Source organism: Elaeis guineensis, chromosome 3, assembly GCF_000442705.2.
Source record: "Elaeis guineensis isolate ETL-2024a chromosome 3, EG11, whole genome shotgun sequence".
Lineage (NCBI taxonomy): Eukaryota > Viridiplantae > Streptophyta > Magnoliopsida > Arecales > Arecaceae > Elaeis > Elaeis guineensis.
Window position 1 is genome coordinate 121,553,803 of NC_025995.2, and position 139,362 is coordinate 121,693,164.

At 38.5% G+C, this 139,362-nt stretch overlaps 5 protein-coding genes, 1 long non-coding RNA gene and 1 pseudogene across 20 annotated transcripts in view; 5 read left to right on the top strand and 2 right to left on the bottom strand.

The window, feature by feature from the left end:
- Positions 1-1,518: 1,518 nt before the first annotated feature.
- On the bottom strand, positions 1,519-8,610 carry LOC109505603 (uncharacterized; annotated as a pseudogene).
- A 1,007-nt stretch (positions 8,611-9,617) lies between these two features.
- LOC105040451 (glutaredoxin-C7) lies at positions 9,618-10,847 on the top strand. Its single transcript, XM_010916983.4, has 2 exons — positions 9,618-10,182; positions 10,457-10,847. Exon 1 carries the CDS (start codon positions 9,724-9,726, stop codon positions 10,132-10,134), a length of 411 nt encoding a protein of 136 aa, XP_010915285.2. The 5' UTR covers positions 9,618-9,723; the 3' UTR covers positions 10,135-10,182; positions 10,457-10,847.
- A 13,569-nt stretch (positions 10,848-24,416) lies between these two features.
- On the top strand, positions 24,417-32,735 carry LOC105040450 (uncharacterized). Of its 7 annotated transcripts, none has more exons than XR_012140226.1 (6): positions 24,418-24,566; positions 27,080-27,151; positions 28,848-30,434; positions 30,540-30,670; positions 31,768-32,092; positions 32,420-32,735. It is a non-coding gene; the product is annotated as an uncharacterized lncRNA (long non-coding RNA). The 7 variants fall into 7 exon arrangements; XR_012140227.1 differs by having other exon boundaries at positions 24,419-24,566; positions 28,974-30,434; XR_012140222.1 differs by having other exon boundaries at positions 24,417-24,566; positions 27,080-30,434.
- A 9,668-nt stretch (positions 32,736-42,403) lies between these two features.
- Positions 42,404-62,655, top strand: LOC105040449 (WPP domain-interacting tail-anchored protein 1). Of its 2 annotated transcripts, none has more exons than XM_010916980.4 (5): positions 42,404-42,561; positions 43,004-43,514; positions 43,595-44,802; positions 46,416-46,583; positions 62,249-62,655. In XM_010916980.4, the coding sequence occupies exons 2-5, from the start codon at positions 43,040-43,042 to the stop codon at positions 62,462-62,464; spliced, it is 2,067 nt and encodes a 688-aa protein (XP_010915282.2). In that variant the 5' UTR covers positions 42,404-42,561; positions 43,004-43,039; the 3' UTR covers positions 62,465-62,655. The 2 variants fall into 2 exon arrangements, with proteins under 2 accessions (XP_010915282.2, XP_010915281.2); XM_010916979.4 differs by lacking the exon at positions 42,404-42,561 and adding an exon at positions 42,576-42,748.
- An 8,308-nt stretch (positions 62,656-70,963) lies between these two features.
- On the top strand, positions 70,964-85,821 carry LOC105040448 (probable phospholipid-transporting ATPase 4). Its single transcript, XM_019848818.3, is given in 12 exon segments — positions 70,964-71,207; positions 71,771-73,522; positions 73,525-73,759; positions 73,870-73,980; positions 82,861-83,137; positions 83,216-83,304; positions 83,417-83,504; positions 83,604-83,813; positions 83,911-84,036; positions 84,185-84,283; positions 84,400-84,591; positions 84,861-85,821. Coding segments are annotated over 11 exon segments (3,669 nt in total). The 5' UTR covers positions 70,964-71,207; positions 71,771-71,943; the 3' UTR covers positions 85,524-85,821.
- Positions 85,822-104,050: 18,229 nt separating this feature from the next.
- LOC105040447 (zinc finger protein GAI-ASSOCIATED FACTOR 1) lies at positions 104,051-107,220 on the top strand. Its single transcript, XM_010916975.4, has 3 exons — positions 104,051-104,896; positions 105,033-105,429; positions 105,914-107,220. Exons 1-3 carry the CDS (start codon positions 104,731-104,733, stop codon positions 106,887-106,889), a joined length of 1,539 nt encoding a protein of 512 aa, XP_010915277.1. The 5' UTR covers positions 104,051-104,730; the 3' UTR covers positions 106,890-107,220.
- A 13,043-nt stretch (positions 107,221-120,263) lies between these two features.
- Positions 120,264-139,362, bottom strand: part of LOC105040445 (uncharacterized) — a 19,977-nt gene continuing 878 nt past the window's right edge. Inside the window, exons 2-9 of one of the 8 annotated variants that reach the window (XM_029263175.2) lie at positions 137,896-137,998; positions 137,750-137,815; positions 126,707-126,877; positions 126,527-126,623; positions 122,654-122,700; positions 120,732-120,861; positions 120,582-120,643; positions 120,264-120,482 (exon numbers count right to left, since the gene is read on the bottom strand). In XM_029263175.2, the coding sequence (XP_029119008.1) occupies positions 120,834-120,861; positions 122,654-122,700; positions 126,527-126,623; positions 126,707-126,877; positions 137,750-137,815; positions 137,896-137,998 (512 nt within the window). In that variant the 3' untranslated portion in view covers positions 120,264-120,482; positions 120,582-120,643; positions 120,732-120,833. Of the gene's footprint in view, positions 120,486-120,581; positions 120,668-120,731; positions 120,862-122,653; positions 122,701-124,084; positions 124,522-126,526; positions 126,624-126,706; positions 126,878-137,749; positions 137,816-137,895; positions 137,999-139,362 lie in introns of those variants that run through there. The other 7 variants (XM_029263177.2, XM_029263176.2, XM_019849304.3 and 4 more) reach the window with 7 other exon arrangements.

Genomic DNA, 139,362 nt, shown 5'->3' on the forward strand with positions numbered 1-139,362 from the left:
CAAAAGTACACTAGTGAATATGGATTAATTTAACATTATAAAACCACTTTCTCAACACTGGTTACTGCAAATGTACATGGATTTAAGATAGCTGGACTTAAACAAAGCCCTCATAAACTTGGATTCAGTTCCACATAATACATGAACGTACCACCACATATACATTTACATGTCCATATTCAATCTTAGATAAATAATGAAATGAGAGGCATGCTCCATTACATAGATTCAGTTTCATATCTAAACCAAGTTTCTAACATCAACACATCCACCAATACATAAACTTAAGAAAAAAGTAACTGAAACCACGGCTTGTTAATAAACATGGATTCAGTTTCACAAAATAAATACACCTATCATCACACGTACCTGCATGTCAATCTATTCAATCTTATAAAAGGAAACTAGGGCTTGGTCATCAATGGATCTGATTTCACAATATAAAACCATAAATAAGGGCCTGAACATGTGTATTTATATCTAATCCTCCCATGAAATTCTTCAATCCTTAATCAGCATCGCGAAACCACAAAAAAGGTGCATATACATTGATGGATCAAACTATACATGACCTCTGAAGATGCCATTTCTATACAAACTTCTGGATGTGTGAGTAGCAAATGTCAGGGGACCATAGAAGAAGAAGTTGGACCATCTTACAATGATGAAATCGCTCCCCATAAGTCCATTAACCAACCTGCATTACCACAGTACCAGATGGAGAAGGATATCATCAAATTTAATGAAGATATAAAACAAAATTAGGTTGGCAACTTGGAACAGAAACTACAAATGAAAAGTTTGAGGTCTTTTTTTGGGACTAAAGAGGCTCTAACATCTCCTATATGGGTCAAATGCCATTATAATTGACATTTCCATAAGTCTTATACCAAAAGGATGAATTTTATGGTTGAGAAAACCCAGACAATGGAAATCAAAAAGAAAATTCAACAACCAATTGATTTAAAATCTACGTACGATAGTCATCTAAAGTACTTTGAGTTTATTAATCAGTACTAGAGATGGCAATTTTAGCCGACTCATTGGATATCCGAGCCAAAGAGGGTAGATTTTATCTGATCCGATTAAAATCCGAGGTAGATATGAATTCTAGATAAAATTTCTGAAACGGGTTTAGATCAAATATGGGTAATGATATGCCCGCCCTGAACCTAACCTAATACAATCTTAATCTGAATCATCCCTTTTAAAATTATTTTATGATATTTGTATGATGGGTTTCATACCTGACCTGCACCATTATTTGACCCGATCGGATCCAATCCAAGGAGGGCATAGGGCAGGTATGAATATGAAATTTTTAATTGTGTGATTGGTAAGGAGATTGGCCAACCCAATCCATTGCCATCCTTAATCAACGGGGAGCATTTGAATTCCAACAATATATACTAGAAATGGAAACACAAGATTACCTTTTCTTTTTTTGGTCAAACAAGATTGCCTAATTTGCATTTATGATTATTAAATGCCATACAAAAGAATTTGAAACTTACTTAAGTCGGTATTCACCAAATCAAAATGTAGGTCAGTCATTATCGTACCATTCTTCATCACCTTGCTCCTTGTCCTCCTCCACGCAATCTTCTTCCTCTACCTCTTCTTCTTTTTCTTCCTCATAAAACCTTCTAAAGTCTCATCTTCTTGGTTCGCTCCAATAACTTCAACCCACACCTTCTCTTCCTCCGTTTCCCAACTCCATTTCTCGTCGTGGCTGCCGCCACCCCTTTTCTTCTTTCTCCTCATAACCAACCCCTGGATCCTCAAGGAACCGATTCCAATCGTCAATGGGACGAATCTTTTGCTTATCGAATTCATGATCTCTCACCAAGAATCCAAATTCAGCAAAACCAAATCAGGGAATTAAACTGGGCCCATCACAAAAATTCTCCCAGAACTCACAAGGATAGATACCATACCACAAGGGAAGCAGCGGAATAAGATAAACCCATTCGATTATATCAGAGGTAAAAAAAAAAATTGATACCAAGGAAATGAACAACTTTCGAACAAATAACTAAGCAATCTGACCTCTCGATCTGGGAAACATCCAAAGACCTCAGCCCTAATTTCAGTCCTCCTTTCGTGTGTTCTTCATCTCCTTCATCTCCAGGCGCCTCCTTCTCCTTTCTCCTCCTTAGAATTCTCCTCTCCCTCCTCTCCACCGCATCCAAGACCCTTTTCTCCACATCCGCCGCCTTCCCCCCTCCGTCCCTTCTCCCAGCAAGTAAGAAAGAAGGGTTCTTAAGGACAAGGAGATCCAGTCCCCGGCTATGAGCTCGCCATTCCCTGAATTCCGGTAGATCCTTTTGTCACCGCCGCCGCTGCTCAAAACCAAGATGGGATTCTTCCCGATTACTTCGAAGGAGAACCTCGATTCCTCGCCCAGCGGGGCCAAGGAGGCGCAGGGAGAGGTGGTCCGGTCGGCGGCGGCCGGCCCAGACCCTAACCCTAGCCCTTTTCCGACCCCGGTCGTCGAACCCTGCTGGATGGGATTTCTGGAGACGTCCTCGACCTCGAGTTCCACGGCATTCCGCGGAGGTAAAAGAAGTATATTATCATTGTTTTGGGTTGTCGAGCAAAACTTGAGGTGGTATGATCCACAAACTTGGAAAGAAAAACCTGGGGTAGTATTTATAATTTAATTTGTTAGGAGGATCTTTGATTAAGATCCTTTCAACAAGCTTTAAAGAAACTGTTAATGTAGGCGTTAGTAGGGACCTTTGAATTTTATGACCAAAATAATCTTTAAATTCATCATTAGATCCGTAGCCTATTTATTAATTTAAAAAAAAATAAAAAAATTACGATGCATCACGCGCACCATCCATTATATGATAGACGGCAACACGTAGCTACTCGCATGTGCACACAATCGCACGCACCATTCATTGTATCATGGACGGCACGCACAGTTCACCGCACCATGCGGTGTGCTGCAGAAGATCTGCACACTAAAAATATAACCCATCAAGATCCATAAAAACCCTAAGCAACTCGATTTCTAGCCCCATCTACCATCTAATTTCAGGGTTGAGCTACTATTCTCCAAATCCTTCTTATTTTCTCAAATTCAATCATAATTTTTGGATTTTGATCTCCGAGTATTAGAGTTCATTGATCCTATTCTCATCAATTGATTGTCTGATCTAAGGCATTAGGCATTCTCCTCTCTCTCCATCGGATCCATCTCTGACTAAAATTGGACTAGCTCATGGGATTGAAATCAAGGGTCAAATGCTCCATCTAGCTCATGATGATTGGGGACCCTTTTCACTGCTATTATTATTGTGGTGGTGGGTGCTGAAGAAATGGTAGGAGAAGGCCCATAGATTTACATGAGGAGGCTGGTGCAGAGAGAGTCATAGGGACTAGAGCAGACAAGATCAAAACGAGGGGGTTAGTCTGGATAATGAGATGGTAGACCCACAATTCACTGATCACCCCACCATTCTCAAATAAGACAAACAGTGACAATTTTCTCAAAACTCACATATAGTGATGAGATCGGAGACATTCGCTCCATATATTAGGAATACATCAGAGGTTCATGGACAGGAGGAAGTGGGGAGGAAGCTACAGTGAGGGCATGGTAGAGACTAAAAAATATGGCCATAATGGGTTCATCTCATGGTTCTAAGCTAGGTAGCATGTCTAGACTGGTTGAATTTTAGAGATTAAGCTGATTAAAGATGATTTTATATCATTATTATTATTATTGTTGTTGTTGTTTCTGAAGCTGATTAATTGTTTTTGTTACCTCAATCCAATGGCATGGTTAATTGAAGAAGTGACAAACCAACTAAAGGTTTTGTTTGCAAAATAAATAAATATCATTGAGACCAATCCAGCGTCCACAAATGAAGATAAAAGTCAGGGATATCATATCATTTCAACAAAATCTAGGATGAAATGTAAATGCTCTTAATGAAATATCTAATATTTTTTTTTTAGTTATAATGATTTTCAAATAATTTTAAAACCCACGAAGGAAAAGCCGAAGCTATTGCTCGCTCCATTTCTTTTCTTCTTCCCGCTTTTAACAGCCCTTCCGGACTGTTTGTCTACAAAGCCCGATTGTTTGATGAGGAAATGATGATCCCTGGCTTGGAGAGGAGGGAGATTCCTCGTGAAGGTTGACCTGACTCATAAAGATACCATCAACCCGCGCACCTAGCTAGATGCCATACATCGATGCACGATAAAATCTTTGATGGTGGACAAAACAGAGCACTTGCTCCAGCGTCGAGGACAAAATAGATTACCACTATCAGACAGTGCCGTGTCCTAATCAAAGTGCCTGCCAAGATAACATATCGCAATCCAAAATCTCATTTCAAAATATTAATTATAAAAAAATTATTTAGATGTATAAATGATGTAAGATATGTTAAAATTTTTCCATATTGTCATCGAACTAAAATATCCATTCAGATATCATTTAGAATACTTCAGAATTTTATCCAAAAAAAATTAACCAAACAATACTATTTAAATTTATCGATCCTATATAAATATTTAAAATTTATTTAATATATAATTAATATAAAATTAAATATATATTTCTATAGCTTCCAACATGTTTAGATTTTAATACCGGGGTGTCTGACTATATATCTCCAGCTACTTTACGTCCAATTCTCAAGGAGGCATCAATATAAAATTAGTGGCAATGGGACATGGTGTTGTCCATCTATATTTTTCTCCCTTTGTTTTCACTTCAGCATTCGTCAGACGTTTATAAGGACTCAACTGCCGTATGACCAACTGTGATGGAGAGATGATGCTGTGGGAGAAGGCAATTATAGGAAGGAATTTAAGATGATGATGATATCAATGACTTGGATGAAGTCCCCAGCAATCTAGCTAGTAATACCAACAAAATTAATTTGGATGGCTTTTGTAAGAGATGCAAGGACATTGACTGCAGGGATTTCTATTCTTAAAGCAAGAAATAGCTTATTTCTTTGCATAACATTTATACTATTTAATATTTTCCGCAAACCATCTGCTCGTGAGCTTGCGAAACCTCAGGCAAACAACCCCAGACAAACCTCACCGCATGGTTTAGCTAATGAAGTAAGCAGAGAGAAAATCTAGAAGTCTGTGCTTCATTTTATATATATCGCATGTGCCTGGTGCTGGTAAATTTATACAAAAGCATGAGGAGTTAGAAAATTGAGAAGCAGCACGTTTTTGTCATCAATCGAAGAAGGTGAGGTTTCCCAAAGTGAATTTATTTATATTGGTGCATTAGAGAAGACAAGTGAATTAGAGTGCACACATTTAAAAAAAAAACGTTTTAGAGGGCACCGAGTCATTGAGGATACCTCTATAGTACAGTTGTAAGCTGAGATATAAGTGTAGACATTGCTCCATGTCCCTTAGATAATCATCTTTGTAGTAGTACATTTAAAATAGATTTGAAGTGTGCTAATGTACATAAATAAGTCCACCAATTCAAATTTGATAGAACTTGGTATAATATCCATGCATGTTGAGCTCCAAAAAATCTAATTAACAATGTTCAAGTCCGCTTAATAAAGCTAAGACACAAGTTAACTCCACCAGCCAATAACAAGTCAAAAGGTATAACTTGCTTCAAATACTATGGTTCAAGTTCAATATGCAATGAATTATTTTAAGCGTGTTCGAAACAATTGCATTTATTTTGAAATGCATCAGCATGCCACGATCGTAGATCTCTACCAAAAAAAAAAAAAGGAAAGGTGGACCATAAATAACTAAACTTATATTTTAGTGTGTGTGTGTGTGTGTGTAACATCTTCCTATGCTGATCAAATATTTATTATATATTCTCTTGATGTTCTATCCCTGTTCTTTTTATTATTATCTAGATCATTTTAATTCATGTGCTCAGGCTATATGTACTTACTTAAACTAATTATTGTTTATTAATTTGCTTGCCTTACATACAAAAATTCACATTCTGACTTTAGCCCAGCCCAAAACTTGGATCAGAATTGTGAAGCCTAATAGTAGATTAATATTTCTAGATAAATATGTTGTAAGTTATGCAAAGGATGTTAAGGCAACACCTGCAAGTTGCAGGAGAGAAGAGGCACAAAAATTAAGGAGAGAAAGTGGAAGAAAAGCCCCATAAAATTTTATTGATCGGCAAAAACAAGTCCATTGCAAATAAAATCTTAGGCCACCATATATGGATGAGCTATACAAAGGGGGACCAAAAGTAGAAAATCTGGTTAAATGTAAAATGAAATAGATTAAGACTAATAAATTAAACTTTGAAACTTAGGCAAAAAATTAATACGGTCTTTGATGAAAAATCATAGGAAATTTGGAGCCTTCGACAATGGATCCATTAACTCCTATGAAGCTTAATAGGATCTAAGTGGTCATAGTACCCACTAGCTATATCTTGCATCATATTAGAAGGTTATCATTTAAGTTGTCAATACTTGGTAGTAAAGTTTGTTTTACTTCTATATGTATAAATCGCATGTAGCACAAGTTATGTAACATAATGCACCACCAAACTATTCTACAGCGAAAAAAATCTCTTGAGACTGCAAAATGTGCTCTACTAATTGTATCATATACTTTAGGTAGGGATCTCAAAATTTGAATGGACATGTGGTCATTTTGACTTTGTGTGTAGTATAATAGACCGCATGTAATATATTTATTATTTTTTTTTCCTTTTTGTTTGGTACTATGGCATTTGTATTTCGTTTGTCAATCTAACTAGACCAAGACTGCTTTTTGGTAGCAAAATATTCAAATATAATCATACAACCTTCAATTAATTGATACAGTCACAAACCAATCTACAGAGACCTATTACCGGTATTTTAAGTACCTGGAACAAAATATATTTTGCCCTGTAGATTTGTTTGTCATCCGAGAAATAACACCATACGGCATGATTGCAAATGCCCCATTAATATCACAGCCATATATAATTGGAAACAAACAAGGTGACGGACGTGAGCAATTGGGGATTTGGGGTCATTGTAGGGGTTAAACCTGTATTTATACACCAGCGCTCGCCTTAATTGGATTCCCTTCCTTCTCACGGGCTACGGCTCCACCATGGCTCACCCACCGCACATATCGTAAAGCACTCGACCGCCATCATTGATCTGTTGCACAGATATTAAAGCGACTAGTGGACGATCCAACGGTGGGGTAAGTGGGGGAATCCTTCTTTCGCGCGAAAGATGCACCCCGTACCCACCTTAATCAGGATACCAATAAAAGAAGGTTACTGACCTGTGCTGTGACGATGCCAACTCGTGCAACAGTATTAGAGTACGATCTCGGCACGTGTGACCCGGTAACACGGTATGGATGGGAGAAAAAGACTCCGAGCAGTACAAGTTGAGCAATATGTTACAGCAGCAACATTATCACGTAGAATCCACAAAGTTTCCACGTCGACAAAGAGTCATCGCCTGATGGTGGTCCCCAGACCACGAGGGCGAGAAGGGTTGGACGTCTCTCCCGGAAGAGGAAAGGTGTGAAGTTATTTCGTCATGAGGTTCGTCGTCGCCGTTTGTCCGCGAGTTACCTGGGACCCCGACAAAGATCCACAAAGTGGACAAAGCCAGACGTCGCTGACACAACTCTCCCTGCTGGCTGTCGTCACCAGTTGTTGTGTGGTCAACGACGGGTACGGTTCCCTGTCCACGGCCAGCAAAACGTGGATCTTCTGACACGTAGTCCCTCGGGAGGGAGACAGGATCCGCTGTTGCACTTGCCCCGTGGAAACATCTGCTTCCGTCTCTGGTCCTCGCTTACTGCTTACACTAGCACCCTGAATTAGAGGTGGGCCCCATACATCGCATGGAACAACTTGACTCTGGCATATTACTGCATATCTTAATTATAACATACAAATCATATTGCACCATTGTTAAGCAGACAAAGTAATTAGTCAATAGTCCTACAACCACAATGATTACTCCTTCTCAAGCTGCAATGTATGTTATGCATGCGCAACCAACCTCGCATATCGAAACCAACCTACCAATTACCATGCTCGGCACTGTCTTTCCACGAGTGCAAGGCTTGCAGCTGCAATGCTCCTCACACAAGTACAAGTTATCGGAGTATGGCGCACTTGCAATTTATGTTGCAGCTACAAGGGGTGGCTTGATTTTGCATCATGTAGCAAATATTTTTTGTTAAAAAATAGATTGAATGGAAAATATATCACATATACATATATGTGATTCATTTCCACATTGCAAGACTGCTGTCTGAATGATAGAGGTTCTAGCTTTTGATTGCTGCTAAGAGAGAAGATATGACACAAACTATCTTGCTCTTTAGCAATCAATATGGAAATTTGAATAACTTGTTGGACGACAGCAATAAAGATATAAGGGCAAGATTTGTTGAGGCGAATCATAGCATCAAATTAACGTGAGATCCTGCTGATTTGGGTAGGAGTGTATCCCTACAGTTGTCGCTTTTGTTGTCCGGTAGCGATTGCGACCGGCATGTGTCAGTTCCTAACTTTACCTCGCATAAATTGCTTTGCTTCTGGCATTCTACTAGTCTTTTCTTTTCACGCACTGTAGGAGGGAGGAGGGAGGCAGCCTTCATTCGGTATACATGGCAGACAAAACTTTAGCACCATAATCAAACCCACCCCCCCCCCCCCATAATAGAATAACGAAAGAGCTAACGTCACCTGAGCTTCAAAAGAGGCTGAGATGACTCTCTCTTCTATTATTAGATACCCTTTACAAGAAAGGGAGGGAGGAGGTCTCACTCTTTTTTTCTTTCTTTCTTTCTTCTTTTTTTTTTTTCTCTTTTTTTGGGTGCGAGGCACTGCTGCCTACTTGGCAGTTAGGATGCCACGTCAACGCCCTCCCCGTATGTCGGTGTCCCACACGTGGGACCCCCTTATTGGTCCAGCCTTGTTTGCACCGAAAGCATCGGGCACAGCTTATCCTCATCAACGCCCTCCACCCATGCCAGGCATCTCTGCGTCAGCTTGGCGTCGTCCCAAGCTAGCCATTCAAATCATGCCAAAGAGAAAAAAAGAAGAAGAAAAAAAAAAGCTAGCCATTCCAAAAAAGGCCCGTTCCGTGCTCCACCGTAACGCCCTCCTCAATTGCTTTTATCTACAACAATGCCATGGCACTCCTCGCCGTTGATCCGGTGCACAATCAACCAATTATGAGATAGGCCGAGGTGACTTCTTCCGGACCCTAGTTTTAGTTTTTCCCCACGTCATGGCGTGTGGTTGTCAAAATTGGACGGTCCACTAAAGCCCCCGCGTCTGATAGACATTGACGGTCCTGAGACTGCCACGTGTACCACTGGCCGATCTCCCCATCAGCCGTTGGAGTTCGCCGAGCCGATAGAGTTCCTCCACGTGTCCGGCTCATGACGTGACGTCAGACGGAGGGGCACGCCGGAGGGACGGAAAACGGACTGTGGCGCGTGGTGGGAGGTGACGCCAGCCCCGTCCCCCGGGCACGTGACGCAAGCGCAGGCCCACAGTTTCCCGTCACCGTCACGGTGACGTCACCCTCCCCCTCACCCCCATGTGAACACCGTCCTCCTCCCCCTTCAAAAATTTTTATAAATCCCCTCTCGCCCTTTGTTCCTATCGAACTCGTTCTCGCCTCTCGATCGCTCCCCTTCTTCTTTTCTCTCTTATTCTCACGGTTTCAGATCTCGTCGATCTTTCGGGGAAAAACGGCGGTGATGCAGGGCGTGAGGTGCCGGCCACTGGCGGGCGGGGAAGTGGTGGCAGTTGCGGCGGCGGCGGCGGCGGCGGGGAAGAGGAGAGGGGCGGCTCTGTCGATCGACGGAGCGGAGCCACCAGAAAAGTGGATCGAGCGGCTGATAGGGGAGAACCCGGTGGTGATCTTCAGCCGGCGGGGTTGCTGCATGTGCCACGTCATGAAGCGCCTCCTCGCCACGGTGGGGGTCCACCCGACGGTGATCGAATTGGAGGAGGCGGAGGAGACGGCGGCGGCGGCCTCGGCGGCTGTGGGGCTTCCGGCGCTCTTCATCGGCGGCGCTCCGGTGGGGGGACTGGAGGGGCTGATGGGTCTCCACCTCAGCGGCCTCCTCGTCCCCAGGCTCCAAGCGGTTGGAGCCTTCTGCGGGTAGAATTGCTAAATTCCAGCGATCCCCAGAGGGTAAAATCGTAATTTCAAAGTACGTTTATGGTTACTCGTTCCATGGTTTTTATTTTAACCTTTCTTTTTCTTCAACCTACTTATTTCGGGGATTGGAGAGATTTGAGTCCAGAGGCTGCAGAAGCCCCGCATGGCGTTTGTAAATAAGCGATATCATGGAAGGAGGGAAGGGTACAAAGGGAAAGAAAAGTGTTAAAAAAAACGTTTGGCTGCAATTATTACGTTTTTTTTTTTATTTTTTACCGTTCCACTTTTGTTTTTACTGCGATTTACAATGGATTATTTTAAAGCAGATAAGTTATTAAAATGGGATGGATGGATGGATGGACGGATGATGGAAGAAACGTCATGTCATGTCGTTGCGGCTGAGAGAAGAAAGGTGGGAAGGATGAGTTTGGATCGCTCTTTTAAGTTGGCGACACCCCACGTCAGTTTGGATCTTTTATTTTTTAATACTAATTATTAATTATCATTGTGATGGCCTCCTTTCCTTCCCTTATCAAGCTTATTATATTGTTAGTCATGAATCAACAAAGTTGGCCAAACGAATATGCCATATTATTCCTGAAAATTTATTCATTCGTTGTTGACTGGCTTAAATTAGTTCTATAAGTGACTTAATTATAAGAAATCTAACGAATCCACCATTTCGACTAGTAATTAAGTCTTAATATATATTTTTTTATAAAATCTCTCTCTCTTGACTAACCGAAGCCCACTAGTCTAGCTAGGTGTTGTTTTTTTTTTTTTTTTTGGATAACATATGTTGGAGATACAAGCATACAACACTAAAAATTAAAATTATTATACATATCTTCATAAATATTTAGAATTTATTTGAAAATATATACACATTTAATTATATCCAGCTAACTAGATGGATTGCAGTAGCTATCTGAGGTAAGTTAACTAAATTCAGATATTTAGAAAGAAAAAAAATTCAAATACAGTGGTTAAAGGTATATGTTTTTTTCTTGGGATTTTATCGTGCCCATCTCATTAATGGATTCTTTCATTGTGAATGATTGGTGATGGATGAATGGACGGATGGGGGAAGAGAGTAAGACAAACTAGTCTTGACCTTTTTGTTGTCTCCTAAAAGAGGGAGGTTTGATGCCACTGTGGGTGGGGAGAAGACAGAGATGGTCGCCTCTGGTGGAAAGGTGTTTCCTGTGTGGAGGATGAAACATGATTTCCCTCTGCCTCCGACACGGAGATCATGTACCATGGACCATGCTGCCCAAATGTAATGGCCAACTACGGCCCTTGCTTTGTCCCAACATCAGCTGTTTGGTGCCATGGTGTACAAAAATCTGGACATTGGTGACGTCTTGCGAGCTTGTTTTTAAGATCTTTTCTGGTGGAAGCTTGCAACTACACCGGCGATCCTTTTGGTCATGCAAGAGTAGGGTGGAGGAATGCACTTGCATGAAGCAACATCCATTACCCTTAATAGTTATACTCAGGCCATTTCAACAAATTCTTTCATCCGTCGTTGGATATTTTATCTCAATCTACAAGTTTTCAATTATATTTTTTGAATAGTAATTACTTGCATTGCAAATTTGATGCTTGCAATGCAGCAACAAATTTAATTAGTTGTCTTAGAGAAACCTTCTTGTTCATCCAATGTGTGTTTATAAACGACTAATAATAGTGGATTAGTGCTTGCTAGTTGGCTAGATAGTGGTAGCTCCAACAACATGGGCCAATCGAAGGTTATTATATTAGAGAAGGCTAAAAAATAAGAGTTTTGATGGATGCACTATAATACATTCGGAATTGAGGAGAGCGTGCTTGGTGGATAGATAAAATTTAGCAGCCATTACTTGAAAAAGTAGATAAAGATTTCTAGACGATATAGTCTTTGAATATCTTTTCTTCTTAACAAGATAACTCAATGATTCTACCTGATCTTATAACAAACAATAACTCTCTCTCTTTAGGATAACTTTTCCATCAATTCTTCTATAGTTCTTTCTATGATTTGGTCTAGATGTACTAGTTTTATGGTGAAAAGCATATGCTTTGCCTAACATAGAAGTTTTTGCATTATCATTGGAAATTGGTTTCAATTTCCGATGCCTTCTTATTTTCTTTACACTATTCTAAGATGACGAAACTTATAAAACAACTACATTATCCAATAAAAAGTTGATAACTCTTTTATCAGATCTTAAAATTCTTTTTATCATATAATATAAATCCAATAATAAAGCACTTATTGGAATGGATAGAGTCCGTTCTTCCAATAAAATGTGGATGAGACATGTATGACATAATTCTCTAGTTTAAGAGTTGCAGTTAAAATATTGAATTTCAAAGTCGGCATTAAAGGTGCAAATAAATCGAGTTGCTTGCGGGCTACTCGAGTTCAACTCTATTCGATTATTATCGAACTCGAGTTTGAGTCAAGCTTAACTCGATTCAATTCGAATAATTTTTCGAATCAATTTGAGTAACAAGATATTTTGCTCAAAAACTTGCGAACCTATTCGAATTTATATATATTTTTAATAATATTATTTTTATTTAAAAAAATATATTAATATATATAATATTAATATTTTAAAATTTTATTTTGAATACAAACTTTAGTTTGAGTATGATTCGGTTGATATTTAAGTCGATTTGAATCGATCTCGAATCTTATTTATTTTTTATTGAGTCGAGTTCGAACTTGAGATATTAAGACTTGCTTGATGTCCAACCAAATTTTAAATCTAATTATTTTAAATCAAATCAAACTTAAATTTTTAACTATTTGATTTGACTTGTCTCAACTCTGCTCCATCGCATCTATAGATAATTTCCACTGCCTTATTGAGGTCTCACAAATATAAATAATATATAAAAAATGCTTAGATAACTCGAAAAAGACACAAAAAGTCAGTCAACTGGTGTGGTGTGCTGTTATTTCTCTCTTGAATTGGCATCATTAAATGTACCAAGTGATTGGTATAAGCCATCCGAGGGACTTTTTTGAGTGATCCTTCTGAGTTTCCGTAGCATTGTTTATAATACAAAGCGTAATTACGGGAAGGATGACAGAAACCAAGTAATGTATTAAAGCTCATGATTCAAACACCTAATAATTTGCCTTTTGGCGTATATGAATGGGAATCTCGTGATGCTGCTAATTTTGAAGAAATCTAGAAGATGAAAATGCTGCTTCTCTTGTCTAGATATACCATTACAAGTAACCTTGACTAGGATTATAGTGCTAACCTAGCATGGGCCTGGATTCATTTTCAAATATCTATGTAGCTTCTGCATCCGGAAACTCAATGGCTCACATCGTGGCCAACTTATGGGAGGTGTGTGTGTGTGTGTGTGTGTGTGTACATGGATTGAATATCATCGCACTGACTTCCTAGTGCACAAATACAAGCAAGGGAGAAAGATGGATGGCTTTAATCCCAAGATTTTTTTTTTTTCAAGAAAAGTGATGCAAAGATACAAGTGCAGCACACACAGAGAGAGAGAGCTGTGTTATGATGGGTTACAATTAAATAGAAAGGTATATGTGAATGAAAATACCCTTAAAGTGATGGATGTTGAAACATATAATCAAGAGCTTCTTTAGATATTTTTGGACCTTTTAGTCAGGTTGATTGCTCGCTTTCAAGTTGTGTAGCCAAAATTTAGCTTCAATTAGGCCTATGTTGGCAGGACTTGATTCATTATATAGCTTAGTTGACCCATTTGGACGTAACCCAAGTGCTGCCCATGTTGGACAACGCCTCCAAAGACAGCCCACTTGATTTTTTATGACGAAGGCTGGAGGTCAGCTTGGGCCAGCCCAAGAATAGTCGCGATGAGCAGACATAGTGTCAAGCGGGCCGTTGGGCTGAACCGGGCCGGCTTTAGAGTCTGGTTTGAGTAAAACTTGAGAATAGTAGGGCTGGAGCGACATAGTCAGAACTTGGGCCCAGACGAAACAAAAATCCGGTATTTTGGGCCTAAAACCAAGGCCTGATTCAGTTCCAGCGTTCGGGTTACTGGTTGGTCTACTGAACCCAAGCAAATTCTAGGCTCAAGGATGAATCCTAAAGCCTGGCTTGAACTAAGCCTGACTTAGGTATTTTCATAGATATTTTTGCATCATTTGTATGGATTGTTTTAATTGTATGCCATGACATATAGTTGCTCATGCCCATTTGAATTTCAGATCACATCTAACTGTAGTTTGTTTGGTAAATTAATTATTTTTTTTAATATTTATGCATTATTGGATCACGTCAAAAGGTTTTATGTAGCCCAAAATAGAAGTTTCATTTGAGCCGGCTTACTCTAGATCAGGCTTGACTTTGAACTTGGGTGACTTTGAACTCGGTTTACTCTAGATCAAGCTGAAGCCTGAAAAGTTTTGCCAAGCTAGGCCGGGCTAAAGGCCGAAAAATCTTTCCAAGCAAGCTTGGGTTATATGGATTCATCTCAAAAGGAACATAGAGCATGTTTGGTTTGGGAGAGTTGGATTGTGGAATAGAAATGAAAATGAGTAATTTTTATTCCAGTTGTTTTATTGAGCAGTTCCATTTTTATTCCAACTCTAGGAGAAAATGAGAATACCCGATCTTTCAAAATTCAATTCCTAGTATCCTATAATATTCAAATCCCATCTATATCCAATTTCAACAATGAACCAAATATGTTGGGAATATGGACATTCTCATTCTGGTTCCACCTATGAATTAAACACTTCTTAATTATAGTCTAAGCTATGAACTAGTAAAGAATAATTTATGGCAGCAAAAAACATCATTCCTATATAATGGGAAAGCCTATCTCCATCATTTTATTTTTGAGAAGAAAATGACTGTTATTTTAGCATGTAAAGATTATTTAAAATATGTAGGCATGCCCACAAAAAAAAGAAAGAAGGGAAGAACAAGAAATGAAAAGAGGAAATCAAATTGGAAGGAATGCGAGTAGATCGGACCTTTAACATAATATTTTTTTCACCCAAAATTTTTTTTTTTCATCTGTAGATCAAAAAAAAAATTCTCATCATTCTCCACATCAGTAAAGATTTTTTTAAAAAAGGTGTATCATGATAAACTTTCTCTACTTTTAACTGGTTCGCTTCTATTGCTTCAAAAAGAAAGGTTAGGAACCGAGCGAAGAGAGAAGTATTTATTTATTAAAATTTAAAATTAAACTCCAAAGATATTTGGAGATTGGAGGAGGTTGGGGTCCACTGCGGGGCCAAGTAGTATGGTTATAACATGGGAGAAGTGGGTTGTATATATAATAAAAGATTTGTGCACGAGTTATTTGACTTATGGCCTGTTTGGCCAAGTTTTCGGAAAAAAAAAAAATTATTTTAAAAAAATAAAATATTTGATCAAATTTATTTTAAAAAATAATTTATTTTTAAATGATAACAGAAGTAATTTTTCTACCGTGGAAGAAAGTAGAAAATTAAAATTTATTTTGGAACTAGAAGCATAAGTAAAAAATTAATTTTTTTAAGATAAAAATACTCTTACTTAAAATCATTATTTACCATAACTATCCCTATTTATTTTCACATAATCCTTCTATTATTCTATTCAATATGTATTATCTTTGATTTAATTATATTTATATTGATTAAATTTTTTAATATATTTTTTATTATTTTATTTTAATATTTTAATTAAATAAAAAATAAAAACTTAATTAAAATTAACTATAATGAATATTTAAAATTATTTATCTATTTAAATAATATTAATTATAAAGTAAATCTATATATATCTTTTTTCGTAATTTGACAGTCAAAAATATTTTTTTTGAAAGATTTGTCAAATATAAATTACTTCATAAAAATGCTTATCAAATAATTTTGTTTGATACAAACTGTTTCTTTCTTACAGTACTTTTTTTTAAATTTTATTTTAAAAAATTATTTCAAAATAAATTGATTTTCACAGCTTGACCAAACAGACTCTTAGTTTGTCACGTAAATAGCTCACAATGTAGGTATGGATCCATGTACAACACCGAAAAGTATGATTGTCATGCTCCGAACCCAACATCCAGTTTGGATAGGTGATGGCCGCACACTCCTTAGAGCAAGCCCTAAAGAATATGCAAGGCCAAAAGTAATTCATTACAATCTCAACATCCATAATATCTGATTCTAATAATAACTTGTAAAACTTATATAATTATAAATAAAATTTCTTCAATCCTCTGATCAGGTATCATGACACTCTATCTATACATCTGTTCAGTCGCAAATCCATGCCATAGCCAACCATGAATATCCTGTAACTCTGAGAAAAAAAAAATAGAGGGATGTGAGCTTTACAGTCCAGTAAGAATTTTCATATCACACCAATATAATAATATAATCTAAAAATAAGGATAAGCAATAAAACATAAAATCTCATGTTCAATGTCCAGAATACTGCAAACATCTATAAATTATCTGTCTTGTCAAAAAAAATGCATCATCATATGTTAACAGGTTAAATACTTTTATTCAACAATTGTTTCATGTCTTATCTTTCATTTCTCTTTTCATGATCACATGATTTTTAACCTTTTCTTTCTGGCTCTGGACTAACCAAATCTATACCTCAATCATCATCCGAATCAATTTTCACTTAAAAGTCTTTCAAGGCTGTCCCAAGATGAGCTTCTGGCTGGTTATCCCACGTACGAAAGCCCATGAGAGGATGTCTCAGGCATAAGCTCCTGGTGGGCTGTCCCAGGCATGAGCTCCTGACCAGTTGATCCACCTATAAGCCAGTAGGGGCTGTCCTAGACATAAGCTCCTGACGGGCTGTCCCAGGCATAAGTTCCTGGCCGGCTGTCCCAGGCATAAGCTCCTGACGGGCTGTTCCACATGACAAGATTAGTACATACCATATCTCTTTTTTTCATTTATCATTATGTATTGATTTCATCAAATCAATTCTAACTTACATTATGATCAATTTAGATATATCATATCCATATAATTATGCCATCAATCTCTGATACATATATATTGACATAACATACTCATGCTCAAAATCAAATAATAGTATCTCAGATATAATAAATTCATCGATCTCAAATCCGACGATGCAAAATCAATGATGCAAGACCAACAGTAAAATAGCATATATATAATGGTGATCATATACAGAGATTCTTACCTCTATCGATGACTGATCTAAATACAGAAATTGATGAGCTCCTCAATCTATGTATCCGAAATCAAGATATTTTGCTCCATATCTTCTTGTACAACAAATACATCTCTACATAATCAGAGTTAAACATAAAAATCATATATGAAGAAATTACGAATAAATGATCATAATAACATAAATCCAAGACCTCTCTTAGGATTAATCCAGAATTGGGACTTATCTAAATATCTAGACCCTCCATTGGTCCACAAGACTCTTAGAAAGAGAAAATACATGAAGAGAGAGAAAATTTTAGAGAGAGAAAGTAGAGAGAATCTTTGTATCCTTCAGATGAAGAAATCATGATTGAAATTATCAGAGGTTCTATCAGAGCAATTCAATATGGATTAACCATGATCGATATTATAAATTTGAATAAGGACCGGACCGAGATCCAATCTACTGCATGAATTTTGAAACAATCTCAAGTCATCATATTTTTATCTCAAGTTTATCCTAGGATCCGTGATGCAATCAAAGAGAGAAAATGACCCTAAAGAGACAAAATCCATAAAGAGAGAGAGAGAGAAAAGGTCTAGAGAGAGAAAATAGAGAGAGTATCTAGAGAGAGAATCTAGAGAGAGAAGATGGAGAGAGGAGAGACAAAAGAGAGACAAAAGAGAGAGAGAAAATTCTCTCTCTTTCTTTCTATTTTTTTCTATTTTTTTTCTATTTTTATTTTTATTTTTATTTTTCTTTTTCTTTCTTTTCTTTTCTTCTTTCTCTTTTTCTTTTTTTTTCTTTTCTTCCTTCCTTCTTCTTCTTGTTTTCTCATTTTCTTCTTTCTTTCTCTTCCTTGGCCGAACAGGGGAGGACTAGAGGGAGGCTCGATGGCTTGACTCCGATGAGGGGTGGCGGCATCTGGTCGATGACGACAGAGCAAGAAAGACTAGCGGCGAGGTTCGACCGGTGAGAAAGCAAGAAACAATCAGAAAATAAGGTACCATCGCTTTTTCTTTTGTTTTCTGGTCATTGGCCGGTCACCGACGGCGAAGACCTTCAGGAAAGAGGGATAGAGAGATGAAGTCCTATCCTACATGGGAGACACTGCAGACGACGGCGCCGGTGGTCAGAAAAGAGGAGAAAAAGGGTTCAACCAAACAGAGCAAAATAAGGATTCACCTTTTCATAAATTTTTCGATGATCCTGATGGCCGGTGAGGGTGCATCGTGCCATGGAAAGGAGGGGAAGAAAGAGGAGAAAGGAGATAAGGGCTTACCTCCAACTCCGATGAGGTCTCCGACGAGTATTTGAGATGAATACGATGAGGATATCCGCGGCTTCAATGAAAAAATTCAAGAAAAATAAAAGGAGAAATTCGGTGCTCGTCGTGGTTAGCCGTGGAGAAGAGAAGGAGGATTTTATAGACATCTTCCTAGGGTTCCTTGTGGCCCTAGGAGTCCTCCCAGTCGAACGTGGGGAAGAAGAAGAAGACTCCAATGGGAGTCTTCTTCCAAATTTTTTTTTCCCTCGTATGGGCTTGATTCAGGGCCAAATTGGGCTGAACTATTATATTCTCCCCCCTTAAAATAATTTCATCTTTGAAATTAAGTTATGTTGTTTGAGATATGTATATTTTAAATAAATATATATATATACATGCATCATATCATTCTCACACTTTCAATAATGTCTTATATATTATTTATTTCTCATGATCTTGTTATAACAAAAATTATTTGAAATCTCAAACTCATCCCTTCTTATTGATTTCTCAACTTTTTTTTTGAAGAACCGTAATATTTTGGACTTGTATTAATATACCACAGTTATTTGTCCAATACATTCCACTCGAAATTTATAATTATCTCAAACTGCCTATGATAGAAAAATAAATAAAGACTGAACATCGAGCACTCTTCACAATCATCGATTTCTTTCTTCTCTTGATCTTCTAATTAATTTAATAGATAGACTTTCATCTTAAGAAAACTTCAATCTTCTATATCAGTTCGAGTAACAATATTAAATTTTAAAGAAAAAAATATGACATCTGTATCAAGACATTCTAGGTTTGTACTAATAAAAGAATTATCAAGCTGTTAATAATAAACTTGAGATGTCTAGAATTCTTCTTGGTATTATCTGCAATGAAGTAATCTACTGACAAAAATTATCAGACTATGATCAGATTAGATCAAAATCTATAGCATCCTTTCATTATCAATAAAATCCTTTCTTATTTGCAACTAATATATTCCATCATAATATCTTTTGAATCAAATAATTAATATTTTTATTCAATTTAATCCACCACGCTTTTGCTATGCACTCTGATCTTAATTTATCAAATTACATAGATTTATCTAAAGATAAGAATATCTTTATATGTTAGATCAATCAAAGATAGATCTAACTTTCAAATTTCATATAAAACTTAAAGCAAAACTTTAAGTTTCTTTATCTTAACTACCATTTGGGCATAGCACATCAAAATTAAATCTTGATCCACTTTCTATTTTTGAAATCATTGTATAAGCTTCATCACTCTTCAAGAATCTAACATATCTAGAATCAATTGAAGTTAACCTTCGATTTATCTTACAATCATTTAGATAATTTTCAAACTAATATTTCTTTTTAAAAGAATTAATTCCAACTTGACAAGCTAGAAAAACTCAAGCCAACATCCTTGTAAGTAGAATCAACTTGATTATTTCTTATAGAGCTCTCTTCATTACAACCCTTAATATTAATTGATAAATCTATACAAAATCTTATCTCTTATATAAGTCATTCAAAATTTAACACTAGCAAGATATCTTAGTTCAATTCAGAAATCTAAACTTTGATTTGAACAATTAATACACTTCATCATCTTCAACAATCACAAGAAAAATTAAAGAATCTAATTTAAAGATAGTAATATGAATTATTAAAGATTTCATCATAACGTATATATCATACTCTAACAAAACCAATTTTCTTATTCAAATCATCAAAATTCCTTAGATCCACTTAGAAAAGCAAACTTTTGTCTTGAAATTTAATGCAATTTAAAAGATTAAAATAATCACATCCAAATATGTTATTTTGAATAACCAAAGATTTCACCAAGAGGTGTATCTCATATTCTCATAATAAAATTTAAATATATTTTTCATTTAAAATTGAGTTTTATATATAACCTTTTATAGGTTCAATGCTCAAATATATTTCTCTCTCATATGACACAATTCTTTCTTAGACCATACCCTAATTAACTTCTTTTTTAACAAATCCAAAATTTATAATGCTCAGATAATTATCATCGAAATTAGAAAAAGTATCATGATCTTCAATCATATAAGTTTAACATTTCAAAATCATCTAGTATACTTAACATAACTTATCAAAATCTTGTACTTCATTCCAAGATCAACTCTTCTCATACTTAGGTCAACCTTACTAATTGAAATCCAAGATATAACTCGTCAATTTTATTATGGATATCATATATCACTTATGCATAAATTTTATCATAGTATCTATTGATTCGAAATTTAACTATTGAATCTTTTCTTTTATATTTATCATGTTCCTCATGATCATAGCTTCAAGTTCAAATATTACTAAAATCACAATCTCAAATAATTATAATCTTAAGCTTAAATATTACTTAAGTCATATTCTCTAATGATCATAATCTAAACTCTAATATCATTCTATCACATCCTTAATGATCATAACCTTAAACTCTAATATTATCTATCATACTCTATTGATTATAATCCTAAAGTTTTTTATATCACTTATATGACAATCCCTAGTGACCTTAAACTTAGGCTCTAGTACTGTTCTGTCATATCCTAATTACTTATATCATAATCCTCAAATGATCATAACCTGAGCTCAGATATCATGCTGTAATATTCTAATCACTTATATCATAATCCCTAATGATCATAACCTATGTTCTGATATCATTCTGTCACATCCTATTGATCATACATAAAGTTTTGATATCACTTCATAATTCCTAGTGATCTTAAACCTAAGCTCTGATATTATTCTATCACATCTTAATCACTTATATCATAATCTCCAATGATCATAACCTAAGCTCTAATACCATTCTGTTATGCCCCGAACCCAACACCTGGGTCGGATACGTGATGGCCGCACACTCCATAGAGCAAACCCTAAAGAATATGCAAGATCAAAAGTAATTCATTACAATCTCAACATCCATAATATCTGATTCCAATAATAACTTATAAAACTTATATAATTATAAATAAAAATTTTTTAATCCTCTGATCAGGTATCATGACACTCTATCTATACATCTGCTTAATCGCAAATCTATGCCATAGCCAACCATGAATATCCTGTAACTCTGAGAAGAAAAAGAAAAATAGAGGGGTGTGAGCTTTACAGTCCAATAAAAATTTTCATATCACATCAATATAATAATATAATTTAAAAATAAGGATAAGCAATAAAACAAAAAATTTCATGTTCAATATCCAAAATACTGCAAATATCTATAAATTATCTGTCTTGTCAAAAGAAATGTATCATCATATATTAACAGGTAAAATACTTTTATTCAACAATTGTTTCATGTCTTATCTTTCATTTTTTTTTCATAATCACATAATTTTTAACTTTTTCTTTCTGGCTCTGGACTAACCAAGTCTATACCTCAGTCATCATTCAAATCAATTTTCACTTAAAAGCCTTTCAAGACTGTCCTAGGATGAGCTTCGACCGGCTGTCCCACATACAAAAGTCCATGAGAGACTGTCCCAAGTATAAGCTCCTGGCGAACTGTCCCAAGCATGAGCTCCTGGCCAGCTGATCCATCTATAAGTCAATGGGGGCTGTCCCAGACATAAGCTTCTGGCGGACTGTCCCAGGCATAAACTCCTGATGGACTATTCCACATGATAAGGCTAGTCCATACCATATCTCTCTTTTTCATTTAATCATTATGTGTGGATTTCATTAAATCAATTCCGACTTACATTATGATCAATTTAGATATGTCATATCCATATAATCATGCCATCAATCTCTGATACATATGTATTGACATAATATACTCATGCTCAAAATCAAATAACAGTATCTCATATATAATAAATTCATCGATCTCAAATCCGATAATGCAAAATCAATGATGCAAGACCAACAGTAAAATAGCATATATATAATGGTGATCATGTACAGAAATTCTTATCTCTATCGATGACTGATCTAAATACAGAAATTGATGAGCTCCTCAATCTATGTATCCGAAATCAAGATATTTTGCTCCATATCTTCTTATACAACAAATATATCTCTACATAATCAGAATTAAACATAAAAATCATATATGGAGGAATTACGGATAAACGATCGTAATAACATAAATTCAGGACTTCTCCTAGGATTAACCAAGAATTGGGACTTATCTAAATATCTAGACCCTCCATTGGTCCACAAGACTTCTAGAGAGAGAAAATATATGAAGAGAGAGAAAATTTTAGAGAGAGAAATTAGAGAGAATCTTTGTATCCTTCGGATGAAGAAATCATGATCGAAATCATCAGAGGTTCTATCAGAGTGACTCAATATAAATTAACCATGATCGATATTATAAATTTCGAATAAAGATCGAACCGGGATCCAATCTACTGTATGAATTTTGGAGCAATCTCAAGACATCATATTTTTATCTTAAGTTTATCCTAAGGTCCGTGATGCAATCAAAGAGAGAGAATGACCCTAGAGAGACAAAATTTATAAAAAGAGAGAGAAAAGATCTAGAGAGAGAAAATAGAGAGAGAATCTAGAGAGAGAAGATGGAGAAGGTAGAGAGAGGAGAGAGGAAGAGAGAGAAAAGAGAGAGAAAATTCTCTCTCTTTCTTTCTATTTTTTTCTTTCTTTTTCTTTCTTTTTTTTTTCTTTCTTTCTTTTCTTTTCTTCTTTCTTTTTTTCTTTTTCTTTTCTTTTCTTTCTTCCTTCTTCTTCTTTTCCCGTTTCTTCTTTCTTTCTCTTCCTTGGCCGAACAGGGGAGGACCAGAGGGAGACTCGATGGCTTGGCTCTGGTGAGGGACGACGGCATCTGATCGATGATGACAGAGTAAGGAAGGTCGGCGGCGAGGTTCGACCGACGAAAAATCAAGAAACAATCGAAAAATAGGATACCGTCGTTTTTTCTTTTATTTTTTGATCATTGACTGGTCACCGACGGCCAAGACCCTTGGGGAAGAAGGATATAGAGATGAAGTCCTATCCTACGGGTGAGACGTCGCAGACGGCGGTGCCGGTGGTCGGAAAAGAGGAGGAAAAAGGTTCGGCCAAACAGAGAAAAACAGGGGTTCACCTTTTCATTGATTTTTCAACGATCCTGATGGCCAGTGAGGGTGCACTGTGCTGTGGAAAGGAGGGGAAGGAAGAGGAAAAAGGGGAGAAGGACTTACCTCCGACTCCGGTGAGATCTTCGGTGAGTATTTGAGATGAACACGATAAGGACATCCATGGCTTCAACGAAAAAATTCGAGAAAAATAAAAAGAGAAATTCGATGCTCGTCGTGGCTAGCCATGGAGAAGGGAAGGAAGATTTTATAGAGATCTTCCTAGGATTTCTTGTGGTTCTAGGAGTTTTTTTTTCAATCGGATGTAGAAAAGAAGAAGAAGACTCCAACGAGAGTCTTCTTCCAAAATTTTTTTTTTTTTTATATGAACTTGATTCAAGATCCAATTGGGTCGGGTTATTACAACGACAGTGGATGGACTGCATCTACTGCTGCACCACACTTCGTGATGCTCTTTTTTTTTTTTTTTTTTTTTTTTTTTTTTTTTTTTTTTTTTTTTTTTTTTTTTTTTTTTTTTTTTTTTTTTAAGAAAAGCTACTGGATTGATGGGGCGCCTAAAATATTTGAGACCACGCACTTCATAAATCGACTACAGAATCCGGCTCAGTTGCACCGTATTTTCCGCACTGACTCAGCTACACTTTAGTAACGGTTAAAGAATTTCTTTATAGAAAAAGGGAAATGATCAGGAGGCGGGGTAAATTGGCATCCGTCCGATATGTCGGTGACTGACGGCCCGCGGCCGGTTTAGATTAATTAACTACGTCCTCTAGTCTCTATAAATAACCTCCCAAACCCCCACTCCAGGACTTCTGTTATTTCTCCCCTCTCCGTCCCCCATTCGCCTTCGATCCAATCCTCCGTGGGGCAAGCACGAAGCCGAAGCGGCCGAGGTGGAAGATGAAGCCTCCGACGAGGCCGCCCGGCACTCGGGCGGGTCGAAGCCTGTAATTCTTGCGACCAATGCCGATGGGATTGGGTCCCCCGATCTTACGATTATTGTTCATCTTTTGGTCCCAATTCGTGACGGGTTTATCTCTTTGGTGTTTTTATTCCCTTTTTTGTTTCGATCTTGTTTCCTTTCAAGTCTGGATTACTTAAATCTTCTGGTGTTCTTTGGATTTATTTATTTATTTAGTTTTGATCTTTTTCGCTTTTGGTTCGGATTCTTGAAGTGTTCCGATGTTCTTTTGGAGAATCTTGCAAAGTTGACATCAAGACGTGCTCTGTTCTCGTTGTGGATGAGTTCTTTCCTCTTGTCCGTCTGATTAATTTGCTAATCTTTACGGGTCATTTTCTTTGTTGGTCTGTCTTTTTTTGTTTCGATTTCTTTATTATCCCTTTCTAGTTGGATTTTTGAGCTCTTCTGCTGTTCTTTTTGATGAATTTTGCTTCTTGTTTCGCTTCTGGCATCTTGTGTGTTGGACGTTAACATCAGGAATTGCTTGGTATCGTGGATCCTGTTTGGTATCTAATAATTTTTAATTATTTTTTTTTTGTTACCATAATTTTTAATTCTTTGCATGGTTAACAGCTTTTTCTTTTGTTTTCATTTCTTATTTGGTGGGGTGTTTGCGTTGGCTAACTTATATATATATATATATATATATATGTATATGTTTTGACGTTCCCCGCTTTTCATTTATTTTCATCGTCTTTTGTGGGGTTTTGGCTATTTCATATCCCCAAGGTCACAAATTGTGGTTTCTCGATATTTATGTGGTTGTTTCATTGGTTATCCGTTATTTCATCAAATTGGTTTCTGAATGATCCTGGCTTTCTTTTTCAACGGTTTTGTGTTCCTTTTTGTAGCTGGGTTTCTTGTAACTGCTAATTTTGACGTAGTGTTTTTCTGGGTTTCTTGCCTGGTACTTTTTTCTCTTCTTTCTGATAACAATGTTATTCTTTATGCTTATTTTCAGTTTTGCATCTGCCACCAATTTCCATCTATTGCCTTCTGAAACATTTTGTTCTGGGTCAATTCACAGCTTGTGGTTCATTGGTATCAATTTGGACGTTTTGTTTTGTTTTGTTTTTTTTGTTAATGTCTTTTGTGAGAACGTTTTAATGACATTGCAAGGTTCCTGTTGTTTTGCCCTGTCTATTAAGTCACGATTTGGTTTCCCAGTCCCATTTCTTTCAGATATGTACTTACATGAAACTTGTAATACAGGAAATGCTTTAAGCTTTATTTGTGGAGGGCAATCTTTTTGCTTACAATGTTGTTATTGTTCCTACATTTGCTATGGGAAGTCCTGCTGATTGTCTCTTTATCTTTGTCTGGAGCATCGTGACCAGCACTTTGTGCATCTTCAGGAATGCACATAGACTCTAGTCATTTTATTTCTTTTCTACCTTTTTGTATACTCATGACTTCCAAATCTTAGTTCATCTTTTTGGTTGTCAGTGGAACTGAAAGTGGATCAAGTTGTGGTCATGATATTCAAGTATACAGATGTTATCATTTGCTTTCCTGGAGTTTGGCCACCTATCAACACTTCTACCCTGTCTTGGGCTGATAAGATGTTTCCACATGCTCGGTGCTTGTTAATATTGACTTCCTCATTTCCTTTGTCATGTTAAAATTCCATGTTCTGTTTAATCATGTGGTCTCTGAACATCTTTGTCAAGTTATCAAAATTTCTTCTTTGATTCTATTGTGTGCCTCATCTTTTGTACAATTCTGAACCAGTTTGGCCATCAGACCTGCTTCATTCATTATACAGCTGTGAACGAGCTTGGATTTTGGACCTTCTGTATTTCCTTGTTTTAAAATTTTATATAGGCCTCTTCCGTTTGGAATACATACAGAAATCCTCACAACTCCTACTCACATACAGTTCCTGGAGCGAGAGAGGCTTTTAATATGCAGCATAATTTTCCTATCAGTTAGATTTATTGTAAATATTAAACAGTGCCATTTTTATTGTGGGTTTCCCTGTTTAGAGATTCTTATATAACATTATAAAGTTTGCATTACAAATAATGGAGATTTACCCTATCAATTTACATGTGGTTGTATGGATGCTTGCCATCTCTCATGAAAAGCCAGCTTTTCCTTTGCTAGCTTATCCTTTTTCTTTTGATTTCCTCCATTTTCAATTTTTTTTTTTTTTGGTTAGTAACTTGCTAGTTGGAACTTCAGTGTCAGGGGTTGCTTTATTCTCCAGTGAGGTTGTTCCTCTGTTTCTTTCTGATAATTTTGTTGTCTTGCGAGATAACATTTCAATGGTGTTGCAAGACTCTTGTTGCTTTGCCCTTGCTATTAAGTTATGACCTAGTTTCACCAGATTATTTCTAGAGAGACATATTTACATAAAAATTCAATTGATTGTAATATCGAACATGTGAACATGATGAAAAAGTTAAGCTTTATAGATGAAGGGCAATTTCTTTTGCTTATCATGTTGTAATTGCAATTGGAACTCCTGCTGATTGTGCCTGTTTATCTTTGTTGAAGGTGTTGTTTTATTGATTGCGACCAACACCTATATGTATCTTTAAGAATGCTGGAGATTATAGTAGACTTGTGGTAATTTCTTCCTTTCTGGATACTTATTACTCCCAAATTTTGATACATCTTTTAGGTTATCAGTGGAATTAACAGTGGGTCAAGTTGTGGTCATGATATGCAAGTATCCAAGTCTTATCATTTATTTTTTGCTTTACCACAGTTTGATCAGCTGTCAACACCTCTAATTTATGTTGGATTGGTAAAGTTTTTTACATGCTGGGTTCTTTGAAAATAACCCTTGCTTTTTCATGCTTGCTTGTATTTGTTTTCTTTTTTTTTGTTTTAAGCATTTATGTTTTCTGTAGCATCATAACTTAATATTCTACCATTTTTACTTAAAGCTTGGATTTCATCAATCAGCACATCTAAAGAAAGCCTAAAAGAGTAGTGGTTTCAAATTTTACCACTGGTTGAGGTCTATTTCTTCTGGGAAGTTTTTTGCTTTTAATGCACAGTTTTTCCTTTGTGCCGCGTGCATTTGTCTTTAAATTAATGGTGGGCCCATGTGATAATTCAAGCATTTGTTTCCTTGCAGTATCAATGTGCATGGCTAATATGCAACTCATCATACAAGAAAAGCACGTTTTTTATAGTCCAGATTTTATTAAACTAATAAAGTCATGCCTGGAATCATTCTTCCTTGCTCCAAAGTTTTTTAAATTAATATTTGTTTGCTATGAATTTTTCCATATGTTGTTTTGGTAAGAAACTTGCCCAAATGGTTTACCTTATTGAGTACAATGCTCATAATCTTCAAATCCTTGTACATAAATCAAAACGATTTGGTTGGATGCATATATATGTTTTATAAATCTAGAAATTGATTACTACTGTACTTTTGCTCTATGCTCATGGCATTGTCTTGATATTAAAAACTGTATAAAGGAGATCCATTCATTAGCCAAGCTGGCCTAATTTCCTTCCTTATGCATCATGCTTTTATTGCTACTCCTTGTGCTCCCAAAAGTTAAAAGCTGCACTGTTTCTCTCCTTGCATGGTCTCATCTGCAGTGCATTATATTTATGCCTTTCAGTATTGTGCTGATCTCTGTAACTTTATGTTCCATGTGTTTCTTCACTTAAAATCTTTTGAAGATGTATCCCTTCCTTCGAAACATTTCATTCTCCATCAACACTACTTCACCATTCTCATTTGTTATGCATCCAATCTGATCCATATCCATTTTTCTCCGTATTGTTTTTAGGTGTTAAATATCTTTCTCACTCTTTTTGTAGCTTGTTGCTTGCTAATAATAATGAACCTGCTATATGAATTGCCTCTTTCAACTTTTGCTTAATTGCATCACACCACCATGATGTGTACGTTATTATCTGATGCTTGCAGTGTTTTTCTAGCTGTTCTCCTTAATTTCTCACTTGTTGAAACCATACCCAATTACTTTTAAGACTTTCAAATTCACTTCTCTGTTATTGTAATTTGTGTTGAAGTGCAGTAGCTTTTTCTTGTTTCGAACTGAAACACTTTATGCTTGGACTCTTTTTACTTTGCTTGTTATTCTTTCTGCCTGTGCTGTATGTATTGATAGCTACTAGCTTATGTTGAATTTGCAGATTATCTGTATTATGTAGTTAACAACCTTCCAACAAATTATTTTGTGTTGAATTTGTGCCGCTCTTGGAAGTTGCTAGATGTGTAATTTTTTTTTCTTAGAATATGTATTCTGTTCTATGAGTCTTATCTCTACAAATTCAGATACCGCACTGCCATTTTCATGGCGGAGTTTGTTGAATTTTGCTATGGAAAAAGATGAAATTCTAGAAAGTGATATCAAGGATGTGGTTGGTATTCATTTTTACCATTGATGATTCGTGGTTTTAGGGACAATAAGCTCTCCAGCAAAGTAGCCTGCTGAACATTGGAATTCCTACCACCCCTTCTACAAATAAGGTTTGAATTTGTCATGTTCTCATCTGTTGATAGAAGCTTATAAACTATCTTGAGACATTTAGTTTTACGAAACAAATCTTTAAGTTCTTTAGCCTGTATAAATATCATTGCTTTTCTCAAAATGGTCTATTCTAAGTTCCTAACTTTGTTGCTGATGCTTGACACTCTTCAATAGCAACATTTTGATTACAGTACCGCTTATCACTGAATTTAGTTGAGAATTGTTTTCATCCATGTCCAGTAATAAGCTTGCACTCTAGTCTGTTTTTGTTCCTCTCATTTGGAGCTACAGGTGAGACTAAGAGGCAAGTCAACAACACAACATAAATCTTTTTTGTAGAAATGACTGATTGAAAAGCTATAAGAGAAGTGAGAAGGTGGGATTATTACTGATTTTTGGATTGATTGTTAAGTTTTTTTGGGTGTAGAAGTAAATAATGTGTATTGTAGAGTAGAAATATTTAGATATGGATTAGAGGTGCCAAAATACTAGTAGGTTTATGCTTTAGCATGCTGAAGTATCTCCAATTGAACTTGCCCTGACTACTGTATACTACTAGATGTTTCGGGTGTCACATGATACTATCTATATGGCGCTCCTGCTCCTAGATGCACTTATGAACATGGTGTTGATTTTGGTGTAGATAACTAATTTGAATGAGATAATATGAGTTAATGGATATAATTTTTCTTTTTGACTGAAAGATACGATGAACCTGTGATAAAATATATCATGCATATGCTTGTTTAAGAACGATCGAAAAGGATTTGGCGAAAAGAAAGAGAGGAGATATGGTGAGTCAGATCATTTAGATTTTAAATTGGAAGAGCCTGATAGAGGGAGCCACATATACACATATCCCTATCAGGATCAATTGACTATGGCCATACTGAGCTTGAAAGATGTGTGGTTTGATGACATGATGACCCTTAACAGGACATACAAACCTTGTGTGGTCAGTATTCACAGTTTCTACATATCAATTTATAATTTAAACTGCTTTTTTTTTTTTTTTTTGGGAACCAGTCCATTTGAGATGAATCATGAAAATTTGTCATACAATTGTTAACATAAATTACATCATTGAAATGATGAAATTTCTTATAAATATGCAGTAGGAGCCTAACCATGTTATTTTTACTTCACTTTTTTTCTGTTTTAGTTATAAGTCTTGCAGAAGGACACTACTTGTTTAACCTCATGCTACATAAGTTTGGAGTTTGTTCTGGGTGAGCTCTATGCTTGTATGGTGGAACTTTTGGCTTGTGCAGGTCATAATGAGAAGCCCATGAACTCATCAAGTCAGTGGTTATCAAGCCAGGGATTGGGTTCTTCTCTCTGGTTGTAACAATCATAAAAAGTTGAAGCTTCGAGAGCAAATGGTGGAAAAGGTTTGTGATGGACCCTCCTTGTTCTAATCTCATGCTACATAACTTTGGAGTTCGTTCCAGGTGAGAAGCTCTATGCTTGTATGGTGGATCTTTTGGTTTGTGCAGGTCATAATGAAGAAGCCCATGAACTCATCAAGTCAGTGGTTATCAAGCCAAGGATTGTCGCTTGGGTTGTTCTTCTCTCCGGTGGTAACAATCATAAAAAGTTAAAGCTTCATGAGCAAATGGCGTTAAAGGTTTGTGTTAAATTCAGAAGATTTACTGATAAAAAAATAAATTGGTTTGGTGAGATGAGAAAATTGGGTTGCGTTCCAAAGAGTGTTTCATGACCTTAAGGGTCTGTTCTGTTATGGATAAATATCATAAGAAAGTTGGTCAACTTTTTCATTGACCAATTTATCTATGTTCTCACACTTTTCAAAATAAGTACGTTACTTTCTCATGAATAGCATTTATCCATTAAATGAGAAAAAATTTTATCCATCTAAGAGATGGCTAAATCATTTTCTTATCAACTGAAAAAATAACCTTTTTAATTCATTTCTAATATACCCTTAACCTTATAGTAATAATATAATATATTATAATATAGTATATCATAATATAATATAATATATTATTATATATAATAATATTTATATATAGAATATTATATTATAATATTATAATAAATTATTATAATATATTAATATAATATTATATAATATATTATAATATACTATAATATATTATAATAATATATAACAATAAAATAAAATAATATATTAATATATTATAATATAATTATATAATTATATAACAATATAATATATTATATTATTATATACTATATTATTATAATATAATATATCGTATTATAGTATTTTATATAATAATATTTATGTAATACTATAATAATAATATAATATAATATATTATTATACAGTATAATATAATATAATATAATAATGATATTATAACATTATAAGATAATATATCATATTATACTATTATATATAATAATATTTCTACAATAAAGGATATTATGAAAAATATTGATGGATCTTAGCAACTTATCCAGAAAACTAGTAATACAAAAGAATATGGATAAATTATTTTTCTATCTAAATGTTGCCTGTAAAATACTTACCCAGAAAAATATAGATTCTTGGATAAATCTTTTATCCTTAAAAGAACAGGCCCTAAGGAGTAAGTAAAGAGGAGGTTGCTTTGCAACCATTGTGAGAGGCTGGCCATAGCATTTGGATTGTTGAACACTAGCCCGGGAACAAGGATTTTGATGATCAAGAATCTAAGCACCGTGACTGCTCTGGCACAACCATGTCTTAAACAGTCAACTGGGAGGTGGCATCGAGGAATGTGAAAGATTGTGATTGCTATGGCACAACTATGTCTTAAACAGTCAATTGGGAGGTGGCATCGAGGAATGTGAAAGATTGTGACTGCTATGGCACAACTATGTCTTAAAAATAGTGAACCAGAAGGTTGCAGTGAGGAATGTGAAACAAGTCATCATTTTAAAGATGGAATGCTTACTCATGGAGATCGCTTGTAATTTTTGTGCCTTGACGAAGAGCCAAGGAGAACAGATAGCTTCAATCTTGAATTTTGATGAACAGCTGGAAGCAGCTCCAACAGCAACATATGCTGATCTTGAGGTATGCCTATGTTTAGTTGTTATTCTATTTTGAGCGGCCTGATGATCTCAAAGTAATGATAGGTGAATGTGCTAAAATATCATACTGCTTTAATGTCTATATGCCTAATTTATATGAAATAAGAAAATAAATATCAAGAGTTCATTGCCCAGATCTAGTAGTTATATGGAAATGTTTTCTTGATAATTTATTGTTTAAACCAAATTTCTCAAACTCAAGGATTATGGGGTCAAATGAAATCATGTGGTCCTCATAATATATTGGCCATAGGGCAATCATTGTACTGATCAGAGTTAATTAGTTCTATTTGATGGGCTTATGTTGCAGGTAATCAAGTGAAGATCAAGATATACTGTCATCAGGTGTATTTGTAGTGCTGAAGGTTCTCCCTCTAAGAGAGCATATTCTCCTTTTTTTTGAATTTCTTCATTGTCCTCGTTCTATGATTTTAGTTTGAATTTTGTTTTGTCATTCAATTGATTTGAAGACATTGATAGCTTTTCCATATTGGCGTTGTACTATTGGATGCTACGGTGTTTCTACAGTATAAAACCAGCATTAAGAACTATAGCTTCTAGACTCTAGACTGTTTGTAAACATTTTTGGATGAGTAGAATAATGGTCTACTGAAGTTTTTCCTGCATGTTTTCATATTTTTCTTCCTGGGAATTTTATTGGGAACGAATACTACCGCGGTCTCCACTTTTCAAATCTACATAACAGTATTAGCATTTTTATCAATCAAGTTCCCAATTCCCAAGTAGATGACAGGTTATTTCCATTCTGTACTAAACATTCTGAATAAAAACAAATAAGAGTATAAATGGACATTTTCTTGTCTTCACGAATTTTAATAAAAACTAGTAATCAAAATGCAATGAAGTTTGGGTGACAATGGGCTTTGACAATTTTATGCTTGAACCACGCCTGGGGTTTACACTTCGGCCCTGAGCTCGGCGCTGCTTCAACTAGGTATAGAGGACACGCCTAAGCCCAGCTTGACTTGTGATTGAGAAATTCTTTCTGCACCGTGGGTAATGCGGCTCGACGCACACCGCCCACGATTATTGGTCGGCATGCGGGCTCGAGCATCGGCCCTAAGAAATAAAAATTTTTTTTTGGGACCCGTGCGCCGATCAATCACTGCAGATGGTGCGGCTCGACCGCACTATACGCTGACCAATCACCACAGGCGGTGCGGCCCGCATGCCGACCAATCATCGTAGACAGTGTGATCGAGCCACACCGCCCACGATGCAGGGAGAAATTTTTCTTTGCAGCTTCATCATGAGCACTGCCTGCGGTGCAGAAAGAATTTCTCCTTTGCAGCTACACCGTTCACAGTGCAGAAGGAATTTCTCCTCCGCATTTTACCTATTATGGATGTTTACGAGACTGGTTCACTGGTTGTCTAACTATATCTATTCTTACTTTTTAGTCTTTATTATTGATGGGATGTTATCCTTCTTGTTGAGTTTTGTTGCTACTGAAATCGGTTGGAGTCAGAAACGGACATCTGGAAACCTCATGCGTGATGATGCTGGTATTAGAATGACCTACAAAATAAATCTCAAATAAGATGTTATGGCTCCAGCGAGAACCCTCCGACGTTAAAGTCAGAAAAATAGAGAACAAGAGAGCAGTAATGGGTTCTCTGAGAAGGGTTTGATTGGATTTACCTGGATCTTCGGGGCTTTAATTATGTATATAGAAGGATGCCGGACAGTTGGATTGTTAGCTGTAAGATTGCACGATCTCGAGATTGTCGGACCGTTGAAATTGTCATAGCGGACGAGATGATTCAGCCTTCGATCACTCTCGTGAGAAGATTGTTATTGGTAGCATATTGAGTGGGAGATTTGAATGCCCCTTTTGAATAATCTCGAAGATCGTGCCTGTTCTTTTGGTCTTGTTGAATGAGTGGTATCACCTCATGATAGATGAAGGTCCCATCTATTAATTGTATAGATGTCAATCAGGAGAGATTTTAGCTTGCCTTTATGTGCTCTCTACATGGGGATATTTATTGCTTTTGACTTCAGCTTATATTAGCATAGATCCTCGCATCAGCATAGAAGAGCTCATATCAGGGTCAGCTCAGCTCATATCAGGATTAGCTCAGCTCATATGAAGGCAGCTCTTCACAGTATGCATATGGCTCAGCTCTTTACAGCATATATATGGCTCAGCTCTTCACAGCATGCCTCTTTACAGCATAGTCATAGCCCATAGAGCTGTAAATCTGAGGCATCCATGATACCACCATAATATACCTCCCTACTCTTGAGTTTGAGGATCAGACAAAGGAGTACTATTGACATGATGCCTCGGACCTAGGGATGTCCATTCATGTATCCCATTAAGGCTTTAATATGGATGATAGAAGCAGTTTGAGAAAATGATCCTGAATTTTGAGTCGATCATAGGCCATTTGGAGTCAGGGCCAATGAAGAGCCGCTGATAATTGAGTTGAGGGTCTTTTTGGTTAGCCTTTGTTCGTCCAAAGGTTTGGCCCGAATGAAGGTGATGGACTGCTCGAAGGAAGAAGCTCGATGGATTTGGAGGAATATTTGATGGATGGTCCAGAAGAAGAAGCTTGACGGATCCGAATAGAGATTGACGGGCTTCTGGAGGTCCCATGGATTGTCCTCAGAAAGAGATTGATGGGCTTCTAAAGGTCCCATGGATTGTCCTCAGGAAGAGATCGATGGGCTTCTGGAGGTCCTGTGGGTTATCCTCTTCTTCTCATACGACTCAGGCTCTGCAGGGGTCTGGTAAGTTAACCCTGTCTTGGAGTCATCGAGATCTTCTCGAGGGTCTAGTAAGTTAGCCCTCACGAGTGGCGTTGTGTGCCTATGGCAATATTGTGCCTATGGCATCTAGTACTTCTCGTCTTCGTGCGAGAAGCAGTGTGTGTCGGCAGCGAGTTTGTGCCTATGGCATCTTGCGCTTCTTGGTGGCATTCCGAGGGTTTGATTAGTTATCCCTCCGGAGGTTTTCTCAAGAATTTTTCTCCACTTCTCGCGTGACTCAGACCTTACAGGGGTCTGGTAAGTTAGCCCCGCTTTGGAGTCACCGAGATCTTTTCAAGGATTTGATAAGTCATGAGTGGCGTTGTGTGCCTACGGCGATCTTATGGCATCTATCACTTCTCATCTTTGCATGAGAGGCAGTATGTGCCGGCGCGAGCTTGTGCCTATGATATCTTGCGCTTCTCGACAGCATTTCGAGGGTCTGATTAGTTATCCCTCCGAAGGTTTCCTCAAGGGTCTCCTTTCGCTTCTCGCACGACTCAGGCTCTGCAAGGGTCTGGTAAGTTAGCTCCATCTCGAAGTCGTCGAGATCTTTTCGAGGGTTTGATTAGTTATCCCTCTGGAGGTTCTCTCAAGGGTCTTCCTTCGTTTTTCGTGCGACTCGAGCTCTGCTGGGGTCTGATAAGTTAGCCCCACCTTGGAGTCGTCGAGATCTTTTGAGGGTCTGATAAGTTAGCCCTTTGGAGGTTTTTTTTTAGGGTCTCCCTCCGCTTCTCGTATGACTTGGGCTTTGCAGGGGTCTGATAAGTTAGCCCCACCTCGGAGTCATCGAGATTTTCTCAAAGGTCTGGTAAGTTAGCCCTCTAGAGGTTTCTTCAAAGGTCTCTTTCCGCTTCTCACGCAACACGAGCTTTATAGAGGTCTGGTAAGTTAGCCCCGTCTCGAAATCGTCGAGATCTTCTCGAAGGTCTAATTAGTTATCCCTTCGGAGTCGCCGAGGTCTTAAGTTGTGGATCTGCACAAAAGATGAGGAAACTTAGCAAACCAGCTCTAATTGAGCCTTTTGATTTTTTAGTCAGATCATACTTTTGGAGGTAAATAGACTGTTGTTATCCATTTGAGCTAGTTTGCTTCTTCTTGGCTTGCTCAGATTTACCATCTGGTGATGTTGACCCTTTAAGGCTAGTTTTTTTGATGTCATCTAATAGGTCTCACCTCATCTTTATGGCTTTGGTTTGATCTCCACTTTAATTTAAATGCTTGAAGATCTGTTGTTCAAAAAGAACGATACAGAATAATAGATAAGGTTCAAAATTTTTTTATCATGAGAGTTGTGAGCACTGTTTGGGAGTTTTTTGGGTTTTGCTTGACTCCTGTTGTTTGCCTCAATTTGGGCTTATTTTTAGCTTTGAATTAGCTTAATTTTTATCTCAGATCTGTATACTTGGACCTCAAATTTGAAGGATTTATCTTGGATTTGCATGCTTTTACCTCGGATTTAAAGGATTTACCTCGGATTTGCATGCTTTTACCTCGGATTTGTATGCTTTTACTTCGGATTTGACCTTGACGTCATCTTGAATGATGGACTTTTTAGCTCGGGTCAATTGGATCGGTCTTGACCTGAGCATCGAACCTATTTGATACTGATCCGATCTTGGATGGCCATGTTCCACCATATCCATGCATTCCTATGCTTCATTTTTGACTTAGAATGTTGTGGATCCACGGTCGGCATGTGCTCCACTATTTTCTCCTGCAGGTTGTCCACCTAGGCCATAATAAATGAATATAGCATACCTTGAGGCCTCTCATGGGTGGCCACGGCACAGTCGTAGGTCAGACCTCGACTATGGGTGATTTTTATGCCAAGGTATGTGAGCAGAGGGCGTTGCACGCAAGTAACTTTGGATCTGCCACCCCCCAAGCCTCGGATCCGACCAGTTTTACCTCAAAGGAACCCTTTACTGCCTTGAATGTTTAGGACGACAAGACCTTCGGAGCTTGACAGGGCCCACAGGAGCAGTCAAAAAATTCGAACAGAGGTCAGGAGCTCAGACGGGGGGAGTCAGAGCTCGGATAGAGGCTAGGAGCACGGATCCGAGCTTGCAGATGGCCGATGCGAGCCTGGACGGAGGCGTGGGAGCTTGGACTGTGGCCAGGGTGTGCGGATCTGAGCTTGCAGATGTCTGACAAGTATGAGGGGATGAACCTGTAGGAAGAGCAGAACAGAAAAGCTCACCTCGAAATTCGATCAGAGATCGGGAGCTTGGATGCTCGGAGAGAGCTCGGAGCGGTGCGAGCTCAGAGGAAGAAGCTCGGAGTGGTGCGAGCTCGAAGGAAGAGCACTTGCGGTTGGCTCAGTGGGGACCAGGGCGATGTTGAAGAGAGCACCGATGATGAGGTTGCAGACATCGCTGCTGAAGGCGGTGCACAGATAGGCCTTCATCAGATGAGGACGAAATGGAAGAGAAGGAGGTGGAGCTTCACCAAGCGATGGCCCTCGCTGCCACTGATGGTACCGACCGCCCTCAGAAGGTCGAGCTGGTCAACGAGCATCTCCATCTGGGCTCGCTTCTTCGTGCGACAGTCAAAATTTGGCCTAGAACATTAGCATCTCCCCCAATGAGAAAGTTGCCCATGCCGTCGAGCTCGAGGACCTAGGGGGAAAGGGAGGACCTCAAGGTTGCTCGCAGGTGAGTTCCCCGATGCTGTCGAAGGTGAAGCACATGAGTGGGGGAGGCTTCAGAGCCTTCGGGCCCAGCTTCGATGTCGAGAGGAGCTCGTGCGCCGTAGATGCGTGTGTGGAAGGTTCCAGGCCGGGAAGCTTCAATTGTGCCGGACAATGATTTCGTTGGCGCCATGGGTAGCTTCTACCACGTCGATCGTGGGAAGGCTTCAGGCCACTGCGATGGCCGACTCCGGCACCGGCTGAGGCAGGCATACAAGGCTCGAAGTTGCTGGTGTTGGCCTTGGCATCGGCCGAAGGTGCGAGGATGCCACGATGGAGGCCGATCGAATGCGTGATGGGTGCAGGGGAGGCCTGCGGCTACCGCCTTTTTCCCTCTTTCTTCTTTTCCTTCTCGACCTCTCTTCTCTTTCTTCCTTTCTCTTTTTTTTTTTACATCTCGGGGATCTGCTTAAGCCAGATCTGATCGAGGTGCAAGCAAGGGAGACTTCGAAGTCTCTTATGGGGAGAGGACCATGGCCTCGACTTAGCCAAAATCTTGGCTCGATCTCGAAATTCACCTCGGCTCATGTGCTCAAGGATCCGTAGTTCTGCAAAAAGGGGTTAACATGGAATAATAAATGACGGCCTGAGGATTTTTTTACCATAAAGATTTATGAATCTGTCGCGATCTTCCTTATTTGGAACTTCGTTCTTTCTACATGTGGGGATGCCATGATCTCCTTCCTTGTTCCAAAATTCAGAGTTTGAAATGTAAATGAGGAAATAAAAAATAACTCCTTCCTCATTCGGATCACCAGCCCCTCGATTTCGAACCCTACTAGGATTATTTGAAAGGTGCTGATTGATTCGAGGGCTATTAGATCTGATCGACGTTAGATGGATTGTAAATGGTCGAGCCATTTGGTCGATTTGGAGGTGGATGGCTTGAATCTCGCCAGCAGTTGAACTTGATTGTCGCTTGGCTGGCCATCTGTCAGGAAGCGACGGCATTGAAAAGCTGGAAAGATGTCCATCTTTGAGCCATGAATGCGAATGTAAGTCCTTCCTCTATCTGTTGCTGCTAAAATCGATCGGAGTCGGAAGACGAATACCTGAAAACCTCGTGTAACGATGCTGGTGCTGAAGTGGTCTACAAAACAAGTCCCAAATTGGATATTGTGGCTCCGACGAGGACTCTCCGACGTTCAAATCAGAAAAATAGAGAATAAGAGAGCAGCAACGGATTCTCTGAGAGAGATTTTATTGGACTTACTTGGATCCTCGGAGCTCTGGTTGTTTATATAGAAGGATGCCAGACAGCTGAATTATTAGCTGTGAGATTGCACGATCTCGAGATTACTGGACCGTTGAAATTACCATAGCGGGCGAGATGATTCAGCCTTCAATCACTCCTGTGAAGTGAGGAGATCGTTGTTGGTAGCATACTGAGTGGAAGATTTGAATACCCCTTTTGAATAACTTTGAAGGTCGTGCTTGATCTTTTGGCCTTGTTGAATGAGTGGTGTCACCTCATGGTAGATGAGGGTCCCACCTATTAATTGCATAGGTTGTCAATCAAGAGAGATTTTAGCTTGCCTTCATGTGCTCTTCACGTGGAGATATTTATTGCTTTTGGCCTCAACTCATATCAGCATAGATCTTCGTATCAGCATAGAGGAGCTCATATCAGGGTCAGCTCAGCTCATATCAGGATCAACTCAGCTCATATGAAGGTAGCTCTTCATAGCATGCATATGGCTCAGCTCTTCACGACATACATATAGCTCAGCTCTTCACAGCATGCCTCTTTGTATCATAATTATAATCTATAGAGCTGTAAATCTGAGGTATCCATGATACCACCATAACAAGTTTTATTATTTTTTTATTTTTTTGATTTCTTTTGGTAATCTTGTTAACACATTTAATTTTTAAATTTTGCTACGATGCTTCATTATTATATTTTATTATAAAGAGCATTTTAAATATTTGCTTTCTCCTTCCACTCGTCCCACCCCCGTGCTGTGCCCCCCAACCCTCTCCTCGATCGCCAATCTTCCCTCCCCTCACCAATGTTCGTGGCCGCCCCCTACCCCCTCGTGTGCACGTGTTGGCCCTCTTCCCAATGGTCTTCCCTCCTTTCACCGACACTCGTGCCACCACCAAAGTCTCCCTCCTGTGCTCGTGCCGCTCCATCCCCCCCCTCGAGTCTCCTCCATCGTAGCATGCCTCATGCCCCCCCTCCCTGCACCCCGGTGCCATGCTCCCCCCTCAACGTCTTTTCCACCGTAGCGCGCCTCACTCCAACGACCCCATGCACGCCTCGCACCCCCCACCATCGGCCCCTCTCCCCACACCTTGACACTGCGCCCCCCCACCCCGCTGTCTTTTCTGCTGCAACGCATCGCGCGCTCCCTACCCGGTCTTCTCCGTCACAGTGCGCCTCGCGCCCCCCAACTGTCTTCCCTCTCCTCTCTCCCTCATCGACGCTGGTGCCACGACCCACCCCCCCACTCCCATCTTCTCCACCATAGTGCACCCTGCACCCGCCCCCCTCTTGCGGCCCCCAAATCTTTGCTGGTGCTCCCCTCTTCGCACGGCTCACCACCATGCCCCCCTCCCTCGTCCACGATGCCCCCGCCATCCTTGTACTCCCATTCCCCCTTCCTACCCCCACGCCCCCCACCACCAACAAACCCCAACCCACCCCCCAACCCCCCACGGTGGTCTTCCCTCCACTAACCCACCCCCACCCCTCCCTCCTGCAGCTTCTCGTGCCACTACCCTCTCCCACTCCTCTACCTTTGATGTTTCAAATGAGGTATTTTCAGGAGTAAAAAAAAAAAAAAAAAAATTGATCTTTAAAATATTTATCGTATTCGGCATGCACATGGACCTCTTATGTAGTTGAAATCTAAATAGTTCATATTTAATTCAACGATCAAAAATATATAAAACATAAAAAAATTAAAATATTTTTTGGAGCATCGTAGTAAAATCTTTGATTTTTTTACTTGAACAGAAAGTCCTCCTTGTTTTAAGTTCCTCTCTTTTTTTTTTTTATAAAAATATTTTTTGAGTTCTCTTGGCAATCTTGTTGACACATTTAATTTTTCTTTACTTGAACAGGATTTGTTCTATAGGCCCATGCAACCGTATCCTTCATTGCTAAGGAGACGGGCAACGATTTTGTATTGGTTATTGACTTCCTTATTGCCTCTTGAAATATTTTGGTTTGCGATTTTTTAGTTTTAGTTTCCTTATGAGTCGCACCTTGCGTTTCATTTCATTGATTATTTCTGTTCTTATATTTTGTTGTCTGCCTTTGCTGGTGCATCCCTATTTATTTGGATTTTTTGGAATTTTCAGAATTGGTTTGAGGTCTTCTCACAAACCTTGAATATTTTATTTCTGTTTTCCTAGTTGGGTAATTTGCAAGTTGGAATTTTGACATCAGGGCTTGATATACTATCCTCGTGGATGAGTTCTTTCCTGTGTTTCTTTCTGATAATGTTGCTGTTATTTACGCCGGCATTTGCTGCTAGTTCCTTTTGCTATTTAGTTTTCCAAAGGTGGTATTTGTGAAGGTATATGGCTCCCTCATTTATTTCTTCACACGGTCACCTTTTTGCTAAAAAATTGTTCCGGCCGGATTCTGGCTCATTGGCTCAATGAGTGTCAACTCATTGGGGCTGGTTGATATCTATTTGATTTTTTTTTTCTTGATTATTTCGTTTCTTATTCACAAGGCACTGTAATCTCTGCAGACTTAGTGGTGCTACGGCTTTTGGAATTTCTGGCGAGGACATTTCAATAACATTGCAAGATTTACCCGCATCGTTTCTTACAGTGATACAATTACACGATATGGGTAATCTGAATCTGATGAAAAAGTTCAACTCCTGTTCATGGAAAGCAATCATTTTGCTTATTATATTATAATAGTATTGTAGATATATTTTGCAGCGGGAACAACTCCCGACCATGTTTCTTTGTCTTTGTCTGAAGTATTGTTTTCTTGGTGGCGACCAACAATGTTGTGATTCATACAGATTATAGTTAACTTGTTGCATTCCTTTTCCGCCTTTTTGGATACTCATTACTCCCAAACTTCGCTTCATCTTTTAGGTCATCTATGAACTCACTGTAACTTTAGATCTGTACGGTTTGCTTTAACATGTGGCCTCTTAATGTCTTTCTGGGTCCTAAAGTTGGTTCCAAAAAAAAAAAAAAAAGGTTCAGGGCCCACCTGTGAATCGCATGAAGAAGACTTGACCAGTGGGAGGTTTTGTCGTTGATAATGCGGATGAAAAAGCATCGAACAAAGATTGAGAGGACAAGGAAGAAGATAACAAGGAGTACGACGATGACTGACCAGTGCGTGTTCCATCACCAATTTAGAGCTGAAGCACAAGGAATCTTGTGAGTTTTCAACTCCCTTCGCATTGCATACGATGAAAATTTCTTTTCTGTTTAATTCCTAGCATGCATTGCTAGAATTTAAAGTGCTCTACCGCTCTCCACTAATCGGCGAATCAATTCTATTCTCTGCGCGTAAAAATCATCCTTGAGGTCTGCTTTAACCCATCATGACCGCCTGATCATTGGATCTAGACTGCACAAGTGACCGAGTTTTCAATCCCATGATGATTGTACATCAGATCATCAACAATCACCGGATGGCTAATATTTTTTTTATTTTTTTATATAAATAGACGGTCACAATATGAGAGCAACTCAAAAAATTGGATATCAAATATCATGCGGTGTTCGGAGATATTCATCTCTGTGACGTCAGAATCAATTTACAATGTGATCAACGATAGAGGAAGTTAAAAAAGTTGACTTCATGAACTTAAGCAGCAGCACCAGCCGTCTGATATGCCTGCCGGAGCTGCGTGTTTATTTCGTCCTGCGGTAGAAAGTTCTACGGCCCGCGGGAAAGGAAAAACCAGGGGGAAGAGGGGCAGGAGGTCCCACACCGAGTAAGTTGAAGGAGCATCGCTGGGATTCGCTGTCACGGTCCTGATCGGGGACTGTATACGGTAACATACCGTCCGGATCCCTTCATGCGAATCTGCATCTATCTTCTTCTCCAGGGGAAAAGAAATTTGCCAATTAGGTTTTCAGTTAGTTTTTTTTTTTTTTTTTCCTTTTCTCTTGATCCATCTACCGATGGAGGCGGTGTCGTAATTAATCGCGGCGGATGATTCGAGATCCATTTTCTCCAAGGCACGCTTTGGATTAATTTCTGGAACTATTTTCTCGAATTCGTTTGTTTCTTGTTTTCGTGTGATTGATTTGGAAGTCGTTTTATATTCTCGTGTATTTTTATTTTTCTTTTTCCCTGCCAGGATTGTTTTCTGGAACAAAAATTGACTTAGATGATGACAAATTTTTGTTTTCTGTTTACCAGCAAAGTTTCTCTGCATCTTTTATTCACCACCTAACTCACGGATTTCTGCCCTCAATCTTTGCTATGTTCAGGAAAGTAGGATCGTGGCAGGGCTACTAATAATAATCATGATGGCAATTACTGCAAGCGGGGAGAGAGTGAGCAAAGGAACTGCCATGGAGGTTTTAACGAGAGTAGAACTTGACCTAGCGTATTCTTCTGAAAAATTACTGAACTTGGAGATGCTTTTCATGCAAGTGTCGAGCAGAGCGAGTGATATTGAAGCTCTGATCACCGAGTATGTGGAGGACATCTCGAACGAGTCCATCGAGAAGGCCTTTGAATTTGATGCCTTGTCTGGTATTTTGAACACGGAGGTCAAAGAACTCGACAATTTTATGTCTTCGCTCCAGTTGGAAATCGTGGATGCCCACCAGAAGCTTTCTCACAGGGACAACCGCCTTGAAGAACCATCAACAGAAATAGAAGAGAAGTTGCATGATGCTCAAGAGTCCTTGAAGCAGTTTCAAGATCAAATTGCTGATATTAGAATGCAATCTGCAAAGTTCGAAAGGACCTTAGTTTTCGGTCGTTACGAACCTTGTAAGTCAAAATCATTTTCTCTTGCTGATATTTGAATGAAGGTGGATTGACTTTCTAGTGTAATGCTTGCTTTTTGACAGGGACTGGCAAAGATGAGGATGCTGAAAATGACCATCTTTCTTCCATGAATAGCAAGTGGAAACTCCAGACAGTGGATCAGCAAAGACATGTTTTGCAGATGCTGGAGAAATGTTTGGCTAGGGAGCTGGATCTTGAAAAGAAGTTGTCAGACTCAAGATCTGTGGAAGAGGACCTCAAATTGAAACTGCACAATGCAGAATGGGAGTCCTACTTCATGGAAAAATCGATAGAAATGATTTTGGAGAAGCTGTTTGAGGCAGAAAACGCTGCTGAGCTGCTTCTGGGCATCTCAAAGGAATTAATGGGGAAAGTCCAGAGTGTCCAGCTAAACCTAAATGCGTCCTTGAATAGAGAATGCGAAATGAAATCCAAGTTGCAGAAATGTATGATGAAGTTATCTGCTGAAGACAGTGCTTTTGAGAAGCTGAAAACTAGTTGTGCAGAACTCGATAACATCCTTGCGTTGCAAGAGAATGGTCTAAAAACCAGCCTTAAAGAAGCTGATCATAATTGCACGCTTGCTGGTTCTGAGGTCTTGACGTTAAGGGAAAAGGTAAGAGCACTTGAGGAGCAGTTAGGTGAATCTGATATCGAATTGCAGGTGGCAAAGGCCGCTCTTGAAGATAGTCAGGAGCAGCAGAGTTTGTTACGTTCTGAACTCTGCCAGCTAGAGAATGTAATTCAGGGTCTCAAGAAAAATGTTCTGAAAACAGAAGACAGGGCTGAAAGTGCAGAAGCTAGGTGTACAGAATTAACCAAAGCTAACGTGGAACTTAATGAAGAGCTAGTTTTACTTAGAAATAGTGGATCGGAAAAGGCAATCCTTCTAGAGAGACAGCTCAAGGAATCAGATACGCAGTTGGAACATGCAAAAGCATCCGTTGAAGCAATTGAAGAGCAGCAGAATATGTTATATGCTTCCCTTAGAGATATGGAAAATATTATTGAGGATCTTAAGGGAAAGGTTGCAAAAGCCGAGACTAGGGCTGAGAATGCTGAAGCTAAGTGTACTCTCTTAACTGAAACCAATTTGGAACTAAATGAAGAGCTGGGTTTTGTACGAAGCAGATTGGAATGTTTGGAGACATCTTTGCATCAAGCAGATGTTGCAAAAATGACCACTGCCAAAGACATTGGTATCAGGAGTAAAATCATTACCGACCTGGTCATGAAACTAGCCTTGGAAAGAGAGCGCCTTCAATTGCAGGTATGCTCTTGTTATTTCTCTTTTCTTTTGTACATTTCTGTTTATGATTTTCATTAGCTTGTTTTGATTATGTAGATAGTTTTCTTGATTGTGTGCTGTAGCTTCTGTGGAAGAGACATGAATCTCCTTTCTAATCATCAATCTTATACTTAAGCTTGCTTTCGATTTTTTTCTGTATGGGGCATCATTTGAAGGCAATGTTTTGGAAGATTGTAGTCAGCAGATTGGTGGCTGGGGGTCGCACCAAGGTGCTAGGCAGGTGCCCAGAGTGCAAGGTGGCCGAAAAAATGATAGACTAGAAACAAATAATAACTAAAAGGAAAAAAGAAAAGAAAAAACTAAAGGTATTTTTCATAAGATGGTAATGGTAACTGTCAACTAGGCAACATCTAATGCTAATTTATAAATCAATCCCATCCTTGATCCTATGTACTCTAACATAAACTAAAATGCTAAGTCATGTACTGAGGCAGCCCTGCTAGGTGGACTGTCTAGGCAGCCCAGGTGGTCATCTTTAGAAAAATGATAAGAGGAATTGGTGGTCTCCCTTATTCTGTTTGCATGTGCAGCTTTGTGGAAATAATCTAGACATTCCTTTATGTATTGCTCCCAAATCAATAGTCTGATGCATAGGCAAGGAACCTCCATAACATTTATTTTCTTGTTTTTACTATTTTAATGTACATTATGAATTAATGATTTAGGGCCCATCAGCATCGATAGGATAGATGGGACTCTCTCTCTCTCTCTCTCTCTCTCTCTCTCTCTCTGTGGCTCGCTCGTTCACTCTATCAACATGTGTATGTGCTTGCATGCATGTACTTATGTTCATCAATGTTATTGGAAAGGATTTACATATTTTCGGGACATTCATAAGGGAAATCTGTATGCAGGTTGATTCCATATCGCTTTTAGCCAATGGAACTTGCATGCATTTGTCAGTGTACATCAATGTTATGGGAAAGGTTTTACAGGATAAGCCTATATATCATAGAACTTGCAAGCTCTTATAGCAACTTGTTTTGGGCACATTCACTAGTGGGAATTGATATGCAAGTTCATTCCATATTTCTTATGCCAATGAAAACGTTCATCTTCTCTTAGACGTCAGTAAGGAAATGTGCTCTGATTTGTAAAGGATTGGTAACAGAAACATAAGAGCAGAATTTGATCTTAATTCTGTGGAAGCATCTGCAAGGTTTCTTCTGCTGGAAAATTAACCTTTGAAAATAAAAATTCAAATGACAAAACATTCATACAAGTCAACATACAGAGGTGATGGAGTTGTCAGTTATGGTTATTCTGTCTTCAACCCTGAGTGTTGGATGTAACAGATATTCGTTGGTGAACCATAAATGAAGCTGTGCCTATTATTAGATCTATTCAAACTATTCAAAAGTAACGTGCGGAGCTATCTTTATGTTCTTGGACATGATTGAAAAATTTTACTACTAACAACTTTGGTTGTATGTGACTTGCCGAAAGTTTTGATTACAGCAAATATATGCATTTATTGATAGGATTTGATTGTCGGGTCACCCTGTTAAGACTAACACATAATATATGCAAAAAGGCTATGTTCTTTAAAAGATGCATATTCTTTTCATATGCAGATATCTGCATTAAGAAAGAAGAACAAAATCCTGGCAGAGAGATGCAGAACAAAGGATCGTACTCAAATTACTTTGAGTCACAAGGGGAATGATGATGACGATAATGAATTTAGCATCCTCAAACAGTCAGAGGAAGCATTAACAGAATCTTCAACTACAGATTTTCAGGTAGTTGTTCTCTATATGTTTCTTAGATGAAATAAGCTCCAGATATGGAAATCATGAGAAGTTTAAATATTTTTTTATTTGCATTTTATATTATCACTGTCTTTCGAGGAATTTATTTCATGGTTGTCAAGTTGAAAACCATATATATTTTTTTCCTTGACTTATTCTAGGGTCCAACAAGGACGAAGAGACCCACCTTATGTGCATGTTTTCATGCATGAATTTGTTACCGTGGAAGTCAAGTCGAAAGCAATATATATTGTTTTCCTTGACTCATTCCAGGGATCCAACTAGAACCAAAGGAACCTGTGCAGTTCATGCATTAGCGACTCATTACAGGGGTGAGGGTCCGACAAGGACTCAAGAAACCGGTGCAGTTCACGCATTAGTACAACTCATAATAGTTACATGCTACATATTGGTACACAAGTACTGTTTGTATATGCAAAATATTCTGCAACAGAAGAAATATTGGATGAATGAACTTTGGTTCTTTCAGAATATGATAAAGATTCTGCAGAAGAATCTTGAATTTTACTTCTAATAATACTAGAATGAAGTGGAATGCTTTTCTATTTCTTGAATATAATTTTCCACAATGATGTCTCTTACATATGCTGCTAGATCTCAAGTGTTGGATGAAGATATTAGCTGAGGAAAAAATTGCACTGAATTTGCAGTTATCTTTGACTGTTACTCTTGTTAATTGGCTAAAATGAAGAATGGAGTGCCCTCAAATCTTCAGAGATATTAGGTTATGGAGCACTGTCTCCATTTTGAAACACATTCATAATGTGCGCCCAATGTTGCGACCACTTGATCAACCTGTAGTCCATTATATCTTTCCTATAACTTTTGAGCCTTTACCTTCAAATCTTTAAATATTTCAGGCATTTCAATTGGATCTCTGGGTAGGAGTCTCTAAGATATTTCCTTTCTCTTTAGCCCTTTAGACTTATTTATTAGCTGGACATATTTTAACCATTGCTTCGTTCTTGAAAGAAAGTTAACCACATCAATCTCTTTCCGCTCCAATTAGAGTAGAATTATCTCCTATTTTTTAAATGAATATGAGTATCTATTTTGAGATGCGCATCTTCACCAACCACTATTTGGAGCAATATCATGGACCACATCATCAATTTGCAGTATATAACAGGTCAACAGCTGTCAAGAGGTAAAGACAAACCCCAAATGACTCAAGAAAGCTAATAATGATGTATATCACTGTACCTTTTTCTTAGCATGGATGTTCAATGAATTAGTGCCAAATATGTGTCATGGCATCTTGTTCATTGAATAGATAAGATCTTGTGATGACTTGAAAATTGAGATCAAGCTTGATTTGTTTACCACTATATCATGCTCGATTCAAGCTTTAATCAAACCAAGCGAAACATGAGCCTAATTGATGGAATTAATTAAAGCAAGAAATCTATTGAAGCTTGAATTAGAGCTTGATTCAAGCTTGGTTCAAATCTGAATTAACATTTAATGGATTCAAAATTACACAAAAATTCAATCTTGAGACGATCAAAATATTGTGGACTATTTATCTAAGATCCAATGGCCGTTTTCTGAGCTTTCTATATGTGCTTTATGACTGGAGCCTGACCAAGCAGTGTCTATTTTCGGCTTGGGTTGAAATTGATTTCGAGACTAAAGTGCTGCTTCAAGCTCGTTGGGCTCGAGCTTGTGCCAAGCTTGAGAAGTTCAGATTGTTTACACCACTAATTCTAATATGATCTGTTAATAATTCATGAGTGATTTTTCCCCAGATGAACAAGTAAAGAGAAAACCTACATATTCCTTGAGCTGTGTGGAAACGACTCCTGCAAGCATTTGGTCAATGAGGACTTTCAGCTAATTCTCAATATTTTCAGCCAGCAAAACCATCTCTAATTAAAACAGCTGTCAGATCTCTGTTTTCTCTACTTGGTGTTGAATTTTATTATTCATGATGTTTTTGATGTTTTTTATGGACATCAAATTTTAGTATGCTTTAACTGTTCTAATTAGACAATCTGACCATTACTTTTTAGCTTGATACAGTCTCAAAATTGTTATATGCAAGTGCAACTTGCAATATGTCCATATCTTCTGTTGTTTGTCTTGTCAGGAACTTATCTTCAAAACAAATCACTCAGACTGTGGTGAGCAGAATTAAAATGGTTCTTTTTGAGGATCATGTAAGCTGCTGCCTAGAATCTAGGTTAAGACACCTTGTTCAAATTTCTCCAAAAGCAAAGATATAAACTTAGAATCTTTGTTAGAAATAGGGTTGCCAATAGGCTGGGCCAGTCCGAGTGACCTGAAGACCTGACCTTAAAAAGGAATGGACCAACCAATGGTTTCAGGCCCTAAAGCCTTAATAGGCCTAAGTTCTTGGAAACTGAAATTTTGGGCACTCTTAGGTTTTTATTTGGCAAAAATTGAGTGGCATTTAGCCAAAGCAAGGTTCGAGAAACACAGATCCATATAGCTAGGCAAGCTCGGGCCTGGTAAACTCAAGTCATACTAGGCTGTGTGCTTGGGTTTTATCTTTGGACCATGTTGGTGTTAAAGTTTGTTGATGCCGGATTCGTTGGAGTTGCAGGTATGAACAGGGCCTTCGGGTGGTGAACTTGCAAAAAGTCCAAATCGGAAAGTGTTCGGCGGGGACTCTCCAATGCTCAATTCAGCTAGTAGAACCAACAGAGAGGAGCGTGGGGCTTAGAAAGAATTGCGTACCTAGGGTCCCTCTTTTTGATCTCCTTTTGTAAACGGAGGTCGAAGCCATGGTTGGCAGGTGGGCTGGCACAATTATGCGAGACTTGAGGTAGATTTTGTATACTACTCCAATTGTTCGAGAGATTTTTGCATCGCGGAGATCATGGTTGCTTTATCTGCTCCCTGATAGCTGTTATCTAATTGGCGCCAGCTTTTTGAATTTTGATTTGGTCGGTCTAGGTCGATCAGGGCTCGATGTTGGTCGATGATGAGTCAGAACTGTATGTTAGCTGATCAGGAGTCAATACTAAATTATGGACGACCAAAGGCTGGGGGAAAGGAAGCTGTTTGATCAAGAATCGATTCCAGGTGCTGGCCGTGTAGCTGTTGGAACTAAGAGCTAGATGACCAGGGGTCAGACCAAGCGCTGGCCGACCAGAGGTCGGATTAAGCGCTGACTGACCAAGGGTTGGACAGCCTTTGGTTGAAATTATTGAGCTTGGACGAGCGAGATATGGTCGATTACTGGTACGACTGAGATATATTGGCACGGGCTTAATTGGTTGGATATCTTTTAATCTCTTCATATTATCGATCTACTTCAAAATTTTTCCAACACAAACCTCCTACTCCCTAGTTCGAGCTTTGGTCAGGCTATGGGAGTACTTGGCGTTTAAATAGCAGGGGATATGCAAAGATTTTTTAAACAGATGTTTGCGCGCAGTTTTTCAGGCGAAGATGATGATGATATAATTATGAGCTTGTTTTGAAATCTTTGCGGACGCTACCTTCATCTTGCTATGGTGCATTTAATGCTGAAACTGACGGTATGCCCATAACCAATAGGGGGTTGATGTGTAGCATGCATTGGGAATCTGTACCGATTTGAAATCTCCTGAAGGTCGTGCGACCCTCTATTTAAAAAGGGTTCTCCATTTTTGGCACCTTCGCTCTGCTGCTCTCCTGAGAGTTTTCTCTTTTCCGCCATTGCCATCCCTTTACCTCAATCTTTTGCAGTCGGTTTTTTTTCTCATCGTCCTCTCTTCTTCACTGCAAGAGATGCTTCTGGATGCTTTCTCTGAGCCTTTGATCGAAGGTAGGCTTTTCTTGCCTTCTTTCATTTTTCTTTTTTCTTTTTCGTTTTTCCCCCATGGCGGACTCCGAGGGTTCTATGAGTGAGCGTCTTATGTTGGAGAGGGATCCAGCATGAAAGGGAACGAAAGACCCAAAAAATCCCAAATCCAAGACTAATCATTTGGCTGGACTCGACGAGATTCAATCTGTGCTAAACTTGGACAATTTGGCCTTAATCCGAGCTCAGTATTCCATTTCGAAAGAATTCCATCTTGAACTTCTTGGTGCCGACGCTCGTGTTCATAGTCTTCCTCCCTGCCGACTAGCGGTATATGATGAAGCTTTTCGGACGGGTCTTAGATTTTTCATCTCTCCCTTCATTCTTTAACTTTTTAGGTTTTATGGGATCTCCTTTTGCACAGTTTCTCCAAATTTCTTTAGATATATAGTAGGTTTTCTTATCCTCTGTTCTCAGACTGGAGTCTGACCTTCTATCCTCCTTTTTCCAGCTCTTTTCACTCTTAAGAGACATCCATATGCTGACTGGTGGTATGTCTCGTCATAGAGGAGTGTTGCCCTTTTAATTATCAGGGCTCCTTCATCTATTCATGGGTGGAAGAAGCGATTCCTTTTCGTCTCCTGCTCTTCTATAGATGATTGGGGTCTTTCTGAGTGGGGTTGGCTTGAAGTTTCATCTCTGAAGGCCGTAGAGCTGAGTGCCGAGGAGATGAAGGGGCTCAGGGATCTCCAAGAATATAAAGCTCCTCGTCTGGAAGAACTCCTATCCGACGAGTCCCTCTTCTCGGCAGAGCTCTGTCCAAATGAGTACGGGAGTGGGTGGAGTTGTTTATACTTTTTAGCTTTCTTTTCTGCTTGTTTTTTTTAATCCGACGTCTGTTGAATGGTTGTAGATATGGAACCTTCGGCAAAAGATTTTGTTAGCTTGAAGGCCACTCTCCCCCATTGCAGCCGAAAAGAAAAATAAGTCGAAAGCTACTGAGTCCAGCAAACAGTCTATCTCGGCCGACCAAGCTCTCTCTATCGAGATCGGAGTGGTATTGGCAACATCCGCTTCAGCTCCAACTTTGACTGTCGATTCTCGAGAAGGGCATATCGATCAGCTCCAGCCTTTCAAAATCCCAACCCGAGCAAGGCCTTCCAAGGACTTAGCCGAGGAGGAGGTTTCTCTCGATGACATTTCGAAGGGTTTATTTTTTCAAGATTGGAAGGTAGTCCAAGAATCAATTGAAAACTCCGTAATCCCGACGGAATTGGAACAAATCGAGAAGATGAGTGCCTCTAGCCTCAAGAGGCTGTCTCTGACGATTGGACATCAGGTATTACTCTAACTATTTGTTTTTCTTTCTTCGCTTCATTCTCTTTACTTGTTTGGATGCAGCTGCTTCATGTCGTCGTCAACTTAGCGGATCATTCGGCTAGGGAAGCAAGGGCACGGGAGGCCAAAAGGAAGGCACGGGAAACTGAAATAAAGGCTGAAGACGATGCTCTGGCCGCCTAGACGAAGGTGGAAAAACTTGAAACCGACATCAAGCACCTTCAGGAGGCTCTCAAGAAGGTGGAAGCCAATCTCGCTCTTGCGCAGAAGAGGGAGAGAGACTGAAGAGAGGGTTGAAGAGCGTGTTTGGGAGGTCGAGCGCCATGCTGTGGAAGAGTACAAGGCATCATCCATCTTTGTCGAGGTGAAGGCTCAAGCAGTTGGAGCTTTCAAGGCATCGCAAGAGTATCATGATAGCCACGTGGCATTCCGCAGAAAAATTTATCACGGGGCTCACAAGAAGGGGTGGATCAACTGCTGGAAGCTGATCGAGGAAGAGCATGCAGATATAGATCTTGCTTTTTTGGATTATGAGGAAGATGACGAAGAAACTCCGACCCCCGAGGTCTCTGCTCTCGAGAAGGAGAATGTTGTCGAGCCGGTTCTTGCTGTCGCCCCTTCCTCTTCTAGTGCTGAGGTCGGTCCTTCGAGCCTCCCTCGAATATCGTTGATCTCCAAGAGAAGGTCGGGGACTAAACACTTGTATTTTTTTTTCTTTTTTTTTAACCTCTGTAAGAAGTTTTTTTAGTGGAATGAAATCATGAATTTTTTAAACATACCGTTCCTTAATTGTTTGTGTAGTTGGTGGATGATGTCTGTGGCGTCGAATCCGTAGTGGCTGCCCCTTTGCCGGCCAAGCCCCTTTCATCGGCGATGGTAGTGAGGATCGAGGCTCATATTAATAGTTTGGAAGAGGAACTCAAATTCTTCAAGAAAAAAGCTGCTAATCAAGGAAAAAATTACTGAAGGCACAGAAGGATCTTGGGGAGGCTGGAAAGGAGATTGCCATGCTTCAGCGGGAAGTTCGTGAGGGGTTATGGCGCGTAGCATCGAGAAAGTGCAACTGATCCAAGGAGATGAAGAAAATATCCGACTCGACGAGAAAAAAGACGTGGGGTTGGCTGCAAAATTGATTTTATATCACCGTCAGTTTGACTCTGTTCGAAAGAAAATACTTGCTCTAGAATCGCTGATCGCTAGTAGGGAGTTCGGATGGGCGTCGTCTGTGCGCACGTTGCAACTTCAAGGTGAACTGCATAATGCCAAAAAAAAGATTTCCAACCTGCAGCAGGCGTTGAATGATAAAAAGGCAGTCGCTGTTGCCGAGGTCATGCAAGAACGGAATGTCCTAATGGTTGCTCCGACGAGGGAAGAGAGGCCGAGAAACCTGTTGCTTTTGGGTGAAGAGTTCCGATGAGGAGCGGAGAGAGCTTTCTGAGTAAGTGGGCCATCGATGCTTAGTTCACAATCAATGATCCACACCATATTTGTCAGTGGACGTTATACCGGCTATAATTTCTGTCGGAATGCCATTCAGATGCTGTATTCATATCTTGATCTTTTCGATTTGTCTGGTCCAGAAACGAACTTGGATGATGCTTTAACGTAACTAAGTGAGAGGCGAGAAGACAGTTACAGATTTTTTGAGTTCGTAATTCCTTACAAGGTACCTCATGACAAGGATCTTGATGATGCGGGGCCTTCCGATATCGACGAAGTCAAGTCAGCTGAGTATGATCCGACTGAGGTTGCAAAGCTTGATCCGAATAAAAAGGCATCGTATTAAAACTCTGAAAAATTATTTAGGAGGCTTTTCTCTTTTCTTATTTTTTTTGTAAGATCGGCCGCAGAGCTGGTCAGATCCTTGTAAATGTTTTAATGGAATGAAATAATAACTCTTTCATTTACATACTCTACTTCTATATATTATTATTATTATTTTGCTGTAGATGAACGAGTTAAGATCGCATTCCGTGCTTTGCTGATCAAAGGCATTCCATGCACTGCCGATCAAAGGCGTTCCACGCATTGCCGATCAAAGACATTCCACGCATTACCGATCAAAGACGTTCCACGCATTGTCGATCAAAGGACAACAAACAATATATTTTAAAAAAAATTTCATTTATTGAAAAATTACATTATTGGTAGTACACACGGAGGTTCTCCGAATTTCAAGATCGCGGCAACGGAGTTCTGTCGAGTTTTGTCAATCGATAAGTCCTCGATTTAACGATCTCGAGCACTCGGTATGGTCCCTCCTAATTTGGAGATAGTTTATCTCGTTTTTCTGGTTAGGAGACTTCTACTCGGCGTAGGACTAAATCGCTGACTCTGAAAGTTTTGTTTCGAACTCGAGAATTGAAGTAGCGGATCATTTTGTGTTGGGAGGCTATCATTCTGATTTGAGCTATTTCTCGGGCCTCCAGCAAATCTATGTATGCACGCTGCCTTTTCGAGTTGGTCTGTCCATCAAAATTTTCAATCCTTGCTGATGGAACCTCGACCTCCATCGGTATTACTGCTTTAGTGCCAAAGGCGAGACTAAAGGGTGTCTCGCTCGTGGGAGTTCTGGACGTTGTTCGGTATGTCCAAAGCACGTTGTGAAGCTCTTGGGTCTAGTTACCTTTTTATGCCCTATAGGAGAGTTCGATTTGTGGCCTCGACTTCTCCATTTGCTTGTGGATGCGCCCCAGATGTCAGGTGGTGGGAGATTCTATGGTCTTCACAAAATTCTGCAAATTTGGCTCCTGAGAATTGTCGCCTATTATCTATTATCAATACCCGAGGCAAGCCAAATCGGCAAATTATCGACCTCCAGATGAAATTCTTGACTCTCGTTTCTGTGATTTTAATGAGGGCTTCAGCTTCTATCCACTTCGTGAAATAGTCCACAGCAATCAAGAGGAATTTTTGCTACCCAGAAGTTGGAGGAAATAGACCGAGGATATCCACCCCTATTGTACAAAAGGCTAGGGTGCACATATGGGGGTGATCGGCACAGAGGGTAGATGTTGTACGTTAGAGTTTCTTTGGCATTTATCACATCGCTTAATCAGATCCTCATCATCTCTTTGCATTGTCGGCCAATAATAACCTTGTTGAAGAAGTTTATAAGACAAGGCTTTCTTTCCAATGTGGCTTTCGCATTTTCCTTCATAGATCTTCCTCAAGGCGTAGTCCACCTTCGATGATCGCAGGCATTTCAGAAAAGAAAGAAGGATCTCTTATATAACTTTCCTTCATACAGGACATACCGAGATGCTTGATATTTAATCTTGCGTGCCTTCTTTCGATCCATCGGCAGAAATCCATCTATCAAATAGTGGAGAAGAGGATCGATGCATGAGGGTTCATCATCCACCTGCGTCACTTCTATCAAATCCTCTATAACATGTTTCTTCACCATCTCGAAGTAGGTTTTTCTAGGCAGGTCGAAGGTGAGAAAGTGGCCAGCTTAGATAGCAAGTCGGCCTGTGTATTTTCCGCCTTTGGTATCTGCTAAACCCTGAAGTTTCGAAACACCGAGATCACATTTTTCACTTTCTGAAGATATTTTATCATGTTTTCCTCCCGAGCCTCATAGTCGCCTTTGACATACCGACGACCAATTGAAAATCACTATATACTTTCAGATCCTGCACTCCTAACTTCTTAGCGATTTGGAGTCCTGCAGCTAGTGTTTCATATTCTGCTTCATTATTGGATGCGGAAAATTTGAACCATAAGACATACTCTGCTATGATCCCCTCGGGGCTCATAAGAAGAAGCCCTGCTCCCGACTCGGCTTGATTGGATGACCCATCTATATATAGCTTCCACGCATCAACTGGATCTTCTGGAGAATTTGAGGTTTGCTCTGTGAGTGCCTCCCCCTCCTCTCTGATCGGTTCATCTTCTGGAATAATACATTCAGCTAGGAAGTCGGCTAATACTTGAGCCTTAATTGATTGCCGAGATCGAAACTGGATGTCAAATTCGGAGAGCTCAATTGCCTATTTGTCGTTCATCCAGAAGTTTCTGGTCAATGCAAGATGTTCTTCATGGGCTGGTCGGTTAGAAGGGCGACAGTGTGAGCTTGGAAGTAGGATTGGAGCTTCCGAGCGATGATGAGGAGAGCATACGCTAGCTTTTCTAATTTAGTGTACCGAATTTCCGCGCCCCTTAGGATCCGGCTAACATAATAGATGGGCTTTTGAATTCTGTTCTTTTCTTGGATTAACACTGCGCTTATTGCCATTGGAGAAACTGCTAAATACAGGAGCAATTCTTTGCCGAGGTCTGGTCGGGCCAGGAGAGGGGAAGAACTAAGGTAGCCTTTTAGATCATCAAATACTTTCTGGCATTCTTCATTAAAGTGAAAATTTTTATGTTGTTTGAGGGCTTCAAAGAAGGAAGACAGCACTCGGCCGACTTCGATACAAATCGATTGAGGGCTGCAACTCTTCCGGTGAGACGCTGGACATCTTTGATCGTCCTTGGTGGGCTCATCTCCTAGATAGCTTTAATTTTCTCAGGGTTGGCCTCTATCCCCCGACTTGAACCATAAAGCCGAGAAACTTGTCGGAAGTCACTCTGAAGGTGCATTTTGTTGGGTTCAGTTTCATGTTGTACCTTGTAGGGTAGCAAGAACCTCGGCTAAGTCATCGATGTGATTTTTTCTTGATTTGCTCTTGACCAGCATATCGTCTACGTAGACCTCCATATTTCGCCCAATCTATTTTTTTTAAAGACTTTATTTATGAGGTGTTGGTATGTTGCACCAGCATTTTTTAGGCCAAAGGGCATCATCCTGTAACAAAAAAGTTCTTGATTAGTAAAAAAAATAATTTTCTCCTCATCTTCAGGAGCCATCCGAATTTAGTTATAATCGGAGAAAGCGTCCATGAAAGAGAAGAGTTGGTGGCCGGACGTGGCAACCACCATCTAATCAATCCTCGACAGCAGGTAGCTATCCTTCGGCACGTCTTATTCAAATTGGTGAAGTCTATGCAGATCCGTCATTTGCCGCTCGTCTTCTTCATCATGACCACATTGGATATCCAGTTGGGATATTGGACCTCCCGGATAAAGCCAGCATCAAGGAGCTTATTAACTTTCTCGCAATGGTTTTTTGATGCTTTGGTGCAAAGCTCCTCTTCTTTTGCTTGAATGGACGGTACTTCGGATCCATGTTCAAGCTGTGCGCTATCACCGAGGGATCGATCCCCTGCATGTCCGTTGGAGTCCATGTGAAGATGTCCCCAGTCCTCTGTAAAAATAAAGTTAGCTGCTCTTTAGTTATCTAATCCAGATTTGATCCGATCCGGATTGTGTGCTCTTTATTTCCATCCTCCAGGAGAATAGGGATGAGGTCCTCGACTGGTTCACCTCGAGTCTCTGCTAGCTCATCACGGGATCTAGTCCTTCGACAGGGTAGATCTCTGCGGTTTTGGCCATTGCAATGAGATGTGATAACAGTGCCGTGCCAGATTTTAATCTTTGTAGATCTTCCCAATCCGTAGGCAGTAGGAAACTTCACTTTCAGGCAATAGGTTGACACGGCAACGTGGAATGCGTTCAGGCCAGGACGTCCAAGAATTGCATTGTAGGCCGAGGGTCTTCGGATGGCAAGAAAATCAATTTGGGCAATGGATTGATGCGGATATTGGCCTACTTTTATAAGTAGCGTGATAACACCCTCCACTGGGATTGCTTCTCCAGTGAAATCGACCAGCGGAGATTCCACTCTCTCAAGCCTGCTAGGGGATAATCCCAATTTTTTCAAAAGCATCAAAATATAAAATATTTGTCGAGCTTCCATTATCAACCAAAATGCGGCATACAAGATGCTTATCAATATTTATAGATACAACCACTGCATCATGGTGTGAGAATTGGATTTCTCGGATGTCCTCTTCAGTAAAAGTAATTGGCTCTTTGATCCTTCTCCCTGTGGACCTCCCTTCATTGCTGGAATCCCTCCTGCGATACCCCCTAGTGATTGCATTGATTATTTCGATCGGGGGCTAGTCTTCTTGGGGCTCGGCTGGTGGTGGTTGCTCTCGAAGTCATGGGGATCTTTGTCAGTTTTCCTACTCTCTCCTGCATCGAATGAAATGATCTAGGCAGCCATGCTTGATGAGCTCCTCGATCTCGTCTCGAAGCTATAAGCACTCCTTCGTGTCGTGACATGATCTTTGTGATACAGACAATATTTATTAGGATTTCTCCGAGCTGCATGAGTCTGCGTTGGTGTAGCTTCTGAAATTTGCCCCCTGATTTGCATCAGCACATTTTTCCTCGGCTCTGTCAAGGGAGTGTAGTTATTGAATCTTTTCGACAGAGGCACGCCGTCCTCCCCATCGAGGACTCCTCGGCCGGCGATTTCTGGGAGGGGAATTATTTGTTTGCCGACGAGGTGGAGACCTTGAACATCGTTTGGGCCTCTCCTCTCGTCTTGACGATTTATTCTTTCTGACTTGCTGTGACTCTCCCTCTACTGCGGAAGAGTTGGTAACTTCCGATGCGAACACGTCTTCCATTCGTGCATACTTCTCTGTCCGGACCAGCATGTCACATAGTCGTAGGGATAGGTTTTTATCAGAGACTTCTTGAGGTCGTTCTTTGGCAGCCCATTCATTAGGGCTAATATTGCGACCGACTGATCAAGGTCGTGCACTTCTAATGTAGCCAAGTTGAAACGGTTAACAAAAAATTGTATTGTTCTCCCTCTATTTGCTTGATGGTGTGGAGGAAGTCAGACCATTTCTGTTGCCGACAGCTACTAACAAAATGATTGGAAAAGAATCGGCTCAGCTGTCCGAAAGAGTGAACCGATCCTGGTTTCAAACCAGAATACCAATGTCGGGCGGCTCCCTTAGAGTTGATGAGAAGGCCCGATAAAGGATGGCATCCGAGGCCTCTTGAAGGAGCATTTTTGTCTGAAGCTTTCTAGATGATCAGTAGGGTCGGTGGTCCATCATACATCTCCAACTGAGGGACTTGAAAATGCCGTGGGAGTGGTTTCCGTATTATTTCAGAGCTGAAAGGTGGAGCATCGTCAAACTCATCAGGTGATGCAGAGGTGTGGTAACGGATTGCTTCAATCCGTTGGTCCAACTCTTGGAGCCTCCACTCGACTTCAGGATCTCGAGCGGCACGAGTTGTTGATTGATGAAGGGACCGATGGTCCGGGTTTGAATCATGTCCTGATTGGGGGCTAATGGAGCATCGCCTTCTTGGATCTGGGCTTCTGGGGCGGCGTTGGTGAGTAGCATGTCTTTTTGGGACTCGGGACTGCTCAGGTGGAGGTGGTGGAACTATTTGGGCATGAAGTAGCGGTGCCGCAGGCTGAAAGTCCGCTGGAGGTGGATCCGATACAGATCGTGACACAGGAGGTGGCGGAGGAACCGTTTGCACCATAGGCGGCAGTGCTTGCCCCACAGGTGGCACAGGAGCGGTCTGGATTGCTTGAACCACCGCCGTCAGAGTTTGAACCTATTGAAAAAGCAGATTGAATTGCTCCATCGTGATTGCTGCAGGCGGAGGAGCCGAGACTCCCGTCAGAGGTGGCAGGGCCGATTGGTTGGCATGATTCTCTTCTTACTGTGAGGCTGCTGCACTGGTGTTGCGAGACTGTGCTTGGCGAGAAATTGCTGCTCTTTTTGGTGGCATGGTGATATTACCCTAGACTTGCACTCCGTCGATTTGGAACAGATCCTTCCCTCTAGCATCAATATGTTGGTGCTAAAGTTCGTTGACGTCGAATTCGCTGGAGTTGCAGGTATGAACAGGGTTTTCGGGTGGTGAACCTGCAAAATGTCCGGACCGAAAGGTTTTTCGATGGAGATCTTCCGACGCTCAAGTCAACTAGTAGAACCAACAGAGAGGAGCGTAGGGCTTAGAAAGAATTGCATATTTGGGGTCTCTCTTTTTGGTCTCGTTTTATAGATGGAGGTCAAAGCCATGGTTGCTAGGTGGGCTGGCACAATTATGCTAGACTTGAGGCAGATTTTGCGTAATACTCCAACTGTTCGAAAATTTTCGCATCGTGGAGATCATGATTTGCCTTATCTGCTCCCTGACAGTTGTTATCCGATTGACGTCAGTTTTTTGAATTTTGATTTGGTCGGTCTAGGCTGATCAAGGCTCGATGTTGGTTGATGATAAGTCGAAATTGTATGTTGGCCGACCAGGAGTCAATACTAAATTATGGACGACCAAAGGCTGGGGGAAGGGAAGCTGTTTGACCAGGAATCGTCCCAGGTGTTGGCCGCGTAGCTGTTGGAACTAAGAGCTGGCCGACCAGGGGTCGGACTAAGCACTGGCCGACCAAGGGTCGGACAGCCTTTGGTGGAAATTGTCGGGCTTAGACGAGCAAGTTATGATCGATTGCTAGTACGATTGAGATATGTTGGCACAAACTTAATGGGTTGGATATCTTTCAATCTCTTCATATTATCGGCTCACTCCAAAATTTTCCCAATAGATCATATTTTGGAGTGTGATCTTGGTACAGCCCAGCTCATTCACACCCCTAGTCAGAAATTATTGTCTTCGTTAATAATTTTAGAGAAGCAATAATGTGATGCGGACAGCACTTTTTTGTTTAAGGTTATCTACTTATAATGCATTAGTCTATCTAAGGAAGCAACAAGAAAAATAGATTCTGTACCTCCATGTGTTCTTTTCATGGTAACACGAGGGTGAGAGAGAGGAGTGTGAGCAAGCAACCGAACCACCAAGAGGACTTTGTGGTGGTGAGGATATTGCTAACAACCATGTGGGCGTGAGCCAGCCAGATGTACAAGGTCAACCTCCAATGGAGGTGCATCAGGCAGCTGGAGGTGTGCCGGTGCTAAGTCACGGTCGTGGGTGGATGTACCTCGAGGAGAGCCCCCCTCTGGCATTGGGAGACTCATCCTCTTAGCTGGTTGATGTGGAGCGCTTGCAAACTCGGTTTAAGAAGAACATCTTTGATGATGCTGAACTAGAGTGGCTAAGGCAACCATGGAGGTATTGCTTCATTGGGAAATTTCTTGGTCTCCAACCATCGCTGGTGCCCTTTGTGTATGAGCTCAAGTTAAAATGGCAGCTTGAGCATGAGTTTCCATTGTTGGAGGCACCTGAGGAAGTCTTTGGCTTCCATTTTCATTCAGAAGGAGATATGCTGAAGATTTGGGGCTTGAGATCATGGACGGTTGTTGGCCAGGCTCGCACTTGAGACTTGGAGGCCAAACTTTTTTGCAACAGCGGAGGCTAAGATTGCGGTTATCTGGATGAGGCTCCCATGGTCGCTGGATGACAGCTAAGAACATTGCCTTGGGAGCCGACATACCCTTGTGAGCCACCTCTGCACCGAGACAATGATTGACAGAGCAGGTGACCAAGGCCTACTATGCTAGAGTGGTTGTGTGCCTGAACCGCACGAGTGCATTAGAGCCCGGGATCAGAGTGGTTGGTTTGGAAAGCTTTTGTCCATGAGAGGGTAGGGCTGTGTTTCACGTGCGGCCAAATTGGCCATCTGCAGCCAGACTGCCCCTTTCTGGACGGGGGTCATGCTGGAAGGATTATCCCTTTGGAGTTCAGAAAACATCCTGCCAGGGGATTGGATATAATCAGAGGGTGGCCAGGCTTCAATGGCAATGGCAATGGCAATGGCAATGGCAATGCAACCTTTGGAACTGGTCTGCTAGTGGCAGTATCTTGCCTCACAAGAACATGTGCCGTCATTGTGTGAGTCCTGTTACACATAGAACTGTCTTAACTCTTTCTCTCTTCTTCTTCTTCTTTTATTTTAAATAATGCACTTCATGCATTGACCTCTACTAAATGCAATTGAGCAAACAATTGAGTCACTTTAAATCATTCACCTTGTAAATTGGAGCCTCCATCTTTGTCCTTAAACCAATACAACAGTCAACCATTTACAACCGTTTGAGGAATCAAAGCAGATTCTGATAATAGTTGGTTGTGTATTTGGTATGTAGGGCCCATCCTCTAAGCACTGGTTAGGATAAGCTAGGACTTTGGCTCATTTCTTTGGATGGCTGACATCAAGTTAATGGTCAGTTGAAAAGTATCTACTTAGTTAATGTTTGGAGCCTTTTTCAGGAGTTTGGCTTCATGGCTTACTCCTTCCTGAATCAAAATTTTAATGTTTGTTTATTTGTTTTGAACTGAATCACATTCGTTTCATAAGCAAAAGCTATATGCATTTACCTATACTTGCTAGAGTTTGTCTGCTGCATGTACTATATCTGTTATAACCAAAGATCATGTGTCTATATTGCAACAATCAAGCTTGACTAGGTAATGTAAATGCAATTGCCAGAACAAAATATGAGCTCTTGAAAGTATTATTTATAAATGCAATTGATACCCATCACATGATGCAGTTATGAAACCACCTCTAACTATAATTGAATATGATACTTCCGTTTACACGATTCAGGCATGCCAGATTCACTGACATGAAATCATCGTTGCATATTGCAGTAGATTTTTTCAAGTTCAAAGGATTTCTTTGGGGAAAATATTTGATTTCCAACTCTTATGTTATCAGGTGCAGAAGTCATCTGTAGCCATGCCTGTCCATGATACAGGCATGGAGACAACAGTTTCAGCAGAGGATTCCACGGGCGCAGAATCTGAGATTGAGACTGTGAGGACCATAGAAGCCACACAGCTTACTCCAAAGTTTCTAATCATGGCTTTTCTTGTCTTGCTAGTTTCTGTTCTTACATTCTATGTGTATCAACAAGAAAGTAGCGATGCTTAAAAGTTCTTCATGTATTTCCTCACAACATTAAGAACGCCAATGTCATGTCGCCTTTTCTGCTGGAGATGCTGGAGATGCTATGTCCAGTGTGTTTCTGGATCGCAACTTTAAATATATTGGATAGCCTTAGCTTGAACGGACAATGAACTGAAACTAACTTCATGGTTATTCAATGACACACTTTCACCGTATCCAGGGTTATTCTCATCTCATGCATGTAGCCCAAAAAGAAGCTATGGGACAATCCTAGAAGGTGGTACTCTTGCGGACTGTTTGGATTGGGGGTACACGGGTTTACAAGGGAAGGGGAGGGTAAAGAATGGATATCTGTTTGATAAATTTTTTTGAGAGGTGGAAGGTAGAGAAAGGTTCTCTCAATCCTTTCCTATTTTTTACTCACTCAATTTTTTATACTCCCGATTTGAGGTGTAAAAGAAAAAGAAAGTTCAAACTCAAATTTTATTTTTTTAATTTATTTTTAATAAAATTTTAAAAATTATAATTAAATTATTTTATAATTTTTTTTTCAATCATTTTTTTTGTTCTTTGCACAAGCCAGAAACTCTAGTCATTCCTTCGTAATATATTTTACATGAAAATATCTAATAAATTGTTTTAGATAATAAAAAATATCATAATATTAAACGTATATATATTAATAAAAAAAATATTTGACAAAATATATATAATTTTTTTTTATTCTTTTATTGCATAAAAGGATAAAGCATATATCTTTTTTTTATCCTTCCCCTTCTTATTCAAATAAAAGTCATTAATTTTCTTACCCCACCCTCCATTACCCTCCTCTTATGAATCTCCATGATCCCAAGCCAAACAGTATGTTGGGGTCCACTATGCTCATGGATGAGCTGTCCATTTTAGTGTGGTTCTATCAAAACAAATCCCTCTGGATTTTTTTCCAACCCCATTGGATATCCAAACAATTTTTTTTTCCAACCTCGCTAGATATCCAAACAATTCAAAAATTTAAAAAAGCTTGTTTGATAGATGGTGGCCGGCCTTTGGCTGGATTCAATGAGATCCAATCCGAGTTGACCTTAAACAATTTGGAGTTGCTCCGAGTCCAACACTCTATTCTAGATAAATTTTATCTTAATTTTTTGATTCTGTTGCTCGAGTTCACAATCCACCTCTAGGTCGATTGATGGTGTACGAGGAATATCTTGGGGCAGGTTTTAGATTTTTTTTTTTTTTTTGAGATTTTGAGGTTTTATGGGATTGTTTTCTGTACTGTATCCATAAATTCTTTTAGATATATCATAGAATTTTTTATTCTTTGCTCTCGGATGGGAGTCCAACCTTCGATTCTTCTTTTTCGAGCTTTCTTCACACTAAAAAAACACTCATACACCGATTGGCTGTATGTTTTCTCCCAGAGGGATGTCACTTTCCTGGTCTCTATGCTTTCTGGTCCATGGATCTAGAATGTAATCAGTCTAGTTTTCTTTTTGAAAAACTCACTCCAATGTACTTTTTATTGAGACATATTTTTTTTCTTTCTTTAAAATTTATAGATAACCAATAAAAGAGATTTCTTAGCCGATTTATGCAGCACTCTTTTTTGAGAAAGAGGCCCATTTTTCCATCTCATTGCCAGTTGGCTATATGTATGACTCGTTCTATTATCGCTGTTCTATTGAACGGACATTACGTTCTATAGACGTGGATGTAAAAACTCTCTAAGCACCTATCAGATGGAATGTAAGATCATTTATATTACACGGAAGTAGCACTAAGTTTGACCAATTAGTTTTGTCTCACCAATGAGAATTCTGATTTTATGATTCCCTTGTTTTTTTTTTTTTTTTTTAATGGTAGATTCAGGATGATTCACTAAAGCCAAAGTAAGCATTACATGCTTTTTCAGGGACTGCTTGGTATTTTTGTTGTTTATAGTATTTGTAGAAAATTTTTGCCGATCTTTGCTTTTACTTTCACCCTTTTTTGAATGCAATAAAACTTTGCTACCAAAAACTCTAGGGACTTTGCAAATTATTATTTTTTTCAAATAAAAGACCCAACCATGCCTCTTGTCCAGTCCAGCTCACTTCTCTTGTTGGATTTTGAAGGCAAACTTATCAAACGGAGGCAAGACCAAAAGGGCCTTTAGTCTTTTTGCTTCAGTTAATTAATTTTCTAATGGCATGATATCCGTTAAGATTACTCAAATATTGTACAAAGTTAAGATCTCTGTCTTGATTATTTTTGATGACCTGCATGTTTTTGGTTAATCAGCGTTTCTCCTTCGACAGCCTTTAAAAGTGGAAGGATTGGCAGACCAATATAGATGATTCACAGGAATCGGCGTCATAATAGACAAATAGCAACGGTGAACAGGCGGAAATGGACTAAAAATACAATCAAATAGTACCCCGATCACAAAAATCCAAGAGCAAAAGCTCAGAAGGATTACCTCCATCTCAAAGGTATTGATATCCCACAATCACATAGCCCCCACATGTACTACCCTGCAATAATGTCCTGTCCACGAGGAATCCAAGTTACCGTGGAGGCATCCCTTTGAAGCAAACTAGACCCAAACCCAGTTGGCCCCTGCCATGCACGACCATCTCTCTCTCTCTCTCCTCTCTCTCCATCTGTGTGTGCGTGTTTCCTTAAAGTTTGTTCCCTATTTATAAATCGTTTCTACGATGCTAATTCCAAAGGTGAACGCTTGTACCCGCCAACACGCAGGGCGAGTAAGTTGTGGAAGTCATGTGATGATTAAAAGGTGAAAGGAAAGATGGAATCATATCCACCCTTTTTTAACTTTAGGGTTGCTGGTTCAATAAATAATTTTGGCATCATGCAACGAGGCATACACTGCGTCGATCGATTCTAACGAGCGGTTTCTCATTTTATAATGAGATGAATCCAATTCCAATGCTGCACGTCGGCTCTTTTAGAGGATATGATGCTTGGCATTTCCTTGATTCAAGGGTACATATTTCAAGAACTGGTCATCATTAAAATAATCCCACATCTACCGGGACAAAGGAAGTTGTCCCTGAGAAGACTTATCGTTGAGTTTATGATAAGCCTCGTTGTTAGCATAAGATTCTCTTTTCACTATCTCTGCCATTATCATATTCAAAACTTTGGATTTTGTGACAAATGATCAAAAGATTTGTTCACATTTTGGCACATAATGATATGCATTTGAAGCATTCTGGTTGCTGGCACCACTTGCTGCAACCCAATCCACAACTATTTTGGCTCTGAATGAAGTTTCAACATGATTTTTTTTTTTGCCATTTATTCTTTTTAAACAAAGACTTGCACGTCATTGTAAACTTAACGTCAAAACTAATATTATAGAGACGCATTTGCAATAGCTGAACGATAGGTGGCCCGTTCTCTAGCTAGGTTATTTGGGAAGTTTTGTCTCTTCATCACATTTCTCTAGATACTTTCCAGGATACCCACGCAAATGTTGCAAACCAAATCCCCGGACATGGCTACAGCCATCCCAAGAGATTATTTGGTTGCTAGCGACTTTTGCTCAAGCAAATAACAATAAAATCTGAATCTCTATAAAACAGGCTCATAAAACTATTTTTCAGATTTTATGGCCTATCAATTTTGGCAAAACAAATTTTATAAAAATAATCAAATAATTGTTTTGATAAAACTTATTCAATTTGGATTTTTTTTTTTTTTAAAAATTGTTTAAGTAAAACTTATAGGCACTGCTATAGATATGGAAGGTCCGTGTAGTTTCTTGCCGATAAAAGGATAAGGTGGCATGAATTTTAAAAGACAACTTTACCTCACCTTGGATCCTATGCAAAGAAAATCGATTCAAATTGGGTACTAGAAAATCTTTATGCAGAATGCTTTCTGAGTATGTTCCTTCAACATGCTTTTTAATTTTTTTTTTTTAAAAAAAATTGGAGATAAGTGGTCCTACTTAAAAGGCAAAGTTAATTGGCCACACTCAAGACATCATCACGATGGACAACACTATTCCATGGACGTTCCTATTTGAAAAGGATTAGACTGTTTATCTAAGTTGGCATGTCACCTCATAGGACCTACCTATTTTATATTTGGTTCGACGTAGCGGTCACTCACCAATGTAGCATACCTCAAAAAAATTTAATCAATATATCAAAAGAGTGAATTAATAAAGGCATCATTTAAAACCTAACCAGGCTGCCCCATGTTCTCTAAGTTTGAAGAGAAATTATTCCCTGCATGTCCACAATTATAACTACTAGTTTACGATGCATCGAGGTACATACTTGATGAATGAGATTTACAAAAATAAGCAATTATGCTTTATGGTATATATAATTACATGGTGCATGTAGTATCAGAAACTATTTCTTTATCTTTAAATTAGAACAACTCCATCTTATGCAAAATGAATGGAGTGTATTCTATAATGGCCGTACAAAAATAAGATTCTCATATAGTCACATTCCATTAATAACTCAATCAGATGCTACTATAACGCAAATGAAATGACACAAAAATAAAGTTTTGCGTAACTAAGTTCGTGCATGAAAAAATTAATATATATTGGTCCCATCCAAGACAAGGCAAAAATTAGACACAAACTTTCTTTACAATTAGTGCTATCTAAAATATTCAATATATGAACAATAAAAAATAGAAAATAGAAAAGACATGAGAGCATAATTTTGCATTAGAAAAATTAAGAATCATTGGGCATCCGTATAAGGATGGCTCTTGCATTTCTAAAGTTTTCATTTGACATTGAATCATAAAATTTGGGATCGCGAAGATAATCTCATCGTCAAGCACGCAAGGAGGAGGGCTGGGGTATCGAGATACGATGATGGTGGTGGAAGGCAGAGGGGTGGTGGTATTAGCAAGAATGGGGCGAGGAAGAGGGGCAGCTTGTTCCTCAGAGTGGCATGGTCTAACTTGTAACCAAGGGAGTAAAAGAATCACATCAAGTTATACCTCACTTTGCTTTCCACCATGGTTCAAACTAAAATCGAGATCTGCTCGGTACCGAAACCTCTCACGGCACCCAAAACATATCATACAGTCCAAGATGGTCCGAGCTATTCTAAATCACACAAAACATGGACCTTAGAGGCTCCACTTCAACCAAAAAAAAAAAGAAGAAGAAGGTTTGGCCCACTTCTCAAGTACAACTCATGTAGGATGACACGTTCCTTTGGAACACCACAAAGCGTTGAAGAAGAATTTCCAAGACCTAATGATCCTGTTGGTGGATGTCTGTCAGGACACCACCTTCCAAGATCCTTCAGTACACGCGATGCACAGGAAGAAAAAGAAACAAAACAAAAAAAAAAAAATCAAAATACGTAGATCAGCCAAAAAGGGCTCGCTCCACGGGCATGCAAACTTCACTATGAAAAGAAAATTTACAAGAGGAACCTCACCTCAACCCTTGTACACCCATTCTCTCTCACATGAAGTTCCCTCACAAAAGCTCTCTCTCTTGGAGACCCCCTGAACCCTGAAGAGCCTGGCGACCGCTGTCCAGGAGCCTCCTGCTCCTTCTCTCACAGCACACCCGCCCTCTCTCTCTTCACGCTGGTTCGTACGGCTGTACGATGAAAACCCGAGCCCCTTTCTTCTGTTCGTCTCAGGGCCTTTTAAAGGCTTAAACAAAGGTTAAAACACGATTAAAGAAGGATTAGGAATCCTAAACAAAGCCAAAAACCCCTCCGGACCGTCGGATCAAGACCGGGAGCGTCCTCGACCCTTAGATCGCGCTCCGGTCCACGAAATAGGGCCGTGGACCGCGAGAATCGCGTGGGACCTGGTCCACGGTGGACCGGGGCAAGGGCCAGCAGGCCGCTGGGACGCGCGTCCCACGCGGGCCTGGGCCTGGGACGCGCGTCCCGCGCGGGCCTGGGCCTGGGTCGCACGTCCCGCGCGGGCCTGGGTCCCGCGTCCCACGCGGGCCTGGGACGCGCGTCCCGCGCGCCGCCGCCGCCCGCCGCCGGTCGCCGGCGGTCCTCCGCCGCCTCGATTCTCGTGCCGACTTCAAAAGCTCGTATCTCCTCCATCCGAGCTCCGATTCAGGTGATCTTGGTCTCGTTGGACTCCATTTTCGCGCGAACTCGCTGTGGATCAATGGGCTGAATCTAGAGGCGTCAAATCCTAACAGATCCCTTAAGCTGCGCACTCCATTTATTTATGTTTCTCCACACCATTGCTTTCCTTCTCTGAAGCGGATAAGTAATGAGGCTTCCACCGTTGGCAAATGAGTGAGGAGAAAGTTTGGCCTTGAAAAATACATTCAAGTTTGTGAGGAAATCTACTACTTGTTTTTTATGGATTTGGGAAAGTTGTGTTTTCTACTTTTGCTAATTCTTTTGATCACATCCTGTCATCCAACATACTTTGAACCACCACTTACAGAAAGGCATTTTTATCAGACATTTGATCTACCCAAGTGGAATTGGATTTCATACCGTCTTTCCCAACAAAGGTCCACGACCAATTAATCTATGTTAGGACTTTTAGTTGGAATTTTCCTCCTCATATGAGTTCACAAGTTTGTTTGTTTCTTTTAACACTGAAATTTGCTTACAATCCGTTTTGCAAGGGACTACTTTTGTAAAGTTTTGGCTATTACCTCTCTATGCAAGAATTTTCTTGATAATTTCTTGGCATCTCGTGGTTCTAGGTTGTATAGAGATTCCACTAAGGTTAAAGTGAGGTTAACTCCGAAGCAATCAAATTGAGTAGATGACAATAATTGAAGTAGCCTTGAAGCTGATAACGATACAGAAAGCAAGATAGAATTTGGATCCCAAGCAATTGAAAATGGGATATGATGATTATGAGGACAAGAGAGGGCTCGTGGCTTGAATAAATTGGTTTCCGCTCCTACGCAGGTAAGGTATTGTCGGTTTTAATCTATAATTGTTATGGCACAGAGCCTCATGATTTTGTCTTTCAAAAAATATTTCATATAGGAGAAAAAATTTCATTCCATATAAATCAGTTTTTTTGATTCACAATCAATATGAAACTAATGATGTCCTTCTTTATGTACTATAATAATGAAAAAAATATTTTTGTTATTCGCTGGTGGCCTTTAGTTACATAAGAAGGTGCGTAAGTCGGAATAGATGGGTAAATGCATGGACAATCTCTATGAATCCGTCTTTTCTCATTCAATATGGCGTTGGGAGCATGTTCTTTCAAAGATTTTTTTTTTTTTAAATGAAATGTTCCTTCAAGGATGACAAATCTAAGGAAGATAATAGTGCATCTGTCTTGTAAGATATTTTTATGTGTGGAGCCAATAATATGAATATTTCTCTCCTAACAAAGAGATTTATTAAAAAAAATTTATCAAAAATAGATTTATAAAATTGATAAATTTAAATGTAAAAAAAAAAATTTCTAATAATTTTTTGTAACTTGGCCGAAGAAGAGGAATTTTTTTTTAAACTATATATAGCATTATTGGGATACTTTATTTGACATGGACCGGTGACCAGTCCTCAAAGAGTCCAAAAATAATTATAGATTCATAAATCTATCTATTCCGAAAAGAACAATTTTTTGTGCACTGCATGCAGTGCACAAAATTAAGTGCGCAGTGATTGGCTTGCACATGATTTCGGAGGCATCGATTGAAAAAAAAAAATTATCAACTTCATACGGATCATCTCATGCGATGCATGAATTTTTGCACCATATATGATGCACAAAAAAAATTATTTTTAAAAAAAATCAATTGGATTAAATCTACTAACTTGGTGGTGGATCAATCCAACCACAAATAAACATGCACAAACACACGTAAAAAAAAAAATAATAATACAGATGTTAGTTTGTGTTGAATCTGTCATTGACTGAACTGATGGGTTTAGTCTGATCCATTACTTTTTGTCCACCCCATGAATATGAAATTTTCGTATTACATTAATTTTACCCTCAGCTTTTAACTCATAGACCGGGGTTTTTCTTGATTGCTCCCGAAAGCGCTATCCCACCTACTCTATTCATGGATTTTTTTAAAAAAAATATTATTTTTTTAAATTTAATTTCAAATCTATCTCTCATCCTAACTTATTTTCCATGGTATTTGGGCTGCGACGTGGCAAATTACATTAAAATTATATTTTAAATATACAATTTTGTCACATCGCAGCTTAATCAGCCCAAATATCATATTTTAAGAAATAAATTGAAATGAAGAACATGTTTAATATTAAATTTAAAAAAAAATAATATTTTAAAACAAATCCAACTCTCCGCCCCCTGCGGGACTTCGTTGTGGTAACACGTCCCACAATTAGTTGGAATCACTAAGCAGGATCTGATCTCCTGTTTTCTTACAAACACCGAACTATTTTTGACTAGCAGTGGATGACACGCGTCCAAATCTAAACTCCTGTACGACTGGTCCAGAAGCCGGAGATACCGTCCCGACGAACTCCGAAGTCGACGGGGTGGGCCCTGCGGCTAGCGGAAAAGGCCAGCTCTGCGGCCCAGCTCACCATTAATTCTCGTCTAATGGAGATTAGAAGCAAGAAAGCAAAGAAAGATTAAATAAAGGGTTCTGAAATACAAATTTGAAAAAAACCGGCGAAGGCCGGAATTTCTTGGTGTTTGCTCGGACGAACAAACCAAGACGCAAAACCGCTCCCCAACGGTCCCTCTCTCTCCCTATTTATAGGTCCTGGTGCGTGACTGTTGAGCACCGACGTCGTAAGACGGTCGGGTTAATCTTCTTGGGTTTTCGCCTTGATTCCAGGTACGTTTTCTGCTGAAATTTCTTCTCTACTTGCTCCTTTTTGGTTCGCTTCTATGCTCCTGCTTCTTTGTTGAAACTTTGTTCTTGATTGTTTTTGTCGTTTTTTTTTTTTTTTTGCGATATTTTATCATTTTAGCCGGGTTTTGATGGCTAACAGTAATGACTGTAGTTGTTCAAGGTCAGTTTAGATCTCGTTCTTTATTCTTTTTATTGTATCTATCGCGTTGCAGCTTGATATGCAGATCCGAAAGTAGTGCGGCTGATTTTTCTTTCGATTTTTGAGCTATTCCTTTGTTATTGTTTCTTTGAGTGAACAAATCGGATTGGAGCGTCATAAATAATGTTTTTGTTTTTGTTTTTTGTTTTTTTTGGCCAATCTCTTTTTCTCCTCGCAATGGAAACGTAAATTAGATTCAAGAAACCAGTAATTCTTTTCAGAATTCATCCTTAGTTTGAGAAAGACTTGGTTAGTAAATCTAGCATCCATCCGGGGCAATCCCCATTTCATTAGCTCAATGCACCTTGGAGTTGAATTAATTCCATAACTTCATAAATTTTTTCAGATAATTCCTGGAGTCTTTATCAATCCGAGATTTTAGTATCCGTTCTTGATTGCTGAAACCACTCAGCAAAGGGAAAGCAATGCATTCTAGTTGGAATTCAAAACCCTCGAATGATTAGATGTCGGGAATGATTTGGTTCAATTTGAGCTGTAGAAAACCCTAACAAGGGGAGGATGGCACGGACGGGGAGATTAAGGGAGCGGCTCCGGTGGAGCAAGCTCTACTCTTTCTCTTGCATCCGTCCCTCCGTGCTATTAGATAATGACGCTCCCCATTCTCTCCATGGTCCTGGCTACTCTCGTATTGTCTACTGCAACCAACCCCGAGTCCACCGCAAGAAGCCTTTCAAATACCCTACCAACTACATCTCGACCACCAAGTACAATGTCATCACCTTCCTTCCAAAAGCCATCTTTGAGCAGTTCCGGAGAGTTGCCAACCTCTACTTTCTCCTTGCCGCCATACTATCCCTCACCCCCGTCACCCCGTTCTACGCCATGAGCATGATTGCCCCTCTGGCTTTTGTTGTTGGGCTTAGCATGGCAAAAGAGGCATTAGAAGACTGGCATAGATTTATGCAGGACATGGAAGTTAATTTCCGGAAGGTCAGCATCCATAAGGGGGAAGGGCGGTTTGGTTACAAGCATTGGCAAAAGATTCGGGTTGGAGATGTTGTCAAAGTAGATAAGGACCAATTCTTCCCTGCCGACTTGCTTTTGTTGTCATCTAGCTACGAAGATGGGATATGCTATGTAGAGACTATGAATTTGGATGGGGAGACAAATTTGAAGGTCAAGAGATCTTTGGAGGTAACTCTGCCCTTGGATGATGATGAGGCTTTCAACGATTTTAGGGCTGTCATCCAATGTGAAGACCCAAATCCTAGTCTCTACACTTTTATTGGTAATTTTGAATATGAGCGGCAGGTCTACCCTCTTGATCCAAGTCAGATTCTTTTGAGAGATTCGAAGCTTAGAAACACTAGCTATGTTTATGGAGTTATCATTTTCACTGGTCATGACAGCAAAATTATGCAGAATGCAACAAAATCACCATCTAAAAGAAGCAGAATTGAAAAGAAGATGGATAAGATCATATATGTCCTATTTACACTTCTTGTACTAATTTCGCTGATCAGTTCAATTGGGTTTGCAGCGAAGACAAAGTTTGGGATGCCAAAATGGTGGTACTTGCAACCACAGAATACCACTGACTTTTATGACCCATCAAGGCCTATGCTATCTGGCCTCTTCCATCTTGTTACAGCTCTTATTTTATATGGATATTTAATACCAATTTCACTCTATGTATCAATTGAAGTTGTCAAAGTTTTGCAAGCCATGTTCATCAACCAAGACCTTCACATGTACGATGAGGAGACGGGAATTCCAGCACAAGCACGGACCTCAAATTTAAATGAAGAGCTTGGGCAAGTTGATACTATTTTATCAGACAAAACTGGCACTTTGACCTGCAATCAGATGGATTTCTTAAAATGTTCCATTGCGGGAATTTCATATGGTGTGGGTTCTAGTGAAGTTGAAATAGCTGCAGCAAAGCAGATGGCATCAGAAGCTTCTAATGCACCAGAGCAGCATGGCAGTGGTCAGGATTTCTGGGAGGATAATAGAGGTGGTTTTGGATCTTCAGAAATCGAACTGGAGAGTGGGATCAATTGTGCAATTGAAAAGCCACGAAAGCCTAGAATTAAGGGTTTCAATTTTGATGATGATCGTCTCATGCTTGGAAATTGGACCAAGAGCCTACTGCAGGTACCATTCTTCTGTTCTTCAGGATACTCACTCTCTGTCACACAGCAATTCCTGAGCCAAATGTGGAAACTGGTGGATTTACCTATGAAGCACAATCACCAGATGAGGGGACATTTCTTGTCGCAGCCAGGGAATTTGGATTTGAGTTCTGTAAGAGGACTCAGTCAAGTGCATTTGTCCAGGAGAGATATTCTTCTTCTAAGAACGCTACAGAAAGGTCATTAGCATAAAGCAATCTGTATGACAACCTTGGTGCTTTTCTTTGTGTCTCTTCGTAGAGTCTTGCCATCTTAATCTGTGAGTTTTTTTCCCTTTAAATTTCAATAGGGAGTTCAAGATTCTTAATCTATTGGAGTTCAACAGCAAAAGGAAGAGAATGTCAGTGATTGTGCAGGATGAGAGTGGGCAGATTAATCTTCTGTGTAAAGGTGCAGACAGGTATGGTATAATCCTATTCTTATCATTGGCCGCAATACTTTGGTGACTGGTAGATTTTGTGAAAGCCCGGCCCACTAAGCCCTGTAAAAAAAAAAAAAAAAAACAAAAACAAAAACAGAGCAGGAAGACTCCCGATCGGAGTCTTCCTCTTCCCCCGTTTCCGATCAAAAATCGGAGTCCTAGGGCCATTAAAAGACCCTAGGACGAACTCTATAAGAACCCCCCCTCTCCTCTATGGGTAGACCCTTCAGTCACGACGATTGCCGGAGATTTTTCTCCGATTTTTCGTTTGAAGCCGCGGCCCCTCGACCTGTGCTCGCCGCGATTTCACGCCGGTGGGGGTCACCGGAGGTTGTGGTAAGGTCTCCTTCCTCTCCCTCTCTTCTCTCCCTTCTTTCCTGTGCCTGTGGGCACGATTGCCGGCGACGGGTGTCGCCGGATTTTGTTGGAAAAGAGAACCTCTGTCCGGCTCTTTTCTCCGATTTTCCGACACCGACGGTCATCACCGACCGCCGGTACAGGCCCTCCGAACTCGGGGAAGGCCGCCCTTGCCGCCGGCCACCGTCGGGCAAGGGGTGGCCGTGAACGGCCGACGTGGGGAACGGAGACCTTTAGGTCCCCTGTTCCGGCCAAAGAAGGCCACGGGAAGGAAAAGAAAAAGAAAAAGAAAAGAAAAAGGAAAAGAAAAAGAAAAAGAAAAGGAAAAAGAAAAGAAGAAGAAGAAGAAGAAGAAGAAAAAGAAAAGAAAAAGAAAAATATATAGTCAAATAATAATAATAATAATAATAATAAAGAAAAGAAGAAAAAAAAAAAAAAAAATATATAAAATAATAAGAATAAAAAAAAAATCTCTCTCCAAGAAATCCTATGAATCCCTTATTAGGCTATCTTCTTCACTTCTAGGGACCTATAACCTTAAATCGGGTTAGAGCCGAAGGAGAGATTTATTGGACTGATCATCAAATCGGTCATTTCTTTATATTATATAATTTTATTAAAAATATGAAATTTATTAATGATTTAATATTTTAAATAAGACTGTCTGATTCTTTTAAGGAAGATTAAAAGGTCCAGGACGATCGAGGTAAGTAGATCTTATGCTCCTTATTTATTTTAAATGATCATATTTTTATGCAAAAATTGATATTGATGAAATCATAAATTTTCATAAAATAAGGATCGACATATGTGATATGAAAAAGCATGTTTTATTACGATCATTGATTTCATGAATATGTCTTATGAAAATAGCATGAATTTCATTGTTTTTCCATCTATGTATATGTATGCTTTAAGAAAAAGATATAATGATTTCAAAGGCTCTCAGATGGCTATGAATGAATCCCTACGGGAAGGTCGACATCCGGAGCTAGCATCCACATGAAACATGGCCCTGCCAGGGGTATAAAGTTGGCACATGAATTAAGAACTCTGTCGATTAAGAAACATGGCCCTTCACGGGTATAATAGTGACCTTAGCACGAATATCTGTGAGCAATGTTTTGAAACATGACATGAATACATGATGAAAATGATTTACGATTCATAATTGTGAAATATACATGATTTATGCATGCATGATGAGCTTATAACTTGTTTTATTATATGCTTATGAAATATTTATTTTTGCAATAATTGTTATTTGCTAAATGATGCATTATCATAGAAAACTTATGCTTGATCCAGTAAGGAAGCGGAAGTCTACTTACTGAGCTAGTGTAGCTCATATTCTTTTTGTTTTCTCTTTCATGTACAGAGAAATAAGGCTAGGATCGAAGGAAAGAGAATCCAGGCTTGGAGATCAGCAAAGCAAGTTTAGAAATTTTGCTCTAGGAATTCAGTTTATGTTTATGGATTGTAGTCATTACGAATTTTAAGACTTGGATTATTTTATCTCTGGATTTAGATGCTCTGAACAGTTTTGGTTTAATTAAATAATTGAATTGAACTTTATTATTACATTTATTTGAGATACACCTGTTATATATTTAAGAAGATGAATTTTGGCTTCGTGTTATCGTGGGTCCATCCCTTGGTAGCATGGCCGTGTTATGTCCCGGATTTGGGGCGTGACATTTTATGGTATCAGAGCAATAGGTTTAATCAAGGATAGAACTTAAAACCTAACAGTAGTAGCTAGGTTACGCATAGTTAGACTCTGACTTAAATTATTAATGTACTTAACTCTGTTATAAAATAACGTAATAATGATTGGTATTTGAATAGGAAGCGATGAGCGATAGGGAGGGCGAGACTTTGGCAAATATGGCCGCTAGGACAAGAGGAGCAAGACTGACGTCACGAGGAGCTGACAATCAACCAGCTGAGCGGGCTCCTGACGCACCGGCCACACAGGCGGACATTGCTGGTGTATGTCAAGTGGTGGCTCAGCTTATTCAGCAGCAGGCACAAACTGCTCTTCGACCGACATTATCTATGGAGTCATACTACGAGAGATTCAGAAGGCTCAACCCACCTCTATTTGAGGGTGGATCTGATCCTATGGCTGCAGAGACATGGATTCGAGAGATGAAAAGATGTTTGATGCCCTGCAATACCCTGAGAATGTGAAGGTCCGATTAGCCATTCCTATGTTAAAAGAAAATGCCGAGTTTTGGTGGACTGCAATAAAAGCTGCCTATGGGAACAATGATGATCAGCTCACTTAGAAGAATTCAAAGAGATATTTTATGATCAGTACTTTCCGGGGACAATGAGATTGGTAAAAGAAAATGGTTTCTAGCCTTAAAGCAAAAGGATGATATGACGGTGCTAGAATATGCTAACAAGTTTAATGAGTTAGGCCGCTTCTGCCCCCAACTAATGGAATTCGAAAGGAGTAAAGCTAACAGATTTGAACAAGGTCTAAGATATGAATTCAATCCCGTCTGTCTTCTCATATTTTCAATAACTACAAGGACGTACTGGAGCTAGCTTTGAAAGTGGAATCTGAATTGAAAAGAGCAGAACTAGAAAGAGGAGATAAGAAGAGACCGAGATCAGCAGGAAATCTAAAGGATCAGCAGAAAAATTTCAAAAATAATAACTCTGATAAGAAGAAAGAATCTTCATCCTGCTCCTACTGTGAAAAAATCACAATGGATCTTGTCTCAAGAGGATTGGAGCATGCTTCTTATGTGGTGAAAAAGACATATGGCTCGTGATTGCCCAAATAAGAAAAGAGATGACTCTAGATCTAACAAACCAGTTGATCAAAAACAAAAAGGAAACGCACGAGTGTTTACTTTAAACCAGCAGGAGGCCAATGCAAATAATCAAGTGGTGACAGGTATTATCCCAGTCAATTCTATTTATGCTCGTGTGTTATTCATTCTGGCTCTTCACACTCTTTTATATCTCTCAAGTTTGCTACTTCTTTGAATTGTGTGCCTGAAAACTAAATGAACCATTATATGTTAGCACACCTTTTAAAAATATTGTTGTTGCTGACATTATTTTCAAGAATTGCATAATCCAAATAGAAGAAAAAGAATTAGCAGCAGATTTGATTCAGCTAAATATGTATGATTTTGATGTTATTCTTGGGATGAACTGGTTATCTTCATACCATGCACATATTGATTGTTTTGGAAAAAGAGTGGTATTTCAAATTCTGGATGAACCGTAATTCTTCTTTCAAGGCGAAGTTCATAATAAGGAATCCAAACAATCTTTGGGTATTATCTCAATCATGAACGCAAGAAAAGTTTAAGGAAAGGATGCAAAGCATTTTTGGCCCACGTAATAGACGTCGAGAAGGAAAAGATAAAGTTGGATGAGATCCCAATTGTTAAGGAATTTTCTGATATTTTTCCAGATGAACTACCCGGATTGCCCCCAGAGCGAGGTTGAATTTAAAATTGATATCACCCCAGGAACCGGGCCTATTTCAAAACCTCCTTACCGGATGGCTCCCGTAGAATTACGAGAATTAAAGGATCAACTGCAAGAACTTTTGAATAAAAAGTTTGTCCGACCAAGTACATCACCCTGGGGAGCTCCTGTGCTATTTATGAAAAAGAAAGATGGGAGCATGCAATTATGCATTGACTATCGGGAGTTGAACAAGTAACCATAAAGAACAAATATCCTCTTCCACGAATAGATGACTTATTTGATCAACTTCAGGGTGCTCGAGTTTTCTCAAAAATTGACTTACGATCAGGCTATCATCAACTAAGAATTAGAGATGAAGATGTACCTAAGATTGCATTTAGAACCAGGTATGGCCATTATGAATTTTTAGTAATGCCTTTTGGACTAACCAATGCACCGGCTGCTTTTATGGATATGATGAACAGGATTTTCAAGCCGTATCTGGATCAATTCGTTGTTGTTTTTATTGATGATATCCTAGTGTATTCTAAAAATATAGAGAACATGAGAGACATCTGAGGATCGTGTTTCAGATCTTGAGAAAAGAGAAGCTCTTCGCCAAGCTTAGCAAGTGTGAATTCTGGTTGGATAGTGTTGTCTTCCTCGGCCATGTAATATCTAAGGAAGGAATCTCAGTCGATCCAAAGAAGATAGAAGCCGTGGTAAATTGGTCTCGTCCGACTAATGTGACGGAAGTTAGAAGCTTCTTAGGCTTGGCTGGTTATTATAGAAGATTCGTCAAGGGATTTTCCCAAATTGCAATTCCTCTGACTCGCTTAACTCAGAAATGAATAAAATTTGAATGGAGCAGTGAATGTGAGCAGAGTTTTCAAGATTTGAAGCAACGATTGATATCTGCCCTAGTTCTTACCCTACCATCAAATGAAGGAGGATTTGTCATTTATAGTGATGCTTCTAAGAAAGGATTAGGTTGTGTGTTGATGCAGAATGATAAGGTCATAGCTTATGCTTCTCGACAATTAAAAGCCTATGAGCAGAATTATCCGACCCATGATTTGGAGTTAGCAGCTATTATTTTTGCTTTAAAAATTTGACGACACTATTTATATGGAGAACCATGTGAAATCTTTACTGATCATAAAAGCTTGAAATACTTATTTACTCAAAAAGAGCTGAATATGAGGCAAAGAAGGTGGCTTGAACTATTAAAAGATTATGATCTAAATATTAAATATCACCCTGGAAAAGCTAATGTGGTGGCAGATGTACTTAGTAGGAAGTCTTCAGCGAATGTGATGACTCTGCTATCCTTTCAGCAACAAATTCTTAGGGATCTTGAAGATTTGCAAATTGAAGTGACTTGTTCTGATGTTAAGAATGTGTTAGCAAATTTAATGGTACAACCAGCATTGATCGAACAGATACAAGCGGCCCAACAAAGTGATATTCATGTATGTCAGATTAAGAAGGACATGGAGAAAGGATTACGAACTGAGTTTAGACTCTATACAGATGGAACTCTTTATTTTGGGAACAGATTATGTATACCAGGTGATCCTGAACTAAAAAGAAAATTTTGGAAGAAGCCCATAAATCCCGTTTCTCTTTTCATCCCGGTAGTACAAAGATGTATAGAGATTTAAAACAACTCTTCTGGTGGAATGAAATGAAGCAGGAGATAGCTCGGTTTGTATCTCAATGCTTGGTATGCCAACAAGTGAAAGCCGAACATCAAAGACCTGCTGGTCTGCTAAGACCATTAGAGATACCATAATGAAAATGGGAACATATCATGATGGATTTCGTTACTGGACTTCCAAGGACAACAAGAAAAAATGATGCAGTGTGGGTGATTGTTGATCGGCTTACTAAATCAGCTCACTTTCTACCTTTTTGAGTTGGTACTCCGCTTGATAAGTTAGCCCAGATGTATATTGATGGAATTGTACGTCTGCATGGTGTTCCAATAAGTATTGTATCTGATCGAGACACACGATTTGTATCTAGATTTTGGAAAAGTTTTCAAGATGCCTTGGGAATAAAATTGAGGCCTAGTACTGCATTCCATCCTCAGACCGATGGCCAATCTGAAAGGACAATTCAAACTCTGGAGGATATGTTAAGAGCTTGTGCTTTTGACTTCGGAGGACATTGGGATAATCATGTGGCATTGATTGAATTTGCATATAATAATAGTTTTCATTCTAGTATCCAGATGGCACCCTATGAAGCCCTATATGGAAGAAAGTGTAGATCCCCTCTGTATTGAGATGAAGTGGGTGAAAAGAAATTAATTGGTCCCGAGTTAGTTCAAGATGCCAGAGACAAAATTTATCTAATCAAGAGAAGACTCAAGGCAGCACAGGATAGACAAAAGAGTTGGGCAGATAGAAAAAGAAGAGAATTAGAATTTCAGATCGGTAATCATGTTTTTCTAAAAGTATCACCTACTAAGGGTGTCATGAGGTTCGGGAGACATGGCAAGCTGAGTCCGCGATATATTGGACCTTTTGAAATTTTAAATCGAGTAGGAGATGTTGCATACGAACTAGCCTTACCACTAGATTTATCCAAAGTGCACAATGTCTTTCATGTTTCACTACTGAGGAAGTTTGTACCTGATCCAAACAGTGTGATAAAGTATGAGCTATTGCAAGTTCATGAAGATCTAACCTATGAAGAATTTTCTCTGCGAATTATTGACCGAAAAGAGCAAGTTCTAAGATGGCGTACCATTCCATACGTAAAGATTCATTGGAGTAATCATGAAGAGAAAGAGGCTATTTGGGAGCTTGAAGACGATATGAAGACGAAATATCTACACTTATTTGAAAATGAAGGTATGTTAAATTTCGAGGACGAAATTTTTTTTAAGGGAGGTAGAATGTGAAAGCCCGGCCCACTAAGCCCTGTAAAAAAAAAAAAAAAACAAAAACAAAAACAGAGCAGGAAGACTCCCAATCGGAGTCTTCCTCTTCCCTCGTTTTCGATCAAAAATCGGAGTCCTAGGGCCATTAAAAGACCCTAGGACGAACTCTATAAGAACCCCCCCTCTCCTCTATGGGTAGACCCTTCAGTCACGACGATTGCCGGAGATTTTTCTCCGATTTTCTCGTTTGAAGCGCGGCCCCTCGACCTGTGCTCGCCGCGATTTCACACCGGTGGGGGTCACCGGAGGTTGTGGTAAGGTCTCCTTCCTCTCCCTCTCTTCTCTCCCTTCTTTCCTGTGCTGTGGGCACGATTGCCGGCGACGGGTGTCGCCGGATTTTGTTGGAAAAGAGAACCTCTGTCCGGCCTTTTTCTCCGATTTTCCGGTACCGACGGTCATCACCGACCGCCGGTACAGGCCCTCCGAACTCGGGGGAAGGCCGCCCTTGCCGCCGGCCACCGTCGGGCAAGGGGTGGCCGTGAACGGCCGACGTGGGGAACGGGGACCTTTAGGTCCCCTGTTCTGGCCAAAGAAGGCCACGGGAAGGAAAAGAAAAAGAAAAAGAAAAGAAAAAGGAAAAGAAAAAGAAAAAGAAAAGGAAAAAGAAAAAAGAAGAAGAAGAAGAAGAAAAAGAAAAATATATAGTCAAATAATAATAATAATAATAATAATAAAGAAAAGAAAAGAAGAAAAAAAGAAAAGAAAAGAAAAATATATAAAATAATAAGAATAAAAAAAAAATTCTCTCTCCAAGAAATCCTATGAATCCCTTATTAGGCTATCTTCTTCACTTCTAGGGACCTATGACCTTAAATCGGGTTAGAGCCGAAGGGAGAGATTTATTGGACTGATCATCAAATCGGTCATTTCTTTATATTATGTAATTTTATTAAAAATATAAAATTTATTAATGATTTAATATTTTAAATAGGACTATCTGATTCTTTTAAGGAAGATTAAAAGGTCCAGGACGATCGAGGTAAGTAGATCTTATGCTCCTTATTTATTTTAAATGATCATATTTTTATGCAAAGAATTGATATTGATGAAATCATAAATTTTCATAAAATAAGGATCGGCATATGTGATATAAAAAGCATGTTTTATTACGATCATTGATTTCATGAATATGTCTTATGAAAATAGCATGAATTTCATTGTTTTTCAATCTATGTATATGTATGCTTTAAGAAAAAGATATAATGATTTCAAAGGCTCTCAGATGGCTATGAATGAATCCCTACGGGAAGGTCGACATCCGGAGCTAGCATCCACATGAAACATGGCCCTGCCAGCGGATATAAAGTTGGCACATGAATTAAGAACTCTGTCGATTAAGAAACATGGCCCTGTCACGGGTATAATAGTGATCTTAGCACGAATATCTGTGAGCAATGTTTTGAAATATGACATGAATACATGATGAAAATGATTTACGATTCATAATTGTGAAATATACATGATTTATGCATGCATGATGAGCTTATAACTTGTTTTATTATATGCTCTATGAAATATTTATTTTTGCAATAATTGTTATTTGCTAAATGATGCATTATCATAGAAAATTTATGCTTGATCCGGTAAGGAAGCGGAAGTCTACTTACTGAGCTAGTGTAGCTCATATTCTTTTTGTTTTCTCTTTCATTTACAGAGAAATAAGGCTAGGATTGAAGGAAAGAGAATCCAGGCTTGGAGATCAGCAAAGCAAGTTTAGAAATTTTGCTCTAAGAATTCAGTTTATGTTTATGGATTGCAGTCATTACGAATTTTAAGACTTGGATTATTTTATCTCTGGATTTAGATGTTCTGAACCAGTTTTGGTTTAATTAAATAATTGAATTGAACTTTATTATTACATTTATTTGAGATACACCTGTTATTATATCTAAGAAGATGAATTTTGGCTTCGTGTTATCGTGGGTCCATCCCTCGGTAGCATGGCCGTGTTATGTCCCGGTTTGGGGCGTGACAGATTTACAGTTCTATTAACTGTTAGCTGTTTATTAATTTCCTTGAATCATCTCATACATTAATTCAAATACCAATTTCATTTCATCTTCCATAGCCTTTATGCCTAAAAGAAAGTTCTTTTATCCCCATGAAACGAACAGCATAGTTTTTGAAAGACTGTCAAAACATGGAAGAATGTATGAGGATGATACTAGTAAGCATCTAAATGAATATGGAGAAGCAGGCTTGCGGACATTGGCATTAGCATACAGGGTGCTTGAGGAATCTGAGTATTCTGCTTGGAATGCTGAGTTTATTAAAGCAAAAACCACTATGGGGCCTGATAGAGAAGCCCAAATTGAGCGAGTTGCCGATATGATTGAAAGGGACTTGATTCTTGTTGGTGCAACTGCTGTGGAGGACAAATTACAGAAAGGGGTGAGCTTTTGCAGCTTTCTTTTACCATTGAAATTGTTGCTTCTTTCAGTCCTTTGACTATTTCATCCTCCTGTACAGGTTCCGCAGTGCATAGATAAATTAGCACAGGCTGGTCTTAAGATCTGGGTTCTGACCGGTGATAAGATGGAAACTGCCATCAACATAGGGTATGCCTCTCAAATCAATCACTTTACACAAGAAGGATATCATTGGAATTGAAATAAATCTGCTTCCTGTTCTCCATGTTGGATATCTGGTAAAAATATTTTGTATCTGCAGGTTTGCCTGCAGTTTACTTAGGCAGGGCATGAAACAAATTTGTATATCCACAATTAACTGTGATTTGGTAACTCAGGATGCTAAAAGGGTAAGTTTTTATTATTTACCTTCAGAATTGTACTTGGTTTTGTTCTGTTCTGGAATTGGATTCATTCTAGGCTTTGGTTCATGTTTGATGACTGGTCAGGCTGTGAAAGGGAATATTTTGATGCAAATCACTAATTCTGCACAAATGATCAAACTGGAAAAGGATCCTCATGCAGCATTTGCTTTAATCATTGATGGAAAAACTTTATCATATGCTTTGGAGGATGATTTGAAGAACCAGTTTTTGAGTTTAGCGGTTGATTGTGCTTCTGTCATATGCTGCCGGGTCTCCCCAATGCAGAAAGCACTGGTAATGTTCATTATATTGGATCACTATTGTTGTTTCTCACCAGCACAACATGCTAAACTACACAATTCAGTTAATCATGTTGTATTTCTTGCTTTAGGTGACTCGGTTGGTGAAAGAAGGTACAGGCAAGACTACTTTGGCAATAGGTGATGGTGCAAATGATGTGGGCATGATTCAAGAGGCTGATATTGGTGTCGGAATCAGCGGACTAGAAGGAATGCAGGTAGGTATTAATAGGCAATGGACATTTGATGTTTGAATCAAACTTAGACATCTGGTATCGAGGCTTGTAACTGTTTCTGAGGATGCCGAAATTGCCTAAGGTTGAAATAAGCGAGCAGTTAATTGTTTAGCAATTGGACCTTGTGCAGGCTGTGATGGCTAGTGATTTTTCCATTGCCCAATTTCGGTTTCTAGAGAGGCTTCTTGTTGTCCATGGACATTGGTGTTATAAGAGGATTGCCCAGATGGTACAAATTAACAAACACTTTCATTTATGTTTTTTGCACTTGTTTACAGTAATCTGTTATAAATATGTGTGTAACTTAATTAATGATTTTTTGGGGTTCTGATGGATTGCTTTCAGATCTGTTATTTCTTCTACAAAAATATAGCCTTTGGCCTCACACTATTCTACTTCGAGATATACACTGGCTTCTCTGGGCAGCCGGTGTATGATGACTGGTATATGTTACTGTTCAATGTCATTCTCACATCATTGCCTGTAATATCATTGGGAGTATTTGAGCAAGATGTTTCTTCTGAAGTCTGCTTACAGGTATGCTTGCTATAATATTTGGTCTTCGTCCAAAAGCAATACTTGCAATGATTAACATTCAGTCATGATTCTTGGTAAACTTTTCCACGTAAACAAATGCTTGTCATCCATCACAAACTGTGCATCAATATGTCCTCTCTTTGGCATAAACTAGCAACTTTAAAAAAAGAAAAAAGAAAAAAAAGAATAGGGTTTGAATTTATTGTTATGCTCATAGATTATGAACTTAGATTGATTTGATATCATAAACTGAACAATTCCCCCTGCAGTTTCCAGCATTGTACCAGCAAGGACCAAAGAACCTCTTCTTTGATTGGTATAGGATATTTGGGTGGATGGGCAATGGTCTCTACTCATCCCTAATTATATTCTTCCTGAACATCAATATTTTCTATGATCGGGCATTCCATGCAGGGGGGCAGACTGCTGACATGGCTGTTGTTGGAACTGCCATGTTTACCTGCATCATCTGGGCTGTCAACATGCAAATTGCCCTAACAATGAGCCACTTCACGTGGATCCAGCACCTCTTTGTGTGGGGCAGCATTGCTACATGGTACGTCTTTCTGGTTGCGTATGGAGAGTCTTCACCATTGATCTCTGGGAATGCCTATCAGATACTCCCGGAAGCCCTTGGACCTGCACCTGTATATTGGGTTGCAACGCTTATAGTAACTGCTTCATGCAATATCCCATATCTTGCCCACATCTCGTTTCAGAGGGCACTCAATCCTCTGGATCACCATGTGATCCAAGAGATTAAATACTACAAGAAGGATTTGGAGGATCAGCATATGTGGAAGAGGGAGCGGTCGAAAGCAAGGCAAGAAACTAAGATTGGTTTTACGGCAAGGGTGGATGCCAAGATCAGGCAGCTGAAAGGGAAGTTGCAGAAGAAATCATCAACATTAGGCATTCAAATGGTGTCATAACATTTGTCAGAGCCCATCAGTGGGATCTTTTTTTTCCCCCTCTTTTGCCTCATTAGTCCTTTTTTTTTTGTGAGGGGGAAGGGGGGGGGAGGAGCCTTAATTTTCTCACGTTTTCATTTCACCAATTCAATTTCATAGCAATCTACATATGGGAGGTTCCATAGTTGCCCCCATTATATAGAATCGGCCTATGTACAATACTTATGCCCGTGTTAAGTTGAAGCCTTATGCAAATAGTTGAGATGTGTGTATGGATACAATTTTGTTTCTTGGCTATTGGTTCTATAGTGTGTTGCCACTTCTGAGTTTTTAGTAGTCACTCTTCCTTTATGTGCTAACATTTCTTGGAGGAGACCAAATGGGACACTAGTGTTAATGGCTGCTTTTTTCAGAGTAATGGCTTGCTAGTCCGTACATATCAACAAATTGGTTGTTGGTAGTCTTTTAAGCAAATGCCTCCAACCAATACTGGATTGCAACTGGATTCTTATCTTGGCTTAAGCCTAAGTGCTGGTGCTAGAGGCGTTCCTGAGGCAATGCACACCGTATGAAGGTTCATGGAGCTAATTGATTGGACTTGGTGCTAGGCCAAGGGGCTTTATATGTAGCACCTGTGGAAGGAAAAATTGAAATGTGATACAGCAGTTATCAAGATAAAAGGAAAAAAAAATGCTCTAATGTGATGCTGCATTAATCAAAGGAATTTAATGGCTCTGACCACAACTTGATGGCAGGTTGAAGTTCAAAGTTTACTTCCAAGTGGTTTCAACCATTTTGACAGAGAGGTAATCCAGCTATTTTGTTGTGAGAGAAACAAGGACCTCGTCTATACAGAATTATACTGGCCTTCTTTAGATGTTCAATTTTAAGTCAGTCACTTGAGGACAATGAACCTAGTTACCATCAGATGATAGCTAGTGGCAGATGTAATCCAGTGAAAGGGAGGCAAAAAAGAGGCAAGTTTGGGAGCATAAATGGAACTTTCCTGATGGAATTTGGTTATTTGTATTGTAGAGTTTGATTATCATTTTCTTTTCCATTCAAGGCCTGTTAGAGCTCGTTGCTGGTGTGGTTGACTGCACTATCATCGTCAAGCTCTCTTCCGGCAATCTCTTAGCATGCATGCCCCTCAATCAGGTATGCCTCCTTTATCCTTCTCCACTAGTTCTTGCAAGCTCTCCTTGTATATATTTGTTGTTTTCCCCGCATGCCTTTCCTTGCCTCCTATTTTTCCCTGGCTGTTATCAGACATTGACCAAACAGAATGTGGAGCACAATGGATTTAAGAAACCTGTTTCTTTCTGTTGCCATTCATTGTGGTTCTGTCCACTTTCAGAAATTTATTATTTCTGTTTCTTTTATTTTCATCTGCCCAAGCGGTTGTCTGTCATGGGTATGGAAGAATTCTTGTTTTTTGATGTGAGCATCAACTATATGTTATTTGACATTGTACTTCTTAGAATTATATCTGTGGTATAATATTGATGGGTAAAAGAATCTTTTTGATTATAAATCTTTGCATCTGTTCCATGTATTTGTTTTGAGCAGAACGATGGAAAGGTGTCTGTTCCATATGTCTAAACAGCCCTTTTATGCATGATGGTGCATGGTCATGTGGGTATATAGATGTGCAATAATAGTTCACATCTTGTGTTAGAACTTTTTACTTGTAGAAAAAGATATCCTTTTAAACTTTCTCTTTCCTTTTTCTTTCTGAATCTGATTTGTGTGATATTTATAAGAGAATGATTCTACACATGTGATTTAATAAATAATAATTATTGCTTCCACTTTCTTTTAAAAAAATATTTCCACATTCCACGATATGAAAAAATCTTTCAACATTCTTTGCTATTGTACAAGGACAATGCCCACATTAATTGGAACTTGAAGGACATTAAATATAGTGATTATAGTTTATTGTCGATCCTGATTCTTATTGTGAACTTTCAACTTGGTGCACAAAATTATATCTGATAAGATGTCTCTACTTCTTGCCAAAATTCAATTAACTGCCATAGTAAGAACTGACAAAATGATGCTGACTAAATTTTGGCAATGTAGTGTCTTGATATATAGAGTCTGGGCATCCAACAGTTTAGACAAACACTAGACTTTTAATATGCTTTTTGTCATTAGTTAATTCTAAGGAAGATTAATGTTTTATTATCAAACATCCTTCTAAGAGACAGTGTAATAATTGCCAGTAATGGTATCAGAGCCAAATGAGGAAGGTAAAGGATAGATAGCATTCTGATGCTATGTGGAAAAGTCATAGTAATGAGATGACCTCTATATATGTTATAAATAATTATGATAAAAATGGGTTGGCAAATCTTGAAATTTCAATCCCTCAAGCTTATCGCACCAGTAATCATCAAACCGCGCTGCTGCATTTGCATGAAAGAAATGAGGTATAGAAAGGCAGACATAGCTATTTCATTTATTTGAAGTTAGAATATTTACCTCACGCTTGTTGGGCAAATCCCATGCCTTGACCTAATGGGCATATCATCTTTGCATTCTGAGTAGTCAGTATATATTTGATTAAATGGTATTCAATGATAATAGTGTGAATGGATTTCCGCTTACATGCAGGGACAAGTGTTGATAAGTCTGATCCCGTATTTTTAGACCACTGTGCATGTTGTTTCTACTTCATTCTTTATATTCTCACTGATATTGGAAGGAAAGTAACTGGAGGCACCAGAGTAATATTCTGGGATATGCCGTTTCTATCCTGGGATGCCTTTTCTGTTGCAATGCCATCTAGATGATCCTTTCCCTTTCCCCCTATTTTTCAACTTTGAATCACGTTGTTGTATCATACAAAATTGTAATTACTCAAGACAGATTGTGCTAAGATTAAATCATTGAGACATTCATGATGTAGCACAGATTGGAGATCTACCAAATCAAATGTTCAAAACTTGCAGTGTCTGGATGAAACCAGCAAAAGCTTCTGGAAGGCGTAGCTTCATGCATGGATATATTTAGATTTCAGTGGTCTTGGACTTGTCTCAGATGAAATCAAATTCTTTTGGGGTCAAAAAGTTGTTGCAAACTATAATTAGTTGTCTGACAAATTTATTCTTGTTTTTGGGTATTTTTAGCCATGTTAGGAGTTCTTCAGTATTAGAAGTTCTTCAGGGTTATATTGTTGGCATCTATTTAACATAATCTATCATAAGGGCTGTGAACAGGTAATTTTTTCATATTTTGAGATAACCAACTTAGCAGATTCAAGGTTTTGTAATGCTCTGCCCCACTCCAACAAATGACAACACTAATTATTAGATGGGATATTTATGAAGCGTCCTAGTTTGGAAGGATATTTACTGTTTAATGGTTCGATCTAGTATTTTGCTCTTCGAGTCTTCTTTTTTTTTTTTTTTTGGTTTGTTTTTGTTTTTTTTTTCCCCCGTTAGTCTATGGATCAGCTTATCGTCCAGCTTCTGTAGTAATTGAAATATATTCTTCTTTGCAGAATAAATATCATTAAGCCAAAATTAAATCCCACTGTTATAATCGACTGCTAACTTGCCATGAATTTTAATGTTGTGTACCTCCTTTTTGCAGCTGTTGGACCAATCAATTAGACTGACTGTGATTCACACTTGCGGCTACAGCCATACATTAAATTAGGTCCAGATTTTTGTTGAAGTGGCTAACTGAGATCCATTTTATTGCACAGAATTCATTGTTCACTAAACAAGTTTGGCCTAAAATTTTTACAGATTTCGGCTGGTCAGATGTGTTGTCAAAACAGGTAAGGGTTGTACCAGCTTGATGCTGCATGAGTAAATGTTTGGCAATATATTCCTAGGACAACTTAATGTTCTCCTTGAGAATAATGCTCTCCTGTAAACCATGGTACATGGACCACAGAGAGGCCCATAATGAGAGCTGCAAACTTAAAAACACTATCGGTGTAGTTGCTTGTCATGTCGTTACCACTTGCCAAGGCCCTGTTCAGTTTGGTATAAGTAGTTTGAATGGGAATCTGCTTCATTGAAGTGGGTCCAACTCTCATAGATTGGAATTTATTTCTTTAAGGTCATTTTGAAAAACAACTTTAGCTCTCTTTCCGACCATCCTACCATCTGAAGGGGCCTCACCCTGGACCGATTCGATTCCGAATACTTAGCTATAGGCAAGCAAAGAAGCCCTGAGATCAAGCATTTCCATTGGCCACAAGCAGTTGCGCTTCAAGCACGGTGGAGAGGCAAAGCATATGCAATTAGCTGACCGTAACAAATCCTAAGATGATGCGCATTTAGTCAGAGTGGAACTTTTATAATCTCAGAGTGCTACAGGAAGCGCCACTAACCAAACTTGTTGCCATGAAATAAAAGCGGGGAAGGGTTCAAAGCTTAGTCTTTCTTTTAAGACGCAAAGCAACAAAACTATGGCAATAATAGAAAGAAAAATTATGTCGTCATAAGGTTCTGGCGCTGCTCTCTTGTGCTGAAAAGACGTTCTTTACGTGTTGGGACTGACTGTTTTTATTATTTTAAAGCATTATTAATTTATGTAAATACCTAAACATGGAATGTATAATTGGGGCTTACCCAGATGAGATCGGGTGATAACGCTTGATGATATTAATAAAAATACGGAGAGTATTATCCTGTAGCTTGAAATGTAACATCATAGCTTCAAGTCCGAATAAGATGCAAGACTGAGGAAAAAAGAAAAAAATTTCCATTGACTTGTGCATTTGGAATATTGACTTATGACGCGGACAGCCAGGCGCCAGCATTGCGGGTCCGCCCAAGTGTCATAATGATGGCATCTTTGACGGAAAGAGGCCCACAAAGTCCAGCTCCAGCTTGAAGAACTACTGACACGTGGCGGTGAAAGAGCAGCGGGACGTCCAACCACCGACATTCGTGCTCGCTGTTCGAACCGACAGGTTCCGGTCAGAGATCATTACTTATTTATTTAATTATGTATTTATTTATCTCAATGCATGAGCTTGCGGTGGGGCGGGCCTCCAGATGGATGAGGGCCGTGGCGTCCTTCTCTCTCTCCTTACGCGTCGCCAGCGAGCGAGGACGGGAAATGGTGGGATGCGGATCCCCTCCGATCCGAGCTGGGGGCGGGCGGGAGAGGATCACTATTTCAATCACGGCCACTAGTGATTGATGCATGACTGTGATCGAATGAAGCTCATATAATTCGATGAGATGCGCTGCCTCGTGTGCTTACAGTGAGCTATATTCAATCGCCATGGCAATGATCGGAAGAGATGCCCTGGAACTAAAAGTCAGCGTTGCAGAAAATTTTGCCATATATTTAGTTCACCATCAGAACCGAAATTACAATAGATTGGAACGAAAATTCAAATGGACATATCCTTCAATTTACTTGGTTCACGATTATAGTTAGAATCAAAATTAAAATAAAAAATAAAATTTAAATACTAAGAGAGAGCAAAGATTGAATTTAGAGGGATTGAGACATTCTCATTCTCCTCTAGAATTGCAATGGGAATGTAATTCTCCCCAATCAGATGGATAGAATGGGAGTCATTCATTTTTATTTTTATTTTAAATTCTAGCTCCTCTCGTATAAATATGGTCAATCTATTTTGGATCGGATTTACATGATTGATGAGGTATGCTGCTGCAAGGCTTCGGGGAGAGGGCGAGATCGATATTAGATCGAGTTGGAGTGCTGCTGAAAATACCAAATCGTTGAAAGCCATAAGTAAATCTGCAAAAGAAGTCCTAAAATTGATGGAGTATCCTCTAGCTTAGGACCCTCTGATACTTAAGTAAGTCGGGGCCTCGAGAACAAGTTGTGAAAATGGGAGGATAGAAGGATGAGAGAATGAATTATAGACAAGTGGAAAGAGGATTCTTGATCCCTTCAGTAGAAAAGCTGAAAATGATTCAGTAGAATCTTAGCTCTATCTGTCCTGACTTACCTTACGGAGGGTACTCTGCCCTCTTTTTATAGAGGGGATGAAGAGGCATGTTCAGGTTGTTAGGCCGTTAGAAAAGTTTGTTAGGTCATTAGTTTATTATAACAGAATGGCCAGATGTAATAAAGATCTTAAGGCATTTGCCTATGTGGTGATTGGCTGTAGCATAGCTGAAAGATAGCTGATGCTGAGCTGGATGACAGCTGCGAGATAACCGTCTACATTCTGATGGTACATCGGTATTCTACCGACGTGATATGGTTTAGATCGGCAACAGGCTAAACTGAGTATCTTGTACCCCTTTAGTACCTTATACTCACATCGATTAAAGACCGACGTAATTCACTGCAGATCAGCAAAAAGTGAAGATGAGTATCATACTTTAAGAACAGTTCTGATCGAGTTAAATCGATCAAACGACAAACTAAAGAACCAGATCGGTAAATGACCGACGTGATCTGGAGGAATATCTATGACTAAGATAATAATCTATCGTCGCATGTCCAAATAATGAGGTCGAATTATTGTACCAACACATACCCTCCATTTTTCATATCGAAGTAAAATTGTTCACATCTAATGTGGAAAGTCTATTCTGAAGATTTTATTTGACTTGTATTATCACCATAAATACTCCGTACTGCTGATGGTTGAAAGTATTAATTTTTTAATCATTCGAAAAGATATGTTTCTTGAAAATGATCTGCTAGATTTAGTAATTATAAGTGCTCAAAAAATCAAGAGCTTATTATTATTTGAACGGCTATTCTCTGACGTGCGTGCACCAGATGTCATACTATAATTGATTACTTTAGCTATCATGCGGATCCTGCCTGCGTGGCTTGATTAGGAAGAGATGCGTCGAAATAATTTTTTGTAGAATTATCAGATTACCGATAAATAGCATTGATCCAATGGGTGTGAAAACTTTATTCAGATCATTGGTAAATTTTATAAATAGGTCTGTACTTTGCTTGAAAATTATTTTACTATTTTTTTCATGTGGAAGCTTTACTGAAATCTGTTGGATTTTGGGGTTTGATGAATGCATATGTATTTTAAAATTTTTATTTTCTAAATACCATAGTGGAGAATAAGATTAAAATACTTTTAATTTAAATTTTGCATGCATAAAAAATATAAAACTACATGGACCTATTTCATATGCTGAAATTGATATATGCTGAAATTCAGATTGTGATCAAATCACATACCTATTTTACAATCTTTTTCTTCAAAATTGGATCTGGAAGAGACGAGGCTCTCTGTTAGCCGCACAAGTGTCCAGCTTCTACGAGTATCTACTCGGGATCAGCCTAGAACAATCCTCTATAATCTAAATTTTGATTCTCCAAAATTCAGTCTGCTAAATCTGAACGAAGCCTGGATCGCGATCAACATTTGATTTTTCTCCTTGATCTTCTTCTTCTCCTCTTCTCTAGAGTTTCTCCTTGCTATGTGCTGCTACCAGATGCTAGAAATCAGCAAGGAAGAGGTACCCAAACTCCTTTGGGTATGGAATTTCTTGGGATGCGTGTCCCAAGGAAAGGATGTATAGAACACCCAAGAAGAGAGAAAGGGAGAGGAAGAGAGGGCATGGGGAGAGCCTTTGGGTGTGAGGGGCTATTAGTTTTGATGCTCTAGGGACCTTAGGAGAGGTCCCTTTAAATAGACATAAGGATTGAATCCTATTCAATCTCATAATACAAGTCCTACTTGCATTAGGATTCCTATTAACTTAAGTTATCCAACTTACATTAGGAAGCCCATTAGATGCCAACTATTGGAGCTCTTGCACTTATGATTAGACACCCTCTTTTGCATCCAAGAGATACCCCATATGAAAACCAAAGGCCCTCTAATTAATAGACACGTCTGAATTGATCAAATCAAAGTGGCACCCCATAATAACTATCAAAGAGATTCATAAGGGACTTGCACCCTTAATTTATGTGATCCATAACTTTAGACATCCAATAATGGAAGTCTCACGAATTTTATTCATGTAGGTTATTAGCAAGTAATTAAGTTAGAATTAACTTATCAAATAAGTAATTCCAACGAAAAGAAAAATTGGGTCCAACTATGTGCTAGCAAGGTTACCATGAACCCAATGAGTTTCTCAAAAAAAACTCAATTACTTATTCCAAGCCTAATCCCTTTGTTGTGTGACCTCATATGTTCAATTCTATCTGATAGTGAGACATACAATGATCTCTATCATCGTATCCTTAAAACTCTTTTCAATTGATCAGAATAATTTCACTCTAACTCAACAAGGATTGTCGATTCAGAACAACCCTAGTGAGCTCTCACAATCCACTAGTGACACCTAGCAGTATGTAGTGGCAATCCAGTAGAACTGAAATGAACCTCTAGATGTAGTTAACGTGTGATTCAGTCCCTCTATCATGAGTTCAGACTAAATGACAGATCATGGATAAATCATCAAATCTCAACATCGGTCATATGATAGATTCAATCAGCTTAAGTCCATATGTGATTCTATGAAAATTCTTTTCCATCAATCGCACGCACTGCTATGGCCATAGACTTAAAGACTCAGCCTCTTAAATCTCATAGGACTACTTCCTTCTGCTAGGATCGATAGATCCCATCTTGATGCACAATAGTGGATCAACTATCGTCAACATCCACTATAAGGGCTCCTTGAGACCCATATTGATGTGTCAGTCAAACTCCAGCAGCCTCACTGCGAGCAGTAATGTCATCTCAGGTCAAAGGACAGTCATACAACTGCAGCATCAAAAAAGTCACTAACGAGTGTGCAGACATCCATGTGACTTCTCGTGTTGGTCACACTCAGTGCTAGTTATCCTCTAACAACCACCTGCACTCTCGCTCCAATGTCTCTACACTGCAGACTCGAGATCCATCTATCCGAAAGAAGCGATCTGTGCACTGATCTATTCTGATCAATCACCATCCCCATGATGATCCTATGATCAGAAGCAATTTAGGAATCAACCATCAATAACATATGCCTCAAATTCTCAACTCTTTGAGAATATGTGTCATCATCTTGTTAATCCCTTAGATGATTTACAGACACATAGACATGAATGGTAATATAACTGTCCAATAAGTACAAAATCATATCCTAGAGATATGAAATATGTCAGTCAAGATTGACTTCTAGGGTATACATCCAACAAAATCTTTTTAGAGCTTCTTCGACAACACCAGAGCTGCAAAAGAAACCCCCAGCATCGTCAGAGCCGAAGAAGAAAGAAGCAAAACATTTTTCAAAAGCTTCCTCAGATCCTCCTCTTTGTTTATTAGGTAGACTCTTCTGTTCTCAATTTCTTTTTCGTGTAAACCCAAGATTTTAGGTTTCTATAATCCCTATTTTTTTCTTTTGGACAGTTCTTCCCTTTTTATCCACTATCCTTTTTCTACTTGTTTCTACTTTTCTCTTTCTTTTTAAAAATATCTTTTGATAACAGCAATGAGATAAGTCAGGACAATCAGACACCTCGGTCAATCCAACTGTTGTTTGAGTTCGAGGTGGAAGACCCACCTCAAATAATAGCTGAAGTCAGAACTTCAGGTCGGGAGGATCCAGAATCTTCTTTAAGAGATTTTTTGAATTACTTCGGTCCAAGTACTGAATAATCTATTCTGATCGATCTCGATCTTCAAGAACTTAGGAAAAAATATATAATTTCTGAAGAATTTCAATTCATAGCTCTAGATCGGGATGATAGGGTTACTGAACCTCCAGAGAGTTGTGTCGTATTTTATGATGAGGCACTTCAATCTGGACTTTGATTTTCTTAACATCCTTTTTTTAGTAATGTCTTGGGCTTCTATAAACTCCATCCAACCTAAGTTACTCCTAATGCCATTAGGATGATCATAATATTCATCATCTATTATAACTTTTTCATCATAGAACTTAGGGTCTCTCTCTTTAGGGTCCTGTTTGTCTTGAAAAAACATTCCTATGAGAAAGGTTGGTGGTATTTTTCACTTTGGCCTAAATATAAATTCGATCATGCTCTTCTTTCCTCAATACACAATTGAAAAAGCCCTTTTTTCTTTGTTTCTTCTAATGTTCTATGAGGTTTTAGCTGCAAATAGCATAAGCCTGAAACCAAATAGAACTCAAGTAACTAGGTATTATCTGGGGATGAAAAAACTTTTGCAAAACTTCTAGATATGAAAGTATCTAAGTTGAGCCTACTGGTGTCTGATCAGTCCTTATTTGATACAGACATCATTCAGATCTCTCTCAAGGATAAGTCAAAGGGAGACATTTATCAGTCAATATAGAAATAAATCAATTGAGTGATGTGACTCATCCAGTAAGTCGCTATACTTCTTTGATGGAGCTCAGATGCTTCATTTCAAGTAAAGCTCGAATTTTCTCAGAATTAGCTTCAATTCCTCTTTGAGTTATAAGAAAATTCAAAAAAAAATTTGAAATAACTCTAATTGCATATTTGTTGGTGTTAAGCTTCATTTGATATTTTCTAGTTCTTCGAAGACTTCCCTCAAATCAGCAATATGCCGATCTGATTCGATATTTTTTATCAATATATCATTGATGTAAACCTTCATATTGCGGCCAATTTATCGTTTGAAGATCTTATTAACCAAGCGTTGATATGTGGCATCTGTATTTTTAAGATCAAAAAATATTATTTTATAGCAATATAAACCTCTTTCAATGATGAAGGTTGTGTTTTCTTCATCCTTATATACCATTTTAATCTAATTATAGCTAGAAAAAATATCCATGAAGCTTAATAATTTATGTCCCGAATTAGTATCAACAAGCTGATCAATCCTTGGGAGAAAAAAATTATCTTTTGGGCAAGCTTCATTGAGATCAGTATAATCAATACAGATCCTTCATTTTTTATTGATTTTTTTAACTATGACAATATTTTCAATTCATTTCGGGTATTGTGCTTCTCTGATGAATTTGGCTTTCAGAAGCTTGTCAACTTTCTCATCTATCGCCTTCTGCCTTTCTAGAATGAAACTTCTCTTCTTTTGCTGCATCGGTTTATGCTTTGGATTAACAACCAGCTTGTGTATAATAACATCAGCTAAAATTTTGGGCATGTCAGAAGCTGTCCAAACAAAGATATCGGCATTTGTTTGAAGAAAAGATATTAATTTTTCTTTAGATCAGATTTTAGTCAGGATCTAATTTGAACAGTCTTCTCTAGATCTTCATGCAAAGGAACAATAATAAGTTGCTCGGCTGGTTCTCCTCGATTTTTATTGATATCAGCTTTACTTTCTTGATCAGACATTTCAATTGGTAGAGCTTTCACAGGTCTTTTCATTTTTATGACTATCAAAAGGCATTGTTTAGCAAGCATTTGATCTCCCCGCATTTCTCCGACTCCATACTTTGTTGAAAATTAGACTAGTAAGTGATAAGTAGAAAGTATATCTCTGAGGACGTTGAACCCAAATCGATCAAGAATTGTATTGTAAGTTAATGGTATCCTGACAACTAAAAAGTTAAGCATTATAGTTGATTAACGAGGTTCTCCTCCTGCTGTGATGGGCGAAGTGACTTCCCCCTCCACAGCCATAGAGTTTCTAGAGAATCCAATTAGGGGGGTGCTGACCTATTTTAGTTGATCTACCATATTTATTTTTTGGAACACATCATAGAATAATATGTTGGCAGATCTTTTATTATCAACTAGTATTCTTTTGACATCATATTTTACTATTGTCATAGAGACGACAACAGCATCATTATGAGGAGTTTAAACTCCTTTAACATCATCATAAGAAAATAAAATTACGTTATCTGTATGCTACCACTTTGGAAGGCTTTCAGTTACCTCAGTTGTCCTCTCAGTTTCACTAAGATTCGAGATTATATTGATAACTTCAGTAGTAGGCTTGTTGAGCTCATTTTCATTGTCGGGCTTCTATTGTTGATCAATAGCTTGACCTGCCCGATGTCAAATATACTTGCCGAGGTGACCTCAGTGGATTAGTACTTCAATTTTATCTTTAAGTTGTCAGTACTCTTCAGTATCATGATCATAGTTTCAATGAAAATGATAATATTTTTTCTTATCTTTTTTTACTGGTAGAGCCTTCATAGGATTAGGTTGGTGGAGATATCCTTGATCCTCAATTTTTATTAATATTTGAGCTCTAGGAGTAGATAATGAGGTATAGATATGAAATCACTGAGGTGGACTTTTGGACCTCGAGTTCTTTCGAGATCGCTTAGAATTATCTTGATTCCTGTGATGCTCTTCTCGGAGCTGCTTGTTCCATCCTTTTCTTTCCTCACCTCATAAAGTATGCTCTATTCCTCTTCAGCTTGAGCATACTTTCAGACTCAAATCAATATTTATTCATAATTGTCTGGGTAGTTCTTGTTGAGGAAAAAGATCAGATGATTGCTTCTGAGTTCTTACTTTAAAGCTGTCATTGCAACAGATTCATTGAAGTTCTTCACTTTCAATGTGGCAACATTAAAGCATGCCGCATATTCTCGAAGAGATTCACCCTCCAGCTATTTAATAGTAAAAAAACTGTTAGTACTCTTTAAGTGAATCCGATTATTATCAAAATATGTGACGAACAATTTTGCCAACTGCTCAAAAGATGAAATAGATCCTGGCTAGAGATCAGAGAATCAGATTCTTATAGATTTTTTGAGTGATTGAAAAGGTGATGCAGAATCAGGCATCAGACGCCCCTTGTAATCTCATAATGGCTCTAAAGCCTTCGAGATGATCTAGAAGGTCGGTGGAGCCATCAAATGATTCCACTGCAGGCATCTTAAACCAGGAAAGAATTGGTTCATAAAAACTTTTTGGAAAAAAGAGGACCGTAAATTGAAATCTCTTCCGCCCTGATGGTGGCTTCCAATCTGGATCTTCATTAATTTTTTCTTAAGATCTTGAATCTTTTGTCCAAGTCCTTTCTCCATACATGGCTTCTTGTGTGGAGTAGATTTTGCTTCTTAAGATTGATCTATATGATCAAGAAGATGATCGTGGCGAAGATCTTGAAGAATTAGTTGTTGAGTGTAATATGAGTGAGCTTCTTGGGGAGCTGCTTCTTACTATCATTCTATCGTACGTTGAAGTTGCTATACGACAGTAGTAAGAGCTTGAACCTGCTGAATCAAAAGATTGAATTATCATGGATCAACAGTAATTGAAGGTTAGGTATTCTCCTGAACATCTTCAGAAGAAGATGGTGCAAGTAAAGGATGGTTGGGCACCTTCTTGTTCACCATTTATATAAAAATTTTCAAAAACCCTTCCTTTAGCATCAATCTGTTGCTGCAAGGCTCCAGAGAGAAAGCGAGATCGATACTGGACCGAGCTGGAGTGCTGTTGAAAATATCAAATCATTGTAAGTTGTGGGTGAATCTACAAAAAAAGTCCTAGGACCGATAGGATACCCTCTGGCTTAGGACCCTCTGATGCTTAAGTAAGTCGGGTCCTTGAGAACAGATTGTGAAAATAAGAGAATAGAAGGATGAGAGAGAATTGTAGACAAGTGGAGAGAAGACTTTTGATTACTTCAGCGAGGAAGCTGAAAATGATTCAGTAGAGTCTCAGCTCTATCGGTCCTAACTTATCTTACGGAGGGTATCCTAACCCTCTTTATATAGAGAGAATGAGAAGACTTGCTCAGATTGTTAGGTCATTAAGAGATTTTGTTAGACCGTTAGTTTGTTATAATAGAATAGCCAGCTCTAATAGAGATCGTGGAGTATTTGACCATATGGTGATTGACTGTAGTATAGTTGGAAGACAGTTAATGCTGAGCTGGATGACAGCTGTCAGATAACCGTCTGTATTCTGACGGTATATCAGTATTCTACTGATGTGACATAGCTTAGATCGGCAACAAGCTGAACTGAAAATCCTATACCCCTTTAATATCTTATACTCACATCAGTTAAAGACCGATGTAATTCACCGTAGATCAACAAAAAGCTGAGGTGAGTATCATACTTTAAAAATAGCTCTGACCTAATTAAGTCGATCAAACGACAAACTGAAGAATTAAATCGGTAAACGATCGATATGATTTGGAGGAATATTTATGACTCAGATAATAATCTGTCGCCACGTATCCTCTCAGCTCTATCTGTCCTAACTTATCTTACGAAGGGTATCCTAACCCTCTTTATATAGAGAGAATGAGGAGACCTGCTCAGATTGTTAGGTCATTAAGAGATTTTGTTAGACCGTTAGTTTGTTATAACAGAATAGTTAGCTCTAATAGAGATCGTGGAGCATTTGTCCATATGGTGATTCGCTGTAGTATAGTTGGAAGACAGTTAATGCTGAGCTGGATGACAGCTGCTAGATAACCGTCTGCATTCTGACGGTATATCAGTATTCTACTGATGTGACATAGCTTAGATCGGCAACAAGCTGAACTGAATATCTTGTACCCCTTTAATATCTTATACTTACATCAGTTAAAGACCGACGTAATTCACCGCAGATCAATAAAAAGCTGAGGTGAGTATCATACTTTAAAAATAGCTCTGTCTTAGTTAAGTCGATCAAACGACAAACTGAAGAATTAAATCGATAAACGATCGATATGATTTGGAGAAATATTTATGACTCAGATAATAATCTCTCACCACGTATCTGGATGATAATGCCGGATGATATATACCAACAAGGTGCATTATCCTATGTGCAACCGTAAGCCCTAATATGCATGTGCAAGTATGACAAAATTTATGGGTCCACTTTCAGAAAAGACAAATGAAGAGTAATGGCGGAAAAATGCAACCTTCGATAAAAGGGATCAAACTACAAATGCTGATGAATCAGCACGAAGAGAAAAAGGATTGCATGATGTAGCTTCATGAGTGCTTAGCACATATCCACTGCAAGCATATCATGCACTGGGGTGGAGTTCAGATATTACATGTGCGGTGTATTATGATGCTATCCACATCTATTATGCTATTTTCTAAAATAAGATGGCTCCAATAAATTATGTATCTTCTAAATTATAAATTATTGATATATTTTTTTTAAATTTTAGTATATACATGTCAGTAAACATCATCAATAATTATCTAGTTTGCAATATTTACAACATCGATCTATAGAAAAGTGGTGGCATTTAATCATACCACCTTGTTTGTACGTAATCCATCACCCATGCATTAGTAAAATGGTGTTGCTTTTTTTTTTTCGGTAGGAAATAAAATGGTGTTGTTACTTAAATTACATACAATGTGCCCTTATATGGTGTCAACTGCTTGAGTAAATAGCACTTGGCATAATAGGTAATGGCCGGATGTAGTTTGGAAAAAATGCATGAAAAATAATTATTTGTAATAAATACTGACTTACCACGTTGGCAAAGTCCTTTGTAGTTGTACCCAGTGGATTGGGACCAAATCCCGCATTATCATGAGCAGGTTGTCGTAATTTTCTTTAACCTTTTTTGCATTCATAATGGGGACAACAAAAAAATGAGTTGGTTAATTATGAGATAGATAGCGGACTTGAGACATCATAGCAGGAAGAGGTGGACTGAAAAATATCACATTATAATTGTAGAAAGGGACTTTAATTAGTGGTAGAATTAGACCTTTCATGTATATGAGAGGCTCCCTGCCAATGATGCTTTTATAAACATAAATATATATTTTGTCAGTCATGATAAATAATATTCTGAAAAAACTACTTCAATACAATGTCTATATACTCTTGTTTATAAGGAAACAAAATTATCCTATGTTACAAAAATACATAAAAAATTTTATGTCATGATGATTATAAAATTCTACTTAACTCTTCCCATGTTAGCATATCTATAGAGATGCCGAAGTACCCCCAATTCTATGTTTTGTTTGTCTCTTATGGTTGGCTTTGGTGGATTTCTCTTAGTTTTATGTATGCTATGGTTGCTTTATTTGAAATCATTCTTACTATACTATTTATAAATAAAAAGGCTTATAAAGGAAACTAGTCCCAAGTCACATAGATTCCATGCAAGTACCATGATAAACCATTGTCCTAAATGTTTGAGTTCCACTTATAACATGTCTATAAATCCTTGTAAGTACTAATGTTGTGAAGGTCCATTAGAGAGTATATTTAGTCACACATCAGCTATACATCAGATAGATATTGGATATTTTTACAAGGTTAAGAATCTTAAATAACATTTTTCGATTTGTTTTTTTGAGTTAGATCTTGAATTATTATAAATAGTATCAAATCTAACTTGACTTAAGGTCGTGTGGACTAGAGAATACTGCACCACATATTCATTTGGGCTAATCAGAAGGCAGATTATGATACTTGTGATTGAGATTTGTTGTATTGATGGACGGATTTGGATTTTTAGCTTGATAAGCATGCCAAGACTTAAATAAAGAAGTATGTAAGAACCCTTAGCCTGCTAAGAAGGATTAAGCATGTCTTTAGTGAAATTTAAATAGTAAACCCTAGTTTAGGATGAGCAATATGAGGATCTTAAATGCTTGATATTTCAAATAAATAAAGTTGTCTATATAAATTAATGAAGAGTTCACGTGAAGTTTTGCGGCATTGATCCAATTTGGATTGTTGCCACCAATGTAAGCAATTGATGCAAGTTCCAAAGCACCTTGCAAAATAATAATAATAATATATTTTTATATAATATTTTTTAAAACTGTGTTATTGAAAGAATACTTTTGCTAGTAACAAGCATACGTGTATATCCATACATTTATATATATGTACATATATGATAATAATAACAATAATAACAACAATAATTTATTTTATTATTATTATTATCATCATTATTATCATTGGAGTGTAATAGTCCCGACTGATTGATAGCTACATCTCCATTTTTTTTTTTTCTATTATTTATGGGTATATATGACAAAGTCACCAACATCTCCGGCCGGTTTTATAGACGACAAACATCCACGTTCAAGAGAATTTTTTTAGTTGTACTACTATGTTCCTCGCATCAACCACGAAGCAACCAAATGCGCTCCAAGTAGAAGTTTTGGGCATTTTTTGGAGAACAAAATGAACACCCATCATCGGATTCCAACGACGGACATCCGAATTCCCAGTACCCACTCCTTTGTTTCCCGTATCCATTTGCATCATTTTGTGGTGGAGCGTGTGGATTGTAAGACATTCCTATCGGTAACCTTCATGGAGGAATTAAAATATGCCTTCAATTTTGAAATGGTCTCTGATGAGCTGGGAGGGCATGCCCGCTCTCCCCCATATGGCGATAAATAATTACATTGGAAGATGAAAGGGCCAGAAAATGACAACAGAAAGCATAAAAAAAATGGTCTATTCCTTCCTTGGATTGAAAGGAAACAAGGCCCAAAAAATTCAACAAATCCGGTTGCCCACGAGATTTCTGTTCCATTGATGTTTGGCATGCTTTATTTATTAGCATTTTAAGCTTAATCGTTTATTATATCTCCTCTATGAATCGTTCTTCGCCTATTTTAGAATGTTCTTAATTTATTTTCTTTGCATTCTAAATCGTCACGGATGCAATAAGTTCATAAATTTTCAAAATTACAAAATACTTTCATCTCTGCCATGCCAAAAGCAGCATGGAAGTAATAAGTGGATTCAATTGAAGTGGACTTCATACCTTCCTTTTATACCATTTTGAATGGAGCCAAACCCGGCGTGACAGGTGCGGAGGAAAAAAAAAAAAAACTCTTACTCTTATTCGACTTTATTTGCTTCATCAAAAAAAAAAAAAAAAAAAAAAAAATACAAGCCATATGCTTCAGTGTCCATGATTTCACGTACTACTGGTGGTGGGCGGGCTGGTGGGCCCCTGCATTGAGAACTCAACCTAATCACCACTCCATCAAACTCGTTCAAAAAATGTGGGGAAAACTAAAATTAGGCATGCGATTTCTATTGTTTCATCACTTTTTTTTTCCTTTTTTTTTTAAAAAAAAAAGTTGTTTTAAGAAAAAATAGTTAGACATGGGCATGTCGACGGCTAATTCAATCAATGAACCAATCATTTTAGTGTGAATGTAAAAAGCTGGTGCCTTGCTTTACCACCACTCCCAATACTTTTCCCAGCGACAAATAAATCAAGAGTCCATCAGTTCGCTTCGCTGCAATCATCCCCTCTTTTACGCCACTTTTGTCCACCTAAAAGCTAGGATACGAAACCGAAGCCACCAAGGAAGTTAGTCCACCACCAAGTATGCATTTTGTGGTGGCCACTGCATCATCTTCTGTGTATCAACACTGCATGATTGCATGTGCGCGAGCTGGCCATACATTGTATGGGTGACGGTATACATTATTCTTCCCACTGGTACTGTGCTGACAATAATAACAACTGATATAAGATATTTATGATGACAAGAAAGAGACTTGGTGTTATACAGTATATGAGAGATTATATTATAGAAGGAGGGAGAGGGGAGGGAAAGGAATTTCTAGATAGGCGCAGGGAACAAAGGAAAAGACAGAAAGTGCAACGTCACAGTAGGTTGTAGGGTGAGTATTGAATGAGTGGAGGATTGCACATTTGCTTGCTTCCCTCATCCACATCGACCCCCCCCCCCCCTCTCCTCTCTTCCTCTCCCCCCCCCCCCCCCCCCTCCCCTCTCCTTGGGAAGAAATTCCCCTCAATTTATTTCGCTCTCTTCATTTCGTTTTGTATGGAATTTTTGGCTGGACATATATATATATCCGCTTGGTCAGTTTTCTGGTTAGGATTTCAGGGTTCTGGTCTTTGGTCAGTTGGTTTTGTTTTATTTGTTCATTTATTGACACTTCGATGTAAGTTTTAGATGTTCTTCGTTTGAGGTAGGAAAGCATATGTTGTCGTGTCCTGGAATCTGGTCTTAATTTCCTTTTTCCCTATTTGATGTGGTGATGAAAGGTTTGGTGCACTTCCATTTGCTGGTGCCATAAAGTCTTCCTCCCATCTTTTGTTTTAATTTTCGTTTACTGGAGTTTTGTTTTCAAAACTTTTATGGTTCTATGTTTTGAATCTGATGGGAATTCATCATCCAGAGTTCTCTCTCTTATTTTCCTTGATAAATTATATTTGAATCACATGTGGAACATGGGATAACCCTTGGAGATGCATGTCAGACCAGTAAATGATGACGCTCCTTTTTGTGAACTTTGGAATCCATAGGGTTTCTTTTTATCAGATGAGAGGAAACAAATAGATCTGCCTTCAGTACTCGAGCTATTCATCAGCCTCAGCCTTTCTTTCTTTCCAAAAATTGTTCGAGGGTTCTCCACTCAACAGTAGACTGAGATGATTAAAGGGCTTCCAATTCAGCAGCACCAGCTGGTGGAGGAGAACATGTCCAATCTAACTTCAGCCTCTGGGGAAGCCAGCGTCACTTCCAACCAGCAATCCTCCTTTGCCTCCCCAAACCCAGCTCCAGTGAAGAAAAAGAGGAACCTCCCGGGAAACCCAGGTCTTACACTTATCCTAACTCAATTGTCTCAAATTAGTGTTAGCTATCATGTTTTCTTTTGCTTTAATCCAGTCATTAAATATATGTGGAAAAATTCCATTTTCTTGGTGTTTTTTTTTGGGGGATTGGATCTCAGACCCAGATGCTGAGGTGATAGCACTGTCCCCCAAGACCCTGATGGCTACCAACAGGTTTGTGTGTGAGATCTGCAACAAGGGGTTTCAGAGGGATCAGAACCTGCAGCTCCACAGGAGGGGCCACAACCTCCCATGGAAACTGAAGCAGAGAAGCAGCAAGGAGGTGAAGAAGAAGGTGTACATCTGCCCGGAGGTGACATGCGTGCACCATGATCCCTCTAGGGCTCTTGGGGACCTTACTGGAATCAAGAAACACTTCAGCAGGAAACATGGGGAGAAGAAGTGGAAGTGTGACAAGTGCTCCAAGAAGTATGCTGTTCAATCTGATTGGAAGGCCCACTCCAAGATCTGTGGCACAAGGGAATACAGATGTGACTGTGGTACTCTCTTCTCAAGGTAGCAAATACAACTAAACTAAATTTTAGATTTAATAATAGTAATTCCCTAGACATGAAACATAAAGCTAGCGCTGGAAAAGGAACACTTGAAGCTAAGCTTTCATAATTCAAAAGGTAAACAAAAAGATACTGCACTAAACCCATCAAGCTAGCATTCAATGCTAGCTAGCAAACCAAAAGTGCGAGCTAGCAGGCTGCTATGGTAGTCATAGCCACTTCTATTGGGTTTGGGTCATGGTGGATAGCAGGAGAATGGAAAGTGGAAACATATCGGCAAAATGTCCCCATGGATACAGAAACCCAGATCCTGAAGGCATAATATTTTTTCCCCATTCGATTTGTTTTCATTTCTTTCCTTTTTTCACCTTGGTTTCTTTTTGGAGTTATGTAAGCTTTGTTGAATGATGGTTCCCCTTTGTGATTTTTGTTCTTTTTGTGTTTTTTGTTTGCGTGTTCTTGTTGGTTACTGTTCTTGATGGCAGGAGGGATAGCTTTATCACCCACAGAGCCTTCTGTGATGCATTGGCAGAAGAGAGTGCAAGGGCCATAGCAGCAAACCCTCTGGCTAACCACACCTCGCTGCTATTCTCTCAGCCCACATCATCCCGTGACCCCTCTCCACTTCCACACGCTGCCCTCCAAACCCAGTTCCCTCACCTGATGAGACCCACAGAGGCCAACACCAACATCACAGGCAGCCATGGGTTACAAGAGCTGTCACTGAAAAGAGAGCAATACTTCAGCATGAGACCAGATATCCCACCATGGCTGGCTTGCCAGGGCCCCACTTCTCTGAACCAACTAGACTTCCATTCCTCTATCTACTCCACTCTCTCCACAAGACTAGAACAGCAGTATTCTCATGAAAACCCAGCTGGCCCTCCTCCACCTCTCCCCCCTCCTTACCAAGGGCCCTCAAGTGCTGCCTCGTCTCACATGTCAGCCACTGCGTTGCTGCAAAAGGCAGCCCAGATGGGTGCAACCGTGAGCAGACCTCCACTCCATGATCAAATGGCAACTCACACGGCCAATGCTACTGTTGGCAATACCACCACTGGCTTTGGCCTTGGCTTGTCCTCGCACCAAGAGATGGCTGGAGGTGGTGCTGGTGGTTTTGGACATGGATCAGCACCTCCTCTTCTCCAAGACATGATGATGAATTCCCTCCCTACGGCTCCTTGCTTTGGTGGGTCCTTCGAGGAGGCCTTCGGGGGGATGCTTGGAGCCAAAAGGGAAGAGAACAGTAAAGTGGAAAGCATCGCAAGAAGTCATGGAAGGAATGAGGAAGGAGGAAGTGGTGGTGCTGGTGGTGGTGGAAATGATGGGTTGACTAGAGACTTCTTGGGCCTGAGAGCATTTTCCCACAGGGATTTCATAAACATGGCTGGGCTCAACTCTTGCATGAGTTCTTCCTCATATGAGCAGCCCCAACAAAATAAGCAGCCATGGCATGGTTAGTTACTCCAAGGAAAGTGGTATGAATAGGCTCCAAATTTCAGAATTTTGAAGGAAAAAAGAAAAAGAAAAAAAAAAAAAAGCAATGGTAACTATTCTTTATCTAGTTCTTATCTTTTCTCTTTCAAAACCAAGGGAGGAAAGCTTGTCCCGCATCTCTATTTTTGCTGTTGAATTCACTCATAAGTGAGGTTGCTATGGCACTCTAGATTTGTTGTTGAATGAATGTTCTTATTATCTTCGTTCTTGTAATAATCCTTTTGACGTGCTCCCCTATCATAAAGGTAGATCCTCCTTGTAATCAGTATGGAATAATGGAAATTTTTAACTCGAACTGAAATAGAGTTGACAATAGAGGTACAAAAGATATATTAGATTTACTCTTTTTCCTCTTATAATTAGTAGTCATCATTGATCAAAATGTTAATCAGTAGGTATCACTTTTCCGTCTTTCTTTTCTTTTTCTACTGTTATATTTTTTTGCTCGTTAATTTTATTGTGAGTATCCATAGCTTGGGAGGAAACTTTACAAGCTGTCCACATCGTATTCGATAAGCACATCTTTCATACTCTTCATGTTTTAGTTGTTGAAGAGTGTACAAGACAGTATTTAGAGCCCTAATAACACTGATAATATGCGACCACACCACATCCATCATGCACTCAAGGTGAGAGCTTTTAAAGCTTCTTAAGGTGTATTCCGGCCGTTAAATACTAAAAAAAACCCGGAAATTGGAGATATGATTAATTATTATTGAGCAAAAGGAACAATCAATTATTTTAGTATCAAAGTGGTTGCATTATTGTATTTTATTATTTGTTCTGCTCCTATCTTTTTGTGCATTTTTGTCTCATATCATTTGGTTCGCGTAAATGGAAATGAAAAGAAATTGAAAGGCCTGCTGCAAAGTAGGGCATATAAATGGATCACCAGGGTATGCTTTTGAGATGATCATGGTAAAAAGGGTTTGCAGTATGAAAAGAAGTCAATGATTAGAGAGGCGACTGCTGGATATGCCCTTCTTCTTTCTCTCTCGTGACACATTGGGCACGTGTAAAGAATGACGAGGCGGGCCAGTGGGGCCTCATATATTGAGACATGGTTCACTCATGCGCTTGGCATTTCAGCATATATATGCATGTTGCAAGATCGGCAGCTAGCGATCAGCTTATACTAATCCAGCATAATATATATGGTTTTAGTGTGAGGCTTTCCTTGGCCTGATTAAATATGAGCAGAGTTTAATTCTGATCCTTGCTTAATTTGCTCTCTCTCTCTCTCTCCCCCACCTCTCTCCCAAGTACTACTAGCATGTAAACTGATCGATTTTAGAGTAGAAGACACAACGTTGTGAAGAAAAATAGCATAATTTTATCTGCAATTTTTAAGGTAACTCCTATATTGGAACCGTGTAGAATATTTTATTATCTTTTGAGAATGTAGTTAGAGTTTGTAATTGCTAAAATATATATGAATAAATAAATAAAGAAAAGAGTGTAGCTAAGTTAGATTTTGCCGGTCTTCCGCTCAAACTTCTGCAACGGAGACTTGGTTAGGCTACCTAAATTTGTGCTTTCCGCGAGTACATAGTTTCACGACAAATGGAGCTAGGATTGGGCTTTTGCTACTGCTGCTGCTGATTTGCAGCATCGTATTTACATTAATCATGGATGACTTCCACCGTTTTAAGTAATCTAATAACCCCCTTAGCTCGGCACATATGACAAGAAAGAAAGCCGGAACCCAAGGACATGCGCTATGCTCCGTCCATGCAGCTCTGCAGAAGCCCGCACTCGCTTCATTCACTAGCGGGAGAGCTGACCCACTCCGTACGTGTAACAAACTAGTGTGTCATCCAGAGAGGGGAGAGAGAAGGCAAGAGACTGAGCCTGTGGGACGTGATGATTTTGGTGCTGGCTTTGTTTTTATATGTCAACGGCCCAGTGATAAAGACGAGAGCACTTTATTGGTCAAAACAGGGCGCAGACACACATGCAGACATGTACACATACATGGAGAGAGAAATGAGAGAATCTCTCACACTCTCGGGCACTGTTTTTATCCTTTTTGGGCTTTTGTCACGTCTGGGCGTGGGTGGTGGTAGCTTTGGTCATGTCGAGGCAGCAGCAGCCATCACGAGGTTCCCGCCCGCTCCTATCCGGATGAAAATCCCATTGTAAGCCATATGGGAAGGCCCTCGCTGCTTGCCCAATTCTCCTTCACACATCTTAAAGCACTTTCACAGATAGCATCAGAAAACCCTCTAGTGGGGGGAAAAAAAAAAAACGAGGAACACGGGAGAGAGAGAGAGAGGGGAATATTCCAAATGGCGTGGGTGAGCGTTGTCTCTATCTTTGAAAGAACTACAGGGGAGGGGAGGCATGAAGTCTTAGACTGTGGAGGTCCGAGTAGCCGTTGACATGGGAGGGTTCCATGTAAAAGAAACGCTTGTTGATACTAAAGATTAAGAGCCTGCAGGTCTTTCCTGGGGATTCAATTAGGAAATGATATATAGTAGCATAGGCCATGGACTCCACAAGTATGCGCTGCATTTTATATCTGCATGTAGCCTTCCTACAATTGGGACGCGTTAGGTCTGAGACCACCAACTGGTCAACGTAGCAGACCTAATTAATTTGATCAAAACATGGATTTCTGACTTGTATACGTAAGTTTGATAACTAGATTGTCTTTATTAAAAAGGAGAGTTTGATAGCTGGATGAGACCTAGAATTCGATGCGATTGACGATCCTCAATTTGTTTTCTTAGTCAAAAGTAAAGCAGCCCGCGAGTTTTATTATCGTTAAGTAATCAAAACATTCTGGAGCGATGTATCTCCCTGTAGAATTTCTTGACGCCATTCACTTTAAAGTCTCATAAGAAACAAAGAAGAAGAAACCCTTGATGCTGACGCGATAAATTATGATCGGCAGTTTAGACTTTGGGCCTAATGTCTTTTCTTTTTTTATGAAGACATTGGGGTTAATGTCAAGAGCTCTATAAATTATGACACGGAAGCTCGTTAACAATAGCTCTATGTTATAACCTTCAGCTCAATTTTTTATTTTGATTAAGGACGGAATGTTCCATCTTTAGGTTTGTCTTAGAATGAAATATCCGAACTTTTAGTACTTTAATGTAAGCAAAACCCGCTTAAAGGTTGGTCAATGGAAGCATGCATGGATTGGTTTAATATGTTAACTTTGATCATGATCTATATGTACTATATGCAACCAGAATACTTTGCCACAATAGTCTTGGAACCTTATGTGTGCTGGAGAGCCAATCTCTTAGCAACGTGATTCTAATCGCATGGTTAGTGCGACCAAGTTAGATTTTGAGTATGCTTGCAAGAAAGGTTCATATTATGCATCCTTTAATTTGATACAAACCGAACTGAACTCTTGATTGAAACTGAACACACTCAGTTTTGTGATAAATCCTTTAAACTATTAGTCTTGAAACATAATTTAATCATACGGAAGTGTATTACCTTTTTTTCTTTAAAAAAAGGAAAGATAAGAAAAGAATGTCACTAGATATATATGAATTAAAAAAGACATCTTACAAGAAAGAGGTTCACACATAGCGCAAAATTAATTGTCATGTCTAAGGATTTCTTTTCTCCCTTCTAGAACATATGCAGCTTAGAAATGAATGTTACATATCAAGATAAGGACCATTAGTGTGCAGCATCTTTATGCTCATTGCATAGACCATCTATATCTTCCACCTCATGTGGGGCACGTCCATACTGTGAGATGTATAAAAAGCGCCATGTCAGAAAACTGCTTTTCTGGGCTCCACATACGAGTCATGCTAGATGCTGCTTGCTGATATTTGACCAAGAAAATGAAACAAATTTGAGGGGGAAATTATGTGTTGGTTTACTAATTATTAAGTCCATAATAATTTTACTAATTATTGATGAATGTCAAACAAGATTTCATATTTTCGTAGTCATAAAAATGCATATGATGCAGTCATATGTCTTGATTTGATTACGATATTGAGTGCCTGTTTTTCTGCATGCAGAATTAGTTGCTGGAAATGAGAAGTTATTACTTGTAAACCAAGTGAATATTTTCTACTATGACAAATTTGCTTTACTGTGTTAAAAGGCAACGCAAGTATTGGTTGATTAGTATCTTAGGAGAGGGGCTTGTACAGATTAGTCCCTAAGATCTTTCAGTCTTACATATTAATCCCAGTCTCTATTCTTCTGATATTTTTTATTTGTACAAATTTGTCCTTCTACTGGTCTTCGTTGATCAATCCCCGGTTAAGGTTAATTAAGATTCTAAAAGGATAAAAACAAACTTGGCTTAATAGTGAATTAGGAATTAATAGAACTCTACCTCTTATCTTTCACTTCATTCTCTTCTCGCTCGGGAGTTGCCTAGATGTCCAAAGATATGAATTTAACATTATTGGGGGCATATAAATAGAATATTCCATTATTTTCTAGCGAACCTGAGAGATGTCTAAGCAATAAGTCATAAGCTTATATGGATTTATATATAAAAACATGAATTAATATATAAATATGAAAGATTCAGAGAATTAATTGCAAAAAAAAACCTTTATCTACGTCTCCTCTCTTATTTTATTAGCGGAGATTACTTTGTTTCATTTTTGAGTTGAGATGTAATCTAGGGAAGATTATTGTGATGTGACATCTTGAAGCCGTGCCAGAAGGAAGAGAATTTTGTGATATCACGTCATGGAAAGCCAATCAACGTTCAACCACGACTAAAAACTAAGAAGCTAGATGCACAAATTAACTACACAAGGGTTGAAAACATTAACGCATAGGCGAATCAAACCCTTCGAGAAGAAGCAATTCATAATCTAAAACTTACAGAGGCATAATTGTGTCCAACTTACAATGCGTTGGGACCCACCCTCGAGGTCTTCTGACCCTTCCAAGTAATTAATTATATTTGTTTTGAAAGCGTTGACATGGCTGCGAAGATATACGGTTCTCAAAGTTGCTTAAAACACCAGGGCTTGTAACTCTGGACTCGTCACCAACTTAGAAATTTTCCTAAACATGGAGTGTTGCAAACCAGAACTGAATCAAGCTACATGTCAGGCAAGTGTAAGCCGAAGTATGCTGTTATATATTTAGGTGGTCCAGCTGATCCATTTATGTTCGACATGAACAAAGCTTTTGTTTGGGACCGTGAGGGCGAAGGTAGACAAAAGAGACCGAGCCTTTAAACAAAAGGTTCCAAACTTTGGCCCTCAAAGCACAAAGGCAACGGGAATATCCATCCCACCAAAAAAAAAAAGGGCAACGGGAATAAAGAATAATTAACCCCAGAAAGAGTACGGATGCACACCATCGAGCTTTTCTTTGTTTCCTCGCTTTCTTACCCTAAGAATTAATGTTGCGACACGTGAAGCTCTGGAACCCGGCTTCTCTCTGTATCTCTCGATTGGTACGCATTTTGAGCTTTAAGAGACGAATTATTGCAAGTCCTGTAGCCTGAATTCACCCTTCGAACTCCAGGCCCACAACTGCGACCACTGTTTCTTGATGAATTCACACTTCTGTCCTCACGTGACCTGCAGTGTAGGCATGTGCTAGACCTGAGATGTACTATAAATGGCTTTAATGCTTCTTCTTTTTTTATGATGAGATGTAGTATATTTTTTGTCCGATGTATTCATATTTTTGATGCAAAGGACTGATAATCCGATGTACTTGATAGATGAGTAACAAGTATCTGTAAATCTTATTAACTATTAAACATTTTATTTTGAAATAAAAATCCAACTTTGAATATTTAAGTGCACTAGATAGGAGGACTAGCTCTCTCTCCCTCCCCCCCTTCAATATTCTCTCTCTCTCTCCCTCCCCCCTTCATACGCCCCCTTCTCTCTCTCTCTGTCTCTCTCACGCCCCTGCTCACCGGGTCCTTTCTCTCTCAGGGCCCCTCTTAAACGTGATCTTTTCATGCCTGCTTTCCGATCTTTCATGCTCACGAGAGGGAATGAGGTCCACTCGTACTCCTTTTATTCTTTTTTAATCATTAAGGGCCGGACTAGTTAAACTGGTAAATATGTACGATTGTAACATTTGTAGATTTACATGTCAAGATTTGATATAGAAAACAGCAAAATAAATATTATAGTTTTATATTTTAATCAAGTAGTTATTGCAGTATTGAACCAAATGACATGAAATGCAAGACATTGCATCTACTAGGGGTTTCAAAGTATAATTCCCATAATACATTAATAACTAAATAGGTGAATCTCATTATAAGTCTAGGATTTGTGCTTGTTTATATCCTTTTTGGTTAAACAGGCCGGCAAAGTCAAGATCTGGGACCAATTCCTAATTTTGACCGAGCCACCTAAAAGAATCTCCACGACCTATATGGACCACTCTAATTATATGAGTAAGCTTGGCCGGAGCATGGGAGTACGCCTACCATATTGGAAAGCCAAATTATGCATCAAACTTCTGAAAATTTTAATTTGACCCCCGAAGTCTGATTGATATGTTTTTTTTTTTTTTTTTTTGATTCGAATAACTTTTCAAACTTTATGATGTGATGCTGACCTGTAAAGGATTTGGTGTGACTTCATAATCAAAGCTAAATTCCTTCATTTGGTGTTTAAAACAGGCCGATGCAAGAAATAAGTTTTCTTTTTATAAAAGGTTGTAATTAGGTATATCTCCCAATTCAAGAACAAGTTGGCAAGATGACTACATATACAGTTGATGTACATGTTAAGATTTATCTTCTCGAGATTTCAACCTTTTCACGAGCATTTTTCACTAGTCATGTTTATTTGGGTATGTTGCAATCTCTTCCAAATAGAAGAGAAATTTGACTTGGATTGAGTAAAGACAGACCTTTATTTATATAAATAAAAGTTTTATAATTAAGTTGCATTACCATTGATGAAAAAAAAAGGGATCTAGATCTTTTTTTCATTAATTTTTTATTTTTTTAAAAGATTTGAGTTGAATGGATTGAAGAGATTTTTGTTTTCTGTAATTGGATCTTAATCTTGGAATTATTGAACTTTGTTAGACTAAAATTTTATTATAAAGGCTACCTTCTTTCTTTAATTATTTCAGCCAACTGTTGCTCGTGATTTTATTTCAGCTAATAATGGATCATGATTTTATCCTTGAACCATTCAACCTCCAGCCAAATAGGGATGGGTTTCAAGAGCAAATAAATGATCAAGGGATTAATAGTCCAACCAAATCCTTTCAGTCTTTAATTTTACAAAGTGGATTGGCAATTTACCTGGGAGAAGGTTGTGTGAGATACGCAACCACTGTAATCGTGATCAGGTTGTCGGCATTTCTCTCAACGAGAAGACGTGCATCCAAGTTTCAAACTTTGGTCAAGGTTTCACTTTCTAAATATATAATAGTAGCTGTCATATATTTTATCCCAGACCAATATTAGAGCATTGATATTCAGACAAGCTAATGCAATTTGCACAATAGATATGATGTCATTAACCTAGTTGCACCTAAATTCGCCCTACTTTTTTTTTTTCCTCCTTTTTTTCTATTTTTTTTATTTTTTCTACTCTTTGAAGTGCTGTACATCTCTCTCTCTCTCTCTTTAAATATATAGGTTGATAGAGAGATAGAGAGAATCATTCAATCTTATGCTGCCGAACAGTCAAGATATTTAGACATTATAAAACATGCATGCAATCGTTCATGAGAGCATAATGGCATAAAATTCCAAAAGCATGCCAACATACTAAACTCAGCATCCAACTTTGAATTTACCACCAAGTGATGACATCCATCCAACTTCAACCACCCAAGGTTTATTTATCAATATATTTCTCCAGGTGGTCTCAAGAGGAGACAGAAATTCCCTGAATTGTAAGATATATATTTTTAGCCTCAATCAAAGAGGGGGCCCACAATACGCGCATCTCCTTGTCCTTTTATCAGGAAGACGCTAGGCTTAGGATTCCCTCGGTTTTGTTGCGCTCACTCCGCCTCATCCCCTCTCCTTTTAATTTTATCCCCAAAATATATATACATATAAAAAAGTGAAAAAAAAAAGCCGTACACAGTTATCATATCTGCTCATATTCACGTGCGTTCGCTTCCCCTCCTCTCGCTCTCTCGTGACACCTACAGGTGTAGAATCACAGGTGGATCCAACGTCATGTGCAGTTAAAATTAAGCTTTTGACAAGGACTCAACAGGGCCGGATTCCAATCGCCTCTCTTTCTCTTCTCTCTCCTTCCTCCAACACCAGCCAATGAGAACACAAGGTAGGAAGACAAGACCAGAGGCTGATGTGGGCTTGCCAATACAATACGAGATTATAGACTTGGCATGATAAGCGGATCGAGTTCGTGAGTTGGGTCCATCAACATGGCATGTGTCATCTTCTCTTTCTCTCTCTCTTTTTTTTTTTTTTTTTTTAATATACCGTATGCAACCATCATCATGTGATCAGCGGCGTTTACACTTTTCTCTGGGTTATGGGATGGAGGACATGTGTACGAGATGGACGTGAGGAAGCCATCCATGACATGCATGGGCCGGCTGACACCCCACCCACCACCTCCCTTTCCCTTCCACCCCGGATTCCTATGGACCAGTTAGACCTGTCAGCCAGCTGGCTTGCCCGAGGGTTGGCTGCTGTCATTTGGTCCAACGCATGCATCTAATTTTCTCAAGGAAGAATTTTTTAGGGACCCTCCACATCAAAAGGAGGTTGGGTACGTGTTGACGATTGGAGTAGATTTGCATTAGCCAAAAAATTTTATCGACCGTTGGACGGTCGAATTTTCTGTCTGGATTCCTGATAGTGGATAGTGGATTACCTATAATAATTAATACTGAGTCCATAACAGTCTACTGCTTGGTTATCGAAGTTTCTTGATTGATTCCTAGATGATGTATCCCCGGGAAAGTTATCTCATAATCGACTAAACTTGATCGAAATGTTGGGCTGCAACGCATTCCCAAAGCATTAATTGTCGTCAAAAAAGATTCCATGATGATTGACTATAATGGCCAAAATGTGAAATGAACACACTGTTTTTGGTATTCAATCGGAAAAAAAAAACGCATTGCTCGGGTGTACTTCATACGCCAAACATGGCTTAATGCTAAATTAACGTAGCCTGCTGAGTTGAGACTTGGGCAAGGCCAAGTTTACCAAGCCAATCTTCAAATAGATAATTCTAAAAATAGGGTATTGTGGTTAGCTGTCAGGCATCTGGGCCAAGGTTAGCATGTCCCGAGTTCGAATTATTAGATAGATCCGGTCTACCAGCTCAGGAGTAGACCTGACCAATTACGTTTCGCCACATCGTGCACCTGCAATACAGCTTTACTCTTATTTGAAACCGCACAAGCGTTGCACTGGAGGCAAACAGCTTCTTTCCTGCATCAACAATAATAGTAGTAGAGGTAATGATGCTGATGCTACTGTGCCATGTTATGCTAAACCCTATACATAGGATCTCAGTGATAATGAGCATATGGAATTTTCTCCCAATTGATTTGAAGACATTATTATTGCATCCATGTAAGCTGGGAGATAATACACACGAAATTGCAATCAGAAAAGAGGAAAGCAAGCAGCAAAGGTCCAAGGCAATTGCCCTACCTTTTGAGAGAAGTTATGACAAGCAGGCCAGGTGAAATCACAAGGATATTCTAGCCATACAAATAACCTCCAGAGTCATGGTGACTGGGCAATAATGGTGGCTGATGGCAATAATGGTGGCGTGATGCTACTATGTTTAGGCTTTCACCAAACTCCACTTTCTTCCATGTGCACCATTTGAGTTAAATTGCCAGCATTTTTTTCAGAAAAGATGCTAGCATTTTCTTGGAGGGAAAAATACGACCATTATTGGAAGCACCTAAGACTGATCGTTCAATGCCCTTTATTTCCTCGTATTTAAAATTGCAAATAGATTGAGTTGATCCATAATCCGATCCGATCTGATCCGATTAGATCCAACCCGAACTCATTTAAAAGATCTATGAAATCGGATCGAGTTCAAAAATTGGATCCGTTCTCTCTTTTTGGTCGGATCTGAATTTTTTGAATTTAGATCCGACCCGACTCGGTCCGTGAAGATTTTTGGATTAATTTGGATCTTCAGATACATGATCCGATCCGATCCAGTCCCAAATATAAGACCCGAACCCAATTAGAATAACTTATCCAAATAAGAGTTTGGACTTGAGCCAAAATTTTTCAAACCCTTCGGTCTTTCCCATCCGATTCCCAAACTAAAAATCTTCAAAACTAAAAATTTTTCAAACCCTTCAGTTCTTTTATTCTGACTGTTGTAACATCTTATAACAATCCGAGGAGGAAAGACTGGATGGATTTCTGATAACTTAAATAAAGGGCATCTCAATTACTTCTTTTGATTTTTTGCTGGATTCAGTTTTCTAAACCTTTTGATTTATATTTACTGTGCTATGAGGTACAAAAGCAAGAGAACTTCTTGAATTCCAACTTTATTTTATTGATTTTAAAAAATTTCAGAGCATGCTCTAATATACACAAATGTTGTGTCATCCACAGTATATGCAGTCTCATTTTTAACAATGTACAAGTATTCTCTTTGTATGATGTTTTAGATTGGGATAATTATATTATTATATAATATATATATATATATATATATATATATATATATATATATATTTTATGGACTTCTGAAATCTTGACACTTCTCAAAAATCGTTTGTTTTCCTATACTATCCAATACAATTAATTATTAGAAGCTACAGTTGGAGGATTGGAGGAAAAAAAGGAAAGAGGTCTTGTTTAGTTGTTATCCAGCACTAGTATTCACTGATGGTAGGTTTCAAATAAATTAAACCCGTAATCCGATCCGACCCAAATCGGATCCGCATTTCATGAATTGAGGTTGGGTTATATATAAACCGGATCCGATCCGAATGATCCAATGAGTCAATAAATTCGGCCATAGATCCGATCCGATTCGATTTTTTATAGGGATGGATATGGGTTCAATATCAAAATCCGATCAAAAAATCGGATTGGATCAGGATCACTCAGGGTCCGATCCGACTCATTTGTAGGCCTACTCATACTTTATTTTGAAAGCTTTTAACTATATAAATAAGAGTGTTAGACTTAATTATTACCTTCCTCGCAACATTAATAGGCAGCGACATCAGCTTCACAAATGGCATATGTGACTATCACCGTTGTGTCTTTCTTTTTTTTCTTTTCTTTTTTCTCTTCTTTTTTTTCTTTTTTTTTTTTTTTTTTTCCAAACGTTTAAAATCTTCCTTAGCTATCAAGCGGGCACAAAGTCCAGGTTCTCAGCCTGCCCTTCTTCGCCAAAGCTTTCCTACTGAAAGATACTATATATGAAAAAGATCCACATGGGGGACAGAAATTAGCTAATTTTCCTGTTGAATAAAATTTTCAAAATGAATATGAAATGACGATAAATTCTGAGTCCAATTATTGTAATTGATAGCTCTCTCTCTCTCTCTCTCTCTCTCTCTCACACACACACACACACAGACTTCAAAATGAATATGAAATGACGATAAATTCTGAGTCCAATTATTGTAATTGATAGTTCTCTCTCTCTCTCTCTCACATATATATATTCTTATATTACACGTGCAAATACATACACACGCACACATAGATGCGTATGCATGTAATATAAGAGTGTGGACTAATATTTGATCTCCTAGATCTAAAGCCGAATATGATCGATTCTTTTGAGACGATAAAAATTATATATCGATGATCTGAACCATTAAATATAATCTATTATATTCAAATTATTTATGCACCATACATGACTTGAAGACCTTCAGCTTATACATTAAGTGGTAGAAAATAATATGATGTCATATTATTTGAATTATTCATTTTTTAACTATTCGATGCATAGACCAAGGATCTTTAATTTTTTTTTTTTTTTTGATATGTAAGTGATTTAAAGATGGTAAATCATATTTAACAACTTAGAACATTGGTATGGGTCGTCGGTTATCTAATCAGAATTGGCCAGATCTAAGTTAAATTTTGATAAGCAGGGTTCTAGTCCATCTTTCCCCCACTTGCTAAATGTGTATATGTATGTGTAACATTGTAGCTGAAGAAAGAACCATGTCAAGGTTAGAAGATTTAAAAAGGAATTCACTTTCACCCAGTTTAGCAGCAAGTGCTCCATATGCATACGTACATACATATGTAGGTATGCAAGTTTGTATCTACATAAATATGTATGTACATGCGTATGTATGTAACATTAGGAAAGAGCTATGTCTAAGGTTAGAAGATCGATAAAGTAATTCGCTGTCACCCAAGTTTGACGTTAAGTATTCCAATGCTAAGATGAGTTATGGTCTTAACCGCCTGGCAAGCAAGATCAAGATTTAATATAGGATATACATTTTCTGAAGAAAAAAGGGTGCTGGAGGGTTCTTTTATTTTTTGCTTCATAGCCAACTCCTGGCCAATGCATTATCTCGAATGCTTATCAATGAAAAAAATACAACATAAAAGAACAAACAACAAAAGGAAACGAGGACAGGTCTTAGATGATACAGAAAGGCACATTAAAAGAACTCTGAAATCCGTATCAGAGGCCAAAGCTCTCTCGTGATTAAAAAATGTGTCAGCTCTCGCAGACCGGTCATTGCTCTGACTAGGGGCACGCATTGGCCTACTCACGGGAGGTTCTGGCTTAAAGCCCTAATGGTCAGAGAGACTGAACTCAAAACGGCCAAGGGAGTCCAGACAAACTAAACAAATATGTCAGGTTAACTAGTTTGTTTTCTGCATATAGTGACCATACATACAGTTCTGGTAGCGGACTCGTTTGCGTTTGATTGTTTTGAAGCTGCTCTGAATTTTGTCGTGCTCTCTGCTGTGGCCCAGAAAGACCAGTAGCTTGCAGCTGCTTCCTTTACTTCGTTTGTTTGCACCCCCTTGTTCTCTCGTGCCTGTACTTCTTGTTGCTCTTCCACGGCCAGAAAATACTCACTTTTACCACCAAGTCAGCTGTTATACCCAGACATCACAACCTATTCAACAACATCCGGGGAAAAATTCTCCAAATTTTGCATGAATAATATTCTTGGCATATTTGTGAATGGAGCAGCAGCACGATTTACAGATCCGGGGTGACAAAATATGCGACTCCCATGAGATGACTCGAAATGAATAATTTGTTGAAGAACCAGGTGAAAGAAAACACCATGCCGCAAGTGTGACACAGAAGTGATCTAAGTAATGCTATGGACCATGGAGAACCCTGTTCAGTTTTGGGTCACAAGAGCAAATTCCAGTACATCAGACACTTGCACCAAGAAATATATCTGCTAGTCCATCACACTGGAAAAGAAGACAATCCAATCTCGCAAATAAAATTGAGAAAGAACATTATAATGTAATACATATTACTGGCTAATCTAGTCTATTCTACATATCTGCAACTAGATGTGGAACAGGTTGATATTCCAGCACTAAAAAAAAGAAAATAAAAAGAATCACGAATCATGGAAAATCCAGGTGTCACTGTCCCTGTGCTGCTACGCTCAAGGGTTAGCTTAGATCCAGACCTGCTAAAAGAAAAGGTGTTCATCATGAATGCAAACTATTAGATGGTTAAAAGTTGTCCGGGTTTCTTATAATAAATACTAGATGCACAAGGGACTCACATAGAAATAGAATAGTACAAAGCTTATTTTGATTTGCATGACATAATATACAGTCTTCCAACCTGTGTAAAAGAAAACACATAGATCTGCAAATATAGTAAATCAAAACCAAAGCTCCGTACCCAGTAAACTATTATTTCAACCACAGACCTGGAGATGACTAACGGAACTCATCATGAAATCCCTCCTCATCTTCCTCACCGAAAATAGCACTGTAGAATACATAAGGGTTTTCAATCATCTCTCTCAAACTTAAGCGCCCATCTTTATCCGTATCTGCCTGCAGAGTTGCCAGTTATTACTGAATCGCTGAAAAAGAGCTTGGAAGCATTATAGGAACTATGGAAGACATTTGGGATAAAATCTGAAGCATAAAGATTAGTTTGAGGAGCTTGCATATACCAGATGAACCATTCCAGTTAATGGTAAAACTATGAACTAAAAAAATCACAATACCTAGCTTCTTTATAATTTCTCACTAGTTTGGAAATAAGATCGTATTCCTACCTCAGCAGCAAAAACCTTAATAAGATGGAAAACCAATAGATGAGAATAAAAAAAACTTGCCCACTCAAATCACATATCTAACATTTCATAACTGAAGAAGTGAAGAACACAATTAGTTACATGGACATACTTGCCCACTCAAGTCAATTGCCCTTTCCAATACAATTGATCTTCTTAAACATTAACAGCAACATTAAGGCATAGTAAATGTAATAGAAGAATAAGGCTAACCATACTAGTATGATCCACAAAAGTCGAATTATGGAAAATAAAATTAAAATGCTTCATTTATTTCAAGAATCCCCTGAAAGAAAGAACAATAAGAAGCTACAAGAGGACGTTAATTTGATCGAAGCATCGGAGGCAGAAGCAGTGGAAATGGATTAGAGATGCACAGCTTAGAAAGAGGGAAACCTCCAGTGCTTGCAAATCAAGTCTTGAAGGAAGCTAAGCAAGGACAAGACAACTTGTTCCTTTTACCTTCCAGTATTCGGTCTGAACGGACCAAATTATTACCAAACAAATTTGGTATGAAAAGCCAACAATGTGAAGAGGAGCACTTGATCAGAATAGCTACAAATTGTTCATGGAATGAAGTCCAACCAAGAGAGAGTCTGCTCTGCTGTCTTCAACACTTCATCAATGATAAAAATGATCCAGTTTATTTTGTTTGGATCCCATATAAAATCAGATCATAAATATGTTTACAGTATTTCTATTAATAAGAAGATTGATTGCATCTAAGAAGATGACGAAGCTGAGTGATGATTCCTGGCAAGTTATAATTGCCCTAACCACATTTTTACAGATAAACATTGTTCAAGAACATCAAAGACGTAGAGAAGACAAGAAAGTTACAGAAGTAAACAGTGCATGATGTGGGCAACTATATACATAATAGTGACATAATTTGCAGAAAATGACTTCTAAGAAATCCATAGGCTGTTTCTTAATATATTGAAAACGTTCAGATTGAAGAAGAGGTTGTTAGGGCTCATTAAGAATGTAGCCAAAATTATATGATGTTTAGGACTGGGCAAGTGAAATTTAGGTTGAAAAAAATATAAAAGATAAGGTAAGAAGTAGGTTAAGAATACATCCATCTACAAGAGAAGAGTGGAAGTTTAACCTCTAGAAGAATCTTTCTCAGAACTACTTCTGCATGATAATATTGGATGAGTCTCAAATGGTTAAGAAGAATTGAAATCACAAGAAATAATGCTGATGTCAAAGATTTAAAGTAATATCGTTGTGACAGCAGACATGCTTGTCCTATTCACCAGCTACGGCACACCAACAAAAAGGGAAAACAGGAGCATTCTTTTGCAGAATGTGACAAATTCACCATGTTTGTGGCAAATTAATTAAATGACTGTGTTGAACTTAGTCCAGCAATGACTTTGAAAGATCAACATAGAATTCAATTATAGATTGTTTTCAGCAAAACAAGATATTATTTCATACCTTATTTTTTTCTTTAGAGAACAACAAATTCCAACGGTAAACATCCAGGTGGAGGTGTGAAAGGTGAAAGTGTATGTTACATGCAAGGTCAACAAACATACCCCATCTTTGCTGCGAGTTGAACTGCCAAACTTGAAAGTCCTCCAAACTTTCATTTGCAAAAACAATTTTTAGGATGAGGAAGCATAATGTAATCCATCATTAACAAGTAAATATAACTCAATATACATACATATAATAAACTCATGGATTACATAAATATATTGTTGAGAAGGAAATAGCAGCCATATAACACTTGGTGAAGAAGATAGCAAGACGAAGAGCAACAGTAGTGCAGGAAACATGTGTCTCCATGACAGGGGTGAGAGTCAATCTCTAAGCTCATGAAATGCTGATCGATGGCAATCCATGCAGCACCTCTGTTGTATCAATACATGGACTAGGTATGTAGCAAAGATAATCCCCATGCCAGTGGGAACCATGCAGGCTCCTGTCGGTCCTGGCATGATGGGTAGATCCTTTTCTAGGCAAACACCTTCAATCACAAGAATCACCGATCTATTGTTTCTGAGGAAAGGGTTCAATTTTGGTGGTACGAAAAGAACCTTGATGACAAATTACATGGGAGAGTTGGAGGATTAAAAAAAAAGGTATAGCTGCAAACACCTTAACACATTGATGGAAATTGGAAAACCCTTACCGGATGCCTTTATTTAGATATCCTCATCAACAGTAACGGGAGAAAATTATCAATTTCAAGCAACAAGGAACTATGCAAATATGGTTCAAAAACATGTTAAAATGTGCATATTTGCATGATTTATTACTAAAGTAAATATGATATTATTTGAAGCATGTGGAGCTTTTGACAAAGCTACTAGCATATAGTGAACAAAAATCACAAGAGATCCCATGAAGTGCTTTTGTCAAATATTCTGTTTGTAATTTGTGACCATGAGAGAATATAGGAGTAAACACTTGCACCTAGTATAAGAGATCGTCCCCATAAATGATGCAATACTCATGTCAATATTAGGTGGCTTTAGGGGCATAGACAACCAAAGGAAGCTGAGTGCTTCATGAAGAGACCAATTGATAATAACATGTTAATTTCAAGAATATTATGAAATGCTTCGGCCAACAAGTAAAAGGAGGGGAAGACTTAAGGTAACATGGATGGAGGTGGTGACTGAGGAAGGATATGGAAAAACTCAGAACATTAGATGTGGCCCATGGAAATACTTGGCAAAGTTAGATCCATAAAGATGACCCTAATAGTTGAGAAAAAGCCCAATGAATGTGACTATGATTATGAATCACAATGCAAATTGCACAGCCAGCTATCATAATGTTACTATTCTTCTGCATTCTGTTATTTGTCGATGTGAACAGAAAGGAAGCAATTAGTAAGCTTCATTAAGTGGTAAACCAAAATCCACTCACAGTCCTAATATCCCTGCTTATAATTGATCACTGTAAGCGCTATAACCAATATAGCGAAGACTGCTGAAATAAAAATGAACAGTAGGGGATGAAGAATTTCATTATCTCAACTCATTACTTTTCCTAAATAATGTATATGAAAAGATGAATCATCACAAAATAGAAAGAAAACAAGATATTTTAAAAAAAAAAAAAAACACTAACTTCCATAACCCTATCCTGTAGGACAAGAAACAAACAACTCCAATATACATATCCATAAAATTTCTTGACGCCGATTCCTACTTTAAATATGCCTTTGACATAAATACATCGCGAATAAAGAACATGGCCTATCATTTATGCATAAGGCCATGGCCCTATGATGAATGACATTATACAGCCCTCTCAACGAGCTAATTAGTGAATAATAGGTAGTCTTCCATGGCCATGCCCTCCTTAGGAATACTGATAAATGTTTCTTGGAGGCTCACAAAATATGTGCTGGATTCTTGGAAAATATCAGTCACTTTCTTCATGTCTCCCTCTGAAATATCTAAAAACTTCAGATAAAGCTTGATAGAGAAACCTCAAACATGCCAATTAAGATTATTAACATTGATGAATAGTAATTCAACTTTAGCATGCTTGGTTTCTTCTGAAGCATACTGGAAGCAAAAACGTAAAATCTTATTAACACCTCGGCCATGTAATCACATAACAAATCCTTTGTGTAGTTCCATGTGTCAACTTCATCATGCTTAAGTGATAGTTACATGCAGGAAATAAACAAGAGTTGCTCGTAATTAATTAAAAACAAATAAAACAAAACTGATTCTTACAATAGTAAAAAGCAGCAAAATAAATCCATATTTACAGCTCCAAATATGGAGACTAACTATGAACAGTAGCTTCCAAACTCCGATGGTAAGCTAACAAAGGGATTTTTATAACAAAGAAATGGCAATAGCCCCAAAATTCATCCACGTGCTTTTAATTTTATAACTGAAAAAGGACATGAGAAAGGAGATTTGTATTTTAGGATAGATATTGCACACAATACCTTTTGCTGCCAATAAAAGATAATGTAAACGGAAATTTGGTTATGTTTAAAGTCAATAAACAAAACACGAAACGATCATATATCTTGGCAGCTATAGCTGCGAGGCATGCATGGTATAAATAGGCTTACAATATGCTTGATCCACAGGAACGTGTAACAGAATCATAATGGGAATGAAAGTAAGGAATCAGAATCATCATTCCTATCTTGTTGTCCGGGCATAAAATAAAGGATCAAATAGGAAAGAAATGAAAATTACATTTTAATATTTAACTTAGTTAATTACATTGCAAAATAAAATTATTTCATTAAAAAACTGACTAAGAAATAGAATTAAATTTTAGAACAATGCCTTTTAGAATAATGGCCGTCATACAAATGTAGATAATGAACTTTAAGGAACAGCTATTATAATGTTATAACAGCTATTGTTTTACATTTTCACAGTTCATCTTGATGATGATATATTCAAGTTCAATTGATTTCCATTTAATCCTAAATGCCACAAACTAATTTGTACCAAACATATAAGTTCTTTTCATTTTTAGAAACAAGTGCCAATAACTAGTTCGTACCAAAAATATCATTCTTTTTCATTCCTACAAGAGTAACTGTTCCACCCACTTAACAGTGGAATCAAATTCCAGTTCCTCTATTTGAAGGAATCGTGATTCATTACTTGTTGCATGAAGCAAACATTACAATGGGACCAAAGCTGGGATTCTAATTCCAGTCCTCATTCTGTTAACCAAGCATAGTGTTATACTTCTAATGACTGCGTGATGCTTCAACATGAAGGTGTATGACTAAGCTAACACCCAGAACCATAATGGTACTTTTGAATTTAACCACTTAGTTATTGCCCACTGCCTGGCCGTGCAAAGTACACAACTTGCCCCAGTAAGTCTGGTAAGTCCTCTAAAATCACACCCTCGATCAGGTAGACTTGTAGAATTATAACAAAACAGATAAAACTAGAAACATATGCCATGAGAAAACATTGAGGAAGATAAGGAACATAAATTTTGAAAAGCTAACAAATATTCCAGTTCTTCAGATCTAAAGCACAAGCGATTGAGATGGAGAAAGAAAAAACTAAAAAGAGTAGCTATCTAAAAATTTTTATAAACTCTCATATATAACAGGATATAGTGACAGAAGAATCCAAACAATTGACATTGCATTGTCACACTAGTAGCAATAGGCCATGGACTTGGGTAAACATGTGATCGAATTGAATGAACTATAAACAAATTTCAATTAGTTTCACTACAATAGTAGTGGTTGATCTCTATCACTAGAAAAAAAATTGCTACGGAAAAGAGAACACCTTTGACTCTTTTTTTTGACGATCAAAAAAGAAAATTACTTGTTTGTTCCTGGGAGATGATATACATGCTATCGAAGACAATCAGCAGTATTTCATTTGCTATTTGTAAGCATTGAGCAAAATATAACAATTAAAAAAATATACATACTTAGACATTACCTGCGTCAGCACATAATCAGCTTGTTGTTTTGCATAGTAATGTTCTGATGGGTGAAGATTACCAATTACAGGTAGTAGTTCATCTTCCGACAACAATCTGAAAAGAAATCAAGCTTGAATATGCCAAATAAGCTTGATACTCTATTTAATATATCAAATACATGATCCCGTGACACATACCCATCATTGTCTTGGTCAAGCTGTGAGAATAATTTCTTAGCCGGTGCCTCCACTGAAGTATCAGACTGATCTATAGCATTGTAAACTTCATCATAATTTCGAAGTGAGTCGAATAACCCATTAAAATATTCTTGAAAACTCAGTTTTCCATCTCTGTCTTTATCTCTTTCCCTGAAAAGAAAAGTAAGTCCAATTAGCAAACCCATCATAAATGATGCTCTTACTGTAAGTGCGCGAAACTACCATTTTCTATAGAATCTCAAGTTACAATACTATGAAATTGCAACTTGAAGGCAATTACCTAGAAGTTTTTCAATCATTTGTAAATCCACTAATGGGACCAATGGCCAAAGGCTTCATGACGAATAGGCCATGCTTGCATATACAGCATTTGTAAAATAAGCTAGAACATAAGAACAATTATAAAACTTTATATGCCATAAAATCATACATGGTTCCTGCTTCCTAATCTGTAAAACTTCCTATTTCTTCATAAACTTGTCCTGGAACACAAAGCTTTGCCTAATAGACGCTAAAGGCTTGTGGCAGCATTAGTATCCTGAGGATAGACTAGATGTAGAGAACCAGTGATCACCGTGGATAGAAATAGTAAATGATGGAGATATTGGCCTTGTTAATGGAAAAGATAATGTTGTCTTTCTCATAATCAACTTCATGAATACAGCCCTTTAAATATAAAAAAATGGAATAGCTAGGATGGTAGCTTTACAATTATATCCCAACAGATATAGTAGCTATACAATTGTGTCTAATAATTACAATCAAATAAATATGATAAATTTGACTCTGGAATCTCTATAGTGATGCTACCATAATAGCCATGATAATCACTATCATAATAGTCATGATATTTACGACCATAATAGCCATGATATTCTGATTTCGGAATCTCTGTGGTCATGCTACCATAGTAGTCATAGTCTTGACAACTCATTATAATATTCACCATGATTCTAACACTCCCCCTCAAGCTGGAGCATATATATCAAACATACCCAGCTTATTACACAGTTAAAAATACCAGAAGGCAGAGACTTAGTCAAAATGTCAATTAACTGCTTGGATGATGGAGTGAACGGTGTTCTGATAATCTTGTTCATCACAGCATCTCTTACAAAATAACAATATACTTCAATGTGCTTGATCCTCTCGTGGAACACAGGATTACTGGCAAATATAAATGGCTGCCCGATTATCACAGCACATAGGCATAGGATCAAGGTGATCAAAATCAAGCTCAGGCATCAAGAATTTTATCCACATCATCTCGCAAGTAGTATGAGCCATAGCTCTATACTCGCCTCGACACTAGATCTGGCAACAACATTCTGCTTTTTACTTCTCCATCTTACAAGATTACCTCCCACATACGTGCAGTATCCTGATGTGGATTTTCTATCCTCTTTATCTCTTGCATATTCAGAGTCTAAATAGGCTTCAATTCTAAGATGTCCACACTTCTTGTACTTCAGACCTCTCCCTGGTGAATTCTTAACGTAAGCTAATATTCTCAAAACTGCTTTCAAGTGAACTGTCTTAGGCTTTTGCATAAACTGACTTACAATCCCCACTGCAAAGGCTGTGTCTGGTCTAGTAACAGTGAGATAAATGAGTTTGCCTATCAACCTCCTGTATCGTGTAACATCTTCAAATAATTCTACATCTCCAGTCCAAAACTCTGGATCAATGTTAATGGGAGTACTTTCAGATTTTCACCCAAGTAATCCTGTCTCCTATAATAAATCTAAAGCATACTTTCTTTGAGAAAAGAACACATCTTTTTTGTTGTGTGTAATTTCTATTCCAAGAAAGTATCTAGGCTTCCCTATATCCTTGGTAACAAAATGCCATTTTAAGTACTCCTTAGTTTTCTTTGTTCCACTTAAATCACTCCCGATCAATAGTATGTCATCAACATAAACAGCCAAAATAACAGTTCCTACAGAGTTTCGATGAACAAAAATAAAGTGATCAGAGTTACACTTACGAAAATCAAATGCCATAACAACTTGGTTGAGCTTGTCAAACTAAGCACAAGGACTCTGCTTGAGACCATAAATTGCCTTCTTAAGTTTGCACACCATGTTCTCTCCCTAAACAACATAACCAGGAGGTTGCATCATATATACCTCCTCTTGTAAATCACCATACAAGAAAGCATTTTGACATCTAGCTGGAACATAGGCCTATCTTTGTTGACAACAACTGAGATGATAATCCTGATGGAATTTAGTCGAGCAACTGGTAAGAAGGTCTCAAAATAGTCAACACCATAAGTCTGAGTAAACCCTTTTGCAACAAGTCTGTCTTTGTATCTGTCTATTGTCCCATCTGGCTTATCTTTGACCGTGAATACCCATCTACAACCAACAATTTCAGAACCAGTAGGAGGATCAACTAGATCCCATGTACCTCTGGAGAGGAGAGCGGCCATCGCATCATCCATAGTAGTCTTCCAAGCTGGATTATCTAAAGCTTCCTTGTAAGACCTAGGTACAGATACAGATGACAGGGACAAGGCAAACTAGCTAAAAGAAGGGGTAAGACGATCATAGGAAATAAAATGAAAAATAGGATGAGCTGTGGTAGATTGTTAATCTTTACAGAGAGCAATAGGTAGATCCAAATCTGAGGTAGTCACAGGAGATTCAGGTTGTTGATGGCTTGGATCTCCAGCTGAAGGTGAGGAATCAGCTTGAGTAGAGACAGGTGCCTGAGATCTATATCTTCTAGTATACACCTGCAACGATTTAGCTGTAACACGAATAGGCACAAATTCAATTGATTGAGGAAGAGGAATATGCTCAATAGTAAGGTTTGGAGATCCATCAGGGAAATAAGGAGTGGACTCAAAAAAGAAAACATCTACAGATGTGTGATACTTTCTAGGCACCAGATCATAACACCCATAATATCCCTTCTGAGTCCGTGAATACCCTATAAAGACACACTTGACTAACTTGGGTGACAATTTATCAAGATCAGGATGAAGATCCTGCACAAAACAGACACCCAAAAACACGTGGAATAAGGGAGAAAATGGGTTTATTAGGATAGAGACATAGATAAGGGATATTCCCATGGAGAACTGATGATGGCATTTGGTTAATCAAATAACAAGCAGACAAAACAGCATCTGCCGACAAATATTTGGGTACATGCATTTGAATCATGAGAGTGTGAGCGACATCTAGTAAGTGCCAATGTTTTCTTTCAGCAACACCATTTTGTTGAGAAATGTGGACACAAAGTCTGATGTAAAATGCCATGGGAATAGCAGAATTGAGATACATCATGCTTCAAAAATTCAAGAGCATTATCAGTGCGAAGAATATGAATGAATGTGGAAAACTGGATTTTTATTTCATTATAAAAGATGTTGAGAACATCAGGAACTTGTGTCCTGTCTTTTAACATATACACCTAGGTCATTTTAGAATAATCATCGATAAAAATAATAAAATATCTAAAGCCAGCAACAGAAGAAAAATGACATGGATCCTAGACATCAGAATGAACTAACTCAAAGGGGACAGAACTGCGTTTATTGACTCGACTTAGATAAGAAAAACGATGATGCTTACCCAACTGACAAGACTCACACTCTAAAGAAGATACAGATGACTTAAAAGGCAAAACTTATTTTAGCTTCTGTAAGGAAGGACCTAATCGGCAGTGCCACAATAATGGAGAGAGAAACGACAATGAAGAAACCATAGCTAAAACATTGGAAGATACACCATTGTCAAGATAATAGAGGCCACCTTTCTCACACCCCAAAACAATCCTCGTCCCAGTCTGTATATTTTGAAAACATAATATGTAGGAAAGAATGTCACAGAGCAATTTTTAGATTTGGTTAGTTGGCTAATGAACAAAAGGCTAACAGAAAATTTTGGAACATAAAGCACATGATTTAAGAAAAATGACGAGGAAACATGAACAACTCCTCCCAGAATCGGACAAGAAGAGCCATTAGCAACAGCAACAGAAGAAATAGAACTAAAAGTAGACAAAAAAGTGAAATTAATTTTTATACCTATCATATGAGATGATGCTCCTGAATCTAATACCCAGGAACTAGCAGAGGAAGCAATAAACACATCAGTACCTGGAGTAGTGGTGTAAGTAGCTGTCTGTGCATATTGAGTAGATTGAAATTGAAGAAATTTCTCATACTCGACCTGTGAAATCTGCATCATGCCAGAAGAAGCCAATGGTGGTAGAACAGGAGTATCAGTAGTAGTTTCGATAAAGACTGACTACGCCCAATCAGATTTGCCAAACTTGAGTCAGCATTTCTCAGACACATGATTGTTGTGCCCACAATGTGAACAGTGACGTGGTCCCTTGTCAAATGTGAGCGGACGATGACTACAGCCTCCCTCTGAATCTCTACCACGGCCTCGACCACAACCACCAACAGCCATAACCGAATGCTTCATCTGATATGTGGCGGTGGAGACTAATGTTCCAATAGAGACACGTAGAACTCTAGAAAAAATCGTAGATAGAGAAGGAATTGAATCACTACCAAGAATCTGACCACGAATTTGATGAAAGATGGATTCAATCCAGACAAAAATTTTACAACCACCAGACTTTCATGATAGTTCTTTAACTTTTATAGATCCAAGATTAAAGGCTGATGTGAATCTAACTCGTCAAGAATACCTCTCAGAGAGGCATAGTAATCGGCTACAGGCTTATCACCTTGCTGCAGTGTGAAGAATTGCTCATAGAGTTCAAATACTCTGGAGATATTCTTCTCATACCCATACATCTCTTTGAGGGTGTCCCAGATTTGCTTAGCCGCCTTTAAGAACATGACGCTAGCACTAACCTTCTTTTCCATGCTATTCAATAACCATGACATAACACAACAATCACTAGCCAGCTAGTCTTCATAGGTAGGATCGTTGAAATTTGGAGGATCATCAGTCAAGTACTGCACCTTCCGTTGGGCACCAATAAATAGTTTGAACGATTGGACCCACAAAAGATAGTTAGTGCCATTAAGCTTCACTGTAGTTGCCATTAGATTCTTGATCGCATTGTCAGAATCGAGAGTCAGAAGTGTCGAGAATTGTTTGTTGTCGTCATTTGAGGATGCCATAGCAGTCAAAGAAGAAGATAGAAATAATCAAACAGCCAGACTATGAAAGAGGGGGTGGTAGCCAAGGGAATCACAGGCAGTGTACCGCTTCCATGATTAGTAAATAGCCAGAAAGACAGCCAGATAACCTTCACACGGCATAGGAAAGATACCTACGCCGTATAGAAGAAGAGAAAGGAAAAAAAAGTCAAGAAATAGAGGGTGGGATCAAGAAAAGAGGCGTGGGTGGTCGAGGCGGCAGTGGTGGTTTGAGATGGTGGAGATGGGCGGTGGCTAGGGTTATGGAACCTGATGCTCTGATACCATATTAATGAAAAAGATAATATTATATTTCTCATAATCAACTTCATGAATACAGCCCTTTAAATATACTAAAATGGAATAGCTACTATGGTAGCTTTACAATTGTATCCAAATAGATATGGTTGCTATACAATTGTGTCTAATAATCACAATCAAATAAATATGATAAATTTGACCATGAAATCTCTATAGTGATGCTACCATAATAGCCATGATAATCACTACCATAATAATCATAATATTTACGATCATAATAGCTATGATATTTTGATCTTGGAATTCCTGTGGTCATGCTACCATAGTAGTCATGATCTTGACAACTCATTATAATATTCACCATGATTCTAACAGACCTATTTGCTTTGCCTGCTCGTAGAAAATCAAAAAAATAATAAATGAGCCACTTGCTTCTTTAAGGTCACAAATTCATGCATATATTTGTTTCAGGCCTATGTTGAAGCAAGATTAAAGCTCTAAAGATGTTCTCAACCTTTAGTAGATGGTGCCTTTCTGGATTCAAAAACATGGAACAAATTCTGTTGACTAGAGTAGTCAATTGACTCAAACCATACTTTAGTATGACTAGGATAACATTCAAAGGTTGTTATTCCAGTAAAGTTCTTAATATAGCATAGTTCAAATAATTGGAACATTTCAGTTGAATCATATACAAAGAATCATAGTTAAACTACAAGTTCTTGAGGATTAAAAAAAATGATTTTATGCTTGTACCTTTATAATTTTATGCAAAAGCAACACAAAATGTAGCATTGACAATTATTTTCGGGGATTTCTTTAAAGAGGTTTGTTTCTATGTGTGGAAAGTCCTTTTGACAACTCTTCTTATACATGGTATCTTATTCATTCCCTCCAATGTCCTGTATTTTCATCATCTCTGCAACCCGATTCCCCACTAAACCAAAACTAGGTCTAGATAGTATCAGAATCTAGGTCATTGCATCACCTATGTGATTTTCATGGAAAGAAGTACAAACCAATAGTCACAGCATATGAATAAACTGCAGCTAGTTGGTCCAGGATCAGGGCATCTCATCCTACATGGAGTGACTTTGGTTCAATTCTTAAGAAGCAAGCCACAGAGGAGAAGAAAAACTTCACATAACTTCCAGGAGAATGAAGATATAATGTGTTAGCAGTTCATAGATGTGTTGAGAACTTTGATGAGGAGCCGCTCGACTTACATGAGCCTTCCTAATTAATGATTAAAACCCCTGAAAAGTCAAAGAAGACATAAAGCTTTTTGACATCTATCTCATCATCCATTTTGCACTCAGCATGTCTCTTTGAAATCCCTCTGAAAGTACCATAAGGAAATTTCTTGATCATATAGGACTTAAAAAACCGAATACAATATTTATGATGTGGGATCATTTATGTGAGTGAGGACTAAGTAGAAGTTATGGACAAGGATTTAGATCCCAGCGGAACATCCCGCGAGACACCGGGACGGGATACCACCCCTTGTGTTGGGATAGAGCGTCCCATTAACGTCCCAACATCCCAATCAAGACATCTTAGAACATCCGCTGTCCCAAGTGTCGAGACGGGACAAAACGGCAGCACATCCTATTCCATGGGAAAACCAGAATAATCCCGTTCCATGAGATTTAAAATCTTGGTTATGAAGATACACAACCATCACTAAAATTCACTTCACAAATACCTATCTATCTGCAACATATTTTGCAGATCCCTTTAGGGGAACTGTACAAAAAGTGGTCTATGCGAAAGCACATGAATATGTGGCCCTTTGATGGCCTCTCATGGTGCCTAGGCTGCCGTTCTTTATGGAAGGGACATATTTGGGTGCTCTAGTGAACCACATAAGCCCAAGCCCTAAATATGCAACTCTTTGACTCTTCTATATTTCTCTCTTTTTTTCTATTTTTTTATTCAGCTATTTCTATGTTTCCATTTTTATGTCTATTTTATATGAATTTATTTTTAATATTATTATTATTAAATTAAATTTATAATTTAAAAAAAAAAAAAAACCTGCCATACCATGAAAGAACTATGCAGCACCTTGGCTGCCACATGCAGTGGCCACATTTTGAAACCTTGAATCCAAAAAAGTGCTCAAACTAAGGTATTCAACATCTAGTTGCAGCCTAAGCAATTTAATGGACATGCATAAAGATATAGTACTACATAAGATAGAGCAGGTAATGGTCTCAACTCTCAAGGATGTGAACATTTGGGCAATCCAGTTGGTTTCTACATGATCATATCATTGAACCATGGAAAGCTTATTATCCAAAAGGCATTCCATCTGCTTTTCATGCACTTTTGAAAATTTTTAAGTTGTTTTGGAGATATTTATTGGGATTGAGTTACATTTACCTCTTACATGTTACCCCCTTCATCTACAACTTTTGCAAGTTTAGGGGAACATTGGAAACTTTCATCTTGATTACATGAGCTTAAATTGCGATCAAGAGAATAGATCTTGTTCCCTGCCAAAGGCAACTAGCCATATGAGCTTCATTGAAGGCCCCTCTATTGCCAATTTTCCATTCTTTAAAATTTAGGCTAAAAATAAAAACTACTCAAACAGCTGGAATCAATTTCCAATAGAGCTTTCTCAGTTTTGAGTACCGCTCTATAACCAACCCTTTGTTTGATGAAGTTCCATGTTGATGCTCTCAAAAATTTAAACATGACAGGGAAGTTTTTCAAGGTATTTATTTTCTACTTTTGTGCTAGTTTTCATGTCATTTTTTTAAGATTAATTTTGTAGAGTTTTGGAGTCCTATTGTCGGTCAACATGGCATGCAGTCAACCCATAAAGTGTTGTTAGCTGGTTAACTCTATTAGAGAAGTCCTATTTTTTGAAAGGTTTTAACCAAGGTCCAACATACTGACTTGTGCTGCTATGTCCTATATCATCAGTACAATACCTAGCATGTGAGCCAAACCAGTTCATACTGGTTCGAATCAAATAGAACCATCCCTTACCACTCATTTTTACCCTTATTGCCTGGCATTTGATGGTACCATAGCCGGGAACAAGAAAAGAGTGTCGAGAGCCTGTCAGTACTGGCATGCATCATTCGTATAGACCGTACCATACCAGTAATGCAACGATACAGTTCCTGGTACCAGATTTTGTGGACCTTGGTTATAGGAAGGCTACAACCCTCCTTTGACTTTCTCCTCTTCCTCTCTCCCATCTATTTCTCCAATTTGTCCTCTCCACTTTACCGTTCTTTTATATTTAAATTCTTGCACTACTCTAAACGATCTATGCTATAGCATAGCAAACCTCTTTGAATTCATATTTGAACGTCAAAAAGCAAAGACTTCAATTGGATTATTCTGGATTTGAACCAACTAAATCAGCTTTTTTTTTTAAATCGAGCTTTCTATGCATACAAGCAAGTGGTCATTTCAAAACTGACATAATGGCTTTCATGACCTCTAATGATGGTGTTAGGGATAATTAAAAATTATATCAGTTAACGACCAACCGATTCTTCAATGTTGTGGGTTAATGTAGTTTCTATGTTTGAGAAAATACATTTGTGTTTAGCTTGACCCTCCTAAAACTTCACATAAAACAAGTTTTGTGACTTTGTTATATCCTCAGACAAAACAACTTCATCTTCTTAATTTCTCCCCACCCTCCTATACCTTTTTCACATTTCATAGCTCCACCACCTATAGCAATCCTTGAAAGTAACCACTCCCCCACCCAAACAACCATCAAAGCTACACTAAACAATGCACCACCTTAGACACTCTAGATCTAGATCTCTACAGAATGCTTGGCTCTTTCATCCAAAACAAAGAATTTCACTAAAGGTCTATGTGAATTAGACTAAGTCTAAAAGATAAGTTAGCTAAACTTGCTAAGACCTAAGCATCTCTAGCTCAACCCAACCTATCTGGCCAAATACCAACCTGCTTGGTTTAGGCGTGGCAATTGGGTTGGGTCAGGTTGGATATGGGTCAAATCGATGTGGGTCGGATCAAAAAATCATTAACCCGAATCCGACCTATTTATTAAATAGGTCAAAAATCCAGACATGAAGCCGATCTGTTTATTAAACAGATAATAAACAGATAATCTGATCTAACCCGACCTAGCTCGACCCGCCTAATCCGTTTGTTAAATGGGTTAAATTAGGTTAAATGCATCAAATAGGTTAAATAATTTTTTAACAGGTTAAATAGGTCGGGTTAAATGGATCAAAAATAGGTTAAGCAGGTTTTAAATAGGTTAAACATATCTTAAACTAGTTAAATGGGTTAAATGGATGATCTGATTCAACCCGATCTGAATATTAAAAGGGTTAAATGGGGCACATATCTAAAACCCAAATATGATCCAAATATTAAATAGGTTAAACAGATCGACCTGTTTATGATCTGAATCCGCTTTGCCTAAACTCAAATCTATTTATGACGGATCAAACATGGATCGGACTGGTGGGTCAGGTCATATTTTACGACCTTAGCTTGGGTCAGCATTCTAAGCCAAAAAGGCCATGCTAAGCCCAGATCTCTAAACATGATCAACTTGTTGGCGATCCAAGTCTAATCAAATCCCCAACCTAACCTCGTTTGATGATTTTATGAAATGTGTTAGACAATAGTTTTATCTTTGGTTGTTCATCCCTGATTTTGTTCCTACTCTGAAGCCTCTTTTATCTAATCTCGTTTCCCCTTTCCCACCTTTGTCCTCTCTATAATCACCAAGCACCATGAAGTCCCCTGCTTGCAAAGGCATCAAGGCACTAACCCACCAACCCTAAATCCTCTATCTTATTATTTTTCCATCTCTCCTTTCCCTTCCTATTGCAAGATGCACCTAGGGTTAAGTATTTAGGAATTCTGACAAAGCTATTTATTACATTGGAAGCTATCGGGAAGATGGGTGCGCTGGGCTTTCGATTTTGCATGCTATTGGAAGTTGGCCCATAAAAGAGAGTAAGAAAAAAGAATGAAGGAAGAAATGGGGAGGCTAGAGATGATGGCATGGGCGGGGGAAAAAACATGGCCCAATCAAGTGGGAGCCAAGCCTTATGGTCTAATCTTAGGTCAATATTAGCCTTTGGATTTCAGGCCTAAAGTTGGACTAAGCTAGCTAAAGATCTCTAGCTTGATGTTGGCTTATGACCTACCTTGAACCTCACCTAACCCAACAATTGCTTAAATCTAACTTTGAGTGAGATGAGTGTACATAAAGACTATCTAACGCATCTATGCATACATTCTATGAATTTATCTGTGAATATTCTATGCATTATAAACTCAATTATGAAAAGCTAAATGAATTCATTGATAATCAAGATCAAATTGGATATTCTTATCTATCCGTGACAAAAAAAAAACATATTCAACAAACATGCTCATCAAATTTTCCAATTTATAAGTTATCTATAAATAATGTCCACAATTGTATATAGAGAGATATTGAGATGTACATATGCATAAGTTTTACTGAGGTTAATATATAAAAATAACTATATCTCCAAGCATATATAACAAGGCATGCAAGGTAGCGCTAGAAGTACTATTTGTCAGCAATAAATAATTTCATCCCAAAATAAGTTAACATTAAGCAGTAAAAATTGCACCTTATTTCTTCTTTACACAACCAATGCATCAGCTTTGGATTGCGACTGTCCGCTGGATGTAGGAAACTAAAAGGCACAGAATCCAGAAATATCAGTGCAAAAGCTCAGAGGTGGAAATCACAGATAAACATAAGTGGCAAACATACTCATTGAACTCAGTTAGATTTAGAAGACCATTTTCATCCACATCTGAAGCATTGAAGTGGTCTTCTTTCCACCAACCCACTTTATCATCAGTTGAATTGCTATCTGGCAAGAAATAAAAAATGATGGCACATAAATAAGGTTATCTAAAGTGGAATCAAACTACATATGTGTCTTGTCTGCGTAAGAGTTCCTGCAGGTTCCTATAAATTCAATCTTATGTATGTAGGTTTGGATAAAGAACATCAAATGCTAAATTTATCCCAACCCCAACAATTTTTCATTTAACAAAGGCCACATACATCTTCTTTATTTAAAGATAACAGTAGGGTTGGGTCAAAAATAACAACTTGCCTAGAGGTAAAACATAAAATAGATGTGTGGAGTATTTGGGAGGAAACTGTTGTGATTACTTTGCATAGATTTTTTTTTTTCCCCAACAAAAAGGTAAAGAAGGAAAACCCAAAAAAGGGGTAGAAGGGCCAACAACTTCAATATGGCTTTTAACATGAATTAGAAAAAACAATTTACATGAAAACATGTTAGAAGGTTTAGAGAGGGAGAGAGGAAGCAGCTGTTACCGTTCAGATAATTTGCCAAGAAGATGTATTCTTCATACAAAAAATACTGCAAGCATTTTGATCAATGCTTTATCAAGGCATTTGTTACCAAATTAAAGTACATTAAATAGTTACAATATCAAGAATAAATGCAACTTATTTTTCAAAAGTTCTTGCATCTCATGTTACAGTATCCTCAATTTCTCACATTTAGAGAAATGCTAATGGATAATTACCTATTTTTAGGTTTTAAGTAGTAATCCGTTTCTTTTTCATTTGGGGATCTAGCTATGCTTAACTAAATCCTTTGGGCATCAGATATTCTCTAATGATTTTCCCTACAAAAGCACCATAATATTTCCACTACCCACTGCTTTTTATCACACCCATTCCTCTTGTATCTCCATACAAGTGGCTGAAATCTGTTTTCTTGAAGCATGAAGTAGGAAATATAGGGTTCGCATACAACTTAAGAAGTATAATCCGTTAATCACATTTTGAACTCCAATCAGATTCCGACAGATTACTAGGATAAGCATGGCATTGTTCATAAGAAATGCTTAGGGCATCCATTAACAGGACCCTTGTATTATCATCGCCATGCTTCTGAATCTTTCTTTTCCAACTTTTCCAACCTCGAAAAAAAAAATATTGCTAAAGTTAATATCATATCTTGTCCAAAAAGCTTAATAAAACCTTTAAACCTATCACTTAGGCTGAAATTTTCAAAGTACGCCAACAACAACTGTGACAATTAATGCATGTAGATTTGCCACTAGCCCCAGTTGTCCCTGTGCTGCGATCCCAACTACCAACAAGGGCCTAGCGCTCTAAAATATTTAATTAAACCAAGAAAAGAAAGATAAAAAGCAAAACTAGGGTTTGCTTTGGTAACTCGGTAGGTAAATC

Coding starts and splice junctions, on each gene's coding strand:
- LOC105040451 (XM_010916983.4), top strand. CDS start 9,724: ATGCAGGGCGTGAGGTGCCGGCCACTGGCGGGCGGGGAAGTGGTGGCA.
- LOC105040449 (XM_010916980.4), top strand. CDS start 43,040: ATGATGGCAATTACTGCAAGCGGGGAGAGAGTGAGCAAAGGAACTGCC. Junction 43,515..43,594: donor TTTCGGTCGTTACGAACCTT/GTAAGTCAAAAT, acceptor GCTTTTTGACAG/GGACTGGCAAAGATGAGGAT. Junction 46,584..62,248: donor CTTCAACTACAGATTTTCAG/GTAGTTGTTCTC, acceptor TTATGTTATCAG/GTGCAGAAGTCATCTGTAGC.
- LOC105040447 (XM_010916975.4), top strand. CDS start 104,731: ATGATTAAAGGGCTTCCAATTCAGCAGCACCAGCTGGTGGAGGAGAAC. Junction 104,897..105,032: donor GAACCTCCCGGGAAACCCAG/GTCTTACACTTA, acceptor ATTGGATCTCAG/ACCCAGATGCTGAGGTGATA. Junction 105,430..105,913: donor TGTGGTACTCTCTTCTCAAG/GTAGCAAATACA, acceptor TCTTGATGGCAG/GAGGGATAGCTTTATCACCC.